Genomic DNA, 141,813 nt, shown 5'->3' with positions numbered 1-141,813 from the left:
AGGCATCTCAGCTGCTTCCTGTTCCTTGGCTCCCAGCGTAGATTCCTAAGCACAGACAATGAGTCCTGCTCCGCATCCGACCACAACCCCCAGCACTGGGGGGTGGGGCATGAAGAGTTCCGCCATCATCTATCTCAGAGCAAGCAGTCCAGCCTCCTAGGCTGGAAGGAACCCCATGGACCAAGGGCACCTGGGTCTCTGCTTCCAGGCACCGAGGCAGGAGTACACTCTGGGTGATTTGGTGGCCTCCTAGATCACCTCTTTCAGTGTTAACCACTCCAACAGGGATCCCCTAACAAACATCCTTTCTGCAGCCAAACCATTTGCACAAACTCTATGTTCTACTTCCGCTAGTTTGAACTCTCCACTGCCATAAGACGTCCCTTACTGCCTGTCTCCCAAGCTCAGCTGTCCCCCTCAATTACCATGCATGGTGAATGCTGTCACCCAAGCTCAAATATCACCCCCCGCCCCCCCGCCATTGCCACAGCCACCGGAAGCCTTCTCTTGGCTTCAGATCTCTGCTGCAAGATTTATCATCCCCTCAAAACTGCGGTAAGTGATACCATGGGACCCCAGCTAGTCTAGTCATTCCTGTTTCTTTCCTTCCAGCTTCCTAAGTACTGAGTGCTGACCTGATCCTTTCTGCCATCACACTTTCTTACCTGTGCAGGTTTTCTCTCTCAGTTTTGTTTTCCTGATCACGCAGCGTCTCTCCCACTTGCTGCGCATGCCAGGGGCTCCTCCAGCATTTAGACTGGGATCTCCTCCCCCTCTTCTGAACTGTTCCTGGTGCTCGCACTGCTGATTCCTATCAGGAAGTTCCACCTGAGAGCTAACCCTCTGACTATAGTTGCAGCCCATTTCCTGTTTGCTTGGGGCCTGGCAACGTAATAAGGCTTTGGCCAGCTGCCAACAGACTGGCTGGTCCCCGAGGCCAATTTGGGGAGATGAAGGGGAAAATGACTCCTATTACATAAGTAGTGTTTCAGAATGCACCAGAGTGGAAACAGTGGTCCCTGCTGCTCCTAATTCCCTCCAACCCTCTTCCTTCCCCCAAGCATCCTGGCCCGCCAAGGCTGCAGTACTAATAAGATGCCCCCAGGAGGAACTTTATTCCTCGAGGGCAGTCAGACCCAGAGACAGGTGGAGGGGAGGTGGCTGGCCCGGGGACACACAGCCGATCGCAAAGGCAAGACACGAGCCAGGGGTCCAGCTCTACCCTTGGCTGCTCCACAAAGAGGCTGGTTTCTTTAAGGCTTTTCTTGAGTTCTAATGAGAACCAAGTTGGATCCATGATGGGTGGGGGTGGGGGCCATTTGCAGAGCAGAGTTTATAGGCCCTTGCATTTTCTTAACGGCTCCCTCCTCACACATTCCTCCGTATTTTTTCCCCTTTTATTAACGTGGCATCTTTCCCAGGCCACTTTATGGAACCATGTGTGTTTTTACTTAAGCCCTGATTGGGTTTGATCGTGCCTCTCCCTCGGAAGAACCTTCAGATCCTGTTCAAGCCCCACCCCCAAGCCCCCTGCAAGGAAGCTGGCATTTCAGTCGCTGTGGGACTCCTGGGCTCATCTCTCAACAGAACCCCAAAGGCTCCACTGTTTTCAGGACTTTCTGGCATTGGAGTCGTACCTCATTTGGACCCCAAATCTTACACATAGTAATACAACCCAGTTTGATGACTCTCACCCAAATCTGAAATGACTTCTGGCTCTTGCCCCCCAAAATCAAACCTGCCCCAGAAGACGGAAGAGAGAGATTTTGCCACAACTGGAGATTTTCAAAGGAATGTGTTCTAAGCCCATTGGATAGTCAAGCTTTGGCGTATTTATTAAACAAACAAACAAACAAACAAACAAACAAACCACCCATGTAACTTTTAGGAACTGTGAGCTTAGCCTTTCTGGTCTCTTTAGACTATCAGTTCCAAGAAAGCCAAGACCAAGGTTTGGAGCTGACTTTCCCTCTTTGTGCTCCAGTTTGATCAAGATCTCCCTGCTGGGTCCCCGAGTATCTGGAAGATGGCTCTGTTTCCCTTAGCCATGAACCAGCCGGCACTTTGGCAAGACCGTGAGCACCCCTCAGAGCCGCAGATCCTTCCGCTGTACAAGGAGGCAAGTAATGCATGTTCTGCAGGGTCTGAGGACTCAGTGAAGTCCTGCCCATCAGAGGCCTGCGTGCTGGAGGCACTTTGTAAGGGGTCGGGACCGATGTTCCCAAAGTGGTAAGGACCTCTTTCCTGGGAATCTGTTTTTGTTTCTGAATCTCTCACCTCATTGGTCCTGGGCCTCTCCCACTGCGGGGGGCGGGAGGAGGGGAATGCCTGTGGATACCATCAAACTCCCCGCTCCTTTCTCAAGGGCAAGAATCTCCGCCGAGTCTCCTGGGAAACGTAGTTCTGGGATCGTTTTCCTGTTGTCAGCAGGCTCTGGAAGAGGCATTAACCCCACAAGGCTTGATGTAGGAAGTTTTTACAGGTACCGCTCATCTGGCTGACAGATGTAGCTTTGCAGCAAGACATGGCTCTGTCTTCCAGATGGGAGGGTGCCTGCGAATCCTGAGGTGGGACTGGTTTCTCTTTCTGCTCAGAGGCAGTATGGGGCACATTCGTGGGTCTGTCACCTCCTTCCCAACCCTGAAGTCCTTGAACCAACTTAGGTGGAACTGACTGTGTCTTTGTCCTCTGAAGCCCACATTCTGCCAATCGGTGGAGCATCTTTCCATTGTCTTCATCAACTCCATTATCCCCTAACACACACACACACACACACACACACATGCTGGTACTCCTAGGGGAGAGGAGGAAATATGGGATGCTAGCAGTGGATACACTGGATGTTTCTCCACTAGGTGAAAGTTACAACCTTCTCCAGGAGGTGAAATAGGACCAGGAGGGCTGGTCAAGCCAAGGAACCCCACTGCATCTGAGCGTTTTCCCTAAAGGAAGACGGAGGAAGGGATGTATGGTGACTGGATTCTCTTCCCCTCATTACACCACATCGGAGAGAAGCAGTCCCTAATACGCCGCTGCCCGCCCCCCCCCTGCCCCACCGCACCGAGTTCCACCTCTGCCGTGACAGACAGGGAATGTGCCTTGCCCGTTAGCAGCCGTTTTCCATCCTCATTCGAATTGGGCTTGTTTGGGACTTTTAAGCTAAAATACTCCTGATCTCATCCCTTCTGGTCAAAGTGCTTTTGCTCACAAGGGGCAGAAACCCATTCACATATAAAATGTAGATACAGAGAGAGACAGCTATGTAGGGTCCAAGAGATTTCCAATAAATGAAGGACCAAACCCCATAGTTCTCTCTCCTCTTGGGCTACTATCTCAACTCGTCTCTGTGCATCACTTTGGTTTGCCTATGGTTTTATGGCCCCATCCCAGGTCCTCACTGAACATGAAGGTTTAGCTGAGCTCTCTACAACTAAATGGCTACAGAGTCTGTGCTTTTTTATTTCAAACTCTTAAGAGAGAAACATCAAATGACTCTTGTCCAACCAATGCATTGGCTGGCCTTGGCCATCTATTCTTGGTCGAGTTAACTGTGGCCGAGTAGTAGAACATGTCTTAAGGGTAGCAGAGACTGAAAGGGGGGAAACAGTCCTTTGAACGGCAGACCTATCCCTCCCAGGCCATGTCTCATCCTCCCTGTGGTTCCAGGGTTCATCCGAGAGATGGGAAACATTCATCCTCCGTGAGTCCATCCGTCTCAGCAGAGGCTAGGGGTGGATGGGGCACCAAAACTGAGGAGCAGAAGCTCCACTGAAGCAGTTGCCACCTTCCTGGCATTCTGGGGACATGGTGAAAGTTCTCAGAAGAGTGCATAAGGAGTATCAGACGGGAACTCAAAGTCCTGGCTTTTTTTAAAGATCATATTTATTTACTTGAGAACAAGAGAGAGAGAGAGAAAGAGAGCACGAGAATGGGAGGGGCAGAGGGAGAGGGAGAAGCAGACTCCCCGCTGAGCAGGGAGCCCGATGCGGGGCTCGATCCCGGGACCCGGGGATCATGACCTGAGCGGAAGGCAGACGCCTAACCGACTGAGCCACCCAGGCGCCCCGTGGGAGCCAAGAGTCCTGGCTTCTGATTCCAGCGCTGCTGCTTAACCAGAAAGGCCTCAGGAAATCGCTTTGGGTCTCTGGGTCTTAGATTCTCCAAGTTAAAATAATAATAATAATGAATAATAATAATAAATAGTGTTGAATTAAATAATCTAAAGATCCTTTCCAACCCCTAAGAATTCTCTAAGCCTATCTCCTTGCTCCACACACCCAAATTTCCAGAAATGCATAGAATGGAGCTGTTTGACCCTTGACTTTGGTGGGGTTTCTACCCGCTGATTCTCTCCCATGACAAACCAACCATCCCGGGAGGTTAGTTCCTGCCAGAGGCCTTCCAGCCTGGCCCTGCAGCCACCCAAGAAAGTCAAGACAGGGCCTTCCTAGCAGATAAGGGTCAGGACTCCTGATTTCAAGAAGCAAATTTCTTTCTGAGCTTCCTAGAGGCTGAGGACGGGGCCCCGAGTGCTCACTCTGGCCACACCAGAGAGGGCAGGCTGGGCATTGAGGACTCATCCAGCTGGGGAGCTTCCAGCTGGGTCCCCAGGGCCTGTGAGGACAGGGGAAGCTATAGGAGTGGGGTCAGCGACAGCCTTCAGAAGGGCAAGGACAATAAGTCACATGGAGTTGGGGAGGAAGAGCAGGAAATGCGGGTTCCAGGGGCAAGAAGGCAGGGGAAATCGTTTGTGTCTTTTGGCAGGAAAGGAACAACATTCAAAGAATATGCAAAATGCCGAGCTAATCAGCACCTGTTCGCTTTGGAGCCAGTGGTTTGGGCCTGTGGCATTTGAGGTTGAGCCCGGCTTTGGGTCTCCCCAGTGGTGGAAACACAGTACATTGGGATCTACTCGAGTGTTGAAAGAGGCACTGGTTCTAAGTGGGGTAGAGAGAAAGAAGGTGCCCTCAGCTTCCATTGCTCCTTCCTGGCCCCAAATGGTCTGTTACACACCCCCAGCTCAACCCCAGGCAGATGGCTGTGAATTCTGGGGGGGCCTCCGAGCATTCCCTTGGCTAGTAGCCACATTCCAGAGCACCATGTGTTTCATCTCAAGCCCAGAAGGTTTGCGCTTCCAAGTGGAGCCAAAGGGAAAACCTGGCTCAGGCTGCAAATTTCTGAGGAGAGGTGGGGGCCGGGGGAGGCCGCCAGGGAGGTTTGGAGCTGTTGTGTTGAGGAACATTCGAATTAATGCAAAGCGAGGTCCCAAACCTGTGACGCCCTCATTCCTAACTCAAAAGCCCTCAAGGCACCTCCCCCGGGGAAACTGAGGGAGCAGCTGCTGCCTGTCACTCTCATCTGAAGGCCTCTCCTGCCACCTTCGTGCTCCTCGAACCCCCTGATGCCAATGCCAAGCCTTTGCCTGATCTGCTGCCTCCCCCCACCCCCACCCCCCGGAATCTGTGGTTCATAGCCCAGAGTGAGAAGGGAAAGACAAGAGGGTGCCTCCTGTTCTCCCTCTGCCCCTTCCAAGGTGCCTGGACCTCATCTCCCCTTGCCCCCATCTCTGCCCTGAAAGGTGAGCTCCTCTGGCCTTGGGCTGCTGGAAGACCCCAAAGGCAGAGGAAGATTCGAGAAGGATCATAGTGAGGTGAAAAGTGTCAGGAGGAGGAGAGAGGGGTAAATACAAGAAGGAGCAACAGGTAGAGGGAGGGCGGGGGCCACGGAGCAGGACAGGTACTGCAGAAGGGTCTAGGGCTGGAAGGAGAGGGATGCGGGTCTCCTGAGGTGGGCAGGGAATGAGGAGGGCGATGGTGGGGGTCCTGGTCCTCGGGGGGTTCTGCTCTGTGGTAAGCTAAGGGATTTCTGACAGCAAAGTAAACTGTGGTGTGCTGAGTTTACCCAGCTCCAAGAAGCACGGTTCGCAGTGTTTAATGTTTCCCTCCCCCTGAACTAGCTGACAGGCCCTGAACTGCAGCCCAGTTCTTTGGGGAGGTGAGGGATGGGGAGGTGAGGAGAGGACTGTCCGCAAAGCTGAGACCCTGACCCCGACCCAGGACGCGGAGACTTGGATGGGGACGGGCGAGTCCAGTGGACATAGGCCCGAAGGTCCCCAGCGAAGAGAAACTCCAAGCAAGGCCTCTATCCCACCTCCTTCCACATGGGTCCCACGCGAACTTGGCCGTCCTGTTTACTTTTCTCATTGTACTCCATCAAACGCCTGCCTGCGGGACTGCGCTCTCACACAGCTGTGCATATGTGGACAGAGGCAGAGGACACACAGACCACAAAATAAATCAGGAAGACACCAGAGCTCAGCACCCAAGAACAAAATAAACTCACCCTGGCGTGGTGCCCAGCACGATGCGCCAGTGGGCTTTGGGCTAAGTAAGGATGAATGGGGTGAAATATCAGGGAAAATTAGCTTTACTTCCCTTCAATTCAGGGAGGCTCCTGGGAGGGGAATGGTTTCTGAAAGGCTCTTAAAATGAAATGGAGGAGAAAAGTTTGGGCAGAAAGGCATTTCAGGGAGCACAGAAGACAGAGTAGGGGGTGAGAGAACCAGACAGGTGGTGCATTCTGCAAATGAGCATGCCTGCAGGCAGGGAACAAGTTTGGAGATGGAGGAGGGGAAGAAGGACAGAGAGGGCTTTGGGCACAGAGCCTGTCCCAGAACTGTAGCAGAGGGCTCAAGTTCTGGGCTGCTATTACACCTGCTCCATCCCACATGCAGAGAATTAGAGGTCACTCTGGACCTACAGAGCGAAGGGAGGTGGACGTGTGATAGAAAAGAGGAAGGGGCCAAGGACACTAAGAAGTAGCCCAGGCTGAGGACCAAGACTTGGGATCCCCGGGGAGCTGTGGGCATGGAGAATCAGGGGGAGTGTGGCCACGTTATCAGGGTGTGTACAGTCAGGAGGAGAGGGGGAAAAGAAAAAAAAAAGAAAGCAGGCGGTCCTTCACTGTTCAGGGGCAAGGGGACTAGAGAGTTTGAGGATGCAGGTCAGGCTATGCAAGAATGTAGACTGAGCAATGAACTCAGATGCCTGGGTCTCGATCCCTTTTCCTCTCCAGAAATATTTTAAAATATCCTCCTAAAAGCAGAGAGGAGAACGTTGGTAGCTTCACATGGGCTCCAAGGAGCACCAGTTGCTCCTGGAAGGCAACAGAGAGCAGGGAGAGGATGGGGAGACAGGTGGGCAGAAGGAAGCCCGCAGCAGGTGCGACCCTTAGCCCCACTCCCCGTTGCAACCAGAGCAGCTCGGTGTTACCTGCTGTATTTGTTGATGCTTCTGTGTAAGAGCTCCTTGAAAGCAAGGCTGACCATTATATACCTGTCAAAGAATAGTTTGGAAAGCGCTAAGGTATAATTTCTCGGAGAAGCCCCCAGCAGCTTTAAGAATTAAGGGACAGGCAATGAACACGTGTACCAACTCTTGGGGCACAGTTCCCAAATTCAAGGAGAGGTGGGGGCCCTGGTGTCAGATCACGTGTTCTCATTTTTTGATTCAGAAAAAATAGGACCCCCATGAGTATTGGGGGGTCTTCCCATCCGCTCTTCCCATTGGGTTCGGGGGGAAACAGCACAGAGTCTACCATTTCTCCAACTGTGCCCACGGCAGGCACCATGAGTCAATAGTAACACTCTCGGAATAATTAATAATAATAATAATAATAAACAGCAACATAGTCTCAGGATCTGCCTAAACAGAGTGCTCCAGGAAGCTACCCCCAAACTGGGAAGAGGTGGTAGGAGAGCTGAACCCTCCGTGCCAGTCTAGGTCGTGTTGGTTGTCTGACTCAGCATTGCAACCCATCCCAATTTCTTTCCTCACTTCCCCGATCTATAGGACAAGGTGTGGGCCCATATTTCCGGCAGGAGACTAGGGTTGGCCTTGATTCGGGAGCTAAGTCCTTCAAACTTGCCAGTTAGCTGCCTGGGCCCTGGGGAAGGAGGCCTGCAAATGTGGGGAATGCGTACCCTGCAGCCTACCCAAGGTCCAGGGACAGCTTTGTATCTACAGACTGTTCCCCTGTGTTTATTCTCTGCAGTTACTGAGAAAAAGACTTGTAGGGAAAACTTCAAAGGACTCTGAACTTGTTTAAAGGGGAAGTATAAAAAGGGGCAGAGACAGGACAGGAGTCTAAATCCAAAGCCGGCTTGGGAAAGATCAGTCTCCTTCCACGGGAGGCATCCAGCAAGGGGGTAGGGAGCTGGTTGCCTTGGAATGACCTGGGAAGGGGGCACGGTAAATGGAACATGACCAAAAAGATTAAAATGGGGGAAGGCGGTTTCAGTGGACCGTTTTCAACTTTTGAAATAAGCAGGACTGTCTTTTCAAAAAATTGAACTCAGATCCCGAGGAAAGAAACTGGTCAAGAGAGCTGCTCTGCTTGAATGTGGAGAATAGACCCCTGTCCTGGTTCACTCCTTCCTTCCCCTGGTTCACTCCTTCCCTCCCTGGACTGAGAGGAGCGCAGTGATGGCCTGGGCTGCCCAGGCCGGTGAGCCGCTCAGCCAGGTTTAGAAATCACATGACGGAGCTGATGCTCCCACAGTTCCCAGCCCCGTCCCCAACAATATGGACCACTGCCTTGCTCCCCACTTACGTGCAGCCTCCAGAATAGCATCTGGCACCTGCAAGGCCCTCAGCAAGGATTTGTGGAATGAGTGAATCTACTCCAACTGTCCTTCACACTGAGGCAGAGCATCACAGTTTACAAAGCACTTTCATGGGGGTTTTCTGTGCTGAATGTCTACCTTAGCTGGAGACTTCTGTGAGCTGACTCAGCCCGGGCCAGTCCTTGTGGAGTTGGGGGGGCGGTGGCAAACTGAGCCTCAGCAGGTGTGATCTCTTACCTCTCCGTCCCTCGCTGAGGGGCTCCAGATCCTGGAAACTTGAGCCTGCCTCTGAGAAGCCTCATTCCTGCCCTTACTTGGTCACTGAGCTGTGCTCCAGCATAGAGACCCTCCAACTCCTGCCTCCTCCCACTTTCCTCTGTGTGGACCTTCAGCACAAACACTCCGGAGAGATGGCGGAGTGACGAGTCCCAGCGGGAGGCAGAGGGCGTCCTGGAGGGGCTCCGGGATAGAAGGTCTCTGTCATTTGTGGGGGCGAAGGGCCTCTACCCCAGCCCAGTCCGCCCCACCCCCCACACACATATTCTCCCACGTTTTCTGGGAAAAGATGAGTGTATTCACTACCGTTCCTCCATGACCCTCCCTCCCTCGCACCCCGCGTCCTGTTCCCTTGTCCCCAGCACTGGCCTGCCAAGTTTGGGACAGGAGACCGGGCCAGGTTCCCCCGTGGGGAGCCCGGCGGAGGGGGGGGGCAGAGCCAGGGCTGGCTGGGCCTTCAGGTTGGCCTGCCCTGGCCCCAGGGTTTAATAAACTCCGAGAGAGGTTTTCAAAGGCCACTTGATCTTCCCCATCAGGCAGCCCCTGTCTCCCTTTCAGAGCCGCGGGACTGGAAAGAAGAAAACGCTCAATGAACAAGGCGGCCCGAGAAAGCCGAGCCGCGGGGCACCTTCTATGAATTTCTGATGAGCACACTGACTCCTGGGTCCCAGCCCAGTGCAGTCAGGAATGTTAGTTTAAGTCATTTCGCACGGTTCACTGGCTCTCTGAGAGCGGCTTGTCTCCAGCCTGGCCTTCTCTAACAAGCTCTTTTTACTCGGGCCTTCTCTGAGCAGAGACCTCAAACAATAGCAGCTTTCAAGGGGATTGGCCCTCCTCTGGAGGCTTCCCTGCCCCGCCCCCAGCCCTGCTCGTGCTCCTTCTCTCTGGCCTCTGCCTGCCCACCTGAACGGCCCAGCCCGGAGCAAAGTTGGTGTTCAGCAAACATTTGCCCCTTCCTGCCTGCCTTCTTTCTCCACTGTCTTAGCCCTTTCTCCCCGCGAGCAGGCAACGAGGGAGGAAGGAGCCAGGCCTTCCAGAGCAGGGCACCGGGTCGCACAACTCTAGAACGCTTTGTGACAGGCACCCCCGGGGTTGTGCGGTGACAAGGCCTTGGTCAAGAGCATCTCACCCTGGCTCTCTTAGGACCATTACGCTCCTCTGGAAACTTTGAGCAATGTCTTCCTCCCTTTAGCTGAGGAGAGTGCTTGCTGGCTCCCTCCACCTTCAGGGGCGGTTGGCCTGCCCCACAGGCCCAGGCCTGGCAGGGTCGATGGAGAACCTTAAGGAGAGGGATGCTACGCCCAGGCTCCTCACCAACAAGCCAGAGAGGGGGCAAATGAGCAGCGGGGTCCCTCTGCCGGGGTGGCTCCTGCCCAGACCCAAGAGGGGGCCGTGTTTCCCATGAGTTGAAGGCACTCTCTGTTGGCCCCATTCCCCGTTGTCCCCTCGGTCACTTGGGGCAGTGAGGAACCACCTCTGGCCCACCCCTACCTCTGGTCTCCTCCCCAGGGTAACAGGCCCTCATGATGAAGAGACTCCTGATTCATTAATCAGCAGATGAGAGTCATTTACATATTTAGACCAAACCTCCAGCCAGAACAAATAAACGAAGTTCATATCAAGACAAGTCGGCATTTTGGCTTAATGAAAGGGGTCACGTGGACTCACAGTTGACGCTCAGATCCTTTGATGGGGACCTTTGACCTGGGGAGCTCTGGAAGGCTTTGAGCCACCATTCCATTGACATTCCATTCTGGGAGAGGCTCTACCCTGCTCCTAACGCACCTGCCAGCAATTAAAGATCCCCTCCCCAGTGACCTGGGCACTGCCCTTGGGCCGGGGCCTGTCACCTTTCAAGAGTCCCCAGCTGGCTGTATACGTTGTCCCTCACCAAGCTACCTCCCTTACCTTGCCTCTCCGCGCTTCACACCAACTACCCCTACCCCCGTGTTAATAATGCGCCTTCTTCTGGAAGTGAGTTTGGCCAGAAATAGCATGGCGAGCTGAACGAGCAGTGAACCGGGAACCCAGGACCTGGATTCCAGCTTGACCTCAGCCACTGATTTGCTCTATGGCCGTGGCGAGGGTTCTCCCGTTCTCCACCTTCCTGGTGACAGTGTTGGACTGGACTGGTGTTTCTTACGGTGTAATCCCCAGATGTCCGGGATCAAAATCCTCTGAAGGGTTGGTTAAAACGCAGGCCCAAAGTCTCCACCCCAGATGCACTAGAGTAGAATTTCTGGGCACTAGGCAAGGCCTGCATTTTAACACACGCCCAGGTGTGCCTTAGGCTCACCAAGGGTTGAGAACCACTGTTCTGGTCTGTTCCAAACAACAACTTTCACTGAGACCCCAACTCTGTGCTCAGTTTGAACTTGCTCAGGCTCTGTTTGCAAGTGGATTTTCAAAGAAGTGAACGATCTTTGTACAGGCTCCTTGCAAGGCCTTGTAAAAGGTCCTGGTAACTTTGGATCATACTTGTGAGTTCTTTGACTTAAACAGAGCCTCCCCCCTGCCGCACCACATAATAAAAGCTCAGGCCCCGAAAAATGTGGCCTGGCCCCTGTTTGAGCTAGTTGGTGGGTGACTTTTTACAGGGTGAAGTCTCGGTCACCCCTACCCTCTGATGACAGAGCCCTCCCCAGCTTCTCTTGCCTTCCCCAATATTCCTCACCCAGTGAGAGCTATAACTTCACCTCGGACAACCACGATGGTCATCCCAGAGAGTCAAATTCCAATGACACTTTGTGGCCAGAGGTAGAAATGATTCCAGAAACAGAGAGGTGTGTCCCAGGCTGGCTGGGGCCTCCGAACTCAAATGAGTTTCATTCTCAGGTGTTGGGACAGGGTCCGGTGGGGCCAGATGGAGAAAGCAGGCCCAGTTTTTAAGCCAATCAGCTATTCTTCACATCAGACCAGACTCGGGTTCCCATCTTTACTTGGCCTTTATCAGCTAAGTGATGCTGGAGACTCCTCTGTCCCAGGGCTGTCGAGACGGTAGCTGAGACAGTGGATAGAAAGGCCTTTCCTAGCCCATACGTACTAGCCAGCTGTAAGAGACTGAGAACCGGGCACTATTTAGGCAGAGGAGACTTGATACGATGCAGAGTCAAAGAGTGTGGGACATTTAGTCTCACGGATTGTGCCCCAACCCCTCCAGGGTGGTTGTGCCACAGAGGGGACGAAGGCCCACTGTTGGCTGAGCTCCCAGGGGTAACATTCCTGCCCAGCAGTGCCTACCACCCCTCACTTTTGGCACTAAACAGATGTCCTGTCATGCACTGCTCTCCCGCCCTCCCTTGGCATGGGCCGCAGAGCTGGGCAGGGAAGCAGGGGGGAGAGCAGGATGTGGGTGGAGAACCTCTCCTCCCCCTCTGCCCCCTGCAGCCCTTGGAAAATCAGGAGAAGGAGGAGGAAGAGGAGGAGGAAGCCACATCTGGTTTGAGTGAGGTTCCCAGCAGGGAAAGCGTGGCCCTGGGATGCCGCAGGAGATAGTGGGCTGGGGCCGGGGAGGGAGGGACTCAGGGCGGCCTGGCGTGGGCCCCAGCCAATCTGGGAGAAGAGAGGGAAAGCGGTTGGGGAGAGGGGAAAGCAAATAAACAGAGTGGTTGAAACAATAATAATAAAGAAAGGAGTCATTAAAGTGAAGAATGGAGATTGTGTCACACCCAAGACAGACACAAAATAAACGGCCAGTAGATCTACTCTGCAGATGTTTGGCACCGAAGGGCGACAGACTCAGGATGCATGGGAGATGCTGCAGCAGACCAGAGCGCCACCAGCAGCTGGTGAGCAGGTGGACAGGAGCCCCAGCCAGAGGGGCCCTCGCGGCTGGAGGGGAGCCAACCCCAGAGACCATTTCATCCTCCTTCAGCCTCAGGCGAGCCTGCCCCTCGCCTGATCCCAGCACAGCACCTGCATGCATGGGGTGGGAGAAGTCAGGGCAAGATGATGTGTCCTTCCCTGGGCCAGGCTGGCTCCCTCTTCCCAGGGCGGCCTCCTTCTTCCTGGCCACCATTCCCCGCTCCCTGCAAGAGGCATCCGGAGTCTCCCAGTTTCTAGATGGAGTAAGTTCTTCCGAGAGGCCTCGAGGAGATAATGCCCTTTTACCAGTTGGTCAGCAGCTTGCCACCATGGTCGTTTTAATGACTCTTCAGGGACTCAGACTTTTCCTTCCCTGCATCTCTGGCTTCTGAGCTGACCTTTGACCTGTCCTAGTGTGAGGGGTGGGGAGCTCCATGGGGAGGGTAGTCACTCCCTCATTTACTCAATCATCGATTTTGTATGCCTGGCACTGCATCAGGCACTTTAGAGATTACAAAGATGAGTAAGACACATTCTTCCCCTAAAGGTATTTACCAAGCCAAGGATAAAGAATGAATATTTTTTGAGCATCCATTCCATAGTAAACACTCTGCTAGGTGCCTTCAAATCGTCTGTCTTATTAATTCTTCATAGGAACCCTGTTTGGTAGATATTATTCCCTCATTATTACAGAGAAGGAGGCTGAGGACCCCAGCAATTCGGGGCTTTTTCTATGGTCACAAAGCCAGGAAAGGGATCATCTGGTATTCAGAACCAGGTTCATCGGGTCCCCAAGCCCACTGCTCTTTGGCTGACACCATAAACAACCATAGGTGGGACAGAATTTGACAACTGCCAAATAAAACCTCATGTTCTCAAAAGATACAAGAAAGGGGTCTCCTGCCTCCCATCCACCCCTGCTCCCTGCCCCCTTAATTGGAACCAAACGTCATCTTTCTGTTCTGTGCTCCAGCAGGGAGGAGTCAGCACATCCCATCCCCAGCCAGGGCCAAGTGCCTGCAGGTGTCCGAGGAATGCTAATGGCCATGAATGGGGGGAGGGTCTGCACTAGGCTCTTCCAGGGCATTTGCTTCCCATTAAGCCCTCTCCCCTTCCTCTGCAGACCCTCCCTCCCCCTCCAGCAACATGCAGCTTTCATGAGCCAATTACCATGGCCAGGTTTTCTGTTCCTCGGAAGCCGCTGGTACCACTAACAAGACCCAGATGCAGCAGGGCAAGCCCCTGCTGTCCACTTCAGAGCAGGGGCCTTTTATGCCCTGAAGGACCCCAAGGAGACAGAAGGAACATTGCAGAGTCCAATTTCAATTCAGCCCCCAAAGGAGGGGGAAGCCTCAGAGGGCAATAGGGTTAGGAGTGGTCTCAGGAAGATGAGCGGGGGAGGCCCGCACCTTCCCGGGGCTGTGGAGTTGTTGACCTCAGGGACAGAGCTGGGGACCCAAACAGGATGAACAAAGACTAGGTTTGAGTGAAGGCACAGAGCACGGAGGGTTGCCCGAAAACTTTAGTTAACTTTAATTAACAGCTATCCAGAGTCCAGGTATTTTTTTATTTATTTTTTATTTTTATGTTTTTATTTTATTCAAAACAAAATGGGTGAAAACCTGCTCAGAAACTAGTCAGACAGCCTGGAACTTCATATTTTTCCTATTCTCCGGGTCTCCTTGCCAGCCTTACCGTATTCTCTGCCTCTTAAACCTCTACTCAGCCTTGGAGCCTCAGCGACCCATGGACTTTCCCAGACACTCCTGTGCAAAATGAAGCCCCCCTTTCTCTTAGTCCCTTGACCCATTGGTACATCTTTGAGCCCAGTTTCATTCAGGTGACATAGCTGAGTGTGGATTTATTCTTATGCATCTCTCTCAGAACTCCCAATATTTCTTCAATCTAAGAATGAATATCTTCCATCAATTCTATAAAATTGAATATTGCCATTCCCCCCAGTCTCTCAATTCTCCTTCTGCAACCCCTTGCAGGGGTCCTTTGGACCCTCTTGTTCTGCCCTCTGTGCCTCTTAGCTTCTTTCATATTTTCTCTCTCTTCATCTTTCTGTGCAGCATTTGGGGTAATTTCCTCTGATCTATCTTTCAGTTCACTGATTCTCTATTCAGCTTTGTCTAATCTGCTGTTTAACACATCCAATGAGCTTTTATTTCCATGACTATCTTTTTCATTTCCAGAAAGTGTTATTCATTTGTTTGTTTCATCAATTTGCCTGTTCTTTTTCAAAATATCCTATCCTTTATGATTTGTATTTCTTTTTCATCTTTTTAACCATCTGAAACATAGATATTTTAAAGTTTCTCTCAGATTGTATATTAGAATGCTGAACTAACTTGACATGTTTGCTGACTTTCTCTGATGGCATATCACTTCTTCATGTGGCTTGAGATTTGTTTTATTGTTAGTACAACTTCAAAGGGGAGTATATTTTGCTGTGAGAATGCTGTTGCTCTGAAAACACATTCTTCCAGAATACTCTCGTGCTCCCTTCTCCTGATACCCCATGAGTTTTACTGGTCTGGAATCTATTTTTACTTTAATATCAAAACCAGGGAATTCCAATAGTCAAAATTACGACACTATAGTTACATTTGGTTTGGGCCTGGAGCTCCTATTTCTCACTGGGGACCTTTTTTTTCTATTCAGAGCCCTTAATTGTCCTACCCTAAACCTGTGAGTGATATTTTTCTAATCCTGGTTTCTCTGCGGATGCATTCCCTTCCAAGGTCCCAGCTTTTGCAAAGGTCTTAATTATAGCTGCCTGCCTCTTATGATCTATGAACTAGAGATCAGGTCACCTGCCCCCATTTCAGCCTCAAAACCTTAGTCCCCAGCACCTAGGGCTGTTTCCAACCTGATATCCCCCATGGCCCAATCATCATGGCTTCAGCTTGTGGAACTTGCCACTCAGGCTTTAAGCTCTGTTTCCCTCCTGGTAACTTTTTCATTGTGTTCTGCATTCTAGTTCATGAGTTTTTGCAAACAGACCAAGCCTGTCGAATTCATCTTTGTTTCTCCTGCATCACCTAGCACAGTGCTCTGTCACAAGGTTGCTCACGTATCCACTCAAACATACAAGACCCTTGGACACCCACACATGACTTTTTCATCTATGCAGAATCCCATGAGCCAGGTTGGGAGGGGGCAGTGTATGGGAGGAGGTCATAGGAGGAGGAAGGCAGAAGTAAGCGCTAGCTCTGGAGTAGGACACCGCCCTGCTCTCGTTCAAATTACCGGTTTTTCCTAGGAGGTAGTGTAGGTCATAAATCGAGATTTAAACCAAGAGTTGGAGCTGGTTCTACTCTCATCTTGGGCTCTTAGGAGCCAGGTGAACTTGGGAAAGTCACTTCACCTCGAGGAGCATCAGATTTTGCATCTGTAAACTGGAGGTAGTGGGTGGCCTGGGTGACCTCCAAGACCCCTCCAGGTCCAACAGCCTGGGAAGCTGCAAGGTAAGAACCCACAGCAGATAGAACAGTCAGGATCTCACTCAGGTGTCTCCCAGATTTTCCCCACCCCAAATCACCCGCTGGGGTTTCCCTCTCTCCTTTCCCCCCAGCCTCCAGTCACCGGGCCCCCTGCTGCTCCTCCAGGGCCCTCCCTGCTGAGACCTGTGTTTGTGTCTTAGGGAAGGAGGGTGGAGGCTGTGGTGGCGATTAGTATCCCTTCCCCCGGTGGTGGGGTGATGTTGAGCCTTGGGAGGGATCAGAGGGGAAAGTGGACGACATAGCGACCCAGCGCCTGGGTGCACAGAAGGCCCATCTGCCCCCCCTGCTTTAGGGGTTTCCTGAGCCTTGGACTGGGGACCCTGCATCTTAATGAGCCTCTTGAGCTGGTTCAGAAACAATGAATCAAATCCATCTGGAAGCTGCCCTCCGACCCAGCTAATGACTTGTTTATTGTCAGAGCACCAGTGCGTCATATAAGGGAATTTCGAAGTGTCACTAATTGGCAGAGGGCCAGTAAATAGCACCATATAAATCTGAAGGCACTTCCACTAAGGCGGAGAATCGCTGACCAGATACAGAAGAGGCCAAAGGAAAGAGGAGGAGGGTGCCACTGGGGCAGGTGGCGTGGCAACCTCATCTGTGGCGGCCGCTTCTGCCTTGGGGAGATCGCAGGGTCTCTGATCTGCCCTGTGGTGGGTCGAGTGCCACCTTTGGTGATGCTGTACTGCATGTCCCCAAAGCCAAGACTCTGGACTATGGAAGAAGATGCCTTCTTTCTGAGAAAAGGACTGAGGCTCTCACTTTGCGGAGGATTAATGGGCTTTGTAGACATGAAATCTAAGTCCCCGTTACCCATTTCACAGAAATGTTCTCCTCACAAAAGAACGTCAGCCAGACCCTTACTCCAGCAGGCCTCTTAGTGACAGAGCAGGGAGGACCAGGACGGAATGACCGATGGGATCACCAGGAGCCTCTTCTCACTCAGTATAACCCATGGTCTCCTACCAGGAGCAAAACCAGAAGACGGGCCGGAGACAGGTGGTCGGTGAGCACAATGGTCGTTCCTCCCATGGCCGCCCACCTCCCCTCATATACACATTCCTGCCGCCTGCCCCTCATTCATCCACAGATTCAAGCCTGTGGAGGATTTGGAGAAGAGGAAAGCAAGAGTGAAGGAGAAAGGAGGGAAAGCAGCAAGCGGGCGGTGAAACACAGGTTGGAAGGGAAGACACGAGGTCAGGCTTTCAGAGCGGTGTTACCCCGCTCGCGGGTGGGTGCCCCGGGCGGGCCCCCTCCGGTCACACCTCAAGCCCTGGCCCTGGCATCCCCTCGGCAGGCAGGGCAGAATCAGGTGGCTTTGCCTCAAGGCCTCACTGGAGAGCGGTGGTAGAGAGGGACTGAGGGCTGATTCCTTGGGGTAAGGGGCACTGAAGTGAGGCCTGGCCTAAGGCTGCCTGTGTTTATGACCTAGCACATCAAGAAGCCACGTGGGGAATGGTAGAAAGGCAAAATCTGTACGCAGTTGAACTGACAGGAAGTCCAAGGACATCTGTGGTCTCAAAATGAGAGCTAGCACTGCCCAAATTTATTGAGCATCCATCAGGGGCCCCTGAGAACTCCTAGTACCACCTAGCTGATCTTTCACAGGTGGGTTCCATGATGGCAACCCCCATTTTACAGATGGAAAACTTTGGCTCAAAGAATCTGGACATACCAGGGCCTGTCTGGGAGGTCCCGAGGCCTAAAAGCTACTCCCCACCTCCCTCCCTCACACCTTCACAAGCACTGGGGGAGGGCTTCTCGGGCTCCGGGCACTGGGCTGGGAATTCTAGAACTTGTTTGAGCCTTGTTCTCTGTCCTCAAGAGGCTTCGAAGCTAATAGCGGGGACCGGCACCCAAATGACTAAGGACAACATAAAACGGGATGGGAGAAAAGAATTAGAAAAGAGGATCCAGTAAAAACTACGTGTGAGGGGGGTGGGTGGATTCTGGCTAGGTAGGAACAGGAGGGCTTCACGGAGGTGGAGGCAGGATCTCAGCTAAGCCTCGAGGAAACACAAACTGTTAGCAAACGAGGACAGCCAGCAGGGGGAGGGCTCACTGAGGCCTCCGGAGCTGTCTGGCAGCCCACCGACGCTGAGGGCCCCGGAGGAGCCTCTGGGACGAGGCACTTGGGCAAAAAGTAACCCACCGAGGAAATTACTCCACACAGGTCCCCAGGACCTCCCCTTATGGATCCTGTATCCCGGGTCCCCACCTCTTTTCTCCTCTGCAAGAACCCCTCACAATGAGCCCTCTGCCTGACTCCAACAGCCAAGCACCTTGAGTGTCGGGAATTAAGCAAGCTTGGGGAAGTTCTCTCCCACTATGTCTCCTTTTTAATTTTTCTAACTTTTAAATTTTGAATGTTATTAATTCTTTAAAATAGGTTTTATAGGTGGTAAACATAGAACAAAAGAGTCGAAAGGACATATGATGGAAAGTATCCCTCCCACCCCGCATCTCACCCCGAGCTCCCCTTCCTGTTCCCGGGGTCACCAATATTCCCAGGGCCTGTGGATCCTTTCAGAGACTGCCTCCCTGCGTGTCCTCTTTAGAAGACAAATACCTTTTTCTGCTGAAACCAACTTTCTGGGCCGTTTTGGGACTTCCCAGCATGGGCGCACGAGGGGAAAATACACAATTCCCGGACCATATGGAACAGCCGCAAAATCCTCCCTGGGACCCCATGGACACGTGCACGCGGCTTGTCCTGAGGCTAAGAATAGCCACCTTGCATGCCTTACACGCATTCTCTCTTATAATGCTCACAGGAACCTTATGGGCGGTGTTACTTTCATTGTCCCCATTTCCGGATGTAGAAACTGAGGCTCAGAGAGGTTCAGAAACATCCCCCCGTCACCCAGCTAGTAAGTGGCAGCCTCAGGATTTGAACCCAGGCCTGTCTGACAGCACATCTTTGACTCTTAACCCCCTACACAGCTCTTTCTAGGAAAAGGAAGTAGAAGAGCACTTTGGATTTTGGAGACTGAAGTCTTCCGGGGGGGGGGGGGGGGGGCGGGGAGGGGGAGGTGAGGAAGCCACGCAAAGAAGAGCCTAAAATCCAGTCTCTGCTCAGATGTCCTTGGAGAAACTCACTGTTTAAAGAACAAGAGTTTAACTGAGTAAATTTGAAGATCTGATTGGCTTTATTTATTTTTTTAGATTTTATTTATTTGTTAGAGAGAGAGCTCAAGCAGGGGGAGCGGCAGGCAGAGGGAGAAGCAAGCTCCTCACTTGGCAGGGAGCCCAATACGGGGCTCGATCCCAGGATCCTGGGATCATGACCTGAGCCGAAGGCAGACGCTTAACTGACTGAGCCACCTAGGCGTCCCACCGATTGGCTTTATTAAGTGATGCATGAATTGGGCAGCACCCCATCTAGCAAGTAGAGGAGAGCTCTGAGGAACTGTACAAAATAGAAGGGTTTTATAGAAAGGAGGCTGGGCAAGAAAGTTATTAGCAAAATAAAAGAAAGGATTGTTCCAGGCCAGGTCACCTTCCCTTGTGGGGGAAGGGCAGGGAGGTCTTAGTAGGTAAATGACCTATCTTCCTTTGAGGGATGGAGAGGGCCCATGTGACAGATTACCTCATTGGTGCTGATCAGAAAATTCCTAACTGACCGGTTAAGACTTACGTTCTAGGGAAGGTAGAAACGGCAATTACTTGAGGTATTAAGCCCCAATTTGGTGACTTGGCCTAAGCGATGCCATCTGGGGCCTGCGGTTTTCTTTTCACCATCACCTGCAAAGAACATTCCAAGTCTCCTCGTGAGAATTTTTTCACCCAGCTTAGGTTTTGCACTGAATTTTAGGGAAGGAAAGAGCTGTGACAAGGAACGGAAACTTTCTGGGCAAACTGAGCTTTCCGGGTCTTCCATGGGCAAATGCCGTGAGGAAAGGGATCTCTTTGCAAAGAAAGCCAGAGCCATCTTTTACGGAGGAGGTGTTGAGAGACCCAGCCATCTTGGATCTGATCCAACAGTAGCTGCCTCCCGTGGGCCCTGAGAAGCCCTGGCAAATTCCCCCATACCCCCAACAAGGGGAGGAATGCTCTGGTCACTCTGAGGACACAAGGCAGTGTTTTCTAGTGGCCTCGGAGGGGCATCTGTGTAGACAGGCTTCCAGGAGAAGCTCAGGCCATCACACCGAACAGAAATGATTGCGCTAATAAGGAGATAGGTGGTCTGCAGGAGCCCTGCCTTGGCCCCAAGCCTCCAGTTAATGAGACTTCACAGGGAGAAAGAACCTCTAGGGTGAGTGGGGGTGGGGCCCAAGGGGCTGCAGAACAGCTGAAGGCCAGCAGGGGCTGAGGCTGTTTATTAGGGGACAAAGAAAGGACTTGGCTCCCCAGGCCGAGGTCAAACTCAAGGTATCCCGGGGAAGTGGCAGGGGAATTTATGAAGTGAGGAGGTGGCTGGTTGGACCGCTGACTGCTGGCCCCCGCCCCAACCCTGTTGCCTCAACCCCTGAACCACCCCAGACAGCCTTCAACCTTGAAGCAAGATTCTCGCCAGCAAGTAGGGCAAATGCCCAGGGTGCCAGTCTACCCGAGGGGCTTCTGGGAGATGATGCTCATGCCATGACACAGGTTGTAAAATGGGCTGGAAAGGGGGACAGCAGGGAACACTACTTCCTGTGTTCCTACAACAGTCCGGAACCACCCACCACACACTTCTGAACTCTTTTCAGCTCAGACTCACAGATCTCCCCCAGCGCGGGACATCCTGAGCTAGGGGACCGCCTCTGGTAGTGTTTGTGGTAGTCTCCTACTTCTGAGGACAGGCAAGTGGGTCCCAGTTTTGTAAGCACAAGGCAGGAATGGCCAGACTGCCCCCCCATTCCCACCCCGCAATTCTCAGATGTTATGTGGGGCATGAGCTTGCCTAAAAGGAGAGGGTGAAATTTCTGGGACCGAGCAGAGAGAGAATTCAGGCATTGCATTCTGGAACACTGGAAAATACAGGTGGGAGGAGAGACATTATTTTACATTCAAGGATGTAAATTCAGACACTTTAGTTATGTGGCCAGGTTTCCATGGAAACCAGATTCCTTTTCTAATAAAGGAAGGAGTGTGTGTGGGGGGGGGGGGGGTAGGGCAGAAGATCCTGACAAGAAAAGCAATATTTGCTTTGCCTACATTTTGCATTTAGACCCCATCCCTCCCCAACACAGGCACCCTGATATCTGCACAAAATATGGGCACATTTGTCCTTCAGGAGGACTAAAAACACAGCCCAACCTGGTCCTCTCTGGCCAAGTCCCTCCCAGAGTGTAGCTTGATCCGCCCCACAAGGGACCCGTTCTTCCCTCCACCCACCCCAGCTTCTCCGATGGGAAATACCCAGACACCCACCTCCCATCACCAGCCCTTCCTGACAGCCCCCCACCATGGACATTTTGGCTACCAGGAGCTCCCTCCGCCCTCAGCCTGACCTTGCTCTGCAGAGCCTGGGCCCCCGCCCCCAGCAGGTGGCTAGCGCGGCTGCCAGGCCCATCCATCAGGTCTGCACAGGCCGCCCTCCCCACCAGCCCCCAGCACACCCAGCCTATAAATGTCAGCACTGCCATCAGAGGGCCCACGGGGAGGGGCTCCCAGGGCCTATCTGCCGCCAGTGCCCCCTGGGCAGCCCTGTTGGTATGACAGCTCCTGGGCAGACAAAAGTGATGATTCCTCCTTTCCCATCCTCCTTTTGTAGCGGCCCACGGCCCCCTCCCACCTGGTGACCTGCTGGGGCCTACGGAGACCAAAGCTTCCAGTCAAAGATAAAAAATGCCAGGCTATTGACTAAAACACAATAAAGGGCCAATTTGCATGTTATTTACATAACCCGTTAATGCCAAAGGGCCCAAAGGCCCTCATCCCCAGCTTCTCCCCAGGGCGGCCCCCAGTTTCTTCCCCACACTGCAGAGTGGGCTTGACCCTGTATCCAAATTCCAGCTTCTGTTTTCCAAATTCTGTTTTCTCCTGCCCCACCCCGCCCTCTGGGTGGGGAACTGCTCTGAGTATCCCCGTGGACAGCAGGTCTGGAAGGTGCCCCTCCTCAGGGATGTTCTTCCCAGCCCCAGGAGAAGAGTCGAATCCCCACTTGCCTGGTGCCTCACCCCTACGGGCCCCTCGAGACCTGCTATGCTTGTGCAGGAACCCAACGACACTAGGAGAGGCTGATGTTCCTACAGCTGGGCTGTGTTTTAGGCTCTGGCAGGGGTGAGGGGAGGGCAGCAGGGCAGGTCCCGAGGGTGGAGGAAGGCGAGTGGGCAGCAGAATGGTTGGGGCCCTGCAGTCATGGCTCACATGTGGTTTTTCTCCCCGCAATGTTCTCAGCTCCAAACCTGCGGGCCCTGAGTCACAAGCTTCCAGGACTGTCTCAAGCTTTAGTTGAGACGCAAACTGCTGCATTTTCCCACTCCCGCTTACTGCAACGGGAGCCAGCCCCCGCACCCTCCCAGCTCCGCTTGGCCTCCGGAGTGGGTTTAAGCTCATGCTGCTGCATAGCCCATGCGTGGGGAGCCTCATGGGGGTGCTCCAAACTCCTGGCTCCGTTACTCGGGCTCCTCCCGTGTTCCCAGCCCCCTGAACCCCAGGTTCTCTCCAACAAGAAGGCGAAGGAACCACATACGATGTACGGGTGCCTCTGTGTGTTGTCACCTCCCTTCCAGGCCCGGTGACACATGAGAGCTGCACACATCCTGCCCCCTGCACGCGCGCCTACCACCAAGGCCACGGCCAACGACCTACGCCTGGGGACTGCTACCAGAGGGGCCGGACTCAGCCCCTGTTGGGATGCGCTAAGGAAGCTCACCGCCCTCGAATCTAGAGCTCCCGATGCTACCAGGCCCAGCCGGCCACAAGAAGAGGGAGGGGCCTCTGGGTCCAAAGCAGGTCCCCTGACCTTGCCTCTTCTGATCTCTGGGCTGCCAGGAGCTGAGGGAAGTGACACTGCCTGGGGACCAGAGAATGGCGACCCTCCCCTTCTCACTCCCTCTGACCACAGTGTAGGCCCCCTTGGAGAGTGGGCATGGAGCTGGCTGGAAGCATTCCCCTCGGGCAGCTCAGCAGTGACTACCAGGTCCCTGTCGGCTGACCCCTGGCTCCGAGTGCCACTCCACGTCTCCGTGCCTCTGCTTCCCTCTTACAGTCGGGTGAGGAACCCCCTTCCTATGGCTGTGGCAAGGACCACACGCCTTATCCATACGAAGCACGGACCGGGGGCCTGGCACCTAATGGGCGCTCAGTGATGGCAGCGGTGGGCATCTCAACTCCTGCCCAGCCTCAGAGGATGGATGGAGAGGGAAGGTTTGACTGAGGAATTTCACGCCTCACCTCCCAATCTTTCTTCAGAAAAAGAAGAACCACATTTTCTGGTCTCTAGCCTAGCCCCAGAGCCTCCGCCCCTCAGCCCTCGACGCTGCTTCTTGGCGTGGCATAAGGCGAAGGTGGGTTTTGGAACATGGGTTGACATCCCAGCTGGAGCCGGCTGTGTGGCCTTAAGAAAGTGACTTACATGACCTAATTGTCCTTGGCTATAAAATCACGGCCAGTGGTATCTGTCTTACCAGGTAAGACCCTACAGGTGAGTGCACCTGAGGGGCAGCAGAGCCCCCCTAGAACGAGTCACCCAGCGTCTGGAAGAGGGAGGCCTCTCTTAAATCTGCTCAGATAATAAACAGTCATGTTCACGGAGGCCTCAGGGTGAGCAGCGAACCAGAGAACACCAGGATTTGGATTCAGTATAGCGCTCGCTCTGAGAGAAAGAGGGAGCCCCATCGATCCCCTGCTCCGACTCCTCCCAGGGCGAGCCGGGCCGAGAAACGGCAGGTCCCAGCTGTGAGGAGGATGCAGATGAAGAATGGCTGTCAGAATGGCATCTCGTACCTTCCAGGCAAGAGAGATGGATGGCATCTCTTAGGCCTCAATAAAAGTGTACAGTCACAGGGCCTGTCTAGCCACCTGGCAGGTGGGCCCTGCGGTCACTAATGATGCATTGCTCTCACCTGCCCAGAGACACACACACACTTGGCCAAGGGCCTTCCACAGAGGTGCTCATCACCATGCCTTGCACACACATGCGAACCCGCGCGGGCTGCCCGCCTGCTGGGCAGAGCTGCGGGCCATCCCCAGCTCCTGAGACCCAGGCTGAGCCCGAGCCCAGAGCGCCCAGGGACCTGCCCTAACCCCTGCTCTGCAGCTGAGTGGAAGAGCGAGGGGCAGCTCTGGGAGAAAGCAAACTTCAGACCCATTATCCCCCAGCCCCACTCTCTGCTCTCAGAACAATTAAAGGTCTCTAATCCGGAATGAAAAGCCAACACTGGGCTCCTCTCGTCCCCCCCCCCGCCCCCCCGCCACTTCCTCTAATCGGGGCCATGGGCCCTGGCTCCTGTTTTCAATACAAATATTCAGTTAAACCTTCCTGGAGGTTCCAGTAATTGGGTCTCAAAGGGGGAGGTTCCCACAGAGAGCGTGAGACCTGGAGACAGTGAGGCCCAGGAGGTGCAGACAGAGCCTCAGGAGAGAGGGAGAGAAGGTAGAGAAAGACGCCCCCACACACACACCCCGAGGGGCTTCAGATTTGCCCTAACCGGCAAGAAATACTTTTCTAGAGCTCTGTGCCCACAGATTCTAGTTTCCTCTGAACTGGCCTGAAGAAAGGAGATGAATCTTCAGGAACAAGTGGGGACCTCCCCGCACCTGCTGTGACAGCATGAATTTCTGCACTCTGATGTCATAACAACATTCCCTGAGCCGTTCTGGGCCCCCAGGACCAAGGTCCTCTCTGGGTTAAAATCACGACACTACAGACCAGCTCCTCCTCCAAATCCTTGTAAGACTCCCTCGGCCTCTGATACACACTTCTGCTCGGCAGTTGCTTTTCTGGAGTACCTCAAAAGCAGAGGGAATTCTCCTATACCTGTGACGAAACTGAGACCCCAAGAGGGTTCAAGGTCACCCTGCAAGTTAGGGCCTGAGTCTGACCAGCCTCCAGGGCTCCCGGGGCCCTCCAGGTGATTTCCACCCCATGGGCTCCAATCAAGGATGGCGTGTGGGGAGGCTGGGGTTCCAGCCCGAGCCCCACGGCTGACCTGCTGTAACACAGAGGAAAGAAACTTCCCTCCTCTGACGACTTCCAGGAACCACCTCCATCAGAAACTTTTTCCTGCGAGTCCTGAGGGTAAAGACCTAAGATTCCAGGATTTAAGAAGGGAGACCCAGGACAAGGTGATTTTTAGAACATAGGGAGGAAGTGAGGGTTAGTGGTTTTTCTTTCCTCTTTTCTTTTTTTCTTTCTTTCTCTTTCTTTCTTTCTTTCTTTCTTTCTTTCTTTCTTTCTTTCTTTCTTTCTTTCTCTTTCTTTCTTTCTTTCTTTCTTTCTTTCCTTCCTTTTTTTTCTATTTTTGGTTCCATCTTAAGAAGTCAAGTTACCAGCCAGGCTGCGGGTGGGGGGAGGGGGGAGACTGAAGAAGGAGCCCAGCTGGCCCTCCTAATTACAAACCCTAAAGCCCTCTTGACAGATCTGCCTGACAGTGTGGGATTGACTCCTCTTATCCCAGTGCTGGCTGCACCTGGAGGTCTCTGCTCATGACCTCTAGACGAAGGACAAGGTTGACTGGAAAAGGAAGAGGGGAGGGGAGGGGCCAGGAGCCCCCTCGTCAGAGTGGAAGAGAGACAGACTCCTGGACAGCTGGCTGGGGCTGGTGGGGGGATCAGCATCCTGGGATGGGGCCACAGAAGGAATGGAGGGACCTGGGCGCTGGGGCCTCCACTGAAGGTAACTGTGGCTAGATTTCACTTAAACTTTTCTTGGTTTGATGGCTGTCTGGGACTTCTCCAAAGCCTCATCTATAAGACTGTCCCCAGGATGCTGGGTCAGCATCTCTGGATCCAGCAACCCCAAATTTCAGAAGGATTTGAGGGCTACAGTTCATCCCAAAGATGTTCAACCATTGTGACCAGAGCAGGCCCAAGGCCTCCAGCCAGGTGGGTAGAGGCTGGAGCGCCAGAGCCAGAAGTCAATGTGTGAAGTCTGGGGAGAAGGAGAGCAGATTGGGAGACGTTCCCCATGGCAGAGAGCCCAGGAGGCCGGGGCTGAGCCAGGAGCTTCAAGGGAGTCTGGCTTGGGGATTTACGAGTCTCTTGTTTCCATTAAAAAAAGACTCTAGGCCTCAAGTGCTCTGGAGAGGATCGTTATCCAGAGCCAAGACACAGGGTGGAAAGAAAGCTGGCTTTCTGCAGAGGCACTGTCCTGTCCCCTCTGGGACCAGATTCAGAGCTCCCTGACTCCTTGTCCCAGTCTGGGGCTTGGAACTTCTCTATCACTTGGGACAAAGGACATGCAGAAGAGAGGGAAAGGACCTTGAGCCCAAGAAGGAACTTCAAGTTCTTGAAAAGTGGCAGTGAGGGTCAGATGGGCTGAGGTTCTCAGCCCATCTGACTCAGGATGGGAGAAGTCACTATTTGTAACCTTCTGTCTCTCCAGGTTCATTTTTCTCAGTTGTTCCAGAAGCATCTCCTCTGTGACCCAAATGGTGCTGTCATTTCCCCTCTCTCTACAACTTCCTTTTGCTTTGTCCATGCTAGGATTTGGGTTTCCCATCAATCCTCTGGTTCAGATTCCACAGAAATCTCCATTTGGGCATCAGATTGTCAGGAAGATGCTGAACTCTCGGGTGGTCCACACGACATGCTAGGATTTGGGTTTCCCATCAATCCTTTGGTTCAGATTCCACAAAAATCTCCATTTGGGCATCGGATTGTCAGACAGGAAGATGCTGAACTCTCGGGTGGTCTGCACGAGCCATGCACAGGTGGATACAGACTGTGGCTGCCGCTGCTGATGTATCTTGTATTTGTTGTCTTCTTGCTATCGATTCTGCTTAGGGACAGTCCCAGAATGACTGGGACTCTAAGAGAAGAGATGAGAGAGGCCCCAGTGACTGGTGACATCAGGAAATGAACTATGTTAGTGGAGGGGAAGGAGCTCTCCTACGAGGCTCTAGACTAAAAGTGAGAAGAACATTGCTGGGATCTTAATGGGGGCGGGGAGAGGAGCAAGAAAGAGGGAAGTGATGATGCTGGGGTGAGCAGATTAAGAGGCTCCCAGCAATTAAGAGCAGATTAAGAGCTCCCAGTCCTATTAGATAAGGTGCAAATCCAGCAGAAGACCAGAACTATGGCACGAGATTGTCTTCAGTGGAATAAAAACACCCTGGAGATGTTTGAAATCCAGCTCATGATCAGCAAGTATGACCAACAGTAAGATATTTATAGGGATTTTTTTTTCTTTGTGACAGAGAAAAAGAATTGCAGGAGATAGAGATCCCCAAACTCCATCTGCATGCAGTGCCTCCACACCTTTATACATGGCAGTCATCTGCCTGCAATGTCCCTCCTCTCCTTTATGTACCTGTTCTTTGCTTCCCACTCTCCACTAAGTTCGGTGGTCCTTCTCTCTGCTCACAGGGTTATTGTGAGGATTCAGTGAATTGATTCATATAAAATACTTGGACAGAACTTGGAACACAACACTCCAAGATGAGTGATTATTATTATTATGCTACCACAATGCCCTGTGCATACCTCTGCACGGATTAGTGGGTTGGTAGTCATGTGCTTGTCTATTGCACCCACCTGACAGTGAGTTCTTGGCCAATAGGACCTAGGATAGGGCGCAGTTGAGAGCCTATTATATGCTAAGTGATCACTTAAATGTTGAATGAATATATAAATGAAAAAATGAATGCCTATGCACTTTCGAGATGTGTTATGAGCAAAACATGTGCCTGCCACCAGAGGTGGTCACATTCCCTTGGACATGTGTTCCTTCACCCCTCACCCACTGGTTCAGGCACTCAGCCAACAGCCTGTGGTCCACTCTCTTAGGAGAGAGTTCATTTTGCTTTTCTCCAAGGCAGCCAACATCAACAGCAACGTGGAGATGAAAAACAGACCAGGACCAATGAAAGCTGCTCCTTCTCCAGCTGAGGTTCCAACTGTTTTAATTCTGCTAATGAGACCCAGCTAGGAGTAATCAGGAAACATCTAAAATTAGCTGTTTTAATTTGAGCAAGAGGGAAAGGGACTCAGAAGGGGGCACAGTCTCTAATGGAGAGAGTGGGATCCCAAGAAACTCCAAAAAACCAGAGCAACATCTGGTGCTCCCGCACCCAAGAGAATGCCCAGGATGGACTTGGGATCTCCATGACTCAGCACTTATCCTCAGATTAGAACAATTCACTCATCAATTTTCCCAGAATCCATTGTGTTTCAAGTTAGAGGCCATGGCTACAACCTGGAAAATGTTAGCTGGAGTTTGGTTATGGGAGATGGTCTTCCAACCACTTTCTACTTCATCATTTTGCTTCTGCTTGGCCACCACTAAATGTTAGGCATACGGTAGGTGCCTCATTGCCTTTGTCAAACTTTTTTTATATCCTCTGAACCCCTAAGAGAAACTTATTGTCTACCATCGATTGAATAATCCATGAAACACTTACTGAGTACGTGTTATAAGCTACATACTGAGGTAAGGATGAGGGCTTCACACAAAGAGGAAAGAGACACAGTTGGGCCTGAAGAAGCTCAATCTGCTGGGGAGACTGAATGGAAATGAATGACCACATACCATGGGATGATCGCTATGTGGAAGTGATGTACGTCCCGGGAACAGTAGGAGCACAGGCAGAGAACGATCCAGGTCTGCCTAAGGGGGAATCAGAGGAAGATTTTATTTGGCACTTAGCATACAGTGCCTTGTGTTACTAGTTTTCTTTTTTTTTCCTTACTCTCCAGATATGAGCAACTTGCAGCCAAAGAATGTCTTCTGATCCTTTATATTCCCATCTTCACAGAACCTTTCACATAGTGCGAATCCAATAAATGTTTTTCATTGGTGATTGCCTAAGAATGTGGGCAAGTTGCATTAGAACAAATGGTGTCTGTTTTCAGTCCTCTGAGACTCTACAAAAATAAGTAGAAACTGTAGGGGAAAGCATTAGGATGAGGGCTCCTGGACCAACCAATGGATAACCCAGTGAGGTTGTAGGAGCTCCTTCTTTGAGATGCTACAAATACAGGAAAGTAGCTCGTATGTCCATGGCAATTTAGATCTGGTACCCCCTAGAACATGACAGTGAATTAGATGAACTTCCAAGGATTGGCCCCAAGGATTCTCTTGTGTCCACTTTTCCTTGCTTCGACTGCCCGTGGTTCTCAGCCTGGAACGCATGTGTCACCTGGAGAGCTTTTCCACCTTCCAGCAGTTTCCCTCTGGTCTTAGCTTAGGGAAGACATCCTTGCCTTGACCCCAAGACCCCCTCCAGGCATGCCAGCCTCCCCTTGGGCCCCTCTGCTATGCTCCCCACACTGTCCTTTTCTGTCCCTTCCCTCCTTGAGGCCTTCTACGAGGTTGTATCCTCTACCTGGAGAGTTCTTTCCCTTTCTCCCTGCCTGAGGAGTGCCCTCCCTCCTTCTCCAAGAGGCAGTAGATGTTAAGAGCTTTAGAGCAAGGGCACTTAGATTCAATCCCAGCTCCAGGACTGTATCTACTGTCTCGAGTGTGTCACATGCTGTCAAAGCCATAGTTTCTTTATCATGGCATTCATTCTATGCTTTTTTGGTTTGTTTTAGATGAAAATGAATGTCTCTGCCTGGGTTCCTAAAGCAGACCCCTGCCTGAAGCTTCCTTTATTCTTCCAGTATTTGGGGGTACAGGATCATCTCCAGCTTTCCCCAAACTGGGCGATTTACAGCTAGAGAGAATCGTGACTTCCTCTCTCTCTCCCCCATAAAAAAGCAGAAAGCAAGTTGGACATCAAAAGCCCCTTTAAAACCAACATTTTGATGACTTAAGAGTAAATGAATGAGAAACATACGGCTTAAATTTCCTTTATGATACACAAGGGCACTTTCTGGACTCACTTTCCATCGCTGCCAAGCTAATGATGAGAGGGGAAGCTGCCCAATCCTCACATCATCAACAGATGGCTCCCCATATTTGGAAAATTTTCACATGGCCAAGGAAGGAAACTGCCAGCTCCCCGACTCAGTTGTGTGCCTAGTGGTGCTCTTGCCTGCTTCTACGTCTCATCCCAGGCAGAAAGAAATTCTACACCCAGTGGCCCTGAGGCCCATGGCAGGAGGGAATGCCTTCCCTGAGCTGATAGCAGGCGTAGCAGGAAGAGCACAGGACCTCAGAAAGATCGGGAGGTTAGGGGCACCTGGGTGGCTCAGTTGGTTAAGCAGCTGCCTTCGGCTCAGGTCATGATCCTGGGGTCCTGGGATGGAGCCCCTCAATGGGCTCCCTGCTCAGCAGGGAGTCTGCTTCTCCCTCTCCCTCTGCCTGCCACTCCCCCTGCTGTGCTCTCTCTCTCTCTGTCAAATAAATAAATAAAATCTTTAAAAAAAGAAAAGACAGTCTCTTCAATAAATGGTGCTGGGCAAATTGGACAGCTATATACAGAAGAATGAAACTCGACCATTCTCTTACACCATACACAAAGCTAAACTCTGAATGGATGAAAGACCTCAATGTGAGACAGGAATCCATCAAAATCCTAGAGGAAATTCAAGTCAAAACCACATTGAGATACCACCCTACAGCAGTTAGAATGGCAAAAATGGACAAGGCAAGAAACAACAAATGTTGGAGAGGCTGTGGAGAAAGGGGAACCCTTTTACACTGTTGGTGGGAATGCAAGTTGGTACAGCCACTTTGGAAAACAGTGTGGAGATTCCTCAAAAAGTTAAAAATAGAGCTACCCTATGACCCAGCAATTGCACTACCAGGCATTTACCCCAAAGATACAGATGTAGTGATCCGAAGGGGCACATGCACCCCAATGTCCATAGCAGCAATGTCCACGATAGCCAAGCTGTGGAAGGAGCCGAGATGCCCTTCAACAGGTGAATGGATAAAGAAGATGTGGTCCATATATAAAATGGAATATTACTCAGCCATCAGAAAGGATGAATACCCAACATTTGCATTAACATGAATGGAACTAGCGGAGATTATGCTAAGTGAAATAAGTCAAGCAGAGAAAGTCAATTATCATATGGTTTCACTTATTTGTGGAACATAAAGAATAGCATGGAGGGCATTAGGAGAAGGAAGGGAAAATGAAGAGGGGGAAATCAGGAGGGGGAGACGAATCATGAAAGGCTGTGGACTCCGGGAAACAAACTGAGGGTTTTAGAGGGGAAGGAGGTGGGGGATGGGTGAGCCCAGTGATGGGTATTAAGGAGGGCACGTACTGCATGGAACGCTGGGTGTTATACGCAAATAATGAATCATGGATCACTACATCAAAAACTAATGATGTACTGTATGGTGACTAACATAATACAAAAAATTATAAAAAAAAAAAGATTCTCTCTGTCTCTCTGCCTCTGCCTCTCCCCACCTCTCTTTAAAAAAAAAAAAAAAAGAGGTTGGATCTCAGAGACCATTAAGAATAAAAAACTTGAATTAAAAAAAAAAAAGAAGATCGGGAGGCCTAGATGCTGGGCTGGATTTGCCACTGGCGAGGCTGTATGAAGTCCCTGAGCTGTCATTTTTCTCACTTGCAAGATGGAGATAGGATCCTGCGCTGTGCGCGATAGCGTTGTAAGGATAAATGAGATGACACACAATATCATGTCTGTCACCCAGCAAACAGTCAACACTGACTGACTCTGCAAGCAATACGAAGGTAAGGACACCGGAAGTCTTAACCAGTCTATGAGTATAGAAGTCAGCAGCTGGCTCCTTTGGTTCCCTTCTGGCGGGGGGAATCGAAACCCTGTCCGTAGATGGCAGGAGAGCCTGGGAGACTCAGCCCTTGTCCTGGCGCTGTGATCCCAGGGTGACCATTGTGGAGACGCTGAGCGCTGGTGGTGACTGCCCAGTGCAGTGACATCCTCCCTTCCCAAGGCCCAGCCTCTCTGTCAGGGTCACTGGTGCATGGCTGTACAGACTGTCATCTTTAAAACCCTTCCAGCACTGACACAAACGTATCCCCGAGTCACAGCAGGACAGAGCTAGCATAGCTGGAGGGTCTCAATTCCCCCCGCCAGAAGGGAACCAAAGGAGCCAGCTGCTGACTTCTATACTCATAGACTCAAGAAGAGACTCTTCTCCAGATACTCCACTGCATTTCCATGAGCAGGGCCATGCCCTGGTGGGCGCTGACCTGATGTCTATGGGCCCGCCCTTGCCACCAACATTTGGTGGTGGTGGAAACCAGTTGAAATGAACATCAAGCAAAGCCAAGCAAGGGCACGGGGGTGAGGTGGGGTGAGGGCTAGGGATTGACGGCATAAAATGATGAGTAGCTGCGGGGTCGGGTGGCTTAGGAAAGACTTGAAAGCTGCCTCTTCCTTCCGCCTCCAGCTACTGTTTTCAAAATCTGTTCACCGATAGACTAATAGGCTGCTCTGGGCCAGGCCAGGAGGGTCAGAGTGGAGAAAGTGACAGATAAGGCCCCTGCCTTCATGGAACTTCTGGTCTAGCAGAAGTCTGATGAGAGGGGGCGGAGCAAGATGGCGGAGGAGTAGGAGACCTGGATTTCGTCTCCTCTCAGGAATTCAGCTGGATAGGGATCAAACCATTCTGAACACCTACAAACCCAACAGGAGATCGAAGAAAGGAACAGCAACAACTCTCTGAACAGAAAAACGACCACTTTCTGGAAGGTAGGACGTGCGGAGAAGTGAATCCACGGCGATATATTCGGGAGGATAGACGGCGGGGGAGGGGCCTCCGTCGGCCGCTTCTGGCAAGTGATAGAGCCGCGGAGCACAAAATCGGAACTTTTAAAAGTCTGCTCCGCCGAGGGACGTCACTCTGGTGGCTAAGCGGGGGGTGGAACCCTCCGGGACAGTGTGGTCTCAGGACCCTTGGGGTTGCAGAAAGACCGGGGGTGCCTGAGTGTGGCAGAGCTCCCAGGTATCGGAGCCGGGAAGCCGGCTGCAGAGGCGGAGCCCAGGCGCGGGCCCTCAGCTCGGGGTGGCCATAAACCGTGATCCGCGGCACCGTCGGGCCCCTGCTCCTCCAGCAGGGACCCAACAAGCGGCAGATCCGGGGAGACTCACCTTCTTCCCCCGGGAGGAGCAGCGCGGGAGTGCACCGCAGGGATCTGCTGGGTTTGGAGACTCCACCCAGGGTCGGGTGCCAGAGATAGAAATGCGCGGTCACAGGCCGGGCGAGCACGGGGTGCGGCCGGAGAGCGGGGAGACTGACGGCCGGAGAGCGGGAGTGACTGACGGCTTTTCTCTGGGGGCTCACTGAGGAGTGGGGCCCCGAGTTCTCGGCTCCTCCGGGGCGGAGATTGGGAGGCCGCCATTTTCACTCTCGCCTCCAAAGCTGGACGGAAAGCTCGCAGGGAACAAAAGCCCCGGAGAGCAAACGCGAGCAGATTACTCAGCCGGGAGGGGGCAAGGGCGGGGCAATTCCGCTTCCGGCAGAGACATTTGGAAACCACGGCAACAGGCCCCTCCCCAGAAGATCAGCGAGAACAGCCAGCCAAGACCAAGTTTACCGGTCAATGAGAACGGCAGAACTCCAGTGCTAGGGGACTACTGCACATAGAATTCACGGCTTTTTTACCATGATTCTTTAGTCTTTCAAAGTTAATTTTTTTTAACTATCTTTTTTCTTTTTGAATTTTTCTTTTTCCCTTTTTCAACCAACATCTTATCAATCCCTTTTTTTAAAAAAAACATTTTTATTTTTCATTTTTAGAGTCATAGTCTATCCCTTCATAGTAGTTACCCATATTTTTGGCTTATATATATAAGTTGTTCTCTCTTTAAAATTTTGAGATAGTTTCTTCTAACAGATTAAAATATACCCTAAATCTCTAGTATATGGTGTTTTCTATTCCCCTGCCTGATCACATCCTCTCCCTTTTTTTTTCTTTTTTCTTTTTTTAAATCCTCTTCTTTCTTTTTTCAAACAACTTATCAATTCCTTTTATAAAATTTTTTATAATTTCCATCTTTACAGTCATATTCCATACCTTCATCATATCAACCCTTATTTTTGTACATATATAAGTTTTTCTTCCTTTAAAATTTTGGGAGGCACTTTCTTCTAAAAGACCAAAATACACCCCAAATCTAGTGTGTGGCACTGATCTATATACCAGCCTGATCATATTTGATCACATTCTGGTTTTTTTTTTTGTTGTTGTTGTTTTGTTTTGTTTGTTTTTGTTTTTATCTTTATCTTTATCTTTTTCTTTTTTTTCTTTTTCTTTTTTCTCTCTTTCCCTTTCTTTTCCCACTGCTTCAGGTCTTTTCTGATTCTTTAAAGTATATTTTCTGGGGACGTGGTTACTCTGCTAGCATTTTGTTCTCTCATTAATCTATTCTCCTCTGCACAAAATGACAAGACGGAAAAAATCACCTCAACAAAAAGAACAAGAGGTAGTACCGACTGCCAGGGACCTACTCAATACAGACATTAGTACGATGTCAGATCTAGAGTTCAGAATCATCACTTTAAAGATACTAGCTGGGCTTGAAAAAAATATGGAAGTTATTAGAGAAACCCTTTCTGGAGAAGTAAAAGACTAAACTCCAACCAAATAGAAATCAAAAAGGCTATTAATGAGGTGCAATAAAAAATGGGGGCGCTAACTGCTAGAATAAATGAGGCAGAAGAGAGAATCAGTAATATAGAAGATGAAATGATGGAAAATAAAGAAGCTGAGAAAAAGAGAGATAAACAACTACTGGATCACGAGGGCAGAATTCGAGAGATAAGCAATACCATAAGATGAAACAACATTAGAATAATTGGGATCCTAGAAGAAGAAGAAAGAGAGAGAGGGGAGAAGGTATAATGGAGCAAATTATAGCAGAGAACTTCCCTAATTTGGGGAAGGAAACAGGCATGAAAATCCCGGAAGCACAGAGAACCCCTCTCAAAATCAATAAAAATAGGTCAACACCCCGACATCTAATAGTAAAACTTATGAGTCTCAGAGACAAAGAGAAAATCCTGAAAGCAGCTCGGGAGAAGAGATATGTAACCTACAAGGGTAGAAACATTAGATTGGCAACAGACCTATCCACAGAGACCTGGCAGGCCAGAAAGGACTGGCAGGATATATTCAGAGCACTAAATGAGAAAAATATGCAGCCAAGAATACTCTATCCAGCTAGGCTGTCATTGAAAATTGAAGGAGAGATAAAAAGCTTCCAGGACAAACAAAAACTAAAGGAATTTGCAAACACAAAACCAGCCCTACAAGAAATCTTGAAAGGGGTCCTCTAAGCAAAGAGAAAGCCTAAAAGCAACATAGACCAGAAAGGAACACAGACAATATACAGTAACAGTCACCTTACAGGCAATACAGTGGCACTAAATTCCTATCTTTCAATAGTTACCCTGAATGTAAATGGGCTAAATGCCCCAATCAAAAGACACAGGCTATCAGATTGGATTAAAAAACAAGACCCATCGATATGCTGTCTGCAAGAGACTCATTTTAGACCCAAAGACACCCCCAGATTGAAAGTGAGGGGGTGGAAAACCATTTACCATGCTAATGGACACCAAAAGAAAGCTGGGGTGGCAATCCTTATATCAGACAAATTAGATTTTAAACCAAAGACTGTAATAAGAGATGAGGAAGGACATTATATCCTACTTAAAGGGTCTATCCAACAAGAAGATCTAACAATTGTAAATATCTATGTCCCTAACATGGGAGCAGCCAATTATATAAGGCAATTAATAACAAAAGCAAAGAAACACATCGACAACAATACAATAATAGTGGGGGACTTTAACACCCCCCTCACTGAAATGGACAGATCGTCTAAGCAAAAGATCAACAAGGAAATAAAGACTTTAAATGACACACTGGACCAAATGGACTTCACAGACATATTCAGAACATTCCACCCCAAAGCAACGGAATACACATTCTTCTCTAGTGCCCATGGAACATTCTCCAGAATCGATCACATCCTAGGTCATAAATCAGGTCTCAACCGGTACCAAAAGATTGGGATCATTCCCTGCCTATTTTCAGACCACAATGCTTTGAAACTAGAACTCAATCACAAGCGGAAAGTCAGAAAGAACCCAAATACATGGAGGCTAAAGAGCATCCTACTGAAGAATGAATGGGTCAACCAGGAAATTAAAGAAGAATTAAAAAAAATACATGGAAATCAATGAAAATGAAAACACAACTATTCAAAATCTTTGGGATGCAGCAAAGGCAGTCCTAAGAGGAAAGTATATAGCAATACAAGCCTTTCTCAAGAAACAAGAAAGGTCTCAAGTACACAACCTAACCCTCCACCTAAAGGAGCTGGAGAAAGAACAGCAAATAAAGCCTAAACCCAGCAGGAGAAGAGAAATAATAAAGATCAGAGCAGAAATCAATGAAATAGAAACTAAAAGAACAGTAGAACAGATCAACAAAACTAGGTGCTGGTTCTTTGAAAGAATTAACAAGATGGATAAACCCCTGGCCAGACTTATCAAAAAGAGAAGAGAAATGACCCAAATCAACAAAATCATGAATGAAAGAGGAGAGATCACAACCAACACCAAAGAAATACAAACAATTATAAGAACATATTATGAGCAACTCTATGCCAGCAAATTAGATAACCTGGAAGAAATGGATGCATTCCTAGAGATGTATCAACTACCAAAACTGAACCAGGATGAAATAGAAAACCTGAACAGACCTATAACCACTAAGGAAATTGAAGCAGTCATCAAAAATCTCCCAAAAAACAAAAGCCCAGGGCCAGATGGCTTCCCAGGGGAATTCTACCAAACATTTCAAGAAGAATTAATACCTATTCTTCTGAAACTGTTCCAAAAAATAGAAATGGAAGGAAAACTTCCAAACTCATTTTATGAGGCCAGCATTACCTTGATCCCAAAACCAGACAAAGACCCCATCAAAAAGGAGAATTACAGACCAATATCCCTGATGAACATGGATGCAAAAATTCTCACCAAAATACTAGCCAATAGGATCCAACAGTACATTAAAAGGATTATTCACCATGACCAAGTGGGATTTATCCCTGGGCTGCAAGGTTGGTTCAACATCCGCAAATCAATCAATGTGATACAATACATTAACAAAAGAAAGAACAAGAATCATACGATCCTCTCAATAGATGCAGAAAAAGCTTTTGACAAAGTACAGCATCCTTTCTTGATCAAACCTCTTCAGAGTATAGGGATAGAGGGTACATACCTCAATATCATAAAAGCCATCTATGAAAAACCTACAGCGAATATCATTCTCAATGGGGAAAAACTAAGAGCTTTCCCCCTAAGGTCAGGAACACGGCAGGGATGTCCACTATCACCACTGCTATTCAACATAGTATTGGAAGTCCTAGCCACAGCAATCAGACAACAAAAAGAAATTAAAGGCATCCAAATTGGCAAAGAAGAAGTCAAACTCTCACTCTTTGCAGATGATATGATACTTTATGTGGAAAACCCCAAAGACTCCACCCCAAAACTGCTAGAACTCATACAGGAATTCAGTAAAGTGGCAGGATATAAAATCAATGCACAGAAGTCAGTAGCATTCCTATACACCAACAACAAGACAGAAGAAAGAGAAATTAAGGAGTCGATCCCATTTACAATTGCACCCAAAACCATAAGATACCTAGGAATAAATCTAACCAAAGAGACAAAGGATCTGTACTCAGAAAACTATAAAATACTCATGAAAGAAATTGAGGAAGACACAAAGAAATGGAAAAGCGTTCCATGCTCATGGATTGGAAGAACAAATATTGTGAAGATGTCAATGCTACCTAGAGCAATCTACACATTCAATGCAATCCCCATCAAAATATCGTCCACTTTTTTCAAAGAAATGGAACAAATAATCCTAAAATTTGTATGGAACCAGAAAAGACCCCGCATAGCCAGAGGAATGTTGAAAAAGAAAAGCAAAGCTGGCGGCATCACAATTCCGGACTTCAAGCTCTATTACAAAGCTGTCATCATCAAGACAGTATGGTACTGGCACAAAAACAGACACATAGATCAATGGAACAGAATAGAGAGCCCAGAAATGGACCCTCAACTCTATGGTCAACTCATCTTTGACAAAGCAGGAAAGAATGTCCAATGGAACAAAGACAGTCTCTTCAACAAATGGTGTTGGGAAAATTGGACAGCCACATGCAGAAGAATGAAACTGGGCCATTTCCTTACACCACACACAAAAATAGACTCCAAATGGTTGAAAGACCTCAATGTGAGAGAGGAGTCCATCAAAATCCTAAAGGAGAACACAGGCAGCAACCTCTTTGACCTCAGCCGAAGCAACTTCTTCCTAGAAACATCGCCAAAGGCAAGGGAAGCAAGGGCAAGAATGAACTATTGGGACTTCATCAAGATAAAAAGCTTTTGCAAAGCAAAGGAAACAGTCAACAAAACCAAAAGACAACCGACAGAATGGGAGAAGATATTTGCAAATGACATATCAGATAAAGGGCTAGTATCCAAAATCTATAAAGAACTCATCAAACTCAACACCCAAAGAACAAAGAATCCAATCAAGAAATGGGCAGAAGACATGAACAGACATTTTTCCAAAGAAGACATCCAAATGGCCAACAGACACATGAAAAAGTGCTCAATATCGCTCGGCATCAGGGAAATCCAAATCAAAACCTCAATGAGATACCACCTCACACCAGTCAGAATGGCTAAAATTAACAAGTCGGGAAACGACAGATGTTGGCGGGGATGCGGAGAAAGGGGAACCCTCCTACACTGTTGGTGGGAATGCAAGCTGGTGCAGCCACTCTGGAAAACTGTATGGAGGTTCCTCAAAAAGTTGAAAATAGAGCTACCCTATGATCCAGCAATTGCACTACTGGGTATTTACCCCAAAGATACAAAAGTAGGGATCCGAAGGGGTACGTGCACCCCGATGTTTATAGCAGCAATGTCCACAATAGCCAAACTGTGGAAAGAGCCAAGATGTCCATCGACAGATGAATGGATGAAGAAGAAGTGGTATATATATACAATGGAATATTATGCAGCCATCAAAAGGAATGAGATCTTGCCATTGGCAACGACGTGGATGGAACTGGAGGGTATTATGTTGAGCGAAATAAGTCAAACAGAGAAAGACATGTATCATATGATCTCACTGATATGAGGAATTCTTAATCTCAGGAAACAAACTGAGGGTTGCTGGAGTGGGGGGTGGGGTGGGAGGGATGGGGTGACTGGGTGATAGACACTGGGGAGGGTATGTGCTCTGGTAAGCGCTGTGAATTGTGCAAGACTGTTGAATCTCAGATCTGTACCTCTGAAACAAATAATGCAATATATGTTAAGAAAAAAAAAGAAGAAGAAGAAGAAGGTAGCGGGAGGGGAAGAATGAAGCGGGGGAAATCAGAGGGGTAGACGAACCATGAGAGACGATGGACTCTGAAAAACAAACAGGGTTCTAGAGGGGAGGGGGGTGGGAGGATGGGTTAGCCTGGTGGTGGGTACTGAGGAGGGCACATTCTGCATGGAGCACTGGGTGTTATGCACAAACAATGAATCATGGAACACTTCATCTAAAACTAATGATGCAATGTATGGGGATTAACATAAGAATTAAAAAAAAAAGAAGTCTTATGAGAAACTGAGTCACTACAGGGGTGCTAAGATGGAGGAGAAGGGCGGGGTGCTCCAGGAACACAGGCCAACTGGACTTAATGGGCCTGGGTAACCAGGGAAGGCTTTCTAGATGTGGTGATGTTGAAGGTGAGACTGAAGGGTCAATAGGGGTTTGCTAGGCAAAGGGCTATGGAAGGGTGAGGCTGGGAGGAGGAGGCTGGGTGTGTTAAGAGCCGTCTAGGTAAAGGGAAATGTATGTGCAAAGGCCCTGGTCAATGCACTGACTTTGAGAGATTTTTTTTTTTTCATTTTTCATTTTTTTTGGCTTCCTTTTGCCTCCGTGCATTTTCAGGTTTGCAGATGGATACAGCTGTATATGTAAATATCTGAGTTATTCTCCATGGAGTTCCTGGGTCCCTTGCAAACTGGTATATGTGGCAAAATACAGTTGGAATAGACGATGTCACCTCACTTCACATACTAGAATTTTCACTCTGACACTGGGAGATCCCTACTTACATATGCTTCTTCATGTTTATTGTCCCCCCATGTAGTATTGTCCCTACATCGTTCCTTCTGTAATTAAATGAATGATTTGGATGAAAACATAGGGTTGTGCACTGTAGTAGTTAAAAGCATGTGTTAGAATCAGATAGATGAGTTCAAATCCCTTTTGCACAATGTATTAACTCTTGACCTTGGGAAAAGGAATTAGTCTCTCTAATCCTCAGTTGCTCTATGTGGAAAATGGAGTGAATAAGAATGCCTACCGCGTAAGTTGTCGTGAGGATTAAGGGGAAATTTCTATGTAAAGTGATCAGACTAGTGCTGGTATGTGCTGAGTCCACAGTGTGTATTGGCTATTTTGGAGAGAGAGACTCTTAGATGAGGCTGAGAACAACCGAAAACTCCTTCGTCAAGAAAATCCAGATCTCAGTAGGTTGGACCTAGAGGGCAAATCAGGCAAGATAAAAGTTAATAGAAATAAATACAAGATCCTGAATTGGATCTCTTTCTCTTTCTTACACACACACACCCCCACACACACCATACCCACCACACCACACACACACCACATACCACATACACACCACACACATAACACACACACACAGGGAGACCAGCAGAACATTCTGCCTATGTCTGTGGTACCATGGCAATCAAAAAGTCTCCATCTTCAAGGTGATCCTCTGGTGCTCAGCTGCCAGACCCACCCCCAGCTACTGGGAATGTGGGGCACCCTGTCCCTCACCGGCGACTGCCCCACTCAAGGTTGTGCTTCCTCCCCAGGGGGTGGCCTAATGTGGGGAAAGAAGGGCCTGGCCATCTTGCCACATCAGGAGCAACTCTGAAGGACTATCCCAGCTCCAGAGAGCCTTGTGGGACCAGATGAGGTGATAATGGGATCGGCTTCCCTCTACTCAATCCCACTGTTCTCATTTTCTTACCGGGATGTCTCGCCATTAGAGTCTGGCCCGTGGTTGAATGCAGACAAGCAAGCAGGCAACTGTCATAGTGGACAGAGCTAGAAATAGGGTGCAGAGTGCAATGGAAGTGCCTAGGAGGTGCACCTAATCCACATTTGGGGGGTCAAGGAGGCTTCCCAGGAGAGTTATTCTGAACTGAGATCCAACATGGAGCATGGCCAGGATGGGGAAAATGATTTTGAACCTCCAGCCTGTCCTAAATGGAAGAGGAAAGACCCAGGCTCTTTATTGTGAGCCCAAGGCTGGGTAGAAGTTCTCAGGGGAGTGGCCCCCCTCCGCCTGGGCTCCTCTGGGCCTCCCGGGTCTCTACCCAAAGCCAGTGTGGACAGGGGGCCTTGTTTGCAACTGCCAACACCACCAGCTCCTCCAAGTGCCCCAGGACAGGGAGAAGGCTTACTCTTTGAGGATTTAGTTTTCCTGTCCCCAACCCCCACCCCATCCTAAGTGAGGCTGAGCTCAGAGATTAAAAACTCATTCCCTTACAGGAAATGAAGAGCTGTTGCCAGGACCGCCCAGCCGAGAAAATATGAACAAGATGCTTCATGCCGCCAATGAACTCCCAACTCTTACAGCTCCAGGGAAGGCAGGGAGATGGGCCACTGTCCCAGGCACTCCCATATTTGTTCTCAGCTGGGCTTCACCCTGAGTGTGGGAAGTCCCTGGCTGTGGTTGCTAGAATGTCCTGGCTCCCATGGCTATAAATTGCCCCATTCAAGAGGCAAAGCTTCACAGAAGTGATATGGAGAGGGCACTGGGTTCTAGACCAGACTTGCAACCGATTGGTTGTACAACCTTGGATGAGTTGGTTCACCTCTCCAATCTAATAAGATTGCTGGGCTTCTGGATTTCTAAGATTTCTTCCATCCAATTCTAGTTTTTGAGGAAGGAAATGGAAAAGTTTACCAATATGAACAGAATCTCACAGCCCAACAGCTGAGATTTCCAATCCCCCAGTCCGATTTATACTTCTTTTCTTCCAAGGAGAAGAGGACCCCAGGGAAATCAGTGAAATTTCTCTTTAAAACCATTCTGGTGTTTCCTTTGGGCCTTTGGGTCAAGGTGAAGGCTCATGAAAGCTTTAGAGAGACAAGGCAGATTTTTTCCTTGCAGATTGGGATGCCTACTTGGGTAGCCACCCATCTGGATTCTCTTGCCCAGACTCCTCCTCTACATTCTCAGCACCACGAGTCCTCTTCAAAAGTCCAACATTGCTCCTGACCTTTGTGCTAGATATCCTAGAATTTAGGTAGTAGATGTCCTTGATGGTGCCTGGCACTTCTTTGTCAGGAATTGGATCAAGTAAGTCAATAAACACTTACTGAGTAACTACCAACTGTAAACCTACATGCTAGAGCCAGTGGGACTAGCAAAGACTATCACTAGTCCCTACTGTGAGTAGGGGCATAGACAACTGGGGGATGTGCATTCTCTTGTCCTTTACTGTCTCCTCACTGCCAATTGTCAATTCCTAGGTATTATTCCCCATGCTAGGGGTGTCCAGATGGCCACATTTTCCAGGAGAGTTGAGAAGCTCAGCTAGGACAAGCCTCCCTCAGACAGGTACTCCCAGGCTAAGATGTATACTTCTGCAGATGATAACAGGCATCCATTACAGCCATTAGAATCTGAGAGTGTACTCCATTGTCTGGGAAGAACAGTCTTTTTGACAGAATGACATAGCATCAGGAAGGACTTACATGAGAGATATATTAGTTACTTATTGCTGTATAACAAATTACTACAACCTTAGTGGTTTAAAGCAACAAACATTTATTATCTCATAGTTTCTGTGGGTCAGGAATTTAAGCAGAGCTTAACTGGGTCCTCTGATTCAGGGTTTCTTACAAAGCTGCAATCAAGTTGTCTGGATTAGGGTCTCATCTGAAGCTCAACTGGAGAAGGATTCCCTTCCGAAAACAATTGTTGGCAGGGTTCAATTCCTTGCAGGCTGTTGGTCTGAGGCAGCCAGCCCTCAGTTCCTTTTCACGTGGGTCTCCTCAACATGGCCACTTGCATCCATGCAAGCCAGGAAGGCTTCCCAAGAGGGATTCTAGCAAGAGGGAAGTTACATCTTATGTAATGTAAGCAGGGAAGTGACATCCCATCACCTTTACTGTATTCTTTTTGCTAGAAGTTAGGTCACAGTTTCTGCCCACACTCAAGGGGAGGGGGCTACACAAGGAGGTGGAGACCACAATACAGAAATCATTGGGAGTCATCTTCAGGTCTGCCCATCACAAGAGAAGAGGCGGAAAGAGAACACCACCCACTGAGCCTTCTGCAGAATCAGCCCTGGCAAGCAATGTGAGAACAAGTGTCAGAGCGGGACCAGCTGACTCCAAAAGGTGCATATGCCAGGGGTGAGGGCTAGAGTGGTGGCGTCTCAGGATGAAGTGGCACCACACCGCACACACTGATTGTGGGCAGAGCTAGCGTGGGGAGAGGCATGACCAGAGGCAAGCGTGCAGTGGGTGATTGGGTGCTTTCTTTCTTTTGAAAGAAAGGGCAAGATTTAGTCACCATTCCAAGCAAATAGCGAAAGCTATCATGTAACTCAGAAGGAATGTTGCAGCAACCCCCTCCCCCTACCAGGTCATTCATTGCCTTTTTCCGGCAAGAGCCCTCCTGCCATCCTCCAACCAAGGAATCAGCCCCACTTACAGCCACTACCGTGTTGAGATGAGAAACTATCCGGTGGGGTACAGGAGAGGTGTTCTAGGCATCACTGGCCTTTCCCCCAGAATTCAGGGTGTTCTTCAGAAACACCCTCATCCTTGCCTTTCAAGTTCCTCTCCCCATGCAGCTTCAGTGATCACAAAGCTGTAACTCTCTCTCTCTCTCTCTCTCTCTCCCCTTTCATGAGTGGCTTCTACAACATGAAGGTGTGGTTGAAACTCACAGGTTCAGGAGCTCACTAATACCTAAGGAAGTGTTAAAGCTGCCTTCCCTCTGTCCTCTAAGTAGGGCAACTACTAGTGTGCAGGTTGTACACTGCAAAAAAGCACCAGTTAAGGGGTGAATGTGGCTTAGGCTGCATTGGACCAGAAGAAGGTTGAAATTTACCTTCTTGAAATTCACAGGGAGACACCATATGGGCTACTTGCAGCCCTTCCCAAGTCCCATCATGGCCTAGAGGCCACCATTGGGGGCCAAGGTCAGCTAAGACTACAACCAATCCAATTACTTGCCCTTCATCTTTAGAAGGGTCTTGAAGAGATATCATACCTGCTTTGGAAGAATTGCTAAGGGGCAATGCCAGCTAGGAGAAAAATTCAGCTCTTTAGTTTGAAAGAAGATCTTTTCCAAGGATGAGCTCTTCCTTTCCTTCCCATCTCTTCTGTCCAGACCCAACCCTGTCCTCCTCCATATTCCTAGCCTGAGTATGGAGCCACCTAGTAGATCTACCAGACAAGTAATATCAATGCAACAGAGACAGATGGGTGGTCACAAGATAGCCCCCAGAAGAGTAATCTAGACAGATAAAGGACAGAAAACCAGAAAATAATATTACTACTCAATATTTATTGAAACACTTACTTTATTCAAGATATGATCCAAGTGCTTTATAGATACTGTTTCATTAATCCTCACGTTTACCTGTGAAGAAGTTAATCATATTATCTTCATTTTACAGACCAGGAAACTGAGGCTAAGGGAGATCAAGTGGCTTGGCCAAGACCCATAGCTAATAGAAAGACAGTGAGACCAGCACTTGGCCCAATGTCCATTTTCAACCTTGCATCTCTGTACAGACCTCCTCAGACAGAGACAGGGAAGTCCCAGATCCCCTTCTTAGAGACAAGAAAGGAACCTGGGAGTCATCGTTTATCTCCCCTTCTCAATCCACCACAAGTCCAGAGGTTCTCCTGCTACACTGTAAGCTGTATTGGAAGAGTTCACAGAAAGTGATGAAAATAATCTGATTAATTAATTGACTGATGGAGTGTGTGAAGGGGAGGAGGAGTAAGAGAAGGTAGATAGAGGAATCTTGGCCCAAGGAGTCCCCAGGACTCACCTCCAGACTTCATAAACCAGATACCTCTGCCTGAACTGTTTACCTCTCCTTGCCTCTCTGAATAAAGCACAACACTCTTATTCATAAAAGAGATGTTTCAGTGCACTGATGGTCCCCCTGAGCCTAGAACAATCCCAACACATTGGAGATGCTTTAAAAAAAAGAAAGGCAAAAGATTGCTGGACCTCATACTTGACTGACTCAAGACAGAGCATAAAAGGACATTCTATTGCTGGGTGGGGGTGGGGGGTACAAAGGAGTTAAAAGTGGAAGGGGCCAAGTTTCCAAGGATGTGAACATAAAATCCCAAGGAGCAGATGTGACAGAGAAAGCAGAGATCTGGGCGCCTGGGTGGCTCAGTTGGTTAAGCAACTGCCTTCGGCTCAGGTCATGATCCTGGAGTCCCGGGATCGAGTCCCGCATTGGGCTCCCTGCTCAGCGGGGAGTCTGCTTCTCCCTCTGACCCTCCTCCCTCTCATGCTCTCTGTCTCTCATTCTCTCTCTCGCAAATAAGTAAAATCTAAAAAAAAAAAAAAAAAAAAGCAGAGATCTTTCCATTTCATCAAACATATGTTTCTGCACCTGATAATAAGTGCTCATGAAATTTGTTCCACAACTTACTCTATCACCTGGTTTATTCCTCACAGCATATTCTTTGAGACAGAAATTGTAGAGATGCTCACCTTATAAATTTTTAGAAAGGAGAAAACTAAGACTCTGAGACATGGGTGACCTGGCCAAGGTCACATGGCTAATTAAGGACCCCACATTCCTTGTTCAGGAGTGGGGACATGAGCAGAGGAAGGCGAAGGGAGACATGGAGGGAAAGGGAGGTTTTCAACAAATAGCTGGATGTCCACACGTAAAAGAATGAAGTTGGATCTCTACCTCACACCATATACAAAAATTAACTCAAAATGGATCAAAGACCTAGCTCTTTTTAAAAAAGCTTTTGTTTATTTGAGAAAGAGTGAGTGAGAGAAAGAGAGAGAGGGAGTGAGTGAGCATGAGCGGGGTGAGGGGCAGAGGGAGCAGCAAACTCCCCGCTGAGCAGGGAGCCCAATGCAGGGCTCAATCCCAGGACCCTGAGATCATGACCTGAGCCAAAGGCAGACACTTAACCGACTGAGCCACCCAGGCGCCCCAAAATAGATCAAAGACCTAAATGGAAGAGTTAAAAATAAAAAACTCTTAGAAGAAAACATGGGCATAAATCTTTATGATCTGGGGTTAGACAATGGTTTCTTAGATATGACACCAAAAGCACAAGCAACAAAAAAGAAAACAGATAAATTGGGTGTCATCAAAATAAAAAACTTGCACTTCAAGGGACACTGTCAAGAAAGTGAAAAGACAACCCAGAGAATGGGATAACATTTTTGCAAATCATTTATCTGATAAGGGACTTCTACATAAAAAAACTTTTACAACTTAGGAATAAAATGACAATCCACTTTAAAAATGAGCAAAGGATTTGGATAGACCTTTTTCCAAAGAGGACATACAGCGGCTAATAAGCACATGATAAGATTCCCAGCAGCAGCAGTGCTTGTAAAAGTTCAAATCAAAACCACAATGAGATATGACTTCACATTCACTAGAATCAAAAAAGACCAAAAATCACAAGGGTTGCCAAGGATGTGGAGAAACTGAAACCCTCCTACTCTTCTGGCAGTATTATACAATGGTGCAACCTCTTTGGGAAAGAGTCTGGCAGTTTCTCAAAGGCAACACATAGAGTTACCATGTGACCAGCAATTCTACTCCTAGATACATACCCAAGAGAAATGGAGACGTATGTCCACCCAAAAACATACACATAGATGTTCAAAGAAGCATTATGCATAAAAGTCAAAAAGTGGAAACAACCCAAATGTCCATCCACTGATGAACGAATAAATAAAATTTGATATATCCATATAATGGAATATTATTCGGCAACAAAAGGAAATCAAGTATTATTACATACTACAGCATGATGAACCTTGAAAATATTATACTAAGTGACAGAAGCCAGTTACAAAGGACCACATACTGTATAATTCCATTAATATGAATGGAATTCATTGGTCCAGAATGGACCAATCTTTAGAGACAGGACATAGATTAGATTAGTGGTTGGGCTGGGTTGAAAGGGGGCTTTGAGGGTGATGACTTAGTATTGAGGGCGTTCTTTTTGGAGTGTTGAAAATGTTCTAAAATTAATTGTGATGGTTGCACAATTCTGTGAATATACAAAAAACCATTGAATCACACACTTTAATTGGGTGGATTTTATGGTATTATGAATTCTCCATAAAGCTCTGTGAGTGTGTGTTTAGGAGAGGAAGAAGGAAAAGGAAAGGGAGGGAGGGCAGGAGAGAGAAAGGGAGAACCTCATTTCCCAAGATAAGGTGGCATCCATGAATCCCCTGGAATTGCAAAAAGAGTATGTGGGAGAGCATTTGTGCATTTTCTGAGATGGCCGCTGGCTTTCATCAATTCTGCAAAGAGTGTGAGCAGCAAAATGTGGTCCTGCTCTCAGGCTGACCTGGAGCGGGAATCACGGCAGGGGAGAACACCTCCCCTGGGTGCCCCTGCCTTTCCAGTCCAGTCTACTTGAGCCCCACTCCGTGGTGCGGAGTCTGGTTAGCTGCAGCTCCCCCAAGCAGCCTGGCCACCGCAGCCCGGAGCCCAGCTTTGAGCCCTTCCGGCCCCTTCCCCTCAAGGACCCCTGCCCCATGGTGGCCCCTCCCTCCAGAGCTGTTGCTCCACATCCTACAGCTACCACTTGCTCCAGCCTTCAACTGGGAGTCAGAATTCCTGGCTTCCAATGCCCCAAACTCGGAAGGCAGAGTGACCCAAAAGTAGGGTGACTGCCGTCCTGGTTTAAGCCTGTTGTCCTGGTGCAAATACTGAGAGCCATCTTGCACTCCCAACAGTATCCTGTTTTGTAGGAGACATTTCATAGTCCCTTTACCTGAAGAGGGAATGACCATGCCTTCCTGGGGGTGAAGAGCGCTCCAAGGGCCCCCAGGCCATCCCCTGCCTGCAGGAAGCATTCCTTTCCATTCTGTTAAGACTTCGGCAGGAGAGGACACATCCACCCCTTGACGCTGGGGCAGCCCTGCCGATAGCCATGGCCTCACCGCCCATGTCAACTGTCCTCAGTGGAGGGGGCATCTTGGCACAAATCTCTTTACAGGCAGTGGTGACATTCCTCTGCCGCCCGTGGTACCTGCAGGCTTCTCGCTCGTCCCTAGACTGAAGAATCCAAACTCCTTGACACTTTCTTACTCCTGCCCTTCATCAGCTCCCAGTCTTCTCTGGTCCTGAAGATCCCAAACCACGTCCTTTCTACTTTATATCACTAGTGCCTGGCAAATACAGGTGCTCCATAAATGATTATTTTCGGTAAGTCCTTTTTTTTTCTTTTAAATATTTTATTTATTTATTCGAGAGAGAGACAGAGAGCACGAGCCAGGGGGTGGAGGGAGGGAGGAGCAGGCTCCCCGCTGAGCAGGGAACCCGATGCAGGGCTCCATCCCAGGACCCCAGGATCACAACCTGAGCCGAAGGCAGACGCCTAACAGACTGAGCCACCCAGGAGCCCTCGATGAGTCATTTTTAAGTGAATGAAACACTGGCGAGACTAAACTAAAGCCACCGACCGAAGCATTGCACGTGGACTCTTCGGAGCCTGGGCCCAGGGAGTGGGCAGCTCTTGATAAGGCCCTTTCCAGAAGAGCACTGAGGCTGGGGTCGGGGGGAGGAGGGAAATCCCACTGAAACCCCTCCTCCTGGATGCCGGGGGGCGGAAGGTTGGCAGGGCAGAGGGAAGGGGGCACTTCCCTCTATTTCCATAGCTGACCCTCTCTCAAATTGCACCCCCAGAACCCTTCCCCAGATCCTTATCCTTTTTAACTAAACCCACTTTCCTGCTCCAAAGGGAAAGGAAAAAACTCTTTTGTTGTCTGAAGGGGCATCCAGTGAAGAAGGGCATGCTTTGCACTTTGTATTGAGAATCCTTTTCTTTTTTAAATAGTATTTAGCACCCATTTGACAAGAACTTATTCGGCATTTTCTACAAGCCACACCTGGCTAGGTACTGAAGAGGCAGTTGTGAGTAAGACAGACAGACAGGAGTATCTGCCCGGTGGGGCAATCTTTAACCATGAAGTCAAAGCTGGCCCAAGACTATATTTAGAATGCACTGAGACAATGATTTCTTGGTCCCTATATACCCGATACCTCAATATTAATGACAACCTTTGCATAGGCCCATAAGGACAGCGGGATGGTATCTGCTTAAAAACAGAACTTCCGGGGTCAGACCCATTTTCCAAATCTCGGTTCTGTGTCCCCTCGGGCAAGCTCTTTCATCTTCGTCCCGTTATTCACACTTTGTCGTGTGTAATGTAGGTAATGCCTTCTACCTTGCTGGACCGTGTGGAGGGCCCAGTGGGTTACTGGCTGGGGAGCCAGTAAATGGAGCCAGTGATAGTTTCTGAGAATGGGAGATTCCTACCCCTGGGGAGCCGAAGATTCCGTCGCCTGTTGACATTACCCTGTGTTCCAAGACAGTGTTTGCTAAACTTGGCTGAGTCTAAGAATCACTGTGGGAGCTTTTTAAAAATACAGGTTTCCAAGCCCCAACCCAAACCTACCAAACCAGAAACTGCGGGGATGGGGCCTGGGAGTTTGCCTTTTTAGAAGTCTCCGGGTTTGCAAAGGACGCCCCTCCTATCTGGCCTCCTGCTTCTATTTTCCCAAAGCTCCTGTTGGGGAAAGCAGAGGTGCAGGGCTTCGGTGAACCCAGCCTGCACCCCTGATGCCATCCCCCCTTCTCTCCACCCTGGGACCGAGCATCCGCCTTCTGACCTCCCCTTCTCCGGGCTGCATGCGGTGGGTCCCTTCCGAGTGAGGCTGCTCGTAAAGCTCCCGTTGAAAGGCAAGACAGACAGGAGAGGTCAAAGTTCATGCAAGCTGCTCCGCCTTCTGTTTCATTTACAAGTGGCAGTCACCTCATTAAACCCAGTCCCCCTCCACCCCCATCCCCCCTCGCCCCATAGCCCACCCCCATACATGCCCACGCCTGCCCCTCCTCCCATGGGCCCTGGCCAGGTGTCAACACAGACATTCGGTTGGAGAGCAAGTGGTCCAGAGGCAGGCAGGTGACTTCCTGGAGGTGGCCACTCACACCCACTTTGGCAAGTCCAGGCCCCCAAACTAGGCCAGTGCCTGGTGGAGAGACTGTAGTCGGCACATGTCTGTGAAACTCAGGCATTGATAAAAGCTTGCAACAGGCATCTTAGCGGGGGTGACACACCTGTATGTGGCGGTTAGTACTGGTGCCTCAGGCAGTGTCCCGAGGAGGAGGTGGGTGTGGGGAAGGGGGGTCGCATGTCCGGAGCCAGATCCCGCAATGAAAGCGCTTTGCTGTGTGCCCTGGGCTGACTTCCCCCTCTCGGACCCTCAGTTCCTTCCTCTCTACATGGAGGGTTCCTGAGATGACTCAACGAGGTAGGCCGCGTGGAAGATCCCAGCTTCGCCCCGGGTGACTGCTGACGTCCAGTAAACATCCTCTCCCGGAAGCCAGGGAGGGCACGGAGGTAGGTCCAGTCATGTCAAGGGCATGACCGTGTGGCTCAGAGAAGGACTCAGGAGACACGCAGAGGGTTGGCTGGTGTTCCCTGACCCAGGGGTGGTCAGCCAGGCCAAGGGGCCTTGGGGTGCAGACAGAAGCCAAAGGGGGAGAGGCACGTGTGTGGCCCTGAGTTGGAGAGGGGCCTGACCCATCTGAGGACCAGGGGGAGAGGAAGTGGGGTGCCCATGAGGGAAAGGAACAAAGTGAGGGCCCAGAGAGGTGAGCAGGACATGGGCAGGTCTCCTCCAGGACACAGGAAACGTTCCAGACTATCTGAGGAAGAGTGGAAGCTTCTGAGGAAGTGGGAGTGATGACGAGGCTAGGTGTACCCCATCCTTCTTTCCAGTCTTCAAGCCAGTGTGTAAGCCATGGAGGGAACCCAGCTTTGAAGTCAGCCCTCGGGATCGTCCCCGAGCTCCCAGCCTACGGAACCCCTTCCTTCCCATCCCTCCCTGGACTCCTCCACAGCAGAGGACTCTACCCGCTGCCGGCAGGACCCTCTGGCTGTGCGACCTCAGGACTCGGGACGGGATTGATGACAGTCTTTAGGTGGTGGGACGTCAGTATTTCTGTATAGGAGGGGTTCGGGGAAGGCAGTCCTCCTGGATGGGAGGGTGAGGGACTGATCTGGAAATGTTTGCAGAGCATCACATTTGTACTTCGGTTGTTTATATGGGTTTGGAACAGGGGCTAAAGGCCCCCCAGGCCCCAGCTTCGGGGTGCTAGGCAGAAGAGCGCCATTCATGCTGCGTTCTCTGGGAAGGGCGTCCCAGGGCTTGGACAGACTGACGCGGTGAGGCCAGCGCGCCTGCCCTGGGCTCCTGGGGAAGGGGAGGCTGGAGAGAGGATATGGACCAAGCTGCCACCCAGAGGACAGAAGGGCATTAGCACAGAGGAAAGAGACCCAAGAGAGGGAAAATGAGGAGCAGAAAGAGAGAGAGTGAGCAACAGGGGCGAGAGCCCCAAGTCTGAAGAGAAAGAGGGTACTGCAGAGAAAACAGCAGAGGGATGAACACATACAAAGGCTGAGAGAGGGACAGACAGAGGAAGAGAGGGGGAGAAAGAGGGACCCCGGCAGAAGTACACCAGGGCAGAACAACAGGGGACGGGCAAGCCTGACTCTGCTACGAGAATTCATGACCTGGATCCTGCGGGTCAGGACAGAGGGCTGTGCCCCTCCGTCAACACCTTCCTCTCCCGCTTTCCCCTCTGGAACCCTAGAGGCAACTTCAAGCCGCCCCATCCTCCCTGGGAGCTTTGAGGTGCAGACGGAGACTCCCTGGGAAAGGCTGGCTGGGCTGCGGGTCTGTGAGCAGTCCACCCAAAGCCTGCCTCAGGCAGCGGGGGAGGCTATTTGTGGGGTATGAGGAACAAGAGCTCCTGGGAAGTACGAGAAGGACCCCAAGAGCTGCCAGTCAAACAGACCCTTCTAGGCTCCTTCCAGGCCCACCCGGGACACAGCGGGGCTGACTGGGGACCTCGGATCCAAGAAGAGCCATGTCCTTCGGTCACCAGCTGAGAGCATCACCAAGGGACCTCAGCACCCCCCCATCTCCCACATGCTGACCCACAGCAGCCCCTGCCCTACCCACCGCGGGGCTTCCGGGGTCTCTGTCCCCTTGGCTCCCCCATCTACAGGTTGGAGCCCAAGCTCAGGGACCCAGCCTACCAGGCCCGCATTTCCTCCCCAGCCCTGCCCCTTCCTGCCCCAGGCTCTGCACTCAGGCTACACCAAACTGCTTGCAGACCCAGCTCTAAACCTGGCCTCTTTCCTCCGGATGCCCTTTCCCACCCCGCACCAGCAACCCAGCCCAGGCTGCACCTGCACTTCCCAGCGGTTTCATATCACCCCGTCTGCATCACCCACAGCATCCCAACTGTGGACTCAGGGCTGGGGAGCATCGTGTGTGTGCCTGTGTGTGTGTGTGCGCGTGCGCGTGCGCATCCACCACCACCCAGCAGAACCCCAGGCCCAGCATGTGTCGGGTGGGCGGATGTGGGGAGATGACTGATTATAAACCACAGCTCACCAGTCACCCTGGGAATTGGCTCCCACTTCACCTTTGGCTTTCCAGCCGGATGGCAAGGCCCTTGGGTGTGGGGGCTGTATCTCACTCTCCTTACGCCTCTGTCCGGCTTCAGACAGTTGCAGACGGGAAGAGGAGTGGCCCCAGGGACCCGCCTGCATTCAAGGCATTCACCCAGAGGTCATGAGCGCCAGGGAGGTTCCAGATCCACCCGGGGCCTCACCCGTTTCCAGGAACTGCAAGGTCAGAGATGTTCCCTCCCCTTGCCAGTACCCCAAACCCTGGCCTGGAGCCCCTCCTGGCTGATCTCAGGATAGGCCAGAGGAGAGGATGGAATTGCAGAGCTGGTAAGGAGGGCACTTGTCCATGGAAAATACGGAGCGGAAGCAGAGAGCCGTTCAGATGCACGCTTCCTGCTGAGAAAGTGCCCACTTTCCCTCCTGCACTCCAGCATGTTGGGAGAGAGACAGTCTGCAGCTGCTGCCCAGGGAGCTGGCCCGCCGTGCCCGGCCCCTGGGTACAGTCACCTGGCCTGATGCCTTTGGAATGAGCTGGGCTGAGGCCCAGGGCCTAGAACCTCGGTCCCCAGACTTTCCCCCACAGTAACTTAAGCTCGGTAAGGGCTCTGCTTGATTAGGGTGTCAGGCCATAGGGCCCAGGAGGACTTGGGGACTGGGGAGGTCTGGCCTGGGGTTTTTCTGCCCCTCTTTGGTTGGGGCTCAGTTCCCACAGAGGCTCAGACTCCTCCCAGGACAGGACTACCTGCGGGGTTCTGGGATTCACCCGGCTACCCATCCACGAGGACACCTCCCATCAGCTCACACACTTCCCAACTGGCCTCCAGCACTTGGCAGGCTGGCTGGCATCTGCCCAGTAAGAAACTGAGAGGGGAGGACAGGGAGGGCAGACACTGGGCCAATGCCCAAATAGTCGCTGTCACCAGCGTCACCTTGAAGCTCGTCCCTATCCTCATCACCATGGGACGAGCTCTCCAGAGAAGCTTAGTGCCTGGCCCCGAGCAGGTGCCAGGCAGAGGTGGGGGAGAGACACAGTGTGCCAAGTCCAGGTATGGGGAGGCAGGACAGGGACAGAGCCCCTTGACAGGAAGCAGCCTGGGACCAGCATGGGGCAGCTGCATACAAAGGTTGCTGTGTCCCCACCTGCCCCCCCCCCCACCCTGGCAGGCCCTGGACCCTACTCTTCCAGACCTATCTTTCCCAGGTGTCCTGAGCTGCCTGGCCTTGTCAGCAATTGCTGGGATAGGATACCAGCACTGACAGCTCTTGTCACAGCCCCCCAGGCCTTATTCATGCTGCAGAGGTGAGGACAGCTTAATTCCCCGACCCAGACACAGGGGCTTGCCAATAGATGTGAGGCCACCGCTGACCCCACCCCTCCCTTCCTAAATGGTGGGCACAGGGACAAAGCCTCTAGTGTGTCTCCTGCCCCGGGGCTCCCCCCTCTGCGCTCCCTTCTCTATGCCTCCCCTTAGCTGCTCCCTGCAGTAAACAGCAGGCACTGTTGGCAAGTAAATTGCCCAGGGATGAGTGACGTTGGGCGCTGGGCTCGGGAGGACTGGGGTGTGGGGGAGAAAGCTCTGACAGAGCAACCTCACCCCTCCCCGACCCTGATTTTGGGACAGGGAAAGGATGCGGGAGTTCCCTTAGCCCTGCTGTGCTGGGCTTCTGACCCTCAGATCAGGAACCAAAGAGCCCTGGCTTCACGTGAGCACCTTCACACCACCCCACGCTCCTCGGGGAACCCAGGTCCTTCAGACACTGCAGAGGCTCTGTTCTCCCACGCACCTGCACACTTCCAGCCCGGGGCCTGGGGGGTAATCTGCCGTGTTCTGGTCTCTAGCTCCATCTTCGGTGGATGACCCTGTCTGGGGAACACCTGCGTTCTGCCCTGGTCTCAGGGTGATCTCCTGAGCTGCTGTGGAGGCTCCTCGCATGGGTTCCTGGGGCTCTGACCGCTCAGGCGTTGCCTGGCAGCTCCCAAGTCAGGGCCTCCACACATGCAGCTTGGACCTCCAATCTCTGTCCGCAGTGGGGAGGCCCCGCCCCCTGCCCCCTTACTGTAGTAAGGACGGCATAGCTGGGGCTGTTCTCACCCCCCGGGGACTTTAGGAAACCCTACTAAGGGCCCAAAGAGCCCAACATGAGACCTGCCTCCTCTCTAGAAACATCGTTGGAAATCTAAGACTGCACCCGAAGTCGGGCAGCAATGATGGGTAAGAAGGTGGGTTCAAACCTCAGCCCCTCACTCTGGACCACGGGCAAGTTGCTTCACTTGATTTCTTGGTCTCTAAAATACCTACTGAGGGGAGCTGTGCTGAGGATCTAAGAAGATCACGCAAACAGAATACACGGCACAGCTGGCTGGTGAACTCTAAGGGCTCAGGGTGAGCTAGTGGCTGTCGTTCTAACTGGAATGGCTGATCACTCACCACCCACGATCGTGGCAGATGCCACCATCCTTCCAGAAGGCTCGACCTCCAGTGCCAGGCAAGACTTCTAAATTGGATCCAAAGATTGAGTTTCTTTTTTTTTTTTTTTTTGAGTGATAAATCTAAAATTTTTTTTATTTTCTTTTTTTATTCTTATGTTAATCCCCATACATTACATCATTAGTTCTAGATGAAGTGTTCCATGATTCATTGTTTGTGCATAACACCCAGTGCTCCATGCAGAATGTGCCCTCCTCAATACCCACCACCAGGCTAACCCATCCTCCCACACCCCTCCCCTCTAGAACCCTCAGTCTGTTTTTCAGAGTCCATCGTCTCTCATGGTTCGTCTACCCCTCCGATTTCCCCCGCTTCATTCTTCCCCTCCCGCTACCTTCCTCTTCTTTTTTTTTTTTTCTTAACATATATTGCATTATTTGTTTCAGAGGTACAGATCTGAGATTCAACAGTCTTGCACAATTCACAGCGCTTACCAGAGCACATACTCTCCCCAGTGTCTATCACCCAGTCACCCCATCCCTCCCACCCCACCCCCCACTCCAGCAACCCTCAGTTTGTTTCCTGAGATTAAGAATTCCTCATATCAGTGAGATCATATGATACATGTCTTTCTCTGTTTGACTTATTTCACTCAACATAATACCCTCCAGTTCCATCCACGTCGTTGCCAATGGCAAGATCTCATTCCTTTTGATGGCTGCATAATATTCCATTGTATATATATACCACTTCTTCTTCATCCATTCATCTGTCGATGGACATCTTGGCTCTTTCCACAGTTTGGCTATTGTGGACATTGCTGCTATAAACATCGGGGTGCACGTACCCCTTCGGATCCCTACTTTTGTATCTTTGGGGTAAATACCCAGTAGTGCAATTGCTGGATCATAGGGTAGCTCTATTTTCAACTTTTTGAGGAACCTCCATACAGTTTTCCAGAGTGGCTGCACCAGCTTGCATTCCCACCAACAGTGTAGGAGGGTTCCCCTTTCTCCGCATCCCCGCCAACATCTGTCGTTTCCTGACTTGTTCATTTTAGCCATTCTGACTGGTGTGAGGTGGTATCTCATTGAGGTTTTGATTTGGATTTCCCTGATGCTGAGCGATATTGAGCACAAAGATTGAGTTTCTACTCTGCCCTCTCTGCGACACAGAAGATTCTCAGGCAGGAACTGTGTGGGGCAAGGGGACAAGGGTGTTATTTCTTCTCCCAAATCAGACTCGAGGTCCTACAACTAGGAGGGGTCTCAGAGATTGTCTTCATTAGTGACTGTCTCGTCCTGCCCATTTTACAGGTGAGGACACTGAGGCCCAGAGAGAATGTGACACAGCTAAGCTCATGTTCCAAGCACACAGCTTGCTCTCTTCTTGGGGCGGCATCCATCCCCAGGGGGAATCTGGGAAGGGACTTCTCTGTTGATGTCTAGGACACCTGATCCCTGGGGATATTCCAGGGATATATTCCTCACGAGGCTATTACTGGGGACTTTATTTATTTTTAAGATTTTATCTGAAGCTCCCCACTGAGCAGGGAGCCCGACGCAGGGCTCGGTCCCAGGACCCAGAGATCATGACTTGAGATGAAGACGGAGGCTTAAGGGACTGAACCACCCAGGCGCCCCTACCAAGCTTTAAATAACCTAAGTAAGAGGTTCTGGGTGGGCAACAAGCATTGAATGTTGCAGTTACTGTTCCAAGTAGGTTTCTGAAACTCCCAATACGAGAAAGGAAAGAAGGATAAGCCTTGGGTTTGATCGTAGGCCCTCTGTCCTGCTTTCTTTCCCTCTTTGGCTTTTCTTCCCCAGGCCAGAAAAGTAGGGGAATAGGGGAAATCTGGTTTATAACTCCAGAGGAAACACACACACACACACACACACACACAGGGAAACTTCTGGAAAATTCTATAACTTTAGACAGGAAAAAGACCAGACTCCAGGGCTGGGCCAGGATGAGCTGGCGGCTTTTCGGGACTGCCTGGAGGAGGCCCTGGTGTGTGTGTGTGTGTGTGTGTGTGTGTGTGTGTGTGCGCGTATGCACACAGCTCAGAGGATTGCAAGGAGCTCAAGGGGGCCAGTGGCTCTCTCCTCCTGCCTGTCCTTCTGTCTTCCTCCTCCTTCCTCCCTCCCTGTTCCTCTCCTCTCTCTTCCCCACCAGGGAGGTGGGTGCCGTCAGGAGTCGGTGAACCACCTGCGGTGCTGGAAGACCAGGCCTGGCAGCGCCTGTTGGGAATATAGTTAAAGGTAGAGCCCCTCCGGGCCCTGGGACTCCGGATACTCAGGGGAAATGCTCTTCTCTGACTTTCCTGCCTGAGGTCTTTACCACATGCTCCGTAGAATCAACTCCAAGCCAAGTAGGTGGGTTCAGCCCCCATCCTAGGTGCCCCGCAGTCCCACTCTGCCCCCCAGAGAGGGCATGTGAGCAGGTCCAGGGCACACTGTGAAAGGCAGGCCAGGGGCAAATGCCGGACACAGGTTTGGGACAGGGAGCACGGAGCAGCCCAGAGGCCTGGGCAGAGACCTGGCGCCACACAAGGGAGAGATGAAGGGGCGACAAGAAAAGCTGGCGTCTTCCAGTCTTCCTGGGGAAGCCTGAGATGGGACAGGAGATTGTCTCCAGCAGGCCTCCCCCAGCCCTCACCTCCTGCTCCCTGCCTGACCTCGTGGCTCACATCAAAGTGGGGACCTCTTCCCCTTGCTCTCCTCCCTGAATGGGTCCAGGCCATCCAGCCTGGGTCCTGGGAGCTGCTGATGGACGGGCGGTAATCACTCCCAGAGCGCTGAAGGAAGGCTCGGTGCATGTCCCACTGCCCCCCACCACCACCCTCGCAGCTCTCCCTGGACAGTCTGTGCAAGGAAAAGGGGATGCGCAGTCGGCTCTTACGCTGGGATTCACAGGCCCACTGATGCAGGCGGAAGGCACAGGCAGGGCGAGGGGCCTGCGGACTCCTAAGTCGGGGTCAGGAAGGCAATGGAGGAAGAAGGGGTGAGGCCTGCTCTGGAGGAGTTTATCACCCAGGAGGAACAGAGGAGGGAAGAGCAGCAACAAAAGTCACTCATATGGTTGATGCACCTAAAGCTCATTATTGTAACAGAGGCTGCCGACCTTGTTACCTTCCTTTTCCCCTCCTATTTATCAAATAATATTTCATCAGCCTGTTTTTATTGGTCAGAATCATACATAACTATCAATCAATGCTTCTGATCAACAAAGAGATTGCAACTGTTTACTACATTGAGCCAGAATAAAATCAGCCAAGACCTATGAACTGAGCTAAGAACTTAGCTAAGCCGTGCAACCACGGGGTGCGTACATGCATATTTCCAACAGGTGTTTTGGTAGTTGAGAACAGCTTGACTATACGTTCTACATTTCTGTAATGAACATGTAGTTCTTTTATAAGTGAGTGCTTATGAATCAAATTCTATTTCAAATTCACCAGGGGAGCCCAAACCATGGTCTCCCTCTACTTACCTCTCTACCAGAGAACAGAAAACTCCAGATTTTCTACTTAAAAAAAAGTAGGGGACCAAGATTTACAAAGTTAGGGTAACCAAAGCCAGGGTTATCAGGAGGTTAGAGACAGCAAAAGACTTCGGGAGGTTACTTGATCCTTGATTAAAACCTGTTCCTACTTTTAGAGTAGCTCAGCTGGAGAGGAATAAAATCTGGGAGACTTCTGCCACCTGGTGGCTAAATCAGAAACTGCAGTTATTTCTCCGCTTAACTCAAAATTAATGTTGTAATAAAACTAAATTGTATCCTGTGAATTTATCTACATTTGACCCAGCATAACTTCCCAAAATGGAAATTTACCACAACAGTTGCATGGGGGAAAGAATAATCTTTTCAACAAATGGTGCTGAGGCAACTAGCTTCCCCCATGCAGAGTTGGACACCTTCTTTATATCATATACAAAAATTAATTTAAAATGGATCATAGACCTAAATGCAAGAGCAAAATGACAAAACTATTAGAAGAAAATATAGGAGGAAATTTCCATGACTTTGGACTAGAATGTTTTCTTATATATAAAACCAAAAGCACACCCAACAAAAGGAAAAATGAATTGGACTACATTAAAAAAACTTCTGTGCTGCAGATGATGTAATCAAGAAAGTGAAAAGACAACAGAAGGCAGGAAGATACGGTAATATATCTGATCAGGTTTTGGTATCCAGAATATATAAATAACTCTTACAACTTAATTTTTAAAAAGGACAAATAACCCAATTTAAAAATGGGCAACATGTTTGAATAGATATTTCTTCAAACAAAATATATAAATGGCTAATAAACACACGAAAAGATGCTCGGTATCATTAGCCATCAGCAAAGTGCAAATCAAAACCACGGTGATAAAGCTAACATGTAGAAACAACCTAAGTGTCTACCAATAGATGAATGGATACAGAAAATGTAGTGTATATAGACGGTGGAATATTACCCAGCCATTAAAAAAAAGACAAAAATCTTGCCATTTGCAACAACATGGACAGATGTTCAGGGTATTATGCTAAGGAAATGAATCAGACAGAGAAAGGCAAACACTGTATGATCTCACTTATATGTGGACTCTAAAACCAAAAGAGCTCATAGATACAGAGAACAGACTGGCCAGGGTTGGGGGTGGGCAAGATAGGTGAAGGGGGCCAAAAGATACCAAACTTCCAGTGATAAAATAAATAAGGCTTGGGGATGTCATGTACAGCATAGTGACTATCATGAATAAAACTGTATTGCATGTTTGAAAGTTGCTAAGAGAGTAGATCTTGAAAGTTCTCATCACAAAAAAAAATTGAAACTATATATGGTGATGGATATAGTGATCATTTTGCAATATATACAAAAATTGGATCATGATGTTGTACACCTAAAAATAATATAATGTGATATGTCAATTATACTTCAATTTTATTTTATTATATTTTTTAAGATTTTATTTATTTGAGAGAAAGAGCACAAGCATGATCATGGGGGAGCAGCAGAGGGAGAAGGAGAAGCAGGCTCCCCGCTGAGCAGGGAGCCCGATATGGGGCTCGATCCCAGGACCCTGAGATCATGACCTGAGCCGAAGGCAGACACTTAATGATCTGAGCCACCCAGACGCCCCTCTATTTCAATTAAAAAAAAACAAAACACAAGAACTCACTTCACATCCACGAGGATGGTTATAATCAGAAAGCCAAGTAATAACAAGTGTCGGTGAGATGCTGGAACCCTCACACATTGTTGCTGGGTGCAACCTCTTTGTAATACAGCCTTGGCAGTTCCACAAGTATTAAGCAGAGTTACCTATGATCCAACAACTCCACTAGGTGTGCACATACCTGCTAGGTATGTACCCAAGAAAAATGAAAATGTACATGAATGTTTCATAATAGCCAAAAAGTGAAAAAATCATTAACTGATAAATGGATAGACAAAAATTGGCATATTTATACCATGGAGTATTGAAAAAGAAATGAAGTACTGATATATGTTATGACATGGATGAGCCCTGAGAACATTACATTGGGTGGAAGAAGCCAGGCACAAAAGATCCTATATCACATGATTTTATTTATAGGAAGTATCCGAAATAGGCTAATTTATAGAGACAGAAAATAGACTAGTGGTTGACATGGCTGGGTATGAGTGGGAATGAGGAGCAACTGCTAAATGGGCATAAGATTTCTTTTTGTAAGCGTGAAAATATTCTAAAATTAGGTTAGATGGTTGTCTGATTCTGTGAATATAAAACCATTGAATTACCACTTCAAACCACTTCAAATGGATGATATTATAATATGAACTTTCTCTCAAAAAAGATGTTTTTCAAATGGCAAACTTAATCTGCTTCAACCTAGTATATTACATGAATTGGGCTCTTACAATATGTCAGGGACTATTCTGGGAATTTAATACAAATTCATTTAATCCTTAAAATAATATAGGTATTCTTATTAAACCCATTTTGCAGGTGAGTGAACTGAGGCTCAGGTAAGTTAAATAAATTACCCACTGTCATAGCAAATAAACATGAGTCAGAATGTGAACCCAAAGCCCGCCTGGCTCCATAGCCTGAGAATGACCCCCACCCAGTGCTACGGCAGCCTCTGGTTGGTAGTCACTTTTGGAGGGTTTACAAGTATAGTGCTTGGGGGTCAGAGACACAAATTTGAAAGCCTTGGTGCCTGTCCACAAGAAGATCACAGCCTGGGAGGAGACAGATATAATTAGAGGAAATGATGAAGATGCTCTGTGGTCAGTGCTCAACAATGAAGACAGACACACGCTCACCATGCTTCAGGAACACCCAGGTAATGACCATCCATCCTCTGTTCCTCCCTCTGTGCATGCATGAAAGTATAACAGCACTTACTTGGGACTGGGAGGGCTACCCCGAAACCTGTTCCTTCCCTATTTATTGCCAACTTGCCTCATCTAATCTGTTGTTCGAACAGACTTCCTGGGAGTCGTCTTTGATTCAACCTCTACGCCATATTCAATCAGTTCTACCCATTGGACTTCTGAGCTGCATTTTAAATCTGTCTAGTCCACTCATCTCCAAACCTGTGCCCGCTCATCTGGACTATTACATGGGTCCCCCACGAGTCTCCTTACTCGTATGTTTATCTCCCCACAAAACATTCTGCACACAGCCATTGAGGAGTCCCAGGGAGTAAACTGGGAACAGGCAAAGAGCCCCCCAGGTGTGAGAATGAGATTTAGTCGGGGGGGGGTGGTAATTACGAGGTGACATAAACAGCATGGGGCTTCTGACGGTCGACACATATCTAGGGTGGGGCATTTGTGTGTATCGACAGACCAGTGGGGGCTAGAAGGCATGGGTTACCTGTGCGTGTAGGCTGTGTCTGGGGACAGGTCACTGGCTGCATTTACACAGCAAGCAAAAAAGCCCACGAAAGAGGAGCTTCCCCCTACTGTGTGATGATCACCCCTGATGACAATCCATCTTCACCACTGTGGACTGTAGCAGATAGGAGTAGGATGCGAGGGAGGAAGTGAACAGAAATATCTCAAGGTCGCTTGCCTTAAGGACCCTAAGGCCCCAGGGGACAGGGGCATCTGGATAGACAGCCACCAAGGCTGTCACTCACTAGGAGACAAAAAGGTGAAGGGATCCGAAGGGAGCTGGGGGTGGAGAGAGGAAACTGAATGTTGCAAGGAATTTGCTGGGCCCTTGTCCCTGGTCTCCGGGAGGAAGTCTCTAATAAATCCAGTTTCCCAAGTGATAGGAGTGGCTTTGTTATTCCTGATGGGACCCCGATAGTTGGTAGGAACAAGGGACTCCGTGGCCTCGAGGTAGTTTCAGGATGGGGCTGGCCTTGCCAACCTTAGGCTGGGGTTTTGAGATGGAGAGAGGAACTAGATTGAGTTCAATTATCTGGCCAGTGAGCTAATCAATCATGCTGAAGGGATGAATCCCAATAAAAAGGCAACACGGAAGCTTGAGTGACCTTCCTGGTTGGTAATACACATCCAAGTGCGAAGACTGTGCTGTGTTCTGACTCCTCAGGGAGGGGACATGGCAGCTTTAAGTTTGGGACCTTCCCAGACCTCGCCCTTTCTTTCTTTTGCATGGTCCTGATTTCTGTCCTTTTATTGCTATTAATAAAACGGTAAGTACAGCACTTTCCTGAGTTCTGGGAGTCATTCCAGTGAATTACTGAGCCTGAGGGGAGAGCGGGAACCCCTGAATTTGTAGCTACTCAGCAATGGGGTTCAGGAAATGCTACTCCAAAATATGGTGCCTTGGCATGCTGAATATTTTAAGTTAAAGAAGTCTGAGAAAGTGGCAGAAACAGAAAGGTCACTTTGACCTCTTTGCCCCTCATCCTTGAGAGGTGCCCTCTATACTCAAGGAAAAGAGATTCCCCTTGTGCAAAGACAGCAAGATGCCAAGAAGAATCCTAACAAACAGGCTTTGCTAAGTTTTCCTCACTGTACAATTACCTCACACTCCTTAACCTACCATATTCCATGGCTGTCCACTCCTCATCACACCCAGCATAAAAATACACAAGTCTGGGGAACCTGGGTGGCTCAGTGGGTTAAGCATCCGACTCTTGATCTCAGCTCAGGTCTTGATCTCAAGGTCATGAGTTCAAGCCCTGCACTGGACTCCATGCTGGGCATGGAGACTACTTAAAAAAAAAACAAAAAAACCCCACACAAGTTTGTTTTGGGGGGGTCTTCTGAAGAACCCCCCATGCCACATAAAACTTGTATCACATAAATTTCTATGTTTATCTCCTGTTATTCTATCAGTTTAATTTTTAGACCCAGTCAGGGGCCTAAGAGGGTTTGAAAGAGGACTTCAGCTACCCCCATGTTGACCTGTCTGTACTTCTTGATTCTTTCCAGCTTATCTCTTAAACCCAGACAAACGACCCTGCGGGGAAAAGCATCCCATCACGGGTGATGGGAACCAAGACTACCCCCTCAAGCAGTAATAACTGTTCTGACACCAGCAAGACCCCACGTGACTGCCCCCAAGACAATGATCGACCTGACCTTCACTGCCCACCTGCACGTACCCACCGACCTTTGTCCCACATTTTCCTGATATAAACCTGAAATATTTTCGGCACTTCAGAGACAGTCTTTGTGACGTGAGCCCGCTGTCTTCCCGGGGCTGGCCTCGCTGAAATGAATTCGTTTCTTGTTTCCCCACTGCTCCTCTCTCTGCCTTTGGGCTGAACCTGGTCTGTTTGGGCCCCTTGGAGCCAGATGCTCTTGTACCCCTTGAACCCCAGTTACAGGTTGAGGAAAACATTCCTCCCCTAGACTGGTCAGAAGGGTGGGGGGTTGTCTGGGAACCCCTGAGCTTGCAGCTCGTGTCTGCAGAGGAGTCTTGTGGAACACTGTGCCCTTAACTTGTGAAGTCTGGCCTGACCCTGGGTCATCAGTGTTGGAATTTAACATTGCACCAAACAGCACTTTCCACCCCACTGGGGAAAAGGGGTCTGCATCCCGACACGGCATGCTTTGCAAGCCCCGATATAAGGCTGTGTCTTTGTGTATCCTACTGGGCCCTCTGGCTAACAGCAACCTGGAAGCCCAGAGAGCCAAGGGCAGCAGATTGAGAAAACATAAAGGTGTGTTTTGCAGTGTCCCTGTCCTAGTTAGAACCACCCTGCCCTGCTCTGATCTTAGGGACCGGGGGATGGTCTCAACACTCCCCTCTGTGTTTGGTTTCTGGTGGGAACTATCCTATCCTAGTTGAAGGGTGGGGAGTGAAGCTGGTGGGGGTACAGAGGAAACCACGTCTTCAGGAGGGGTTCTAGAGGGAAACGGCAGATCTGGTGACTACCTGGGTTTGGGGACAGCTGTGTTTTACACATTTAGTGAGCAATACACTTGGCACTTTCACATAAATACAGCCGATCCACCAACAACGGGTTTGAACTGCACAGGTCACTTATACATGGATTTTCTTTGATAAACAGAGCACAGAACCGTAAATGTATTCTCTCTTCCTTATGATTTTCTTAATAACATTTTCTTTTCTCTAGCCGAGTAAGAATACAGCGAATACACAGAACATACAAAATACATGTTAATCAACTGTTCATGTCATTGGTAATGCTTCTGGTCGACAGGAGGCTATTAGTAGGTAATTTTGGGAGAGTCAAAAGTTATATGTGGATTTTTGACTGTGCATGGGGGTCAGTGTCCCCGATCCCCTCAAGCTGTTCAAGGATCAACTGTATCTGGGTTTCTCGATTCTCTGAAAAAAAAAAGAGAAACCCTGTTCCCACAGAGCAATACCCAGCTGCAGCTAACAACTGCCCTCTCTGGACAGTGTGTGTGCTCCCCACCAGGGCCTCACAGCCAGCCTGCCATTACATCTCCTTTTCTTGCTTATCCAACACCCCTTTGCGGGCTCCAGTAACTGCGGCAGCTGGAGAGAACCCTGCATTCTCGGGCTGGGGTCTATAAAACCCCAGACAAAACAAGTGGAGCAGAGAGGTTCTGCTAATAGATTCTGAACATCCATGAGGACAGTGGCTAACTGCTTCTGAATTTCTCTAGCAGTCAGATCACCATCATGTGCTCTTTCCAACCACAGGAACCTTCCCGATAGATCAAGGGCTTTATTGTTGGATATAAACAGTTTCTGAGCACAGATTCTGTGCTGGAGTTTCTCCCTTTCCAAATATGGACCCAGTCTGCCTGGCCCTGGGCTCTCTTCCCCCGGGGCAAGGAGACTCGGAAGCAGGGAGACATCCCACAGGCTTTCCCAGAATGTGGCCAAACTCTCAGTAAATAGAATTTAGTGTCCAGTAAAAGCCCGGAAGCAGCTGGGTTTCTTCCACTTCTCACACCGGCTCTTCTGGAGTCTGAGAAGTTAGCAGAGTCCATTAAACAAAGTGAAGGATTCAGGGGCCAATCGGCCCAGCGGTCTTCACTGTGCTCTCACAGGTCCGGCTTTGTCGTCCCCATTTTGATCCTGACTTGGCATCTCTAAGTCCAGGCGTCTCAGGGAGCATACGAAGTAGCGAGGAGGCTTGCAGACCAAGTCAAGTTCCTCCTTCCTGGACCCCAGGGCCGGCAGGATCAGCTGGTGGGCGTGCAGGTGAAGGGGGATGTGGCGGGCCTTCGCCTGGTGCAGCCCCAGCTTCTTCAGGGTACCAAGAGACAGCTTCTGTACAAAGACAAGACAGCTTCTTGAGAGCTAGGCCAAGAGCTCATCCTTGAGCAGTACGCTGGGTCAGAAGTCTTCCACTTAAAGGAACCACCACTGACTCCTCTGGAAGGCACAGCGGTGGACAGCCTGCTTCAGGGACATTCCCAGGAAGGGTTTGGAACCCAGGTGAGAGAAAAACCACCACACCTGGGAAGCTCTTATCAGCCAGTTCTCTGGCCTGCCTAGAGAATGGGCTGTAACATCAAGAGATAAAAAAGTGTCCTCCAGGGATCTTCAGCAATAGTAGGAAAGGCTGCTTGAAGGCTTCAGAAAGTCTCCCCCAACCTGCCCACAGCCTCCTAACAAAATCTGAGATGAACGAATGAAGCAGAAGGGTTTTGCTAACAGATCCTGCAGCTCCGTGAGAACAGTAGCTGCTTCTCTCTAAGCTAGGTAACTAGTACATGTAACTAACACGGTACCATATCTGAAGACAATACATCCTTGTGGTGACTCACTTGGGACTTTAACAAGGGGAAAGCATAAGCTCCCCCCCCCCACTTAGCTGTTGCACATTGGGTCACACCAGTATCACCTGGGGGGCCAGCTGAGTCCAGTTTGAGTACTTGTGATCACCAAGGATTGGGCAATCCAGTCCAAAAGACAGATGAACTCGAAGCTGATGTTTTATTCCTTTACCAAAAAAAAAAAAAAAAAAAAGAGAGAGAGACAAAAAACTTGAGTAGCTACAGAAACCATAGTGTGGGTTACATCTGCTTCTAACCGTATTAAATTAAAGCATAGGAAGACTGGCAAAGCCCCACCTATAATAAAGTTTAAAGAATAACAGAGCAAACTGTAAGCTACTAGGAAAGAAACATTATACGTGCTATTAAGCCTCTACGTTCCCCTCCCCCTCACAGTTCCTTTTCCACCACAGATAACCATTATCATCAACTTGGTATCTCTCCCTGCTTTGCTTTTGTTTTGTTTTTGAGAGAGAGAGAGAGAACCTGTGCGAGAGAAGGGGGTGGGGGCAGAGGGAGAGGGAAAGAGAGAATCTCAATCTCATGACCCTGAGCTCATAACCTGAGTCAAAATCAAGAGTCCGACGCTTAGCTGACGGAGCCACCCAGGTGCCCCTTGTTTTGTTTTTTATTTATATTTATTTATTTATTTATTTATTTGAGACAGAGAGAATGAGAGAGAGAGAGCACATGAGAGGGAGGAGGGTCAGAGGCAGAAGCAGGCTCCCTGCCGAGCAGGGAGCCCGATGCAGGACTCGATCCAGGGACTCCAGGATCATGACCTGAGCCGAAGGCAGTCGCTTAACCAACTGAGCCACCCAGGCGCCCAGTTTTTTAGATAACATTATATAATGCTCAATAGTAGTGCTTTGCACATTTTTTCACTGTAGCAGAATATTCATAACATAAAATTTATCATCTTAAGCATTTTTTTTAAAGATTTTATTTATTTTGAAATAGAGCGAGAACAAGAGAGAGGGCATGAGCAGGGGGGAGAGGAGAGGGAGAGGGAGAAGCAGACTCCTCACTAAGCAGGCAGCCGGACACGGGGCTCGATCCCAGGACCCCGGGATCATGACCCAAGCCGAAGGCAGACGCTTAACGACTGAGCCACCCAGGCGCCCCTCATCTTAGCCTTTTTTATTTTTTTTTTAAGATTTTATTTATTTATTTGACAGAGAGACACAGTGAGAGAGGGAACACAAGCAGGGGGAGTGGGAGAGGGAGAAGCAGGCTTCCCACTGAGCAGGGGGCCCGATGCGGGGCTCGATCCCAAGACACTGGGATCATGACCTGAGCCGAAGGCAGACGCTTAACGACTGAGCCACCCAGGCGCCCCTCATCTCAGCCATTTTTAAGTCTGCAGTCGTGTGGCGTTACATACCTTCACATGGTTGTACAACCATCACCACTGCCCACCTCCAGAACTTTTTCATCCTCCCGTCCTGAAACTCTGACCCAATTAAACATTCCTTCCCGCTTCCTCCAGCCCCTGGTAACCACTATCCTACTTGGTCTCTGAATTTGAATACTCTAGGGGTCTCATAAATGGAATCATGCAACATTCTTCCTGTGTTGGTTTCTTTCATTTAGCATAAAGTCCACACACACTGTAGCACATGTCAGAATCTCCTTCCTTTTCAAGACACATTCCATCGTACGTCTACACATTTTGTTTATCCATTCATCTGGCGATGGACATCTGGGTTGGCTTCACCTCTTGGCTACTGCGAATAATGCTGCTATGAACACTGGTGTACACATATCTTTTCAAACCCCTGCTTTCAATTTTGTGGGTAATACCCATGAGAACTGCTAGATTATATGGTAATTCTATGCTTCATTTTTTTGAGGAACCGCTTTGCAAATTTTTAAATAAATGTACGCAAACTATTTATACCTTTCTACTACCTACTATTTTTAGTCATCCCTGTTGGAGCTCCCAGCCTCAGGTTAGCACCAGAAGCACACTCTCAAACACATCAGCTACAATCCCAGCGCTCTCACCAAACCAGCTGCTCAGAAGAAGGGCAGGACCCAGCACAAGGCCCTGGACGAAGCTCAGTGGCCCTGGGCTTTTGCCATCCCACTGCAGAAAGGTGGCCTCTCACCGGTAATTGGCTGGAGCTCCACAAGGGCAGAGGACAGAGTGCTGCTGAGCACCCGGTACTGAGTCACAGCCATATGTGCGTTCCGGTTGCTCCGTGCTCTCACTATCTTCCCATCCTCCACGCGGTAGCCTGGGGACAGCGCCATCTGATGCCAAAGAAATCAAGATATGGTCACAAAGGAAGAGCAGAAAACCCAACCCCCTGGGGATGACAGTTCACCCACCTTGTAGTGCTGCTGCTGACCCTGCACCTCCTTCTCGATGATAGGGATATCCACGACTCCTGCTGGGGGCACCGGGACGCGCACAGTGATGGCCCTGGGCATGACACACAGACCCTGGCTTAAGCCATGAGGTGAGGGGGGAGCTCCTCGGGTTTGGCTGCTCAGAGGCTGTAACACTGGACCTTCTGCACTACTGTGCTCAGTTCTAAAGACTGGAGCATCCCAAGTGATCTCTTGTCACAGCATTTAGCCTGAGAGCTCGATATTAGTATCTTTTTTACTACTAATGTATACTAATTACAGAATATTTGGGAGAACACAGAAAAACAAAAAAATTATATTTATAACATGGTCTTTCCTTCCAGCCTTTAAAAATGAATATGTATAGTTTATTTTTTTTAATTTAAAAAAAAAAGATTTATTTGAGAGAGAGAAAGAGAAAGAGAGAGTGAGGGCGGGTGGAGGGGCAGAGGGAGAGGGAAAGAGAAACCCAAGCTGATTCTGCGCTGACTGTGGGTCTCAATCTCACAACCCTGAGATCACGACCTGAGCTGAAACCAAGAGTAGGATGTTTATTCAACTGTGCCACCCAGGCGCCGCAAAAATGAATATGTATAGTTTAAAATGAAATTAGGGGGGCGCCTGGGTGGCTCAGTTGTTAAGCGTCTGCCTTCGGCTCAGGTCATGGTCCCAGGGTCCTGGGATCGAGTCCCACATCGGGCTCCCTGCTCCGCGGGAAGCCTGCTTCTCCCTCTCCCACTCCCCCTGCTTGTGTTCCCTCTCTCGCTGTGTCTCTCTGTCAAAGAAATAAAATCTTAAAAAATAAAACAAAATAAAATGAAATTAGGGTAATATGGCTTTGTATCCTGTTTTTTATTTATTTTTAAAGATTTTATTTATCCATTTGACAGAGAGAGAGAGAGAGCACAAGCAGGGGGAGAGGCAGGCAGAGGGAGAAGCAGGCTCCCCGCTGAGCAGAGAGGCCAATGCAGGACTCAATCCCAGGACCTTGGGATCATGAGCTGAGCCAAAGGCAGATGCTTAACTGACTGAGCCACCCAGGCACCCCTGTATCCTGTTTTTTAAAAGATGGTTAAATCCTGACTGTGTATGAAATGAATGAAGAAGTAAATAAATGAACAGAATGAAGAATTCACAGGACCGCACCTGCCTGATTTGCCAGGTAGACAAATAGGGAGGAACTGGGCTCAAAGTCACAGAAACCACCACCACAACTCAATAAACATTCCAGATCACTTTTGTTGGAGGTGTCCTTTCATCATGTCTGAGGCAGGTAGAAGACCCTTTAATCTGTCCTTACGCTCATGCCTCTTCCAGGTCAATCACAAAGGAGTCCTTCTGGGTGGCCTATCATAGAATCGCTGACCGAGGGGTCAAAAGCCCATTCATATAACAATTCACAGCCTGGACACCTCACTTCAGGTTGGTAGCCGTTTGGGCTGCTGTCTGATATATTTTCTCATACTTAAATTGAGTTTTAACTGCTAGCTCACTCTTCCTAATGACATAACACTACTGCTCAAAAATGTTCACTCACTACATGCTCCATGAATAGAAACAGGCATTGATTTAGGTAGGTACTTCTTCATTCATTTCATACACAGATGAACAGATGAACAAGACAAAAATCCCCACTCTCAAGGAATTCAAAGTGTAGTAAGAAGATTCAAACAAAGAACTATAACAAGTCGCTATCACAGTAAGCCAGCAAATGCTAATCAGTTGCCTCCCATGTTCTACTTCGAACTACTTCCTACACCTGGTATTTAAGGCCATCATTAACTAGATTCCAGTCTACCTTTCCAGCATTATCTGTCACCATTCCCCCCTCCAAACTAGACTGTGTGCTTTATTCCTTTGTGAATGCCATTCCCACAATCTATAACACAGTTCTCCATCTTGTCTATCAAATCCTATTCATTCATCAACACACAATTAACGGATTTCAGTTCCTCCATGATGCCTGATACTGCGAATGGTTACCGAGTCTAAACTTTCATAAACAATTTTCACAAATAATATAACACTTTTTAAAAAAGATTTATTCTAGGGGCGCCTGGGTGGCTCAGTCGGTTAAGCGTCTGCCTTCAGCTCCAATCATGATCCTGGCGTCCTGGGACCGAGTCCCCCTGCATCAGGCTCCTTGCTCAACAGGGAGTCTGCTTCTCCCTCTCCCTCTGTGCTCTCTCTCAAGTAAATAAATAAGATCTTTAATTTAAAAAAAAAAAAGTGTTTTAAAATCTTTTTTAAAAAAAAGATTTAGTCTAGAGAGAGAGCATGAGAGAGAGAGAACGTGCACATGAGCAAGCAGGAGGAGGGGCAGAGTGAGAGAGAAAGAATCCTGGAGCTCAACGTGGGGCTTGATCTCATAACCATGAGATCATGACCTGAGGCAAAATCAAGAGTCAGCTGCTCAACTGACTGAGCCGCCCAGGCACCCCAACACTTTTTGATAGACTTATATTTGGATTACTAGGATACATAATAATAGTCTCAATTTTCAGTCTTTCAGCTCTTACTAGGAGCTAGGGACCGTGTTAAACAATTCATATGCATTGTCTCATTTAACTCTCTCAACTCCATTATTCTCATTCTTCCTATGAAGACAAAGCTTAGAGAAGTTTAATGACGTGGCTAAGGACCTGCACTGGTAAACAGCACAGCTGACAGGTGAACACGGATCTTGTTGAGCTCTTAGCTACTACGCTAAACTTCTTCCATTACCTGTAATCTCTTATTACAGTGGTTCTTATATTTTTTTTTGTCATCATAGTGGCAAACCCAAAAAATGCGTTGGTCAGCTGTAAGGGGAGGCGGGTCCTCACTACTCTAGTGGGAGAAAACCCGGCCTACCTAATAGTAGTTAACTATTCAAATATTAAATGTGTGAGGGGAGCCCGGGTGGCTCAGTCGGTTACGTGTCTGACTCTCGATTTCAGCTCAGGTCATGATCTTGGGGTCCTGGGATGGAGCCCCACGACAGGCTCCACACTCAGCTGGGAGTCTGCTGGAGATTCTCTCTCCCTTTCCATCTCCCACTGCCCCTTCCCTGGCTCATGCTCGCACTCACTCACTCTTTCTCTCAAATAAATAAATCTTAAAAAACAAAACAAAACAAAACAAAACAAAAACCCACCATCACCACCCAACAAAAAACAAATATTAAACGTGTGTACCCTTCAACTTAGCAATTCCATTTTTAGGAATCTGTCTTAAAGATATAATCACCTATTCTTTGCAACAGACTCTGAAAAATGGAAAGTTAACTAAATATCCCAATATTTAGTTGTCTTAGACAACTACAATTAACATTTATTCAGAAACATTTCAGTGTCCGTTAAGTTCTGGGCGTCCTGGGGTTTTGTTAGGTATACTCTGCGTGCGCACACATGCACACATTTTCTTTTATTCTTTTTAAAGTGCACACCACGAATACATAATTTCTTATGTATTTTTTGGCATCCGAATTTTGTAACATGAATATCTTCTATGTTTTATAATTTCTATGAACTCTTTAAAGGAAATTATCTTCTATAAGGTTTATATGTGGGGTTTGTTTGTTGAAAGATTTTATTTATTTGAGTGAGAGAGAGAGCATGAGCAGAGGGAGGGGCAGAGGCAGGGGGAGAAGCAGGCTCCCCACTGAGCAGGGAGCCTGACAACAGCGCTCGATCCCAGAACCCCGGGATTGTGACCTGAACTAAAGACAGATGCTTAACCGATGGAGCCACCCAGGCACCCCCAGGAAGTTATGATATACCATACAACACAACACTATAAAGCTCCTAAATGTACATGCAAAATGCTCTCCAAGATATATTGTCCAAGTGAAAAGAAGCAGGATGCAAAGCACTGCAAAATACATTGCCATACAATAATTCACTTATACATGCCTTGTATGACCCTGGAAGTTTACACAAGACAGTAGAATAGTGATTGCCTCTGCGGAAGAAAACTGAGTAGATGGGGGACAGGAGTAGGTTTCAGTTTTGTTCGTGTATCTTTCTTCTATTAAAAAAATGGAGGTAAACCTACATGCACTAACAAGGAAAGATCTCCAAGACACAGTTAAGTGGTAAAAGAAAGTATAGTGTTGGGGCACCTGGGTGGCTCAGTCGGTTAAGCATCTGCCTTCAGTTCAGGTCATGATCCGGGGGTTCTGGGATGGAGCCCCACATTGGGCTCTCTGATCAGCAGGGAGCTTGCTTCTCCCTCTCCCTCTGCCTGCCGCTCCCCCTGCTTGTGCTCGCTCTCCGTCAAATAAAATCTTTTTAAATAAAGTACAGTGTACAGGGTACAATGTAATGCACACACACCGAGTATGTATCAGACATATTCGTAAATACACTGAGTAAGGACCAGAGGGATAAAAACCAAACTACCCCAAGGGAAGGGACTAGAATGACAGAGTGGGTAGATTCTCCAAGTTTCTTCTTTTTTTTTTTTTTTAAAGATTTTATTTACTTATTTGACAGAGAGAGACACAGCGAGAGAGGGAACACAAGCAGGGGGAGTGGGAGAGGGAGAAGCAGGCTTCCCGCGGAGCAGGGAGCCCGATGCAGGGCTCGATCCCAGGACCCTGGGATCATGACCTGAGCCGAAGGCAGACGCTTAACCGACTGAGCCACCCAGGCGCCCCGAGATTCTCCAAGTTTTTTGCTTTATCTTTGTTGTTTGACTATTTTACCACAGGAATGAAATCACATACTACTTGTATAATTAGTTTTCAATAATTTCTATGTACAACCACAATTAGGAGCCACTATTCTATCAGACTCCAATATTTTTTTTTTTTTTTTTTTTTTACAGACTCCAATATTCTAAGCACTTAAACCTGTTTCCTGTATTTTTCACATGCCCACACGTCCTAGCACAGTGCCCTCTCCTAACAGGAGGTCCTTCCATACAAATGGACGAAGAGATAAAAGGATGCCTTCATTTATACCAGTTCTACCAACTGCTAGCGATGGGCTCCATACCAGTACTTCTTTGCCACTTGACGGGTTCTAAACAGCTCTTGGACTTGATGTGCCACTTCCTTCTCCCAGGCCAACACCATTACCCCTGTAGTTTCCTTGTCCAGCCGGTGGCACAGATGCAAGGGCTCTGCCTTGTGGCCATGAAGCATCTTTGCCAGGATAGGCAATACATCAGTGATGCAGAGCTGGACCCCAGGGCCACCTAAAAAGGGAAGAGCCAGAGGTTTTAGTGGCCAGTAAAAGATCCCACCAGGGCGCCTGGGTGGCTCAGATGGTTAAGCGTCTGCCTTCGGCTCAGGTCATGATCCCAGGGGTCCTGGGATCGAGTCCTGCATCGGGCTCCCTGCTCGGCGGGGAACCTGCTTCTCCCTCTGCCTCTGCGTCTCTCTCTCTGACTCTCATGAATAAATAAATAAAATATTAAAAATAAAAAAATAAAAAAAATAAAAAAATAAAAGATCCCACCAAAGAACTCTACCTGGGAAGAAAGTCAATGTTTTCAAGAGCTTTATTACTGAAATGTGGTCCAGAAACTGGCAACACTAGTATGTTCAGGGAGCTTGCTGGAAAGGAATCTCAGGCTCCCAACCCAGATTATTAAATCAGAATCTGCATTTTTTTTTTTTTTTAAGATTTGATTTATTCATTTGAGACACAGAGATACAGAGAGAGAGAGAGAGCATGAGCAGAGAGAGAGGCAGAGGGAGAGGGAGAAGCAGGCTCCCTGCTGAGCCAGAAGCCTGATGTGGGGCTCGAGCCCAGGACCCTGGGATCATGACCTGAGCCGAAGGCAGACACTTAACCATCTGGGCCACCCAGGTGCCCCCAGAATCTGCATTTTAACAAGATGCCCAAGGGACTCACATGCCTATTGAAGTTTAAGAAGCACTGTCCTAGAGCACGTGGCTTTCTCCTCAGACATATATATACTTATTAATCTACCTGAATACTCACAATAAAATCAGCAATCAAAGTGAGGAGGTCTGGTATTTCACCATATAAACAAAGGCTTGAGAATTTGCCAAGTAAACTCGAGTGATAAATACAAGACTGAGGCTCTCCTGAGGCATTACAGAAGAGCTAAGAAGATGGGCTTTAGGTGAGATGCTCCTCTGTTCTATTCTAAGCCTAACTAGCCATTGGCCCGGAACAGATGATTTTATCTTTCCAACTTGCAGTTTTCTCATCTATAAAATGTAAATATCTAGATAATAATTGTTTCATGGGGAATGGGAAGAAAAAGATCAAGAGAGAAAAAGAAAATACACAGAACACTTGGCAATGTCTGACTTCATTCCTTGTCTTCATGCTTTTCTCCATACCTCCCCAAAAAGCATTCTTCTAGCTCAACTATGCCTTTTCCCCCAGTAAATCCCTTTCCCAAATGCATTTTTTTCTATCAATCTTTCCTGTCTCACTCGAGCTGTCTTAGACTACATTTAACGTTTATTCAGAAACATTTCAGTGTCCGTTAAGTTCTGGGCATCCTGGGGTTTTGTTAGGTATACTCTGTGCGTGCGCACACATGCACACACACATTTTCTTTTATTCTTTTTTAAGTGCATACCATGAATACATAATTTCTTATGTATTTTTTGGCATCCGAATCTTGTAACACGAATATCTTCTATGTTTTATAAATTTTTATAAACTCTTTAAAGGAAGTTATCTTCTATACAGGTTTATATGTGTGGTTTGTTTGCTGAAAGATTTTATTTATTTGAGTGAGAGAGCATGAGCAGAGGGAGGGGCAGAGGCAGAGGGAGAAGCAGGCTCCCCACTGAGCAGGGAGCCTGACAACGGGGCTCGATCCCAGAACCCCGGGATTGTGACCTGAACTAAAGACAGATGCTTAACCGACTGAGCCACCCAGGTACCCCCAGGTTGATATGTGTTTGTGTGTGTGTATGTGGATCCCGCGTACGTTTTCAGTAGTGGAGGCCTCTCTACAGGGCAGTTTAATTTTTGCTTTGGCTGGAACTCCATTTTTTTTTTTTTTTATCAGTTTTCATATTGGTTTCTGTGATTGGAGTTTCTGCATGTTTAGGTGTCCTTATTTGATCCTTGCCCATGCATAGTATAAGATCTGATTTTTCTCAGGTTATTCTGTCTCCACTCAAGGCCTGAGGTGGCTGACTGATTTATGCTGCAGTTTTGGGCTTGTGGGTTGAGATTTTCTGATCTTTGTTCAAAGAAGATGGACTATTTTCCTTGGTCTGGACTTAACTGATGAAATTGTACTCTGGATCATGTGAACAAAAACGTGCAATAAATCACCATGGTTAAAAAAAGACACGTGAAGCAAATTCAGAGCCATTATATGGAAATACCATTACTTATAGAAGGTAATAAACTACCAGAATACATTATCCACAAGAGATTTATAGGCCGAAAATAGAGTTATTTATGAAAATTAGTGAAAGTGGGAAAATTGTGAATAAAGGCAAAAATATAGTGGTGTCATTGTTGGAAGGGGAAATGGTGAGAACCTTAATATATTAAGCCCTATATATTTTTTTCTTATATGTCATTTCTTCTTTCCCATTTTTTTTTTTTTTGAAGATTTTATTTATTTATTTGACAGAGAGAGCGATATATCAGGGGCAGGGGGGAGGGGCAGAGGGAGAGGGAGAAGCAGACTCCCTGCTGAGCAGGGAGCCTGACACAGGGCTGGCAGATGCTTAACCCACTAAGCCACCCAGGCACCCCTCTTCTTTCCCAGTTTTGATGTAAAATAATAGGGAGACAAGAACCACAGAGCCTTAGTATTTCTCTATAAAAATTCCCGTGGAGCTCTGGACACAGTGCATTCCATAAATCACTGCTGACCGCCCAATGTTTGGAATGCAGAGGCTGTCTTTTATATCTGTGTCCTCAGTAGTGCCTTATACAGGACTATAGTGCCTTATATAGTACTCCATAAAAAATTATTCTGAATGCAAGTCTTTAAGGAGCCCCACAAGCAATGTGTCAAAGTCATCCCTAATTGTAGTGAAAACGGAAGCAGCACCCCTCCCTCTCCCACATGGTCTTTACCATGCACAGGGAGACCGTAAGGTTTATTGATGACCACGAGATCCTTATCCTGGTGCACGATCCCTCGGCTCAGAGCCTTAGCAAGCACGTTGGGGTGGACTCGCTGCAGCTGCTGTGTGAACCGCACTAGTTCTTGCACCCTCCGCTGAACAGGGCTTGTGGGCACCTACGGGGAGAGCAGCAACAGGAAATGACTGGTGAAGACCTTCAGTAAGTCTGGGTGGGAATTTGGGTTGGGAACGACCATCTCTGCATTGAACTCGCGCCTTCCCCGAATAATTTGAGAGCGGCAGTGCATGTCTGTCTTACCTGTCTCCACGCAGTGCTCAGGGCCGAGGCCGGCAGGAGCCAAAGACCCAGCCCGCAGGAAGATATGGTACCGTCCTGACCTCTTCCCTTCCCTTTCTCCCCATTCTTCCACAGGTCCTCCACATTTACTTAACATCCGTCAGAGGACCCTCCCACCTCACGCCCAGCCGGGGAATCGGTGAACGCACTGCCTCTTGGGAGTTGTGGTCCTTTCGGACTCACCGGCTGTTTCTTCGTCTTTTGTTCCTGTTTCTGGGCTCGGAGCTTCTCCGCTAATCGCTGGGCACTCACGGTCCCAGACGCAGCAGCGACCGAAGAAAATGGCTTTGAGACGAGACTAAAGAGACTCCCCAAACGCTGCTTGGAACCCCGGACCCACTGGCCCGGCGCGTTACAGCTGGGTGCCGCCATCTTGTCAAAAAGGGAGGGGCGAGTCTAGACCACGTGCGGAAGAGGGGCTAGAGGGAGGAGGGACTGGGCGGGTCCTGAGGGTCATGTGGGGGCGTGGGGGCGGGGTCTGGGCCGAGTCACGTGGGGCGGTGCGCGCTGAGTGCGGCTGCGCCGGCCGGTAGCTGCAGCTGGAGCGGTGGCGTTTGCAGGAGACTCGGTGAGTGTTTGGGAAGCCAGGCTGGGGCTAGGAAATGCCGGTTCTTCAACGCTTTAACGTTTTCGCGTCTCCGGGGCTTCTGTTCTCGGAGAGCACTGCCCCGGGAACCGTTTCTCCCAGTGGGAGAAGACCCCACTCAAAAACACTTCCCCGCCCCCGCGCCCCGTGGAAGCGATGCCCCATAAACGCTCGCCCCAGAGCCGCCTTAGGCGCCTACCTCGTCCCTCTTGGCAACCACATCCCTGGTGTCCGGCCAGTCGCCCGAGGGACGCGTCGTGTCACCTCTCATTTCCTTGCCGCTCGACCTTCGGAGTTGCCTGGATCTCTGTAGGCTCCCCACCCCTCACCTCCTCTTTGTTGCAGGTTGTAACCTGTCCTTCTCTCCCAGGGGTAATGGGCAACCCTTCCGTTATCCAGGGTCCCCAGCTGGTATTCCTACCTAGGGAACACCTTGAGTTTCTTCTGTTCTTCCTCAAGAATTCATTTTTGGAGTCTCCTCGCCCCCTACGCTCTCCCTGCTCCTTCCAAAGACAAGACTGAAAATGCAGTACAGAGCACGGACCTTCCTTCCCTTTTATGCTTCCTTCATTTTTTCCCCTCCCTACTTTGCAACCGCCCCAAACCTCTCCCTCTCTTCCAAGGTGCAGTGTTGGAACTCCCATGCCCAAACTACAAGGGACTCCCTCTGATTTCACCGAGGGGTGGCTGGAAAGATGAACCTCTGGTTGGGGTGATAATGTGAAAAATACCTTGGGACATACCTGCCATTTGTTAAGAAACCTAATGGCGAGTTCCGAAGGGATGTTCAGAAAACTAATGGATCTGTACCGACATTAGAGGAAACGATTTTTTAAGACTGCTGAGAATGAAGGCTCCTTCAGGTGTTCGAGTAGGTGGTAGTGGAAATAGGTTTGCGACTTACCCCTCTGAAAGGGATTGGCAGAGGGAGCCATATTGGGCACGAAGTAAAGTTGAACAGGTGAGTGGAGCTAACCTATAGAAGACTTCATAAGTCGAAGAAGAGTTTGAGCTAGATGTTAGAAGTAACGAGGAGTGTTTGAAGCTTCTTGAGCAGGAGAGAGAGTCCTTGAATTCTAGAAATGAATCTGGCAGTTGAATGCAGGACAGATTGAAGAGAAGAGGGCTTTGATAGCAGGCAGATTAGCTGGGATGCTGCAGTCTAGGGGAACAGTAAAGAGGTTATGCTTCGTCCGTGGTCTTTCCCCCTACACTGTACTGTTCTTTGCGTTGGAATTGATTTTGAGTACAGGTCAGGATGTATCATTGGCAGCTGATGTTGAAGTCTGAGTCCCTTGAGGACTTGCTCATGGTTTCTTTGTAATTCCCACATCAGGCACAGAGTAAACTCAGAAATATTCATTCCTTAGATGGCTGCAGTGCATCACAGACGTGTATTAGATGTGCCTGAACATTTGAGTTGTCTTCTTTCTGTCAGTTTTTGACCTGAAAAATGGAGGTAGGAGTAAATGTATTTGTAAAGAGTGGGGAGTATGTATCTTGTGTATGTATCTGTAATAAGACAGGTGATCAGGATATAAATTCGAAGAATCCCGAGGGAGGTTGGGAAACAACTCTTTTTTTTTCCTGCAAATTCACAGGTAAGATGTAGATCTATAACAGTTGAGAATTGCTATCTTTTACTGATACGCTCCAGACCCAGGTTCTGATTTTATTCCTTGCACTTAGGTACATGAAGCCTCCTTTTCCAAGGACTCTGAAATGTGAATGTCAGGATTTAAATTTATATCGTTACATTAATTACAAACTTGTTTTAGGTATAGGACTTCTTTTTTTTTAATTTCTTTTTTTTTTTTTTTGAAGATTATTTGACAGAGAGAGACACAGCAAGAGAGGGAATGCAAGCGGGGGGGTGGGGGAGGGAGAGGGAGAAGCAGGCTTCCCGCCGAGCAAGAAGCCCGATGTGGGGCTCCATCCCAGGACCCTGGGATCATGACCTGAGCCGAAGGCAGACGCTTAACGACTGAGCCACCCAGGCGCCCCTAGGTATAGGACTTCTATGGTTTTGTGTAAGGGGTGTTTCTCCCTTAACCTGTGCTTGCGTTCAAGAAATGATACCTGTTCTTGCAGAATTGGCATTCTGTGGCAGGAAACAAATGAAGAACCAACTCAGATGTCAATGCTGGTGACAGCTTGTGTTCTTGGGTTTCAGGTACCCCAAGGTACACACCATAGTGCCTAAGAATAAAAACACCGGTCAGGTTTTTCTAGAGAAGGAACTTCCAGGGTTTTCTTTTAAACTGAGAGAAATATTTGAAAAATTCAAAGACTTTGTTTGTTATCACAGTACAGCTTTAGCCAATATGGGTACAGAAGCTATATTTTAATGTTTATGGCATGTGGTTATTTAGAGTTGCTCTCTGCATATACAAGAATTTATGGCAAATAAGTTGTCTGTCTTTTGTTTTTTAATGCTATATTGCCTCTTTCCTCTTCCTCATTCAATTGATTTTATTTTAGGCAGTTCATTTTTCCACTTCAGCACCAATGCCATGTTCTCTTTTTGCTTGAGGACTCCTCTTGTCTGTACTGTTCTCTCAGTACAAGGAAGAAAATTCCATTAGTGATGTCTAGTGGTGTCTTCGTTCTACAAACATGACTTATTTACATAGATTTTGATATATCGTAATGTGTTCCCCCCACATAAGTATTTAAAGAAGTACTTGACCACATCTGAAATATCAAGGTAATATCACAGTATTCCTTGAGGACCAGTGAAACACAAATACAAAATGGTTCACAATCTCATTCCTTCTAGAAAACCTTACAGGCAGCAAAGCATGTTTAGTGTTGAAATTCTAGCCATTTACCACCTGGATTACGTGGAACAAATCACTGTCTTTATGTGTGAAACTGGAGATGTAATAATATCTCTGTGAATTGTGAGAATTTAATAGGAAAAAATTTGTAAAACTTTTATACAGTATAAGCTGTATTATGTTCCAGTTAGATTTATATGTTAAAAAGCTATAGTTTATCTAAACCTTTCTCTGGAAGCAAGGTTAGGAAGAATTCATTTATTGACAAAACTTTAATGTCATTTCATACCAGCAATTTTATTTACATAGCAAGAACATACAGGTGTCCATTGTAAATGTCAGAGATCACCTCAACATATCAGAGCTTCACTCAGTTTGAGAGCCAATAAAGGAAGGTTTTCTAACTTTCCAAAAAAATAAAAAATAAAGAAGTACTTGATAATTCATTTTTGAGTATTTCCTGATCTGTGCAAGAACAAGATCACCTTTTTATTTCACAAATATAAACAAAGAGTGACTAATAAAGGACCTCGTGTTTAAATATCACAAATTTAAGATTAGTAAGTGGCATGAAGTTAGATTCTGGCTTCTCAAATAATGATTTGCAAGTTGCGGATTAATAATAATTCAGTTCCCTGAGGAGCAGGAAGTACTTGGATGATTTATGGTTTTAGATTCAAAGAAGCAATTAGCAGGAGCTCCTTGGAGGTGTCTTGGAGAGTGACGTTACTGGCAGCTGGGAAATCTGGGGACTAGTCCCAGCTTAGCTGCTTGTGAACCTGAGCAAGTAACTTGGGCTCAGTTTTTTGTCTTTTTTTTTTTTTTTTTTAAAGATTTTATTTATTTATTTGAGAGAGAGAGAATGAGAGACAGAGAGCACAAGAGGGAAGAGGGTCAGAGGGAGAAGCAGACTCCCCGCCGAGCAGGGAGCCCGACGCGGGACTCGATCCCGGGACTCCAGGATCATGACCTGAGCTGAAGGCAGTCGCTTAACCAACTGAGCCACCCAGGCGCCCAGTTTTTTGTCTTTTAAAAGAAGATCCTTACAGCTCCAACCTTCTATTCTTTGAAGATTTTCCATTGACACTTACATACTTTCTTAACAAGTGAAATTTATTTTAGACTTATCTTGCATACATTTAGCATAAGCACAGAGAATCGGGATTCTGCCCTTGTCTCCAGAATTTAATCTTATGCCACTGAGCTAACATTTATATTTGGAGGTCACTTCATTGAATGCTGCTGGAATATACCTTAAGATTTCCCAAGTGGGGCATGAGAGGGAGTGCAGATAGAGAAAAAAATATTAGAAAGCAGTGGTTTTCTAAAACATTGTAGTATAACCCATAATATGGGTGTTCTTTTTTCCATGTCAGCATTTTAAAGAGATTCCATTATACTAATGCCCCTCATTATACCTTTATTTGGCTTTTGAGTGATGCTCAAGACAGGTCTGGCCTAGACCAGTACTTCCCATACTTTTTCATGTCATGGTACATGTGGAAATAATTGTTGTTTCGTGGAGGAAAACTAGAGGCTGCCGACAGAAGACTGCTGGCCTGGGAGCTGAGGCTGAGTCCATTCCCCACCTGACCACATCATAGACCGAAGAGATCCCTAGGCTGTGGCCTGTTTGACCATTTAGGAAAGTCAGAATTAAACAGTCAAGGTCTTTGACCAAACTCTATTGGGAGGAATTGTGTTGTTAGTTGTATTTGTTAAATCTGCCTCTATTTTATTTCTCTCTCATGTGCCTTTATGCTCTTGGCTAGTTTATATTTGAAGATCATACTTACCCTTACAAAGTGACCTTTCTAAAAGTTTGTGAAAACTAGTTCACTGGTGAAGAGATGGGAAATGCTTTTGTCACAGTGTTTTGATCTCCTTAGATTATGAGCAGTCTTGCTCTGCCTACTTAGAGAAGATAGAGAATCTCTTTAAATAGTTTATGTTTTCCATTATAAAAGTAATACAGAAAATGTGTAAAGTAGAGTGGGGGAAAAATCATTCATAGCTGTTTCCCAAATATTGTTAATATCATGTTTTTTCTAGTTTTTTTATCATGCATTTTTTTCTTAATTGTAAATTTCAAACATTTATAGAAGTAGAGAAAGTAATGAACCCCATGTTTCCATCAGCCAGTTTCTACAACCAACCAACACAGGGCCACCCTTGTTCTACACCCCACCCTGACCTCCAGGTGATGTTGAACCATCTGTAAACACTTCAGTATGTGTCTGTAAAAGATAAGGACTAGTTTTTAACAAAACCACAATACCATTATCACACCTTCCTTAGTATCACTAAGCAAGCAGTCAGTGGACAAATTTTCCGATTGGTCTCTCTTTTTTTAAATAGTTAATTTGTTTGCATCGGGATTCGAGAAAAGTCCACACATCATGCATGCTCTTTTAATTAGAAAAATAAAACTGTGGCATTCAGAAGGACGTGCAGCCTGTACCTTAAGGATGCTCAGAGCGCCCTGGCTTAGAGCTTGCACTTTGGAGTCAGAAAGATGGTTTCAGAATCCTGGCTCCGCAACCCACTAGCTGTGTAACCTTGTGCAAGTTACTTAACCTCTCTCACTTTAGATTCTTTGTCCTGTGAAATGTGGATAGTATCTGCCTTAGGACTACTGTAAGGATTGAGTTCATGCAGGTTAAAGTGCTCGTGTAGAACTTAACATGTAGTTAAGGCTCAAAAAATATTAGGTATGTCCTGCCTACCAGCATATGGTGTACTGGTATAGCAGAGGTTCATAGATTTGTTAAATATATCTTAAATAGAGTAAGAATCAAGAGATACGGAATTTAGTCTAATTCTGCCATTTAGGTGATTCACTTCACTGTTTTGGACCTTAAATTTTCTCACCCCAGAAAGCAAGTACGGTGAACAATTAGATGATTTCTGAAATTCCAGTGCTTGCTAGAAGTAAGGCAGCGTGGTATTTTTAGAGCATGAGCTTTGAAAACACTGAGGTTTGCACCAGGCTTTGTCATTTACAAGCATTTATTCTTAGCCTCGGTTTTTCCATAGGTGTCACAGAATTAATAATACCAAATAATATTGTTGCCATGAGCAACAAATCAATATATGGGATGCCTAGCATGTAGAAGGTACTCAGGTTATTAGCATTTCATGATTATAAGTTAAAATAAGATCATTAGAGCATTTTCAAGACTGTGAAGAACTATGTATTTTGTGGCGTTTATATAAATGAAGATGAGCGGGGCGCCTGGGTGGCTCAGTCGTTAAGCGTCTGCCCTCGGCTCAGGTCATGGTCCTGGGATCCAGCCCTGTGTCGGGCTCCCTGCTCAGCGGGAAGCCTGCCTCTCCCTCCCCCAATCCCCCTGCTTGTGTTCCCTCTCTTGCTGTGTCTCTCTCTGTCAAACAAATAAAATCTTTAAAAAAATAAATGAAGATGAGCAAAGTATCTTAAGGGAAAAGGAATATACATTGGAAAAGTGAACATGGAAAACTACGTTTCTAGAACATGAACAATGGAAAACTGTTCAACCATGTGGTTGGATAAAAGCCAGAGGATATCAGGATCTCTAGAGAAATTCAAGAAGGTATTTGCAACAGATAGTTGCTTAAGTTGAATAAACCTATTTTCTGCATTTGAACAACAGTAAGTTAAAAATTAGATTGTTGTTTGTGTGTGTTTCAGGTGTTAATGATTGGAATATGCAGTAAGTGTTTTACTCTAATGATATTTTTGGGTTAATGAAAATAACCTCCACTAGCTGTTAATAGGAGAGCTGCACTGTTAACTGAGTTAGAAAACCAAATCCACACTTGAGTTTACTGATCCCCATGTGCTAGGTAGCATTTCCTCAATTTGCTTGATGGTAAGAACTGCCATCGTACTTTTAAATCTACAGATCCCTCCTCTAGAAATTTTGATTCAGGAAAATGTTGAGTTAAAAGCTCAGAAATCAGGGCCTCTGGGTGGCTCAGATCGTTAAGCGTCTGCCTTCGGCTCAGGTCATGGTCCCAGGGTCCTGGGATCGAGCCCCGCATCGGGCTCCCTGCTCAGCGGGAAGCCTGCTTCTCCCTCTCCCTCTGCTTGCTGCTTCCCCTGCTTGTACACACTCTCTCTCTGTCAAAAATAAATAAAATCTTAAAAAAAAAAAACAAAAAACTCAGAAATCTATTGCTCTCCCTCCTTCCTGCTCAGCAGGGCCTCGGGCAAAAAGTTTTTTTGTTTATGGATAGACTAGAAGAAAAGTTACTAAAGAATATAGAGAGAAAAATGGCAAATTTTAAATGTTGCTATTTTTTCCCTTTTTATTTTGTTTTTTATTAAAGTAATTCACATGTATGGTTTAAAGAGTCAGTGCTAAAAGAATGGGGGGAAAAGCTAGTCCCTTCGTTCTTCCCACCTCATAATCTCATTCTTTAGAGGAAGCCACTCAGTTATTTTGCTCTTTCCTCAGGCATTATCTTCATATTTCTAAATCATTTGATATGTTATTTCTTGCTTTTTTTTTTTTCTCCTCCCAGTGTTTGGCCTGTTGAGCTAGATGATCTGTCTCAGCTCTGCTCTTGTGTTTAGGTTGACCTTTGACTGTTTTTTTCACATATGTACCATACTGTTAATTTTTTCCCAGATGCTCCTACATAATTGTCACATTCTTATCAGTAACATTTTCTATGAGCTCAGATGTGTCACTTGATGTTTCCAATGGAGAACTATCCAGGTATCATTCGGGAACTGCTCTTGCCCTTCCCTCTCCTCTTGGGCTGTCACCCATGTCCCATTTCTTGCCTTACTTTTTTATATCCTAAGAAGTATTTGAATGTCCACAAACTCGTCTGATAGTTTGGAAATGTTATAGAATTCTAGGTTGGAAATAGTTTTCCCTCAGAATTTTGAAGGCATGTTTGTACTGTCTGGTATCTGTAATTGCTCTAGAGAGGTAGCAATCAAATCCTTTTTTATGAGACCTTGTTTTGTTGGTTTGTTTTTCTTTTCTCTCTTACTGGAAGCTTTGAGAATATCCTATCCCTGGTGTTCCGGACTTTCTTATACCATGGTATGGGTCTTTCCTCATCCATTGTTCTGGGTTCTCAGTGGACCCTTTCATTCTGGAAAGTAATGTCTTTCCGTTCTGGGACACTTTCTTCCTCTGTTTCTCTGATTTCCGCCGCTTCCCCTCTTTTCTTTCTCTTTGATCCTTTTTCATAATATCCATTCTTGTTATATGGATATGATAGCTTCAAAGAGGATCCTTTTAAGTTTTTCAGTTTTTGCTCTCTGTGTTGGAGCAGCTTTATGGAATCTGTTGCCAGAATGAATATCAACACCCAAATAATGGCAAGCCCCCGCATTTAATGAGAACTTAGTGCTTCACCCCGCAGTTTTATAGATCCCGGGAAGCCATGTCCGCCAGGACTGGGAGGGTCTAGCCGTCTGCTCACTCCCTCCTGGGTCTCCTGCACCCGGATTTCCTCCCTGCCCTCAGGCACTAGAAATATAAGCTATTTGAGTACTGTTAAAAGTTGATTTTACTAAGGTGAAGGACGAAAAGTTAAAAGAAAAAAATGAAAAGAGGGGCTTATGTGTAAAACAAAATTTAGTGTAAAAGCAGGGACAAACTCTAACAAATACAGTTTTCTGAATTGAAGAGCGTGAAACCAGCATGCTTGCACTTCTTCCAAGAGTTTCTCTTGAAAACTGCCTTTCTCCACAGAAACCAAAGTATCACCAGTCGTTATCACCAGGTGGGATTACAGGGTGGTTTTCGTTTGCTTTTTGTACTTCACTGTACTTGACATATTTCCAGCAGGGCCTACTGGGGACCTTGTCCTTTGCTAGTCAAGGAGGAGAGGTGCTTTCTTTTCCCTTACAAAGTGTCCTTGTCCCCTGGGCTCGAGCTGCTCAGCCCTCTGTTGCTGCTCCCTCCTGTCCCTCCCTCCATCTTGCACTGACCTCCTTCCCTCTTTAACAAAGTATGTTTTTAGGTCTTCCTAACCTGTTTTCTCTCACCTATTTCTTTCCTCAGTTATTTTTAAGATTTTTAAGATTTTTGCTACCTGCTCGGCAAAGCAGTGCTTTTAAAGCTGTTTCTTCCAACTTAGCCTGATCTTTCTAGTTGTTGTGGTGGCCTCTGTGGCAGATCATACCTCCTTTTTTTTTTTTTTTTTAGCTTTCAGATTCTTGGTTCAGGTCTAAATAATGCTTTCATCTCTCAGTTCATTTCCAGGTCGAAGAGAATATTTTTCAGTTAATTTTTATTAGAAAAAAGCAAATATCCTGGAAAGAATATCAAGTTAGACTAAGGTTACGAACTTTTTTTTTTTTAATTTTTTTTTTTTTTTAAGGTTACGAACTTAAACCACTTTACTGAGTTGCCTTTCATCCATCATTCTCTTGCTCTTAAGGATTATTGAAATTGACTTACAAGTACATTCCTAAAGTATATGACCGTTCTTTCAAAATCAATAAATACTCCTGTTGGTGCTTGAAACAGGAAGAGGGAAATAATCACCTGTAACCCTATGACCCAGAGATTATTCCTGCCAGTCAGAGACCTAACACACATGATAAGGAACAGATTGTTGAACTGTTTTTTGACCTTTAAATTTGAAGTACGTCTGAAAGTACCTTTGAGTTGTGAAGGGCTGTGTAATCCAGGTATCTCTTGGGTCTGAAACACAGGAAAGGTCTGAGCTGAAGATTGAGATAAGGGAAGTGTTAGCATTTGGTTGGTATTTTAAGCCATTGGAGTAGCTGGAGGGGAGGGGAGGGAATATGTGACGTGACTGGACAAGAGAGCCTAAAGCAGTTTGCTGAGGACCCTCAATATTTAGGGACTGAACAGAGGAAGAAGAGCTTCCCCTAGAGGGACAGGAGGAAAATCAAGAAAATACAATATCCAGAAGAGAACAGAGTTCAGTGTCAGATGCTTCCAAGACCCAAAGGAAGATAAATACTAATTATTTCACTGAATTTTGCCATGGTGGTATCTATCTCCCATAAAGCTTTTCTTGATCTTCCTTGAGCACAGTTGTTAATATTTCCTGCACCTCACACGAGTACATTAAGCTTAGCACAAATGTGTTCTATATATTTGCTTGCAGTTCCATTTCTCCTAAAAGGCAGAAACTTTTTAAGGGCATGGCCCTTCAGGGTATGATCTTAGTCATCTTTGGTGAGAAGTATTGCATTGTGTCTTCACAATGTGGACTCCGGAGTCAGCCTCCCAGTGTGTTATTAGCTAGTGCGTTAATAGCTGTGCGACCTATAGCAAATTATTTAACATCTGTGTGCCTTGATTCCATTATCTATGATATCGGTAGTATGTGATGATAACAGTGTCTACTTCATAGAAGAGTGAACATTTGTAAAGTGTAGACAGCAGTGCTTGACTCATTGTAAATACGATACAGTGTTTGGTGCAGGTGAGGTGGGTGTGGTAATAGTAATATTGTTAGCATAGGGCCTGGCATTTAATGGATTTTTGAATGTGAAAATTCAACAATTTGGGACTAATACAATCCGTATCATTCTAAACTCTGTAAGCATATACAGAATGTAGTCATGATCAGGCCATAGGAAGACTATAGAATAGAAGTGGACAGAATTTTTTAAAAAAGATTTTATTTATTTATTTGAGATAGCACAAGCAGGGGGAGCGGGAGAGGGAGAAGCAGCCTCCCTGCTGAGCAGGGTGCCCGATGTGATGCGGCGCTTGATCCCGGGACCCCTGGATCATGACCCAAGGGGAAGGCAGACACTTAACTGACTGAGCCACCCAGGCAGAATTAAGTGCACAAGCTTTGTTTTATAAAGCAAATCTGTAGGCTTTTCATAAAAGTACTAGGCAATCTTAGTTTCTTTTCATGTAGTAGGGAAGGAGAAAACCAAAAGATGAAGATTTCCAAAGCAGGTGAGAATTTTTATGTGTAGCACTGAACATTAGCCTTAAACAGGTGGGTGGTGATCAGTCACAGAACGTATTTGTTTGGCATGAAAGATGCAACACTACAACTTGACCCGTTCACCCTGTTTTTACAGCTTATAAAATTAAAAGAATCAGTTGATCTCTTAGACCGCAAATTAACTCCTAGTAGGTACGTACGACATTCAGTCAGCAAATATTTGAGCATTTACTGGTTGTATAGACATTTACTGTATAACAGAGATCCTGCTAGCAGCTGGGAATAGGATGATAAATGAGACAAGACTGTACTTGTCCTAAAAGAGCTTTTATTCTTATGGGAGAGGCCAATCTTTGCAAGTGTTAAGAGATGCAGATAAGGAGCTGAAGTGTAAATGGTGTTGAGGGGGGTGGATAAGCAGACTCCTTGAGGTGACATGTAAGCTGAGGCTTCAAGGATTGGGGGGGAGGCAGAAATATTTGGAAGAATATACCACCCTAAGCCATGTTCTATGTGTGAGCCAGGAAAGTATGTGTGTCCTGTGTGGCTCTAGAGCCTGGTGAATGAGGGAGAGGGGTGGATGGGATGTTACAAAGAGGACTGCTGGTGTCAGATCAAGCTGGGTCTTGTAGCCATGATGTGAGGAGTCATTTTATAAACCGCAGTGAGAAACCATTGAATAGTTTTAAACTGTGACTTAATCCAGTTTGTATTTTGAAATCCCTTTTGCCGCTACATAAGCTTTTCTTCTTCTCTGGTCATGTGTAAAGAAAGCACTTCGGATAGATTTAGTATATAAAACACAGAAACTGATTTCTTAGCCCAAAATACTGAGGTCCTGGAGTCATTTGCCAGAAAGAGTTCTTGCCTTAAGAATCTACCCTTAAGATTATCAGTTTACATCTTAGATGTCAGAAACTTGAGTTACAAAAATAAAATGATTTATATATAAAAATGTTCTTGAAAGCTTAAGTCTGAAATCCTTCTTTTGCCTGCTAGGATCAGATTACCGTCACTGGCTGTTATGATCATATCTGGAAAATTGATAGTCTGAATGTTGATTTACTTTGCACACTGTGTTCACAGGAATGTGGCTTTTCCCATATGTTCCACTTAAAGAAATGGTCTTTCATGGTGTTTGCTACATTCAGAGCATTAATGGGGTATTTCTTTTAGTAGGAAATGTGTTTTCTGTAATATAGGAAATTCTTGTAATTCAAATCATGAGCAACATTTTGCATTTGTGTTAGTTCATTCAGTAAATATCTGAATGCCTACCATCTGCCAGGTACTGTTCTAGGATCTTGGGATATATTGTGAACTAAACAAAGACTCCTACCTTTGAAAAGCTTACTTCCCAGCGGGTGGAGGCAGATGACAAATAATAAACATAATTAGTATATTTATTATGCTTGTCATAAATATAATTAATATGTTAGAGAGTGGTATGGGCTTTGAAATAAAAAGTAATCGCTTAGGGGAGCCTGGGTGGCTCAGTCGGTTGAGCATCTGACTCTTGGTTGGGGCTCAGGTCATGATGTCAGGGTTGTGGGATTGAGCCCTGCTTTGGGCTCCATGCTCAGTGCCGAGTCTGCTTGGGATTCTCTCCCTCTCCCTCTGACCTTCCCCCTGCTCATGCACACGCTCTCTCTAAATAAATAAAATTAGGGCACCTGGGTGGCTCAGTCGTTAAGCGTCTGCCTTCGGTTCAGGTCATGATCCCAGGGTCCTGGGATCGAGCCTCACATCCGGCTCCCTGCTTAGTGAGGAGCCTGCTTCTCCCTCTCTCCGCCTGCTTGTGTTTCCTCTCCCACTGAGTCTCTGTCAAATAAATAAATAAAATCTTTAAAAAGTAGAGCAGTTAATGCATTAAGTGGAGAGAGTGCAGTTTTAAGTAGGATAGTCGGGGTAGCATCATTGAGAAGGTAAGATTTGAGCAAAAACCTAACACTTAGGAAGAGCATACCAGGCAGAAGGAACAACCAAGAGTGTACGGGCCTGTTTGAGTACCAGGAAAGAGGCTAGTGTGTCCAGAGGGAGGAGGGACAGAGTTACTTGGCTTTCTAGGAACGAGTTTCTCCTCAATTTCGAAGAAGTTCATAAGCCAAAATACATGAATAATAGGGCTAAGAATTCCCATCCTGTGAATGTTCTGTAGATGTTACTGATGAACACCTAGACTCATGTCTTAAATTAGGTAATTCCAAAGTAACACAAAATTTAAGTTCATTTCGTAGGGCAGCTAAACATACAAAAATCTCTTTCTATGGGTAAGAAATGATGTTGGATCACATGATCTTAAGACCTAGCATTTAGTAAAAACTGAAATTTTTCCATTCCAGTTTATAGGTCTCCAGGTTGAAAGCCAGAAGCCTCTGTTTTATAAAGCAAAGGATGGCAGGGGTGCCAAATGTGCTTTGTCTCCAAGAGGAGCAGTGAGAGTGTTGAGGATTGGGCTTAGTCGGGGGAAACTAGGCTCTACGAGCAGGTTTGATTTACTTCCCTTATGTCTTTCAAACTCAGTAGCTCTAAATCCTTTTAACATTTTTTAATTAGGTGGTCAAATTTTCTGTTTTTTGACTCTGTGAAGTTTTCCTTGTGTTTCGTAAGTTTCCAGTCTAAATCATCACACTACATTCACAAGATCCTAATCAGTGACAATCTAGTACAGTATTGCCTAAGTCCCATGCATATCAGGTGTCTTACATTGGTATATGTATTCAGTGCCCTTTGTTTCAGATGCACAGTGTGCTTTAGAAAGAACCAATTTATCCAGTGCGATTGCTGGAGTTGTTCCAGCCATACTTGCCATAATCTTTCCCCATGTTTCTGAATTTTATTTTTCATAGAGTATCTTTTTTTTTTTTTTTTAAGATTTTATTTATTTATTTGACAGAGACATAGCGAGAGAGGGAACACAAGCAGGGGGAGTAGGAGAGGGAGAAGCAGGCTTCCTGCCGAGCAGGGAGCCCGATGCGGGGCTCGATCCCAGGACCCTGAGATCATGACCTGAGCCGAAGGCAGTCGCTTAACGAACTGAGCCACCCAGGCGCCCCCATAGAGTATCTTTTTTAATTTCTTAATCTTCTTTCTCATCGATTCCTTTCCCAATTTGTCATGGTTGATTTTTATATTTGAGTCCTATCTGTGAATTGCTGTTCATTGTTTCTAGCCTAGTTTCCCATGAGGTTGAAGTTCAAGTAAGACCACTAAAGAAAATGCTCAGAAGCGTGGGTCTTTGACTTTCTGAAGCAAAACATTCTACAGTTGACCTTTAAATAACACAGGTTTGAACTGCATGGGTCCACTTATACGTAGATTTTTTTTTTCATCATGGTAAGTATTCTCTTTAATCCTCATTCCCTGTTTTACTCCGCCCTCCCACCCTCCTTCCCTCTGGGTACCATCGGTTGTTTCTCTATAGTTTAGACTCTGTTGGAGTGCCTAGTTGGCTCATTAAGTGTCTGACTCGATCTCAGTTCAGGTCTTGATCTCAGGGTCGTGAGTTCAAGCCCCGCGTTGGACTCTGTGCTGGGCATGGAGCCTACTAAAAAAAAAAATCTGCTGCTTGGCTTCTCTCTCTTTTTTTCTCCCTTTGCTTCTTTGTTTTGTTTTTTAAATTCCACATGAGTGAGATCTTAAGGTATTTGCTTTCCTTTACTGACTTACCTTGCTTAGCATTATACTCTCTAGCTCTATCCATGTTGTTACAAATGGCAAGATTTCATTCTTTTTTATGGCTGAATAATATTCCATTGTATGTATATACCATTTATTCTTCATCAGTTCAATTATTGATGGACACTTGGGCTGCTTTCATAGTTTGGCTGGTGTAAATAATGCTGCATAAACATAGGGGTGCATGTATCCCTTTGAATTAGTGTTTTTGTATTCTTCGGATAAATACCCAGTCCTGCAATTACTGGGTTGTAGGGTAGTTCTATTTTTAATTTTTTGAGGAACTTCCATACTGTTTTCCACAATGGCTGCAGCAGTTCGCATTCCCACCAAGAGTGTAAGAGGGTTCCTTTTTCTCCACATCCTCACCAACACTTGTTGTTACTTGTGTTTTGAGTTTAGCCATTTCTGACAGGTGTGAGGCGATTATTTGATTTTAGTTTTGATTTACATCTTCCTGATGATGAGTGATGCTGAGTATCTTCAATGTATCTGTTAGCCATCTGTATCTTCTCTGGAAAAATGTCTGTTCATGTCTTCTGCCCATTTTTAGTTGGATTGTTTTTTGGGTGTTGAATTGTAGCAGTTTTTTGTTTTTTGTTTTTAAAGATTTTATTTATTTATTCATGAGAGACAGAGAAAGAGAGAGAGAGAGACAGAGGCAGAGGCAGAGATGCGGGACTCGATCCCAGGACCCTGGGATCATGACCTGAGCCGAAGGCAGACGCTTAACCAACTGAGCCACCCAGGCGTCCCGAATTGTAGCAGTTCTTTATATATTTTGGATTCTAAGCCTTTTTCGGACATGTCATTTGCAAATATCTTCTCCCATTGAGTAGGTTGCCTTTTAGGTTTGTTGATTATTTCCTTTGTTGTGCAGAAACTTTTTATTCTCATATAGTCCCGATATTTATTTTTGCTTTTGTTTCCCTTGCCTCAAGAGACATATCTAGAAAAATATTACAGCTAGTGTCTGAGAGATTACTGCCTGTGTTCTCTTCTAGGATTTTTATAGTTTCAGGTCTCACATTTATGTCTTTAATCCATTTTGAGTTTATTTTTGTGTATGCTGAAAGTGGTCCAGTTTCACTCTTTTGCATGTGGATGTCCAGTTTTTCCAACACTGCTTATTGAAAAGACTTTTTCCCATTGTATATTCATTCCTCCTTTGTCAAAGATTAATTGACCATATAATTATGGGTTTCTTTCTGGGTTTTCTGTTCTATTCCATTGATCTATGTGTCTTTATTTGTGCCAGTACCATACTGTTTTGATTACTACTGCTTTGTAATATAACTTGAAATCTGGAATTGTGGTATCTCCAGTTTTGTTTTTCTTTCTCGAGATTGCTTTGGCTATTCAAGTCTTTTGTGATTCCATACAAATTTTAGGATTGTTTGTTCTAGTTCTGTGAAAATTGCTGTTGGTATTTTGATAGGGATTGCATTACATCTTTAGATTGCTTTGGGTAGTATAGACATATTAACAATATTCTTCCAGCTTGAGCATGGAATATCCATTTTTTTGCATCATCTTGAATTCCTTTCATCTTTGTTTAATAGTTTTCAGAGTATAGGTCTTTCACCTCTTTGGTTAAGTTTATTCCTAGATATTTTAGTTTTTGGTGCAACTGTAAATGGGATTATTTTCTTATATGCAGATTTGTTTTTGATAAATACAGTATACTACTGTAAATGTATTTTCTCTTCCTTGTGATTTTCTTAACATTTTATTTTCTAGAGAAAATAACTTAAAGAATATAGTACATACTACATATAACATAGGAAATATGTGTTAAGCAACTGTTTATGTTACTAGTAAGGCTTATGGTCAACAGTAGTTTGGGAGAGTCAAAAGTTATATGTGAATCTTCGACTTCATGGAGGGGGTTGGTGCCCCTAACTCCCACATTGTTCAAGGGTCAGCTGTACTTTCTTCTCACTGAAAAAAAGGGAAATGGTATGTGTTCATAGAACTGCAAATTAGAAGTGCTTAAAAAAAAAAAATTGCAGGGCTTTTTCTCTTCTTTCTCCAGATAGGACTGCATATGAATCACCCCAAAATTTAGTAGTCTACCCTCTTTTTTTTTTAAACCCTCTTTTAAAGGAAATACTGCCACCTCTTTAAGCCTCCAGTTCCATTGACATTCTTTTTTTTTTTTTTTTTAAGATTTATTTATTAGAGTGTGTGCGCACTGTTGGGAGGTACAGAGGGAAAGGGAGAGAGAGAATCCCAAGCAGACTCTCTGTGGAGTGCAGAGCCCGATGTGGGGATCGTGGGGCTTGATCCCACGACCCCGAGATCACTACCTGAGCCGAAATCAAGAGTCATACACTTAGCCAACTGAGCCACCCAGGTGCCCCTCCATTGCCATTCTAAGTGGAAAGTTTAAGAACCTAACATTTAGTAGACACTATAGCTGTTATATGACAAGATTAAAAGAAATAGAATACACTCAAAGCAAGTTTATTCTTAGTCACTCTTTATTGGGTATTCTGATAACTGAGTTTTAAACATAATTAAGAACCTGAGATGGGTGTCTATTCAATTATTTTTTTATCTGTTATATCTGTTTAAATATGCACTTGAACATGAATTTGAAAGTAATGAACAAATTGGACTTGAGTGATTTCTTTTTGTTTATCTTAATGAAGAACATTTTATTTTCCTTTTAGTTAACTCTGAGAATAATTGTAAAGCAAATCTACTTTGTATCTTATATTCTATCCTTGGTTTTGCTGTTTAATGGGGTTGGATTCCATGGCTACGGTATAGGGACCTCTGAGGTGTTTCACATCAGGTTGACCACGAATTCACTTAATCACTGTTAACATTCAGGTAAACTTAGGGTTTTTAATCATAACATTTGCCAAGCTTTAAATTGTCAAAATATAACTTTTTTAAATTGTCAAATTCAGTACTCTGTGAGTCAGAAATCCTCAAGCAAGTGAAAAGGGGTGGAAATTAGGTGGGATATTCTTTTTTTTTTTTTTTTTAAGATTTTATTTATTTATTTGACAGAGACAGAGACAGCGAGAGTAGGAACACAAGCAGGGGGAGTGGGAGAGGGAGAAGCAGGCTTCCTGCCGAGCCGGGAGCCCGATGTGGGACTCGATCCCAGGACCCTGGGATCATGACCTGAGCCGAAGGCAGTCGCTCAACTGACTGAGCCACCCAGGCGCCCAGGGATATTCTTAATAAATATTTTTATTTTTGTTAGAGTAGTCTTCCCTTCTTTAAGGCTGGTCAAACTTTAACTCATAGAGAGATCCTCTGTAATGATGAGATCTTCTGGGATCGCCCAAACTTGGATGAATCTGCATTTGTATGCAGCAGTATTGTGTATGCTCTTTTGGCTTGAAAAGTCCGCCCTTGACAGTATTGCCATACATAACCCGCACTGTCTTCAGAGGAGGGATTTAGTTTTCAAGGACTCCCTAGAACATAAAATCTTGCCCTTGAAGATTTATTTAATCTCACTTTCAGTGAATACCCTGTGCCATTTGCGATGAAATTGTCTGATTTTTACTCGATACATGGAAAATATTTTATTAAATGTCTCCTTCCTTAGCAACATGTGTCATTGTTTTCAGGGTATACCTTTTCAGAAGCTTCACAGGAGGGAAAGCAGTGACAAGGAAGTTAGCATTCTTTGCACAGTAAAATCAGCAACTTCAGTCACCAACTTCTAATTCAAATGAAACATTTTTTTTAAAGATTTTATTTATTTATTTGACAGAGAGAGACACAGCGAGAGAGGGAACACAAACAGGGGGAGTGGGAGAGGGAGCAGGGAGCCCGAAGCAGGGCTCGATCCCAGGACCCTGGGATCATGACCTGAGCCAAAGGCAGATGCTTAACGACTGAGCCACCCAGGCGCCCTCAGATGAAATCTTAATTTGGATGTCTTACTGTTCCTTCTTGAAACAATTTTGTTCCCGATACGTAATATGTTACTTTGGTTTTATAATTGAAAATAACTGATATAAACAACATCTGAGCTCTTTAGCCTGGAATACTAATGTGGTTGATCTTAGGACTTGAATTAAAAGACTTTCTAGAATTTGGGGCAAACCTCTCATTCTTTAAAGTCGGTAAAGTGTCTGCCTTTGGCTCAGGTCATGATGCTAGGGTCCTGGGATCATGCTTCTTATGAGGTCATTCATATATAGCTCTGGTGAGGTCATTCATATATTGGACATATTGGGTCAGTGTTTGCTGGTAAAATACCAAGAGTAAGTAGTGTCTGTCTGGCATTTTATCAGTGACTACGTTACAGCGGATTTTCAGGAAGTAAGTGTGGTGCAGATCTTATCTGACAGAGCATAGAGGATGTCAGGCACATGCAATTTAGATACAGAAGTAAGAGCAAACTGAGTTAATCAGAGGTAGAGGAAATGCTTCGAGACTGGGGTACACAGAGCAATCCAGCCCTAGCGCTTGTAGATGTAATTCCTCTATATCAGTTTCATTTGTGTGTATGTGTGTGTGTGTTAGAAGGAAGAAAATGGAAAATTTGTTTTATACACTGATAGGAAAGGGTGCAGTCTACATCATGAAACTGAATTCACCAACTACCTGAGTAAAACATTTGATTTGTTAATTGTCAACAAGCTTGTTGAGTACACTTTTGTAGTACTCTATACTGGATATCTTTTCCTTTCTCCCTCCCCCATAGTTGTTAAAAACCAGATGTGTTGGAATTAGGCCAAAAGCCACAACTAGAGGGATTTGGTTTCTTCCAAGTTGGAGGATGACTATCTTTTTCCCTTAAAAAATGAAGTTAACCCTTTTATGTGTTTGTGCTAGAGAAATAAACCAGTCTTCTAGTCACGGTCTTTTTTTCTTTTTTTTTAACATGTTAAGTACATTATGATACCATTTTGGATTTTATTTTTTTTAAAGATTTTATTTCTTTATTTGAGAGAGAGCAAGAGCGAGAGAGAGCACAAGCAGGGGGAGGGGCAGAGGGAGAAGCAGGCTTCCCGCTGAGCAGGGAGCCCGACATGGAGCTTGATCCCAGGACCCTGGGATCATGACCTGAGCCGAAGGCAGACGCTTAACAGACTGAGCCCCCTAGGTGCCTCCCCCCCTTTTTTTAATAGAATGGGGGAAAGCTTGCTGTAAATAAAACTGATCTTTTAAGGCAAGAAAGGTACCACTTCCTCAAGCTAGTCGTTTGTAGATCTTTTATTTCCAGGCAAAAATGTCATCATTAGAACTTCTCTCTCCTTTTGATTTATTCCATCCACCCATATACCAGAATGTATTCTGAGTTCCTTCTGGCCTGCCAGTTGTTTGAGCTGAACACTACACACCAGAAGCACAGGGAGAGACCTCCCTCTGATTTTTGAACCGGAAAAGGAACCAGATTTTGCTATCATTGAAGCACCAAGATGCTAGGAAAGCAAGAGCTACTGTGATTCGTTAATGTTTTCAAATCCACAAGTCCTCTAGTTTTTATGAATTTAATTTCAGTCCTATAACCACCCCTTTTCCTCTTGTCCCTTTTCCTTGTTTCTTAATGGATTTTTCCCAAAACGCTTGCCTTGATTTTTCCCTTTGATTTACCAGATGGAAGCATTCTTTTTCATGCCAAGCTGACAGGCTTCAAAGTGTAAGTGTCCTTTCTCATATGCAGACTTGAGCCTTACAAAATTTAATGAGGTTGCTGTTACTTTTCTGAGCATTTACCAAATATCTGACTTTTATTTTGCTGAACTCTCTTGGTCTTGAAGGAGTTTTTTGGTGGCTTTAGCAGTAATTGTAGTAACAAAGACTCTGCCACAGGCAATTGCCTTTGGTCTTCTTGTGGCAGAAAAGCTTTTCCCATCTCTGCTGTACATAGCAAGTCCCACTGAAATGAAAAGCTCAAATAGTGATCACGAAAAGAAGTTAATGTGTGAACTAGTTGATGCATGTTAGCAATATTTGTAAGATTTTCACAGTGTGGAAGCTTTTTATAAGTAACTGCATGTTGTGTAGGATAAACACTAAAATGGATTTCTTTTTTTCTGAAACAGTACTCTGGAAGAAATAAGATATGGTTTATGCTTTGATGCCACTGGGATGTATGTGTGAGATTGTAGCGTATGAGGCATCCTTTAGCCTGAAGGAAAGATGTTATCCTGTTACAAAACAGGATGTGTGTATGATCAAATATAATGTGGCGATATTGAATTTCTTCTCATTCAGTTCCTAAATAAGAGGACCCAAAACATTGAAGTAACAACTTGTTAGGAGCTGTTGGCCATATTTAATTAAATTATGTAGAATAAATGGACCTTCAGAATAGTTGACTCTGTAAAGAAAAAAAATAAGAAAGCTTAGTATTCAGGTATAGGCATCAAGAATTTACCATCTGTTAGAATCCAGCAAAAGTGGCCTAGCATATTTTCCAGGAGAAAATGATAGGACCGGTCTAGGTAGATTAGTGGTGGTTGGGGGTATGTAACAAATAGCACTTGTCACCAGAAAAAGCTGTTTCATTCAGCTTCTGAATTTAAGTCGGTGCCATGATTACATCAGCAGAGCACCTGGTCATGAAGCAGCTGTTAAGCATTATACAGAATTCTTTCTGTTTTTTAATTTTATTTATTCATTTGAGAGAGAGAGAGAGACAGCACAAACAGGGGGAGAGGCAGAGGGAGAGGGAGAAGCAGGCTTCCCGCTGAGCTGGGAGCCCGATGTGGGGCTCAATCCCAGGACTTGAGATCATGACCTGAGCCACAGAATTATTTCGAGTAAATCTTTCTGGAATGTGGGATCTTCCTTTTTTGATAGTTTTGGCCTGCAAATTAAAAACAAATGAACAAAAGGTGAGATGCTAATACTTGGAGAACATTTTTAGGTTGTAATAAATAGAATATTTCAGACCATGGTCTTGGAAGGCAGACTATCTTGGTTTGAATTATGCTGCCCAGCCTTTCTGTCCTTCAGTTTTCTCATCCCTAAAAATAGGGTAATGATGGTATTTCATAAGCTTATAGGGATTACATGAGTTAATATTTGTAAACAGTGTTTGGCATGTGGTAAGCACTATCAGTTTGTTAAAACTCAGGTTTAGTAGCTGAACTGAGCACTGAATTCTGAAGATGTCTGTCTTCAAAACTTAATAAACATTAAATTAATTCCCTTTTTACTTTTCTTTAATCTTTCTTAATACAGAGTATTTTTTGCATGGCTGTAATTTGTTCAGATGATGGCCTTTTAGAACCATGTTTAAAGAAAGAGCATAAGCATACACACTTTTCGTTGTGTATTTTTTAAAACTATCCCAAGCTAACAGGTCGTCCCACATACAGTAGAAGTAACCACTCTTCTACCAATTCTTCTTCAATCTAGAGCATAGACTGGACTTTAGAGTAGAAAATGACTTCCATAAATTAAAACTTGGAAATATTTTAATGGTGATTAACTCTTAGCAAACCGGGATGGTATTGACTATAATAAATGATATATGTGCTTAAATGAAGAGAGGATAGCAGATGGTATGCCTGTGTTAAATGTCCTACATTTGTAGACATTTAGAAAAATTGTTGCATTTCATTTGGATGTTCCTTTTTACCTCATCATAAGAATTTCCTGAAGATTCTGGAGATTCTGGTTCAGTATTTTGGGTTTAGAGCCTGAGAATATATACTGTCTTTAAGCTAATTAATAGACGTTATTTTTAAGAACACGTATGTTTAACAGGCATCTCCAGTGATTATTAAGGCACAACTTACTGAGTTAAGTAATTCATGTGTCTTCTCTGAGCCCCAGCTTTCTCACCAACAGAATCAAAGATTTGACTAGAAAGATGGCCTACTTCCTAACTCACTTTATGATTTTGAGATTCCTATTTTCCTAATGATTATGATATCAAAGAATTCCATTATGTGTGAAGTAATATGGGGTAAGGAACTGAGCCTTCTATTTACCAGAAAAATTAATTCAGCAGACTTGAGAAAATGTTTATATGAAGAAAAAGCTTTCTACTAAAATAGTAAACTTGAAATAATTAGTAGGAATTTGGTTATCTCTAAAGATTTATTTATTTATTTAGAGAGAGGGGGTGCGTGGGGTGAGAGGCCGGGGAAGAGAATCCTCAAGCAGACTCCCTGCTCAGCGTGGAGCCTGACACAGGACTCAGTCCCATGACCCATGAGATCAAGACCCTGAGTTCACAGCCTGAGCCAAAACTGAGAGTCAGACGCTTAACTGAGCCACCCAGACGCCCCTGGTTATTTCTAAACGTTGACAATGAAAGAATAATAAAACCCTCACAACTCTGGTACTGTGTATTGCCTTTTGTTGGATACGTGTGTATGTGTGTGTACACACTATTTAAAATATTGCTGTTTTAGAATTAATGGTCCTTAGATTTAGCAAGTTTGCTAAAATTTTGAGCAATTAAAACTTCTCATTATAATTTTCATTCTAATCCATGGTAATTCTCTTACTTTTGCTAGTTATCCCATCCCCTGAACATAATTGGTCATTTTTCATGCATCTTTGCTTGATAATACCTTTCCCATTTATCACAGTGTCTAAGAGTCCACTCTGTTCAGCTAGGGAGACGTGCCTCGCTGCCTGTGAGGATGTAGTTGTTCAGCAACAAGGATGTCTAACAATCAGCGAATTAGTATTGATTGTTCTATTCTTGACTCAGTGATTTCTTCAGTTGATAGTAAATGGATAATTGGAGTCTATTAGCACACTTATCCATGGATTGTTTTTATCCCCTAAGACTTCCCAAGCCTGTCTCAGGGGAGAATAACAGGTATTTCTTAGGCTACACAAAGTGATGACCAATAATTGACATGAATTGACATCGATTTTTGTTTTGTTTTGGGAAGAAGGGGGCAGGGGAGAGCCTTCAGGAACAGAAACAAGATGACAGTATGGAGCACCAAAGTCATAATTTCAAGGTTATTTTCTTTTAAGTGAATTTAATTCTTTAAGTTTAGGATGCTCATTAATTAATGAATCTCTGTTGAGCAGGGAATACCTCTAGAACATCTTTAGGGTATACACCTCATTAAAACTGTTTAACGTGTGTGCTATTTTGAATGGTATATATTACAGATCTAATTGTGGTCTGTGGTGTTTAATCTATTTTAGAAACTGGATGGCTTCTACAGGGAGCCAGGCCTCTGATATAGACAAGATTCTTGGATACTTCAGTGATGGCGCACCCCCCACCAAAAAGCCCAGGTAAACAAGGGAAGGGAATCCGAGGAACATTTAGTAAATTACCATTTATGGTAGATGACAAAAAATAACAAACTTGCCCTACAGTCTAGTTGTTTTCACAAATTAATATTGACCTTCATATAAAAATTATTTTTATTTTGGATTTAATTTTTATTTTAAAAAATGTCATGAATGTACATAATTTATAAGTCAGTACTTCAAAGCTTATAATGCCTTTTCCCTCTCCAGAGATAATCACTTTCAACTTTTTTAATCTGTTTCTTCTAATACTTGCATCCATATTTTTAAATAATGTGTATATACTGCTATTTTTTAGTTTTTTGGTTTTATCTATTTTCCAATTAAGGAAGATGAGGATTAGGCTTGCCCTCCTGGAGCCTCTCCCCACATGTTGCCCCCACCATATACACACGTCAAACACTCTTTCCCGACATCCCCCCAGTGTTTATATCACAATTTTTGGTTAAGTCAGTTTTTTAATAGTTAACATATATGACTGGATGAATAGTATTCATAGCTGAGCCTAACAGTGTTTTGATTATACTTTCTTGTCCATTTTTTCCTCCAAGTTATTAAAGATTATCCTTTTTTGTTTGTTTGCTTGCTTTGTTTTCTATGTACTTACCAGCTTATCTTCAAACTCTGTGACGGAAGAATAAATCTCTTAGATATGCTAACACTCATCAGTAATTTACTCAAGTTTACATTCTTTCATAGATTTTTCCTTCTGGACAGTCCTCTGCTCTGGACCGCTGTTCTCCAGGCCTGCTATATTGCTGATGTTTGCCATTTTCCTTTCCCATGACCCCCAGAATTCCTTTTATATCTCTCCTGTATTGCCTCTCTTTCCTAGATATCGTCTTGCCCTTTCATTTTCCTGAAAAATACTCTCATTATGCTTCCTTAGTAAGGATTCACAGGAGAAGAGTTTTTGGAGACATTTGAAGATGTCCTTATCATATTTGTCCATTTATTTGATGATTTGGCTGAGTGTAGAGTTTTAGATAGGAAATCATTTTCCTTAGAGTTATGAAATTATTACTCATTCTCTGCTAGCAGCTATGTGTTCCTGCCAAAATAGTGACTCTTTGCTGATTCCCAGTCCTTGTGTTATATGACCTCTTCTTTTCTCACTGGAAGCTTGTAAGGATAGTTATTTTATTCTCAGCAACCTGAAATTTCACAGTGATGTACCTTCATATGAGTCTAGATATCAGGTGGCCCTAACAAGTTGGCTACTGATAATTCACTGTGGAAAATTTTTTTTCTTATTTGATAATTTCCTTTACAGTTTTTTCTATATTGTGCCTTTGTAGTAGAACTCTTGGTATTCAGATGTTGGATCTTCTGCAGTAAGACTCTATAGTTTTCTTTTTTTGAGAGAGAGAGAAAGAGTGTGTGCGTGAGCGTGGGGGGGGTGAGAGAGAAAGAGAGAATCTTTTTTTTTTTTTTTTTAAGATTTTACTTATCTGACAGAGAGAGAGAGAGAGTGCACAAGCAGGGGGAGCGGCAGGCAGAGGGAGAGGGAGAAACGGGCTCTCTGCTCAGCAGGGCTCGATCCCAGGACCCTGGCATCATAACCTAAGCTGAAGGCAGACCTTAACCGACTGACTGAGCCACCCAGGCATCCTGAGAGAGAGAATCTTAAGCAGGCTGCATGCCCAGCACAGAGCCCAGCGAGGGGCTTGACCTCATGACCTTGAGGTCATGACCTGAGCCAAAATCAAGAGTCTGACTGTTAACCAACTGAGCCACCCAGGCGCCCCAAGACTCTAGTTCTCTATTGCTTTATCATTATACTTTCTCAGAGATTTTCTGTTTTCTTCCAATGTTACGAATTTATTTGTTATATTTTTAATTTCCAAGAAATCTATTTGTTTGCCCACCCCTTTTTTATAGTGTTTTGTTCATTTTTCATAGATACCTTTTTTTTTAATCTATGTGAGATACCGTTTTCTTTTCCATTTTTCTTATCTTTTCCCTATTGTCGCTTGTTTCCTGCAGATTCCTTTCTATCTGCTAGTTTATTTAGGTGTAACCCTCACATTGGGGGCTTTGTTCAAATGTAAGGTGACCTTTCTTTGTCTGCTCATATTTAAGAGAGGACACTAAAAAGCCAGTTGGAGAATCTGTGTGCATAAGGGACTTGGTCGCTGATGGGCTTCGCTGTGGATGTCAAGCATGGGCCAGGTTCTGTAGCTGAGGAATCCCCACCTATCAGAATGTGTGGGTCTTTTTTCTCATGCTGGCCATTTTCCCCCACAGAGGATGACTGGATGGGGAATAGGGTGCAGGTATAAGGTTGACTGCCAATGTCTCCTCTGGGAGAAGGGTGCAGGGGAGAGTCTTATATTTCCTATACTGACTTTTACTTAATTCCCTTTTCCAAGCTGTGCACAGTGTTCTCAAATACAGAACCTTCTGGTTCAACCTCTCTGGAAAGCAAGCCTCCAGTCATAGAGTCCTAACTGCTTCTAATATGGCCTTGCAACAAATCCTCTGTCTTGGCCCCACCTGTCCCTCCACCTTCAGATTTATTTGAACATTCCGAAAGTTTTATAGAAGGAATCATCTCTTACTGTACAACTCCTAAAATTTTGTTGGCTTGTGTTGTCTGCTGTCATCTTTTCTTATTTTGATTTTTATGAATTTATACCTTCTAAAAAAATTATAATTACTTAGTGGTTTTAGGAAGAATCAGAAATAAACCACAACTGCTAATTTTTTCCTTTTTAACTGGAAATTTTAGATGAGGCAAATTATACCTTAAACCTATAATGGGTGAGGTAAAAAATTCAAATAATAAAGCACAATCAAAGTAAAAATCCTTATTCTCCCTAATCCCCAGAATTAACCACTATTTACAGTTCTTGTGAATCCTTCTAGAAATTTTCTATGAGTATATATTTGTGTATGTTTCCATATCTTGATTGCCTTGAACTGATACTCATTTCATCATTTGCTTCTAGTATCTATTATCAGTCTTTTCCAGTAGACTAAACTCTTAAGATTAGGGACTTCATTTTATTCATAGAAACATCACTAGTGCCTCCCATAGTGTCTGGTACTTTGTAAGTTTTTTGTATTTGTCGAATGACTGAATTCAGGAGTTGGAGATAGGGAAGGCAGTTCTTAAGTTTGTTTCCCCAAAACAGGTTTCCCAAGGCTTAACGTACCATTTCTTATGTTATGCCAAAATGCAAATCCTTTTTCTATTATTTTGACAAATTGAGAAAGGCAATTTCTTAGAGAACACCTGCCATTAGCAAAAATTAAAGTGAGTAAACGTATTTCAAACAGACTTTAATATAGTTTCCAGATTGAAGCAGGGGGTGGGGTATGGAGAACCAAAACACAAAACTTGTGTCTGTGCTCTCTCTTCAAGACAGAACTCTGTGCTTGTCTCACAGTAAGAAAGGAATGTTTTCCACTTCTTGTCATATCTGTTGAATAGTTGTATCTTTGTTTATTTAGGTAATGTGAAGCTCCTGTGTTTTCAGAATTTTGTTAGCTACTTTTTTTTTTCTTTTTGCCTTGCAGAAACTAGAACAAAATCGCAGTGAAATGTTCCCATACTTGACTGTCTCATTCTCAGTTTTAGTCATGCTCAATTTTATCTTACTTGTTTTTACAGAATTTGGGCTTAACTTTGGCTTTCTTTCATCTCTTTTATATATCTCTCAACAATAGGAATTTAATTTGTATGGATTTCTTTTCTCTTTGGACTCCATGTTTTTTGAAATTTAATGTTGGCTTAAAATATAATTTAGTTAGCAGAACTCAGCTGGGCTATAATATAATTGGATCTTTTCCTACTATTAGTGGGTTTTCTTAGGTTGAAAGAACTATGAGGGAGAAAATTGATTTTAAGATTGCCTTGTAGGATTCCTGAAATAGGTTTTTCAGCAAGCCCTGGCACAGTATTCTGGTCTTTTTGCTTAAGATACTCAGCAGAGGCATCAGAAACTGGTAGTTGTTCTCTTTGCAACTACGAAAGTGGTAGCTGAAAACCATGATTTTCAACAGCCTTTCTGTGTGCCTCGTATCTGTTGGACATTCCCAATCCTCTTCATTTGGTTGACTTTTTTAGGAAGCTGCTTCCAAGCTTAAAAACTAAGAAGCCGCGGGAACTTGTGCTGGTGATCGGAACGGGCATCAGCGCCGCGGTGGCACCGCAGGTTCCAGCCCTGAAGTCCTGGAAGGGCTTAATTCAGGCCTTGCTGGATGCCGCCATTGACTTTGATCTCCTAGAAGACGAGGAGAGCAGAAAATTTCAGAAATGTCTCCATGAAGACAAAAACCTTGTCCACGTTGCCCATGACCTTATCCAGAAACTCTCTCCTGTGAGTATCCTGGCAGTATTTCCTGAAACCATGACACACGTGCTGAATGTAATAAGGATAGTGATTTTGAGCTTATAGATTGGGGGGGGGGGGCAGACCCAGGGAGAGAGAGAGAGTCTTAAGCAGGCTCCATGCCCGCCCAGAGTGGACTACAGTGCAGGGGCTCGATCTCACAACCCCGAGATCGTGACCCAGGCTGAAATCCAGAGTCTGGAGGCTTAATCAGTTGAGCCATCCGGGTGACCCTTTAGCTTATAGATTTGCATACCATTTGGCTCTTCCACAAAAGGTCTGCTTATGGACCCTATTCAGGGTAGTTATCTTGAACCATTTGTGTGTGTGTGGGTGATGGCAATAATGAGGTGGTGGTTGAAGGCTTTATATATACAGAAATGAGGCCACTGTCCCATTATTGCTGTGTTTTGAATTTACTTTGCATTCTCTGCCATTACTGTGAAAGTGGTATTCCCTGGCATCCATGCCTTTTAGGGAACCCCAGAAAGATGAGAGATAATTCTTACCCTTTTTGGGTGAAGCAACACGGTTTTTTTTAATGTTCCTTTTAAAGGTGATCACTCAAAATATTTATAAGGAATTTTGTCTTGTTTTATCCAACTGAGTTGGATACCAATTCATGAATGATAAGGCCCTCCTTGTCTTCAAAATGCCTTCAAAATCAGAATTCATTTAAGATACATTTAGAAATAGTAGAGTAGCCAAAGCATGCTCTAAATCTTAATAAATCATATATTTTTGGGAAAAAAATAGAACTCTTGTTATAAAGTAAATTATTAGTGTTGATTCCCACCCCTTCCTCTGAGGCTCTCAGGCTTATAGGACAGAAGTATCATTAAGAGTTAGCCTAAAGGGGCGCCTGGGTGGCTCAGTCGTTAAGCGTCTGCCTTCGGCTCAGATCATGATCCCAGGGTCCTGGGATCAAGTCCCACATCGGGCTCCCTGCTCAGCGGGAAGCCTGCTTCTCCCTCTCCCACTCCCCCTGCTTGTGTTCCTTCTCTTACTATCTCTCTCTGTCAAATAAATAAATCTTTAAAAAAATAAATAAAAAAAAATAAAAACCTTTCCTTTAAAAAAAATAAAAGTTAGCCTAAAAGAGAGCCATTTAAAAGTAATTTCCTCTTGGTTCATAACTCATTTCAGAAACTTAGTACCTTTTACTTCCTCTTTTCATTTCTTTGTCCGCAGTTGTGATAAATTGTTACTAACCTAGAATAATGTAAATAATTAGTAGGCTTTAAAGAGCTCATGGGACCTCTGTCTCACACCATACACAAAATTAACTCAAAATGGATAAAAAACCTAAATATAAGAGCTAAAACTATAAAGCTCCTAGAAGAAAACAGATTTAAAGCTTCATGCCTTTGGATCTGGCAGCACTTTTTTTTTTTTAAGATTTTATTTATTTATTTATTTATTTGACAGAGAGATAGCACAAGCAGGCAAGTGGCAGGGAGAGGGAGAAGCAGGCTCTTCGCTGAGCAGGGAGCCCGACGCGGGGCTCGATCCCAGGACCCTGGGATCATGACCTGAGCCGAAGGCAGACGCTTAACCAACTGAGCCACCCAGGTGCCCCGTGGCTGCAGTTTTTTAAACATGACACCAAAAGCACAAGTAACAAAAGAAACAGTAGATATACCACACCTTACCAAATGTAAAAGCTGTTAGGCTCAAAGAGCACTATCAAGAAAGTAAAAAGACAGCCCCCGCCCCCCAAACAGGAGAAAATATTAGCAATTCGTCTATCTCCTAAGGGTGTAGTATCCAGAATATATAAAGAACTATTATAACTTAACAATAAAAAGGCAAATAAGTCAAGGGATTTGAGTAGACATTGTTCCTTGTGCCAGTAAGTACATGAAAAGATGCTCCATGTAGTAGTCATTAGAAAAATGCAAATCAAAACCACCTGAGGTAAAGTCACAAAGTCAGATAGTTAAGTGTTGGCGAGGATGTGGAGAAATTGAATCCCTCATACGCTGCTGGGATTGTGAAATGGTACAGACAATGTGGAACACATTCTGGCAGTTCCTCAAACAATTAAATACAGAGTTACCATCTGACCCAACAGTTTCACTTCTAGATATACCCTAGAGAAATGAAAACATATGCCCGTAGAGAAACTTAACACACAAATGGTGAAAGCCGTATTCATAATAGACACAAGGTAGAATTACCCAGATGTCCATTAACTGTCAAATGGATAAATAAAATGTGGCACATTCATACAATGGAATACTGCTTGCCAGTAAAAGGGATTTCAGTACTGATAACATGCTGCAGTATGAATGGCTTCCAGTCACAAAAGACCACATATTAGATGATTCTGTTCATACGGAATGTCCAGAATACGGAAATCTGTTAGAGACAGAAAGTAGATTAGTAGTTGCTGAGGACTGGAGCACAGATGGAGGGCAGCAGGGTGATATTTAAAGGGTACATGGTTTCTTTTTGATATGATGAAATGTTCTAAATTTGACTGTGGTGACAGTTGCAGTATCTGTGGATCTATAAATAATCACTGAATTTACACTTAAAATAGGTGAATTGTATGTTATGAGAATTGTATCTCAGTAGAGCTGTTAAAAATAAAGGTAAAAGGATGGGAAACATGTATAATCCAAACACTAATCAACAGAAGGTGAGAATGGCTGTATTAATATCTGATAAAGTACACTTGAGAGCAAAGAGGAAAGAAAATATATTTTTTTAATGTCTTTAAAAAACAAAATTGTTGTCATATAAAAAGGTAATTAAAGAGTATGTAGCCAAAAAACATAAGGGAAAAAAAGTATTACGGAGGTCTGTCAGCCAGTCAATAAAAATGTTATCTTTCTGGAAAAAAAAAAAAGAGCTCATGATTACTGTGTTAGACTAGGAAGACTGGTCTATGGATAAAGAAGTTCTCTTTCAGACTAGGATGTACTGTGTTGTCATGCCACTCCCTTGTCGTGGCTGTAACTTTCACTAATTCATCACAGTGGTTTCCTGAGAACAGAAAGCATGATTTTGCTAGTTGGGTGAACTGTGATTGAAAGTAATGAGAAGTTTTGAAGTCAGTGTCAATAAGCGTGTATCTACCAAATACATCAAACTGGGGTCACTAGTTACCTTCGGATGAAGATTTATTAACCTTAAAATGTAGTTGTGGGTTAGTGTCAGTTGCAGTAGTGGAGCAATTATCAAACTTTTTGGTCTCAAGACGCCTTTATATACTCTTAAAAAATTACTGAGAAACTCAAGCAGCTTTTGTTTATGTGGAGTATAACTGTCAATATTCGCGATTAAAAATTGAGAAATGTTGGGCGCCTGGGTGGCTCAGTTGGTTAAGCGACTGCCTTCGGCTCAGGTCATGATCCTGGAGTCCCGGGATCGAGTTCCGCATCAGGCTTCCTGCTCGGTGGGGAGTCTGCTTCTCCCTCTGACCCTTCTCCCTCTCATGCTCTCTGTCTCTCACTCTCTCTCTCTCAAATAAATAAATAAAATCTTTAAAAAAAAAAAAAATTGAGAAATGTTTAAAATACTCACTGAAAAGTAACAATAAGCCTATTACATGTAAATGTAAATAACATGTTTGTGGAAAATAATTATATTTTCCAAAAAACAAAAATAAATTAGTGAGGAGAATAATATTATTTCACACTTTTGCAAATCTCTTCTATTAAAGAAAGCAACTGCATTCTCCTTTCTGCTTTATATACTGTGTGTTGTTTTGGTTTGAGTATATGGAAAAAATCAGGTCTCAGAGATATGTAGCTGGCAAAGAAAGAAGTATTTCAATAGTCTTTTTAGGTAATTATAGATATTTGTTGTTGATACTACACTAAAAACTCAGTAAGTGGTGGCTTCCTTCCCTAAAGATTAATAGCAATATGGAATCTGAAGTCAAATCCATATCTTAACTTTTCCTATTCTGTTGCATTAAAATCCATGATCCATCTTGCACTTAGAATGAGTCTTTCACCCATGCATGATTTTGTAACATCATGCATTGGTCATTTGGAAAATCTTGGTTTGCTGAGTTACATATATCTTCTAGATATTGACACGTTTCACTACACAGCTCAAAAAATTGTATTCATTAATAACACCACCAATCTCATCACAAAAGTATTTGGAAGCTGTCAAGCTCATGGTGGCAGATTAAAGATTTCTAAAATTCTGGATAAAGAAGATGTGAGATATATATATCTATATAAAATCTATATAATATATATATTATATATATGTATATATATAATATTAGCCATCAGAAAGAATGAAATCTTGCCATTTGCAATGACGTGGATCGAACTTGAGGGTATTATGCTAAGCAAAATAAGTCAGAAAGACAAATACCGTATGATTTCACTCATATGTGGAATTTAAGAAACAAATCAGATGAACACAGGGGAAGGGAAGGAAAAGTAAGATAAAAACAGAGAGGGAGACAAACCATAAGAGACCATAAGAGACTCCTAACTCTAGGGTTGCTACAGGGGGATGGGGTAACTGGGTGATGGACATTGAGGAGGGCACTTGATGGAATGAGCACTGGGTGTTATATGCAACTGATGAATCACTAAATTCTACCCCTGAAATTAATAATACACTATATGTTAACTAAATTGAATTTAAATAATTTTTTTTAAATTTCTGGTTTTTGCTTGAAAGCTCAACTTTTGTCATTGGCAACAAAGGCAGCAGTCCTGAGTTGTTTTCCTCAAAATGGCAGGCTCACTTCATTTATTTTTGCAAAAATGCCTAAGAATGCCCAAATCTGAATGACTAGTTTGTCTGTCAGTCATTTGTTCAAGTAAAAATAATGTTTGATGAACAAATGGATTGTCGAGCTTACAGTTCAATCACACAAGTGTTTTGCCTGGAGACAACCATCATACTTCAGTCTGCAGCAGAAGTGCTTTGTGCATATGTCCTCTTTCTCCACACAGACTTTTAAAAGGGCATGTGCTCAAGGGTCAAGATTTAATACAATTAATAATTTTTACTGCTTCATTAAGGACATTCTTCAATGACACTGGAATTTTTTTTCTTTTTTTTTTTTTTAAGATTTTATTTTTATTTATTTGATAGAGAGAGACACAGCGAGAGAGGGAACACAAGCAGGGGGAGTGGGAGAGGGAGAAGCAGGCTTCCCGCGGAGCGGGGAGCCCGATGCGGGGCTCGATCCCAGGATCCTGGGATCGTGACCTGAGCCGGGAGGCAGACGCTTAATGACTGAGCCACCCAGGTGCCCCTGGAATTTTTTTTCTTACTATAAGTCTTTGGTCATGAAGAATGCAGTGATTACGGGCACAGCTTGGTTCCACTGTCTTGAGTCACACTAAGTCACCAGCAGTTTTACCCACGATTGCTTTTGTACCATCAGTGCACATACCAGCAAAGTTTGAAAGACAAAAATTACCTTAATGTTATGAAAATAATTTTACTTTGCAGACTCCTTAAAGAATGTTAGAGATCCATGGGGTCCATGGGCCATGTTTTAAAACCCACTTTCATAGAGGATATGTAAGAAAAAAATACAGGCAAACCAGAGGCTTCTTTAAAAAAAAAAAAAAGACCCGGGCACCTGGGTGGCTCAGTCGTTAAGCGTCTGCCTTCGGCTCGGGTCATGATCCCAGGGTCCTGGGAACAAGTCCCACATCGGGCTCTCTGCTTGGCAGGAAGCCTGCTTCTCCCTCTCCCACTCCCCGTGCTTGTGTTCCTGCTCTCACTATCTCTTTCTCTGTCAAACAAATAAATAAAATCTTTAAAAAAAAAAAAAAAAAAAAGACACATACATGTAGGGAAATTTGAACACTTGAGTATTTGATAATAAGGAATTAGTATTTTTTCTTTTAGGTGTGATAGGTGGTATTACAGTTACGTTTTGTTTTATATGTAAGGGAGGGGTCCTTTTAAGAAGCTGTTGAAGTAGCTGCATGAAATATGATGCTTGGGAATTGCTTCAGAAAAATTCTGTTCAAGGGGAGAGGTGGGAGGCATATATGGTGGACGGGAATTTAGGTTACATAAGATTGGCCATGTGTGATAATGGTTGAAACAGGATGATGGGTATACAGTGGGGTTTATATTTTTTTTATATATGTTTGAAACTGTCCTTTATTTTTATTTTATTTTTTTTTAAGACTCTAACAGCGGTAATATGGCAGCGTTAATTTAATAGGCCTGTCTACTGAGCCAGTTTCTTTTAGTAGGGATACATTGTGCATTCAATGCAGAGAACTTGGGTTTCGGAATCAGACTCCGCCATTTAAATGCACTAGGACCTTGGGAGAATCACTTAACTTCTCAGGATCTATTTTTGCACCTATAAAACTGGGCTAATACTACTTAACTCGTGAAGAATAAGTTAGACAATGTATATAAAGTATTTGGCACATAGTAAGTGCACTATAAATTGTTAATAACCATGGTGGGAAAGAGTCCGGATTTTGTTTTTACTGTATCTGAGATCAGAAAGATGAGAGTTAAGGGTATGTAGCATTGGATTCAGTTCACTGTTTTAAGTGAATAAGAAAATGTCCATAAAATTGTGTGGGAGTTTGGCATTTCCTTTTGACTGTGGAACCTCCTTTGTTTGTTTTCATTCCTTTGTCTTTGCTTAGGCTACTGGTGGGAAATTTAGTTCTAGGGTCACATGCTTCAAGAGAGAGAAATGTTCATTTTAAGTCTGAGGAAGTCACAGCTACAAAAAGCCTCTTTCCTTCCTCTCCGTGTTGATATGCAAGATGTAATAACTTAAAGAAATAGAATTAAGAGATAGTTAGCTAAAATAAGTGACTTTTAACATTTATTCCCAGGCTTTAATCTTTTGTATTTCTTTCCTTAGAAGCAAGAAAATATCCCACACCCATGATTACCTGATTGTATACTCAGGTATTTTTATCTGTGTGTAATGATTAAACTGGTACTGGAATATGGTGTTGTATCACTGTTTATGTATGAATCGAGTGCAAAATGAAGATATAAAACACAATAGGGAAGTTCTTAAAATCGCTGTAGTTTTTGTTTAATTTTAAGCTTAGTTTTGCTTTTTTTGAATAGGTATTATTTGTGTACATTGCAGAAATCAAAATGATGTAAAAAGGTTTACATACGTTGCGACATCTCATTTCCACCATGTCTTTGTCTACCTCCTCTTCCCAAACTCACCCCTTCCCCATAGGTCACCACTCTTACTGGCTTTTTGAGTATCCTTTCAGTGTTCCTTTTTTGCAAAACAAGCAAATAGGACTAGATTTATTCTATCTCACTACCTCTTTAATCCCTCATGTCAAAAGGTAGCATTCTAAATTTAGTGTTTGGCACCTTGTTTGTTTTCCTTAACTGTATATCCTGGAGATCGTTCCATGCTAGCCTCCTTTTATGGGTTCTTGGCCATCTCAGTCTCCTACACGTGGATACTTGGCTTGTTTCCAGTGATTTCTTAAATGACACTGGAATTTTTTGTGATAATCTTGTTTATGTTGTTTCATTTGTTTGTAGTATATCTGTGGGATATATTCCCAGAAATGGGATTGCAAGACTGTAGGGTAAATGGGTTGTAATTTTAGTAGACATTAAAGGGGCATCATATTTTCGATAATTCATGTATGTGGTGAAATTCAGTAAGTATGGTTGTAAATTCTTCACTCTTTCTGATCAGATTGTTCATTCTGATTGAGTGTTTGAGTCACCAGTTGGTTGCCTATGGCTGCTAATATGTGATGTAATTATTTATGCCATTATGTAATGAAAATGGACAAGTTGAAAAACATGACCCACATTCTTAGCCACGTAAATATGGGCTATTCCATCTGTTTAACACTAGAAGAGAATCTTTGAGCCCACTGACACAGGGTATAAGGAGAATCCTGCCTGGTGGTAGATGTTGCATGGAATAGTGATTGACAGACCAGATAAACTTCAGGGTGTGTCACCACCAAATAGAGGGACTTTTTCACCTCTGTGCTCTAGTTTTCCAGTGTTTAAGTATTTACCATTTCTTTGGTAGGTATAATTTAAAGATTGGATAATTTTATAAAATACTTTGAAAAATTAGGGAAAGAATTTGGCAAATAGAAGTGTATTTTATGAATCTGCTTACGTGGTTCCATGGAATCAGATCTTCCTCTGAGCATTGCACTATTCGAAGGATACACAAAGGAAACCAGGAAGGTAGGGGGACTACTTTGAGGAAAAACAGAAGGAGCTGAGTATCTATGTGTCTAGCAGCTAAGTGCAATTACTTGGAGTTTGGGAAATACTGGGGCCTTTATGAACTGATTCTTGCTCTGATACTATCTAATGGCCTGGTATTTGCAGGAACAAGATAGGGATCAGACATTTGTTACAGCACATTACATAGTTATGTTCCCATTTGAAATTCCTGTGTCCCTGGGGCCACTTTGTCTTTTAAGTTATAAAGCCACCTTCCTACCTAAGGTTTGTATTCTTTTTCCTCATTAGTCATCGAGATATTTACATACTCTCAGAATGAAACTGGGAAAGCTCTTATTCAGATAATCCATATGTATAGAAGGGCGAGGGGCACCACCTGGGTCACTCAGTCAGTTAAGTGTCTGCGTTCAGCACGGATCATGATCTCAGGGTCCTGGGATCGAGCCCCGTGTCAGGCTCTCTGCTCAGGGTGGAGTCTGCTTCTCCCTCTCGCTCTGACCCTCCCTTCTGCTCATGCTCTCTCTCTCTCTCTCTCAAATGAATAAATTAAAAAAAAAAAAATCTTTAAAAAAATTAAAAATCAAAGGAGGAAGTCTGTTTAGAACTGATTAGTGTTTTTTTTGTTTTTTTTTTAAAGATTTTATTTATTTATTTGACAGAGAGAGATACAGCGAGAGAAGGAACACAAGCAGGGGCAGTGGGAGAGGGAGAAGCAGGCTTCCCATGGAGCAGGGAGCCCGATGCGGGGCTGGAGCCCGATGCGGGGCTGGAGCCCGATGTGGGGCTCGACCGCAGGACCCTGGGATCATGACCTGAGCCGAAGGCAGATGCTTAACGACTGAGCCACCCAGGCACCCCAGTGTTTGGTATTTTTAAAAAACAATTGCAAAATGCAAATTTTTGATAACCTTTGTTATATACTAAGTATTTTTCCTACCATACCTGTAAACAAATTCCTGAATTATGCTAGGGGAAAAACATGCAGGGAGAAGATAAACCATTTTTCCTAAATCTATAAACATCTGTAAAAAGCACCCAGGATTAGAAAAAGAGACACTAAACCACATTTTAGAGATAGCTGTCTTTTATTGGTTATTCTCTGGGTGAGGAAAGTTTAACAGAAAATATTGTCTTCTTACCTGAGGCCTAATTAGGGTAATAGGTACTGTGCTTTTCCACCCCCTTTCTTTAGTCCTGGTAGTAATTCATATCTCTCGACCATGCCCATTTTCTTCAATCTATAAGAATGCTTATTTAGAGAATTTATGCTTATTTGCATATGATATAATAGTCCAGATCACTTACTATGTGCTAGGCATTGTGCTTCAGCACATGGCATGTGTCCTGTTTTTCTTACTATAACTCTCTGAGGTAGACAGTATTTTATCCTTATTTTAAGTACATAATGTCCTTCAGAAATTTGCTGTATTATTGTAGTTTAAACACATGACCTACCCAAACATGTGGAATTAATTTTTCTCTTTCCAATCCCTCCCCAGCGAACTAGTAATGTTCGATCCACATTTTTCAAGGACTGTTTATATGAAGTATTTGATGATTTGGAGTCAAAGATGGAAGATTCTGGAAAACAGCTCCTTCAGTCAGTTCTCCACCTGATGGAAAATGGAGCCCTGGTATTAACTACAAATTTTGATAATCTCCTGGAACTGTATGCAGCAGATCAGGGAAAACAACTTGAATCCCTTGACCTTACTGATGAGAAAAAGGTAAAAAGTAAAGGATTAGTTTCTTCTTCAGGCTCGTGGGTTGTATCTTCATCAGAAATGCTGTTTTCTCGGTATATTATACACTGCTGGTATTTATGTTGAGGTAGAAAGGAAGATTCTTGTCCCCAGTTGGATTTTTATTTTTTTGATTTTTGAGATAAAATCAAATAGAGTAAAATGCACAGCTCTTAAAAGTGTTCAGTTCTGTGAGTTTTGACAGTTTAACCCAATTTCAGAGCAAGGTTATAGGAAGTCATTTGAGCTGTAAGATCTTAACATTTGCTAATACCAGATGAGCTTAATACTGATTTAGAGTTTTTTCTTAGGATATATTCTTCATGGCCTCTATTAGAAATGTATGAAAACTACTATATGATGTCTGAAGAGCAACTTTCAAGCCACGTGATAGCTGGGTTGAAGTTAATGTTCAGTGGAAACCTCAGGAGAGTTTTTTTTTTTTTTTAAATACAGCCCATGCATACCTAAGTCGTTTACCATAATACTGAATTATAGATGTTGATCTATGTCAACCAACAAGATAAGGCTTTTTTATTAGAATGGTCACTTGAGTTTGTAATTTGAACTTTAGCACCAATAGGAGATTGGTGTCAGAGACAATGACTGAAGAAGAAAAAAAACCAGGTTGTAAAATGCCACCAAGTCTCATTCGTCCTACTTTATATTTTTGCAATTTTCCTTCTCCACTTTGTTTTCCAAGGAACCTGCCTTTGTGTCCAGCCTAGAGCCCAGATAAATAGAATTCGGATAGAAAACTGACTTGCTCGCTGGCGTTTAGTGTCACAGTACCGCTCTTGTGATTTTGCTGAGCTTGCGGTCAGGTTTTAAACAAATCAAATGTAAAGAAATGGTGCTGTGAAGACCGGTTGGCTCTGGCTGGCATGTTTTCCACCCGCTACCCCCATGCTTGGTATGGTAAGCTCCTTCTTTGCCTGTAAGTCTCAACTGAAGTATGACCTCTGAGAGGACCTCTCTGACCTGCCCTTCTGTGTTCTGAAGGGGCCGGTCCTTATTTTTTTGCCCATGTCTTTCATGGCGCTCACTGTGACTTTCAGTTTTTATCTCGGTTTGTTTTCTTGCTGTTTATCCCATGGAAACAGCAACTCCATTTGCGCAGACGCCGTGTCAGCCCTTCTTAGCCTGATGTCTGTGATGGTACTTGGCACATAGCAGGTGCTCAGGAAATACTTTTTTTGAATTCATAGATGATTGCATGAAATTCAAAAATTCATGGCAAGAAGCAGCTTGTGTGATGTTTCTGATGTAATCTCCTAAGATTATGACCAGCAAAAGAAGCATAAGGGCCTTTTGAAAGTTAAGGGTTTCTCTCAGACTTGGCTCTTTTCTCTCGCATTTTCATCCTGGAACTTTAAGATTCGCTTTGCAGTTTTAGTCCACAAGAGGGCGGTATTGAAATCTAGTGCTTAAAGCCATTGACTGACTGGTGGTCAGAATGCGGCCTGGTGATATTCACGTTCAGCGTCTCTGTGCCTCTTCACTATTTTCCCTAACCCATACCTTATTTCTCTAGAATGTTATGAGAATGAAATTATGCTTTCTCAAGTCCTTGAGAAAATGGAACGGTGGCGTCCAGGTAGCTCTCGTTACCATTGTCATCTAAGTGATTGTTCTTCATTGGTAGCCTTTTAGGTAGCTCGGGACTGAAGTGATTCTTCTACTGCTTATCCACTGCACAAAAAACCACCCTGAAACTTTGGGGCTTCAAACATTTTATTTGCACATGATAATGTGAGTGAGCGATTTGAGCTGGGCTTAGAAATGGGGCAGTTCTGCTGGTTTTGCTGGTTACCCACATGGCTGCGGTCATCTGGGGGCTCGACCAAGACGGGGTGCTGTCAGATGGCCCTGCTTCCGTGTCTGTTGGTATGGGCAGTTGGCTGGGCCACACATCTCTAGCAGGCTAGCCGAGGCTTCTTACATGGTGCCGGCTTCCAGAAGCAGCGAAAGAGAAATGAGACTCATGCCAACATTTTTCAAGCTGCTGCTTGCATCATGTTTGCTAATGCCCTGTTGACTGAAGCAAGCCAATGGCCAAGCCTGGAATAAGTGTGAAGAGGGACTACACAGGGCCTGGAGACAAGGAGGTGTGATACTTTGGAGATCATTACTGAGACGGTCATCCATGGCTGTCATGTGTATCACCAGTGGTAAGAGCTCTAGCATTTCTGCAAGTGATGACACACAACTTACAGTTTTTGATGGTTACTTTCGAAGAGAAATCACCAGGCATGCTGCCATCAGTCCTAACAGCCATGCCTGGCATGGAAACTGAGCCCACACTAGGTTTTACATTCTAGCCCTACGGTATCATACAGAGTTATGCCAGCAGCCTGGTCCGTCAAAATAGCCTCATGCCCATGGGGACCTTTAAGCAAATGCTCAGCCCAGCCAGCTTGGTTGAGCTATATTTGTGTTATACAGGTTCTAGAGTGGGCTCAGGAGAAGCGGAAGCTGAGCGTCTTACACATCCATGGGGTCTACACCAATCCTAGTGGCATTGTCCTCCATCCAGCTGGGTATCAGAATGTGCTCAGGAACACTGAAGTTATGGTGAGTGGTGCTGATCTTGCTGGTCTCAAGAAAGCCTTCCTGGGAAACCTCTAAATATACAATCGGTCTTCACAGGGTAACATTTTCCCCATGAGTTAAAATTGGAAGTTGAAACATTCGTTCTGTGCTTCTTAGCTTGTGGTTGTGCATGCTAGCTTAGGAAATGTAGAACGTCTCTTCGGGTATCAAGCCGGAGGTTTTTACTTTGTTCTTGATTGACAGCCAGCAGATGGCACTCTGTCATCAGCATCATCCCTGCGTACAAAGATTACATTATTATCCTTCTTCATTGTTTGGTTTATTATAGTATTAAACCCTCTCTATGCCAGTAATAATACATGCACCTTTTTACTGACTAGTCACTCTTAGAACATACATTCTAAAGAGACTTTGTGAATGGTGATGGGCTTATATTGAATTATTGCTTATTGCTCAGTGCAAAGAATTTTAAAAATTTTAGGTAGGATGATAAAGCTTTGTGAGAAAGCTTGTTGCTTTTTTGAGATACAAGTTTTAGACTTGTTCATACATATGTGTAAAGTACTCTCTGGTCAGGGATATGTGGGGAAAATTCACCAGCCCCCAACGCTGAGAACAGTGTATACTGGCTGTTTTCAGGTCTAGGTCACTTAGAATGATAGTATCTTTACATGATGCAGCAAAAGAAAGACCAGGAAAAATGTGATACTTTCTAAAGCATAAGGGATTTTTTTTCACCTATACTTTTCCTGACATGTGTTTTAATTGCATCCATCTTTGACATTGAGTGATCCCTTAAGCAGAATCATTTCCAGTGTTTGTATATGTACCTATATGTATATACATATAGGTATAATGTACATATACACATCGATGTAGTAAGTGTCATAGACTTTTTTTTTTGTTTAAGAAATCTGGTGATGGAATTATCTTCTGTGGTGATCTGTGGTTTAGTTTGTAAAGCAAAAAAGGAAAATATGATCTAGAAAATGGGAAGAGTAAGATGTGTTGAAAACTTTTCAATGCCTTACGGCCTCTGGACACACAGATCTGACAAACTGTATCGCAAGTAGACCACTACCTACCCAGTGAAAGCCTGAATAGAGAGCAGTAGCATGCCAGGTAAAGATACAATTTTAGACCAGTCATCAAGTGGTAGGCATAAGCAATAAGATCAGACTCCTTCTTGGAATGAATATACATACCCTCTTAAATTTTGGTTAATTGGTCATCACAGTCTGCTAAATGTAGTTATGACCCTGTTGACTTTTTTGTTTCGGACAGGCCTTATGTGTGTCTTCACAGTGTCATTAACGTTGTTTCTTTTCCTGCAAGAGAGAGATTCAGAAACTCTATGAAAACAAGTCATTTCTTTTCCTGGGATGTGGCTGGACTGTGGATGACACCACTTTCCAAGCCCTTTTTCTGGAGGCTGTGAAGCATAAATCTGACTTAGAACATTTCATGCTGGTTCGGAGAGGAGATGTGGATGAGTTCAAGAAGCTTCGAGAAAACATGCTAGACAAAGGAATTAAGGTCATCTCCTATGGAAATGAATATGCTGATCTCCCAGAATATTTCAAGCGACTGACATGTGAGATCTCCACGAGGGGTAGATCAGGTAAGATGCATTTTGAGACTGAGCAATAGCTCTTCGACCTTTTATGTATTTGTGATGAGTAAAATCATTACCAACATGAGGAATATAATCCCAACCATATTATGAAGGGAGATCTTGGTCAATCTTCAGGTTAGACTAAAATGCCATTTGGATAATAGGAAAGTGGACAAAGGCATATTCCAGCAGTTCATTATAGAAGTAGGAAGAAAGAAAAAATATTCAGCCTCACTGGTTATCAGTGAAATGCAATTAAAATATAGATTTCAGTATTGAAAAGAATGATAGATTGCTCAGTTTTGGCTAAAGCTGTGAGGAAAAAAATATATTCATGTAACGATGGTGGGAAGGTAAAGTTAGTACAGCTCTTCTGAAGGGGAAGTTTGGAATATGTTCAAAGTTTAAAAACCTTTGATCCAGAAATCCCTCTTGATACAATAGTTATCTTAGAAATTTCTCCTAAGGAGATAATTGGACAGTTGCACAATTATACTACACAATTGCATAGAGATACAGGTGTGGGAGTATAGTCATTTTTGTTTATAATGGCAAAAAAATTGGAAGCAACCTAAACTATTCCAGTTAATAGGAGATTTTATAAATACATCGACATTTATGTAATTGATGAAACACAATGAAGCCATAAGTGGGAAAATTTTGTTGCCCGAAAAGAAATCAGACATAATATGTGAGTAAAGAACACCAGGTTGTAAAACGCCACCACGGTCCATCCCATTCATACAGAATTGTAGATGCATTCTGTTTTTGTTTCTGTATGCATGGAAATATCTGGAATGATGTTTACTGAATTAACTGTGGTAGGATGTAAGGTGTTTTTTGTTTTTTTAGTGTTTTGTTTCTGTGCTAGCATTTTTGACAGTAATTATGCATTATCTTTACAAGTAGAACAAAATTTTTAAAAGTACTATTTGAAAACTGTTATGGTGGTATTAAAGATAGAGGCTGGAGGGGCGCCTGGGTGACTCAGTCGTTAAGCGTATGCCTTCTGCTCAGGTCATGATCCCAGGGTCCTGGGATCGAGCCCTGCATCGGGCTCCCTGCTCCGCGGGAAGCCTGCTTCTCCCTCTCCCACTCCCCTTGCTTGTGTTCCCTCTCTCGCTGTCTTGCTCTCTGTCAAATAAATAAATAAAATCTTAAAAAAAAAAAAAAATAGAGGCTAGAGGTACCACTCATTTGTCATTTTACCTCCAGGTTCTAACAAAGCCAAATGGGTATAGAAGTTCAGTTTATTAATGGCTCCAGGCAAGTTCCCAATAAACCCTAGAAAATGCAGAACTTGTTGGTATCAGCTAAATTGAAGAATGCTTTTTAAAACTTTGCTGTTGTATGTAGTATATATTCTTGAAAAGTTGTCTGTTAATATGTATTTGCATTGTCAATCTGAATGCATCTTAGGGGGCCTAATAAAGTACAGTAATTTAATATAGAGAGAACTTTTCCTAAACCTAGTATTATTCCTTGATTTATTTTCTGAATCAGATAGCTTTAAGTGGAATTCTCCTGTAGTGAGAAATTCCACAAGCTCTTATTATCAGTGGCTATCCATCAAAATGGAACCAGATTTGTAAAAGGTATCACCACAAATGAACACTAAAAGCTATGTCAGCCCTTTCTCCAGAAGGCTTTAGAAAACCCCCTTTTTAATGTTTTTCATTTGAATTCCAGTTAGTTAACATACAGTGTTGTTAGTTTCAGATGTACAAAATAGCAGTTCAACACTTCCATACATCACCTGGTGCTCATCACATGTGCCCTCCTTAATCCCCATCACCTATTTCACCTGTCCCCTCACCCACCTCCCATCTGGTCACCATCAGTTAGTTCTCTATGGTTAAGATCTCTTTCTTGATTTGTGTCTCTCTTCCCCCCCCCGCTTTGTTTTGTTTCTTAAATTACACATGAGATCATATGATGTTTGTCCTTCTCTGACTTATCTTGCTTAGCATTATACTCTCTAGCTGTATCCATGTCATTGCAAATGGCAAGATTGCAATCTTTTTTATGGCCGAATAATACTCTGTGTGTGTGTGTGTGTGTGTGTGTACACCACTTCTTTATCCATTCATCAGTAGATGGGTACTTGGGCTGCTTCCGTATCTTGGCTATCGTAAATAATGCTGCTGTAAGTATAGGGGTGCATATTCCCTGTGAATTAGTGTTTTTGTATCCTTTGGGTAAATACCCAGTAATCTGATTGCTGGATCATAAGGTAGTTCTGTTTCTAACTTTTTGAGGAACCTCCGTACTGTTTTCCACAGTGGCTGCACCAGTTTGCATTCCCACCAACAGTGCATGAGGGTTCCTTTTTCTCCACATCCTCACCACCAACTCTTGTTTCTTATGTTGTTGATTTTAACCATTCAGACAGGTGTGAGGTGATATTGTGGTTTTGATTTGCATTTCCCTGATGGCAAGTAATGATGAACATCTTTTCATCTATCTGTTGGCCATCTGTCATCTTTGGAGAAATGTCCATGTCTTCTGCCCATTTTTTAATTGGATTATTTGTTTTTGGGGTATTGAGTTTTCTAAGTTCATTATATATTTTGGATACTAACCCTTTATCAGATACATCATTTGCAAATATCTTCTCCCATTCAGTAGGTTGCCTTTCGGTTTTGCTGATTGTTTCTTTCACTGTGCAGAAGCCTTTTTTTTTAAGATTTTATTTATTTATTTGACAGAGAGCACAAACAGGAGGAGTGGCAGGCAGAGGGAAAAGCAGACTCCCTGCTGAGCAGGGAGCCCAATGAGGGGCTTGATCCCAGGGTCCTGGGATCATGACCTGAGCCGAGGGCAGACGCTTCACTGACTGAGCCACCCAGGCGCCCCATGAAGAAGCCTTTTATTTTTTGATGTAGTCACAATATCTTATTTTTGCTTTTGTTTCCCTTGCCTCAGGAGACATATCTAGAAAAAAGTTGTTACGGCCAATGTCAAAGAGGTTAGGTGTTCTTTTCTAGGATTTTTATGGTTTTTAGAAAATACTTTCAAAAGACAACCCTTTTTGTCTCTTTTGTGAAAACAATTTGCTCTTCTTTCTTGGGGATGCATTTCCTGCTGGCCTGCTGTGTTTCAGATTCTTCTGCTGCTGGCCCACACTTAAGACTTTCAGTAGGCTTTTCCAATTGTGCATGTTCTGTTATTAAACAAGAGGTACCTACCAAGCTCTGCATATTTCTTTTGATCTGCATTCTGAGATCTACCCAGAAAAGAGGCTAAAATTAAAAACAATAACAAAATCCCCCTGGACAGCTGTTCCTGTTAAACGAAATCTTTTCTTGACAAAAGTCATCAGAAGTATTATAGGATGGCACAGATTCTTTTATTAGCTGCATGGGCTTCTTCCCAAAGTGGTTTTTCCCAGCGTTATCTGTCTTTCAATTGGGTATTCTGAACTTTTAAAAATGAAGGATTTTCAGTATGGCCAGGGGGCTTTATTAGAGTGGTCAGCCGAGTTTGTGATTTGAAATCTAGCAGAGCAGTTTTAGGTTAAAAACATTTCAAAACAAGTCAAGCTTATCCTCCATCCTTGGTTATGATTTGAGTCTCTGTGGATATATACTAGTTAAAGTTAGAGGTAAGAGGTCTTTTGCTGTTGTTTAACCCTGAACATTTGCTAGGCTCCTGGCATACTTGCTGTGTACTTGATTTTGCATAGAGAAAGTTGCTCGGATTCAAAAGATTCTGTAGGTTCTAGTATATATATTTCAGAAAAATCAAGTAATGGGGAAAGGAAAAATAATTTTTAGAATTCATTATTGTAATACAAGCAATTATTTTAGTATATTTCCAATTAACAATTTTTCCTATGCATTTTTTCATAGTTGTGAACAAAGTATACATAGTCATGTTACTTTTTTTTTTTTTTTTAAGATTTTATTTATTTATTTGAGAGAGGGAATGAGAGACAGACAGCAGGAGAGGGGGGAGGGTCAGAGGGAGAAGCAGACTCCCTGCTGAGCAGGAAGCCAGATGCGGGACTCGATCCCAGGACTCCAGGATCATGACCTGAGCTGAAGGCAGTCGCTTAACCAACTGAGCCACTCAGGCGCCCATCATGTTACTTTTTTTATTCAGTGGTACATCTCATTTATTTTCCCACATGGCTGGTCTTCATAACTACTAGTTTTAATGACTCTGTAATAATCCAGTGTGGATGTTAGTTTACCCAGTTTTTCCCCTGTTAGGCAAGGTCTAATTTTTTTCTTTTTTCTTTTGTAAGTACTGTTGGCAATGAATTTTATCTTCATCCCTACCGTTTTTCCTTTTGCCAGTAATTTCCTTCATGGGTTCTCAGTATAATTACTAGGTCAAAGGGCATGAATATTTTAGTGGTTGATAACTATTGCTAAAGTTCTTTCCAAGAGGGGGAATACCAGTACCTGTTTGTATGTATGAGTGCTGTGCTGTCTTTATTTATACTCTAATTGCTCATATTTCGGATGACTATTTTCATCCATGTGTTCAGTTTTAAACTTTTTACTATGCCATTATCTATCCCAGGACTGTCCAATGGAATTTTCTGCAGTGACAGAAGTATTATCTTCCCTGTCCAGTACCATAACCAAATGCCACATGTGGCTGTGGTTAGTGTGACTGGGGAACAGATTTTTAATGTGAAACTATTTAGCCACATGTGGCTAACGACACCATATTGGGCAGCACAGATTGAACTCATTTTGTGTTGTAAGAGCATCTGCTACTTTTCACTCTTCTCCTTGGTTGAATTTGCTCACTTGCACGCTGCTCCCCGTCTCCATCCCTGGATTTTTACCAAAATTTGGCCTTTTAGATGAGTTAGGGACAGCAGGCACACTTTGCCCACTTAATGTTTTATTTACAAACAGTGTTAGTGCACTCGGGGACCTTACCGCTTCCCTGTTATCTGAAGACTAACCCAGTTCATTCTCCCCACCTCCTTATCTTCTTATCTGTGATGTCTTCATTACTAAATAATGCCATCCTTCTTAGACCATGTTATTTCATTACCCTTTGGTTGGTTGGTTTTCTTTCTACTATTAAGAGTTTTGGCTTTCCAGTCTAATATCTGATACTAACGAGTATTCTGTTTTGCAGGGATGGTGAGAGAAGGTCAGCTAAATGGCTCCTCGGCGGCACACGGTGAAATAAGAGGTATACTATTTCCTATTCTACTGTTTGTCAGTTTTGTTGGCAGAAAATGTTTTTCTGGGATTTATTAGTACCTCGGAGAACAAGGACTCCTACTTGCTAAGGATTCTGTATTTTCCTATCGAGTCTGTCACAAGATTTCTAGTATCTGTGATGTCGTACCTCCTGAAGGGTTAAGTTTGACTTAAATTCTGCAGCTTCGGACGTACACGTGTTTCTGTGAGACTTCATTTCATTCTCTTTTCTTTCTCTCCACAGACTGTAGAACGTGAGAGGGGGCTGGAGAGATCATCAGCATTAGACCAAGGTGTCAGGCCCGACTGTGGAGAGTATTTAACAAGTAAACTTATTAAGAACCCAACACTGCTCCGTGGAAGTACCAAAACCCAGAGGTTGAAGGTTGGGGGTAGAGTTGGGAGTAGGGAGGTGTTCCAGCTCAGTCCTTCATGCCCACTGGTTCTTGATCTTCTGTGGCCTCTTCCAGTTCACAAATCCCCAGGTGACAACGGGCCCAGTGCTGCCCCCACCCCTGCGCTGGACACGCCTGTGTCCACGGCCCCAGCCCTGCATGAAGGACTTGGGAGCTAGACGCCGTGGGGTCACCGGGGCCCTTGCTGCGGTTTTGTACTCTATACCTGGTTTTTCAATTAAGCTTAATGGCTTTTTTAAAACATGACTTGAAGCTCTAGTTTTCTAGACCTTTTACACTGTACAGTATTTTACATAACTGAGCTGTATTAAAAGCTTGTTCATTTACTTCCCAGGGCCCTGGCTCTACTTTTAGAGTCCCTTTAGAAAACCTGCAAAGGCACTAAATGAGCCTAGTTTTTGTAACTTAAAAGTTGTGTCCTTTCACACTGAAGTGGGTGATCTCATTCTCTGGACAACCATTCATTATCAGTTCCTTTGTTTCCCTTCTTCCCATAAGGCCTAGAACCATAGTGTGATGTGGGATCTTAGTTTTGAATCCTACATAAAATAACTCCCGAGACATAAAAGGCAATTTACTTATGAAATTTATTTTCTTATATAAATTATGTATTTCTCTGGGCAGACAGCCTTCACCTTATTGCACTAATAGCACATCTGTAATACCAAGCTACAGGACAAGTCTTAACAAGAGATTTGTATTCTTCAATGTAGCACTTGTCTACCAGGCACTGTAGAGAGGAGGATGAGGAAAAGCCAGGATCCGCTCAGGTGAAGAGTGGAGTGGGGGAGAGGGGCAACTTGTATATCCTTCTGACAGTTGGTTCTCTCCCAGAAGGGGGAACATGCAAAGCTTACATCTGGATTCTGGGAGCAGGGAAGAGTTGGAAGGCTGAGAAGCCCAGTGCAACACTGCAGCTCAGCTCCCTTTATTTTTGAGGGAAGCAGGAACTCCTTTTGTTCATTTGTAACAAATCACTCTGGCCTAGCTGATGCTTTGAGGAAACAGTGGGGATGGGGTCATCATCGGAATTAGCAGCAATTAAGAACAGGCCATACACTGCCACAGTGTTGGGGGGTATCCTCCTGGCTCCAGGAACCTGAAAGCTATGTATCCAAGGGAGAAGCCAGAGCTGGCTCTGGAAGTCTCTCGACTGCTCATTGTGCTCACACATCCCTGTGACCATGTGAATTAGCAAAGCTCCGGTGTTGGATCTTCCAACCGTTGGTCAAAGCTGTAATGAGACTGAGCGTGGAGGCAGAGTGAAGGGAATGCCTGAGGAGGAGGGGAGGACTGTCAGGGAAGGGGGTGATGGGCAGTGGACTGTAACATGATTAGGCCCTCCCTGCAGGTGGAGGCCGGGCTGCCAGGGAGTGGGGCAGGGGGAGCTGCAAGCCCCTAGACCTCTCCTCACTCTGCCTCTGTACTACACTGAAGAGAAGTTGCTCACATACTCTAAAGCACATTCTTGATACAGGAAGAGGGGCTTTGGGGGGGAAGCAGTGATTTGGTTTTGGGCAAGAGCCACATTAAGCCTTCATGAGGGCAGCCACCACAGCCTTGGCGTTGAGACTGCGTAGGTCACAGTAGGTCTGGCCAGTGCCCACAAAGACGATGGGTTTGCTTGTGATGTAGGTCATAGAAATAGCAGCTCCCACCTGAAATGGAGAAAGGGGATACACAGTCACCTCAAGGCCACTTCTTTATATCCCCTCAGGAACAAGAAGCTTTGGAGGCAACAACATATCCTTAGAGCATCAGCTCGCCCATGAAGGATGCCCCTCTCCATCTTGCTCTGTCCTGTACCATCGTATTTACCTTGTCATCAATGGTATCAAATTTGGTGAGGACAATGCCATCAATGAGCCGGGGTGTTTGAGCCATGGAATGGTCAGCCAAGGCTCTGTTGAACTTGACCTGTAAGGGAGAAACATGGTATAAGTACAAGAAGTACCCAGCTGGCCAAAGCTGAGGCTGGAAAAAGGAGGAGGCCCTAGCCCTCACCAGCTGGTCCACGGCCTCATTGCCTACTAAGGCCTCCCCCACAAACAGCACCAAGTCGGGTATGTTGACAGTAATGAGCTTAGCCAGGGCGGTCATCAGAGGGGCATTGTCTTGCATGCGGCCAGCTGTGTCCACCAGCACCACATCAAAGCCTTGGTTACGTGCTAGAGAGAAAAAAAGTGGTCAACTCAAAACTTTCTAGACTGTCCTGCTCATCCCACCTTTCTCTCAAGAAGTGGTAACCTGGCTATATTAAAAGCCTAGGTGTTTACTTTCTTGGGCTTCGTATCTGGTTATAAGGTAGTGTGAGCAAAAACCTATTCTGTGCTTGGCCATCAAGAACATTCAAGAAAATACGGCAACAGGACAAAGGAGAGCAAACAGAGGTTTTCTTGGGTGGAATATATTAGTTTTGCCCGCAGTTAGCTTCTCCTCATGGCAAGTTCTCCGTCCTGACTTGCTATTGAGCAGTAGGTTGGTAGGAGGAGAACCCTGACCCTCTTCGAATCACAGGGAAAGCCCAGGAGGAAAGGGGCCCACAGCAGCCCCCCGCCTTCCTGTATGCCATACCAAAGGCAATCGCTTCCATGGCAATGCCTGCAGCATCTTTGCCGTAGCCCTTTTCAAACAACTGCACCATAGTGCGGCCGCCGTGGTTCTCGGGGGGGTGTAGGGCACTCAGGCGCCGGGTGTGTGTGCGAAGCTGCTCCACAGCCCCGGCACGAAATGTGTCGCAGGCAGCGATGAGGACACTGAAGCCATTCTCTAACAGCCAGAAGGAAATCTGTGCAAAAGCAGCAAACAAATCAATCCCTTAGAACCAGAGTCCCTAAGACATGGAGAGTGAAGAAAGGACGTCAGAGACCGGTGGGGAGCTGTACCGACCTTGGCAAGATTGGTAGACTTCCCCACTCCATTAACGCCACAGAAGGTGACCACGTAAGGGCGCTGATGACGCTGGGCATCCATAATATCCCGGAGCATGTCTACACGACGCTGCGGCTGCAGAATCTGCACCAGGGACTCTTGTAGGGCTTGCTTTACTGTGGAAGTCACCGCTAAAAGGGGGTGGTGGATCTGTGAAACCCAAGAAATGCACTCCCAGGAACACCCAACACCTAAGGGAACTGGGATCTGGAGGATCCAAGGATCTTGTCCCAGGAATCCACACCACATGTGACAGTGTTGCAAGCACTTTACAAGTGTTAACTCATTTAGTTCTGAGAACTAAAGTTATGCAACAGATGTTTGGACGTGGAGTTTGCCAAAAGCCACACACCTAGTAGGAATGGAGATCAGTGCACTAACTTCCTGGTTCACATCATGCCTTAAGCACTTTCTGGTTTAGGAATATACTTACTGCTGAATGTCCCCATCACCTTCCCTTCCAGCTTGTTGGCCACAGATTCACAGAGCTGGACTGCAATGTCTGCTGCCACATTCTTAGCTGGACAGACAGGGACAGGTGTGTGAGTGCCATGTCAACAGTAAACAACCCTATGGTACAGATGAGAACTCGAGGTGGTTCTCTCCACCACCCCATCCCATAAACGTGAGTGCCCCTATTCCTCAGAACTTACCAATGAGATGATCACGCATCTTATCTAGCACAGACTCCATGTCTTCACGACTCAAGCTCTTGGACCCCACAAGGCCCTTCAGCATCCCAAACATGCCACCCAGAGTCCCCTTGGTAGCACTGCAGGCACAGGAGATCATAGATACATATAAAGCCAGTGGGCAGGAGTCGAGTCTCATCCGTTCTGGAGCCACCCATACCACCCAGCACCTGAAATTCCCCTACCTAGGTTTGGTGTTTTGAGCAGCCACTTCATCATCTGAGCTGCTGCAGTCCAGATCCTGAAGCTGCCCTCCAGGCCCAGTCCCTCGAATCTGGAGGGTATAGGGAGAGAAACAAGATGGGATCGGAACACTGAGGGCTGGGGGTAAAGAAGCCCAGGATTTACCCTGTCCTCATTCCTCCATCTCTGATTTGGAAAACTCCAAATGTGACCCACCCCTTCATTTATAGAAACCAAAGGTACTACCCTCCTAATCTCTACCTCCTCCCCAATGTCTTATTAATGGTAACTCTCACTGGCCCGTTGCCTCTTACCAAGCTGATGTCCTCAGGTGGGGCAACCTCAGGGGCTCCATTGGTGGTGGGAGTGCTATAATCCAAGACTTCCTTGTTAGCACAGCCACCCAGTGCCCACACACGGGGTGCTTTTTTGCCCTTCTCCTTTGGAGCATCTGATTTCGTGGACTTGCTGCAAAGGGTTACAGCACAAAGGGTTACAGTGAAGTAGGAGAGGAAACATCCACCCAAGAGCCAGACACGAGCTCCCTTGCCCCCCAACATAGCTAGATAACGGTATTTATGGTGAAAGTGAGAATGCCCTCACCTGGACTTCTCCAGACCTCTCCCATGCTTCTGTATGAACTCCTCTCGCTTCCTGCGTATCAGCTCCTCTTTGGAAAGTTCTACCCCATTCTCAGGCCCCACTGGGAGACCGGACTTTTCGGCAGGAACTGCTTTACTGGTAGCCAAAAGGCCATCAGAACCTGTTAGGAGAAAAGTCACTGGAGAAAAACGACCAAATTCCAACAATGGGAAATAGTCTTCCAAACCCAAATTATTAAAAGGAAACGAGGAGCAAACATCTTGGGGATGACAAGGCCTGGGGATGATAGGGTGATGGGCACTGAGCAAGGGAGACAAGCAATGACAAAGGGAAAGACGGAACAACTTCAGTCCTTACTGCCATGTTAACTTTTCATGCCCCTGTATGTCCAAGGAGCTCAAACTCACTCTCCTTCTTGGCCCCCTTTTTTTTGCTGTTCTTTGCTTTTTCCTTGGGCTTTTCACCCCGTGTCTCAATCATGGACCTCACAGGTTTCTTGGCCTTTTCTGAATCTTCAAATTTCTTCATGGTAGTGGGAGCACGGATCTTACTGCTTTCCTCTGCTTCACTAGAGAGAAGGGAATGATCAAAGTCCAGAAAAAGGGCCCTCATACCAAGAGGTCAACTAGAATTGGGCAGCAAATTCAGGAGTGTTTCAATACAATTTACTACCCTTGAACCACCCTCAGGAAAGAAGGGAGCTCATCAGGTCATGGAAATCGATTTTGCAGAGGGGTGGTCTCTCACCGAAGGAGCCGCAGGAAGTCATTTTGGAAATCAAAAGTGCCATTCAATAGACTTAAAGCACTTTGCTGTTGGATCTCTGTGCGGTACTTGTCCCGAAACAGCCGGTGCACATCATCTATCAATTTGTCTACATACGTCAGTGTTAGGATCTTCTGAAAACCAACCTGTTCAGGGAGAGAAACAGAACCAACAGATCTGCTTACGAGCCAACTCAACCCAGGCCTCCAGAGACTGGCTCAGCGGCCTGGCAGGTTTCCCTGACCTGAGGGGCAGCCAAGCTCTCTGGGCTCAGGAGCATCTTCCCTTTCCCCCTCTACCCTCTCTCTGCTCAGTTACTTCATCATATACACTGGGTGCAATTAATTAGGGTTTTCTTAATAATCAGGATTATGTTGAAAGTGTAAATGCTGTCCCTCTTAAATACCCCCACTTACCACAAACACCAGCTCAAACTGGTTGTCCAGTTTATACTTGAGTGTGAGTGCCTCATGGGTGAATGAGTTGTTACCTCCCCTTTCCTGGGGAAAAAAAAAAGTATGTCTCAACTTAAGACTACCCAGAAAACCCAGACTTGGGCCCTTCAAGGATTACTTTTGTGAAAAAAACAGACAGTTCCCTTAAAGACAGACTTGTCCCCAGGACAAGAGGATGCTTGGACCTTGCTCTCTAGTATCCCATCAGGGAGAGGAGGAGGCACCAAGTTGGGGGAAGGTGAAAAGAGGTTAGAGGGAAGGCAAGACAGGTGATAGCCAGAAGGGACCTAATGATACAATCAGATTTACTAGCAGCTGTACACTATTTGTAGAGGCGTTTTTCCATTATCACACCCAGCCTTCAAAACAACAGAAAATCAAGCTGCTGGGGTGGGGGGGAGGCGGAGGGTAAATGGAGGGAACTATGGGAAATCTCAAGAAGCGCCGGAATTCGGCTAGAGTCCCAGAAACGGAGGGGGAGGGGGCATCGCAAAGTTGCGGGATGGTCCGATAGGGGCGGGAGAGAGAAATGGAGTCCTGGCAACGAGTGAGTGGCCAGTTCGGGATAGGCGGAGAGGGTGGGAGGGAGGTGTGGGATCAGTTGACGAGGCTATGGACCGGATCAGGGGGCCGAGCCCAGAGTTCTGATCCCGCGGGGAGCGATACCTGCAGCAGCACAGAACGAATCAACGCATTAACGGGCCCGGTGCATGAGTCGCTCACGCCCTGGAAGCACCAGAGCACAAGTCCGCCCTTGGAGAAAATGGTGAAGAAGTCGAGCATGGCGGCAGCGGGAGAGGAGCCGGGGCAGGCGCCGGGAACTCAGGCCGCGATCGCCGCCGCTTCCTGCTGCGCCAAGCGCGGGACACGTCACACCAGCGGCCCCGGAAACCGGCTCAGCCGCACTTCCGCTCAGAGCTGTCGTGTTCTTTCTCCGCCTCCGCCCGAGGGCGCGCAGCACTGACGTAGACACCAGGCTCACCAATGGCGGGTGGGGGCGGGCCTGGGCAGGGCCGCTGGCCAATGGGCGCACTCGTCTGAACGGCCTGCTGCGCGGAACAGTGACCGCGGGGTGGGCATGTCGTAGGGAGGAGGTAGGGTGCGAGCCTCAAAGGGGCTGCTCGTAGAGTGGCCATGCTGCGAAGGGCGTTGCCTCTAGGCGTGGGCCGGGGCCTCTTGGGCCGGGGGCTAGGCACACACAGAGGAGGCTCCACTCTGGGTAAAGTTGAGGGCAGCGGAGGGTATCGTGGTTCTTGGGTGGCCCCAGTCTCCAGCTATGTGACCTTCAGAACTCGGGACCCGGCCCACGATGGAAAGACAGTGGGTCGGCTGGGAGAAGGGGGTAAGCTTGCCTGCCGGATCTTGTAAAGCCTGAGCAGACGTATGGATCCCAAAGATGCGCTTCTCAGGTGACAAATGCCAGATTGTTCTAAGCTCCAACTTACCGCCAGAATAGCAGAGAGCCAGCCTGATTGATTGGTTGCACAGATAGATGTGCTTTAAGTCCTGCTAGCGTGCAGGATGCTGTGCCTAGTGTGTGGCTGTTAAGGAGGAAAGAAGGGAAAGAGGATAGGGTCTGTGTCCTGTGGAGGTGCCTGGAGTGTAGCTGGGGAGGGAAGACTTCAATAGACCAGTTCAAGACTGGATAGAACCCAACTTGGACAAATGCTCTGCACTGCTAGTCACCGAAGCTAGTGTAATTGGAGAGGTACATGGAGCAGGTGGGAACTGAGATCAGCCTTGAAGATAATTGTTTACTGATTCAAGGACGGTGTGTCTTCCATGTTCTGGGGAACTGAGCAAAAGTTAGGAGAAGAGAAATATTGGTTTGGTGCAAGGAACTAGCAAAAGCCATGTAGATAGAGCATTTGTGTAGAAATAGGAAATGTAGTTTGGACAAGGAAGGTAAGCCCAGATCAAGGAGATTTTTTTTTTTTGAACATTGCCGAGAAGAGTTTGGACTTTGTATTGGAGTCAGTGAAAAGACTTGGAGATTTTTGAGTTAGGTGTGAAAGACAAAAGGATTCATTTATTCAAGGCACTTACGATGTGCCAGGTTCTGTGCTAGGTTGGAGATTCATTGGTGAAGAAGGTAAGCATGGTACAGTATGAAGCAATCACAAACTCAAAATTGCAAACGTCTTGCATGAGGTAATGAGACAGTGTGACAGGAGATTTTGACAGTGTAGGGGGTCAGGAAAGCCTTTCCTGAGAAAATGATAACTGAACTGAAAGGGAAAGGAAGCAAGGTGTTAATGGCAAAGAAGTGGACACAGTTTCAAAACAGAGAACCCCTGTGTAGATTCCGTGTGGTGGGATGAAATAAAGCACCATCAAGGTGTGGAAGGGGCTGGAGTGGGGGAGTAGGGAGAGAACAAGGTAAACAGGAGCTAGACTGTGCAGTGTCTCATAGGCCGTGTTGAAGATTTTGGACTTTTATTCTTGGAGTAACGGAAAGCCACTGGAAGGTTTTAAGCAAGACCGTATGTGATTAAATTAGTGCTTAGAAAATATTCTAGCTGTGATGCAGAAGAGTTGGGCAGGCAAGAGGGGAATTAGTGGGAACAATCAGGAGGCTTTTGCATTAGTCTAGGTGAGAGCTTATGGTGGTTTGGTCTAGGGTGGTGGTAACAGAGATGGGAAAAAACGGGGGGAGGGACAGATTGGGGAGATATTTAGGAGGCAAAGCCATCGGGACTTGACAATAGATGGGACATGAATGTAGCTTTGCTGGTGGTGATGGATGGCCAGGATAAGATGCCACTCAAAGAGTATCATGCTTCAGAGGGCACTGCAGCTTGGGGTGTGCCAGAACCTATTGGTCCAGGAGCCTGGAACATCCAAGAGGAGAGGACAATACGGTTGAATATATGAGCCTGGGGCTCAGAGGAAAGAGCAGTCTGCACAGGAGATAAACATGTGTAAGTCACCTGGCCTAGGGAGAGAGTAAGAGAGTGTTCATTTTAAGAAGTTGAATCTTGCATTGCTGGGCACGATGCATGAGAAGGCAAAGAGCCGAACGGCATACAGACCATATAGTGAAGCTCTGGAATACTGCTGGGTGCGAGCTGACCTTATGAGAAGGGAGGGCCATGGAGACAGCCAGCTCAGGGTCCTCTTAGCCCACCTTTTCCTGTGCCGATCCTCTAACTCCTGACCACCTGGAAAGAGAATGTATGGCCTTCTGACCTATAATTGCATCCCACAGATCAGAATGGAAAGGTGTCCGAGATTAAGAAGAAGATCCAATCAGTCCTTCCTGGAGGGGCCTGGAATCCACCGTACGACACCAGCTACCTGCCCCCTGAACACTCGGATGTGGTGATTGTGGGGGGTGGGGTGATTGGCCTGTCCGTGGCCTATTGGCTGAAGAGGTTGGAGAAGCCACGAGGTGCCGTTCGGGTGCTGGTGGTGGAACGGGACCACACGGTGAGGTCTGGGGAGGGCGGCGGCATGAGTGGGGCACGGACTCTTACTAAGGGGCAAGGGGAGCAGAGGGGAGGAAAGACTTCAGTCTTCGGGGGTTCAAAGTCCAAAGGGACTGTACTTTGGCTATTGTTGAGAAATAGTCCCAGGTGCTTCCTCCCTCAAATTAGAGGCTTTGGCAGTAAGGTTTTTGCTTTTAAAAGCAAATTTCACAATGTTGGATCTTCTGGGTGCCCACAAGTCCGACAAAGAGAAACTGTATTCTAGCTGTAACGAACACAAACAGCTATCTCATCCCCCCTTCGAGATTCTATTACTTCTGAGGTTTTGCACAGTTGTTCTATTTTATTTTCTAAGATTTTATTCATTTATTTGAGAGAGAGAGCACACAAGTGGGGAGGGAGGGGTGGAGGGAAAGGGAGAAACAGACTCTCCGCAGAGCAGGGAGCCCGATGCAGGGCTCTATCCCAGGACTCTGGGATTATGACCTGAGCCAAAGGCAGATGCTTAACTGACTGAGCCACCCAGGTGCCCCTAGTTGTTCCTATTTTAACCACTGCCAGTTAACCAGGAATCTTGCTAGTTCTATTTTCCAGTTGGGTAGATGAAATGTTAGTTTCCTGCCCTTGGACTTCCAGGCCATTCCCATTTTGTGCCACAGTGCCCAGCCCTTTTAGATGATTGATTCTCTCTGCTCTGCACATCTGCTAAAAAGGATTTTAGGGGCGCCTGGGTGGCTCAGTCGGTTAAGCGTCTGCCTTCGGCTCAGGTCATGATCCCAGAGTCCTGGGATCAAGCCCCGCATCGGGCTCCCTGCTCCACAGGAGGCCTGTTTCTCCCTCTCCCTCTGCCTTCCCCCCCTTGCCACTGCTTCGTGCTCGCTCTCACGTGCTCTTTGTCTCTCTTTCTTCCTCTCTCTCTCAAATAACTAACTAAAAAATCTTAAGGAAAAAAAAAAGGTTCTTAATAATAGTTGCCCTCTTTGGGTGCTGGTTGACTTGCATATGGGTTTATCTCCCTCAACTCCTCTTAGATTACAGACTTGCAAGTAGGACTCCCCTCTATTTGTAGGTGCTTTTGTTAGTGGATTCTGCTCACGTGTGACAGGATGCTGGCCGCCCTCAGCTACTTTGGTCTTTCCACAGTATTCCCAGGCCTCCACTGCACTGTCTGTGGGCGGGATTCGTCAGCAGTTCTCGGTGCCTGAGAACATCCAGCTCTCCCTCTTTTCAGTTGAGTTTCTGCGGAACATCAATGTACGTGCAAAGGGGCTTGGGGGTTGGGGTGGTGACCTCTCCTTTAACCCAGAGAGAGGAGCCGCCCAGCTGGCCAGGGGAAGCAGGGAGCAGAAGCAGTTTGGGCAAGTAGGAGTTGGAACCTCTAGTTCTGTCCCTGGTGGTGGTACCCAGAGGAGGAGGGCTTCCCCGAGTCTCGGGAGCTGTTGGTGAGGAAGCCAGGAGAGCTCTCCCTCCCTTCTTTAAATCAACTTCTTCTAAAGAGTTGTTTTTTTTTTTTTTTCCCTTTTTTGCATATAGGAGTACCTGGCTGTAGTCGATGACCCTCCCCTGGACATCCAGTTCAACCCCTCGGGTTATCTCTTGCTGGCTTCGGAAAAGGGGGCTGCAGTCATGGAGAGCAACGTGAAGATGCAGAGGTGGGTGCCCGGCACGACCACCCGTCTGCTGCTCAGCTGCACACACCCAGCAGGCTCCCGACACTGAGTTAGGAACTGGGGCGGGCGAGTTGATAAGACAGGTCTTGACTGTGCGGGAGCTCAGTCTGTCGGGTAACACAGACAAGACCTCCGGGATCCTGTGCTGTCACACGGACGTGGACCACACGCTGCCGCGGTGGTTCCTGAATTTGCCGGATCCTAAGAACCCCTGGAAAATCCCACACCCGATGAGCCAGAACGTCTAGGGAAGAGCCCAGGGATCTGCACACTTTTCCTGTAGGGGCCAGATAGCCAACGTTTTAGGCTTTTGGGGTCATATGGTCTCTGTGGCAGTCACTCAACTCTGCAGTTGAAACAAAAGCAGCCATAGACAAAACATGGACAAAAATCTGAATGAATGAGTGTGACTCACGTACAAAGATGCAGGCAGCAGGCCGGTTTGGGCGGCCCCTTTCCTGAGTGAGTCTCATGGTCAGACAAGAGTGCATGTGTTTAACGAATAGACTTGCAAGGGACATCAGGTAATGTCCCAGATGCAGCACTTACTCATGTAGCCACCCAATCCTCCCCATTTTACGTGTGGGTAAACTGAGGCACGAGGCGCTAGTCAGTGGTGGTGCTGGGATTCAAACCAGGCAGTCTGGCTTGCCAGTGTGTTCTTTTAGGATCTGTGTTGCTGTCTTTGGGGGACAGTGTCCCATAAGAGATTGTGCTGGTGGACAGGGCTGTACTAGAAAGTGGACAGGAAGGCCCTTCTAGGCAGAAGGGAAGGGAACAAGGGGAGGGAGCCAAGGGACCTGCTCTGTTGTGAAAGGACAGGGAACAGTTAGGGGATGACAGGGAGTTTAGTGTGGCCAAGGAGATACCGGGGTGTAGGAAAGGAAAGCGGGGTCGGGTGCTGAAGAGCCATGACTGGGAGGCTTGGTCTTGACCCGCTTAGCAAGGAGGAAAACTTGGGGAGTTTGGGGCAGAGATGTGACACAAATGAGGCAGGATCCCCACTTGTGGAGTTGGGGTCCCTACTTCCTCTCTGCAACCCCCGCCCGACACACCTGCACACAGTTGCGCATTTCTCTCAGGCAGGAAGGAGCCAAAGTCTGTCTGATGTCTCCTGAGCAGCTTCGGAACAAATTTCCCTGGATAAACACAGAGGGTGTGGCGTTGGCATCTTACGGTGAGGCCTGCTTGCAGAGGGGTTCAGGGGTCGAGGGGTGCCTCGGGTTGGGAGTCTCAGCACCTTCTAGCCACGTCAAGAAGCAGTGCTTCCCCCTGGCCGGCAGAGCCTCCCCCCCGGGCCATGCTCGCTCTCTGTCCTTCCACAGGATTTGCCTCTGGTACACTTGGGCACCATGACCTTCCCTGGCTTGTGAGCCCTAAAGAGGAGTCAGGGGCATGGGAAATCCAGTAGGAGAGGAGGGTCCTAATCCCGCCTCATGAGTCCTCTTGCTGATCACAGGGATGGAGTGTGAAGGTTGGTTTGACCCCTGGTGTCTGCTCCAGGGGCTTCGGCGGAAGGTCCAGTCCATGGGGGTCCTCTTCTGCCACGGAGAGGTGACACGTGAGTCTGAGGTCCCATGCTTCTTCCCTCTGCCAGCCAGGACACAGGCGTGGATGGGGTCTTACCTTCACTCACGGGCTAAGCAAGAGTTGGTAGGAAAGGGGGTTCTCCCTGAGGGCTGGCCCTGGCCATTCTGACTCCAGCTCCTAACTCGGCTTCTCTGCATGACTTACGATGTGCTTGAAGGTCTCGGCACGCTCCTGATCGGTGTGCAGCCAAGTTCGTCCTGGTTACCCCATCTCTGTGGGAAAGCCCCCACCTTCCAGCTTGCTTTCCTCGTGAAACCCATGGAATCCCAATCTTGCCCTCTTCAGGCCTCAGGAGTTCTTTTTTTTTCCCCCCCATGCAGGTTTTGTCTCTTCGTCTAGCCACACGGAGACCACAAGTGGGGAAGAGGTGACTTTGAAAAGGATCCATGAAGTCCATGTAAGTTCCCAGCCTATGCATCTTCCTTACCAAAGCGGAGGGATAAGACCGGTAACAACTGTCATCTTGATCTTTTTCTGCCCACTTCCAGTCTGGGTAAACTAAGGCTCAGGAAGAAATGTACCTCTCATGGTGCCCAGTGTGTGGGCCAGGCCCTCCCTCCCCTCCTCCTTTGGTGCCTGCAGGTGAAGATAGACCGCAGCCTGGAGTACCAGCCCGTGGAATGTGCTCTCGTGATCAACGCGGCAGGGGCCTGGTCTGGCCGGATCGCGGAGCTGGCTGGTGTCGGGAAGGGGCCGCCTGGCACCCTGCAGGGCACCAAGCTACCCGTGGAGCGGAGGAAAAGGTAACTCCCCTCGGGGCGGCTGGGAGGTTGGGGAGGCGGACAGAAACGGCGTAAGAGTTTGTTAAATGCGGTCGGGAGTGGCGGGGGCGTGCTCTTCCCACCGTCTTCTAACCCACCGGTCGTGGCAGGTATGTGTACCTGTGGCACTGCCCCCAGGGACCAGGCCTGGAGACCCCATTCGTCGTAGATGCCAGTGGAGCCTATTTCCGCCGAGAAGGACTAGGCAACAACTATCTGGGCGGCTGTAGCCCCACTGAGGTAGGCTGGGCAGGGGTGGGGTGCTGGGCAGGAGACGTAGGCCAACTGTCATGAAAGAGTCAGGCTTTGGGGCGCCTGCGGGGCTCAGTCAGTTAAGCCTTTGCCTTCAGCTCAGGTCAGGACCCCAGGGTCGTGAGCTCGAGCCCCGTGTCGGGCTTCCTGCTCGGGGAGGAGTCTGCTTCTCCCTCTCCTCCCTGCTTGTTCTCTCTCACTCGCTCCCTCTCTCTCTCAAATAAATAATAAATAAAATCTTTTAAAAAAAGAGAAAAAGAAAAAGAGTCAGGCTCTTTGGAGGGCCCAGCACTGTTACTGATGTTCCAGCCCCTCTGGGTTTGAAGTGGGATCTTTCCTCCCCGCCCCCCACCTCCTGGGGGGATTGAGTAAAGGGTCGGTGAGGTCTGGGTCAGCCCTCGTATCTCAGGGAGCATAAGTCATGTCCCCACCTCTCACTGCAGGAGGAGGAACCGGACCCAGGGAACCTGGAAGTGGACCATGATTTCTTCCAGGATAAGGTGTGGCCCCCTTTGGCCCAGAGGGTACCAGCTTTTGAGACTCTGAAGGTAACTAGGAGGCACATGAGCCTGGAGCACCTCGGTCCCCTTGGAAAGCCTGTCCACTGCCACACGCCCTCCACCTCACAACTGCTAAGGACTTGTGGTCTAGGGGCACATCCCATCGACCCCTCAGCAGCTGGAAGACGCTGCTGCGTCTGACCCCTGGGCAGGAGTGAGGGTGGCACGTGTCGGCACTTTCCTGGGAACCCCAGCGTCCTGTCCACCTGCAGGTTCGGAGTGCTTGGGCTGGCTATTACGACTACAACACCTTCGACCAGAATGGTGTGGTGGGTCCCCACCCACTCGTCGTCAACATGTACTTTGCCACGGGCTTCAGTGGCCATGGGCTCCAGCAGGCCCCTGCCGTGGGGCGAGCTGTGGCAGAGATGGTGCTGGATGGCCACTTCCAGACTATCAACCTGAGCCCCTTCCACTTCAGCCGCTTTTACTTGGGAGAGAAGGTCCAGGAGCACAACATCATCTGAGCCTGTAAGCTCTTCACTGGGCCCCGCTGCCCCATCCGTGACCCTTGGCTCACATTCACATTCTCCTCACTGTGGCTTCCTCCCCAGCACCAAGCCAGGCTCTCCTCCATCCTCCTGTCCCCGTGGGGCTGGGCAGGCAGGCCAACTGTAGGCTTTGAGAGGCACTGTGCCTTAGGCCCAGGCCAACAGAGAATGATGGGGTGAGACCCCAGGACTGATCTCTGGCCCGGGCCAAGGCCGCCCACCAAGGTAGTGCAGCTGGGCAGAATACCTGACCACGTGCCCCAAGACTGGCGTCTTCAGAAAGATTGCCTCTGCCTGTCTTTGGCAGGCTCCAGCAGAGGCCAGGCAGGGGGCATTGCAGGGCAGCCTGGCCCAGATTTAGTGATTGTTTACCTTTTTCATCAGTCAATAAAATGTGATTACTTTTTCCATCCAGGCCTCTGTCCCTTCTACTTTCACCTCCTGAAGCACCCACTAGCCTTTCACACCAGGCTGGGAGGAGCATGGCCTTCTCCTCCCAGGAACATTCTAAAGTCCTCCTTATAGGCATCTTGTTTGCACACAAGTGCCTCCTCTTCCTGAGTCCCTGCAGGGTTTGGTTGTAGAATGTAGGGAAGGCTTCATTCATTTATTCACTATTTATTCAGCTCCAGCTCTTGGCCAGGCCCAGGGCTGCATATTAGGGATATACAGCAAACAGGCATACCGTATGTCCTCACGGGAGTGTTCTTATCTCTGCCCTGCCCTTCAGCCCAGATCAGATGTAGTGCCCTCCCGTAGTGCGGGAATAAGCACAGGTCACGGACACCTCGTCTCACCTGGGTGTTTCTCCATGAAGCTTCTCAGGGAAGTTGTCCTCTGAGCTGAACCTACAGGACGAGCAGTTTAACGAAGTGAATGCACAGAGGGGAAGCGGGGAGGAGAGCGAGGACGGGGGTGATTGCAGACTTTAGGAAAACCATATGCAAATGCCCAGGACCAAGGGTTAGTAAGATTCAAGGGACAATAAGAGATTTGTCCAGGTGAGATCATGGAGGGAAGGAAGAGAGGCAGTAAGAATCGGGGCAGGGCCAGGAGCCAAAGAGCCATGCTGTGGCGCTTGGGTTGTGTTCTGTGGGCTTTCAGTAGAGAAGCGACATGCTCCGATTTTCCTTTTAGAAAAATCACCCTGACTGCCTGTGGCGAATAGACTATGATGTCAAAGCAGGAGGGCAGATGGGAGGCTGTCACTGCGTCCACAGGGCAGACAGCAGGGCCTGCACTGTCAGGGCAAGAAGCATGTGTGTCCAAGAAGTGACAATAGTCACAAGAAGCGGGGTCAAGTAAGACTCAGGTTTTTGGCTTGGACAGCTAGATGTATGTCTTGCCTTTCACAGAGGTGAGGAACACCAGGGAGGAGCAGGGTGAGGGACAAAATGAGTGGTACAGTCTGGGACATGTTGAGTCAAGGGTGCATACAAGGACATCGGGTAGAGCTGTCTAGCTGGGAGTTGAAGGTACTGCTGGGCACTCAGGATGACCTAGGCTGTAGAAATACGGATACCATGGAAGAGAATGGCATCCCCTCACAAAGGGAGAAGAGTAGGGGGCCAAGGGGGGAAGCCAGGGGGGACCCCACTGTCATTTTAAGGGATGAACGAAAGGAGAGGAAACCGAAGAGGTGGCCAGAGGCAGGAGAAAAGCCAGGAGCGTGAGGTGTCCCAGGAACCTAGGAGTGGTCAGCGATATCCATGCATGCTCGATATCCATGCATGCTCGCAGGCTGGATCAGTACCAGGTAGGTCGGTGGGGCCCCCACGGAGAGCGGTTCTGGGAAGAAATGTACCTCGGTGGGGTCCAAGGTGACAGTTGTTCAGAAGGGAGAAGTGAATGGGAGTAGAGAGTTAGTAAAACGTTCATTCCCCCTCAAAAGCAGCCTTTGGGGAGAAGAAGGGAAAAGATGGGCCCGACTGATTATCAGCTGTGTGAGGGAGGGCGGACCGGGG

The 141,813-nt window shown here is 46.2% G+C and overlaps 4 protein-coding genes and 1 long non-coding RNA gene across 14 annotated transcripts; 2 read left to right on the top strand and 3 right to left on the bottom strand.

Moving 5' to 3' along the window:
* Positions 1–24,567: 24,567 nt before the first annotated feature.
* Positions 24,568–33,777, bottom strand: LOC135362411 (uncharacterized). Its single transcript, XR_010407043.1, has 3 exons — positions 33,280–33,777; positions 28,832–28,909; positions 24,568–27,112 (listed from the first exon to the last, which is right to left on the bottom strand). It is a non-coding gene; the product is annotated as an uncharacterized LOC135362411 (long non-coding RNA).
* A 31,071-nt stretch (positions 33,778–64,848) lies between these two features.
* RPUSD4 (RNA pseudouridine synthase D4) lies at positions 64,849–77,727 on the bottom strand. The gene is made up of 7 exons (XM_045894728.3): positions 77,505–77,727; positions 76,974–77,139; positions 73,938–74,139; positions 68,938–69,031; positions 68,715–68,859; positions 66,672–66,769; positions 64,849–66,094 (listed from the first exon to the last, which is right to left on the bottom strand). Exons 1-7 carry the CDS (start codon positions 77,691–77,693, stop codon positions 65,855–65,857), a joined length of 1,134 nt encoding a protein of 377 aa, XP_045750684.1. The 5' UTR covers positions 77,694–77,727; the 3' UTR covers positions 64,849–65,854.
* A 74-nt stretch (positions 77,728–77,801) lies between these two features.
* On the top strand, positions 77,802–125,794 carry FAM118B (family with sequence similarity 118 member B). Of its 3 annotated transcripts, XM_045894725.2 has the most exons (9): positions 77,855–77,889; positions 97,827–97,869; positions 101,358–101,450; positions 105,541–105,793; positions 115,471–115,698; positions 118,159–118,287; positions 119,602–119,887; positions 124,985–125,041; positions 125,297–125,794. In XM_045894725.2, exons 3-9 carry the CDS (start codon positions 101,365–101,367, stop codon positions 125,308–125,310), a joined length of 1,053 nt encoding a protein of 350 aa, XP_045750681.1. In that variant the 5' UTR covers positions 77,855–77,889; positions 97,827–97,869; positions 101,358–101,364; the 3' UTR covers positions 125,311–125,794. The 3 variants fall into 3 exon arrangements, with proteins under 3 accessions (XP_045750682.1, XP_045750681.1, XP_064433324.1); XM_045894726.3 differs by lacking the exon at positions 97,827–97,869 and having other exon boundaries at positions 77,802–77,889; XM_064577254.1 differs by lacking the exons at positions 77,855–77,889; positions 97,827–97,869; positions 118,159–118,287.
* Positions 125,795–126,036: 242 nt separating this feature from the next.
* On the bottom strand, positions 126,037–131,996 carry SRPRA (SRP receptor subunit alpha). Its single transcript, XM_045894718.3, has 14 exons — positions 131,764–131,996; positions 131,059–131,142; positions 130,625–130,788; positions 130,285–130,445; positions 129,878–130,037; positions 129,589–129,742; positions 129,277–129,365; positions 129,053–129,171; positions 128,833–128,919; positions 128,358–128,530; positions 128,043–128,256; positions 127,473–127,636; positions 127,287–127,385; positions 126,037–127,126 (listed from the first exon to the last, which is right to left on the bottom strand). The coding sequence occupies exons 1-14, from the start codon at positions 131,878–131,880 to the stop codon at positions 126,998–127,000; spliced, it is 1,914 nt and encodes a 637-aa protein (XP_045750674.1). The 5' UTR covers positions 131,881–131,996; the 3' UTR covers positions 126,037–126,997.
* Positions 131,997–132,043: 47 nt separating this feature from the next.
* Positions 132,044–140,259, top strand: FOXRED1 (FAD dependent oxidoreductase domain containing 1). 8 transcript variants are annotated; one of them, XM_045894721.3, is made up of 11 exons: positions 132,044–132,316; positions 134,306–134,526; positions 135,669–135,779; positions 136,059–136,177; positions 137,278–137,372; positions 137,655–137,756; positions 138,106–138,182; positions 138,368–138,528; positions 138,657–138,786; positions 139,242–139,346; positions 139,571–140,259. In XM_045894721.3, exons 1-11 carry the CDS (start codon positions 132,232–132,234, stop codon positions 139,823–139,825), a joined length of 1,461 nt encoding a protein of 486 aa, XP_045750677.1. In that variant the 5' UTR covers positions 132,044–132,231; the 3' UTR covers positions 139,826–140,259. The 8 variants fall into 8 exon arrangements, with proteins under 8 accessions (XP_045750677.1, XP_045750676.1, XP_045750675.1 ...); XM_045894720.3 differs by having other exon boundaries at positions 132,044–132,439; positions 135,669–135,755; XM_045894719.3 differs by having other exon boundaries at positions 132,044–132,439.
* The last annotated feature ends 1,554 nt before the right edge of the window (positions 140,260–141,813 follow it).

Source organism: Mirounga angustirostris, unplaced genomic scaffold (assembly GCF_029215605.1).
Source record: "Mirounga angustirostris isolate CCGP_5_RB_7025 unplaced genomic scaffold, mMirAng1.0.hap1 SCAF_13, whole genome shotgun sequence".
Lineage (NCBI taxonomy): Eukaryota > Metazoa > Chordata > Mammalia > Carnivora > Phocidae > Mirounga > Mirounga angustirostris.
Note: the sequence above shows the minus strand (reverse complement) of the source record. Positions and strands in the feature narration are given on the sequence as shown.

Bases quoted from the DNA above. Each gene is read 5' to 3' on its own strand.
- FOXRED1 (XM_045894719.3), top strand. From the start codon at position 132,232: ATGCTGCGAAGGGCGTTGCCTCTAGGCGTGGGCCGGGGCCTCTTGGGC. The intron at 134,527-135,668 runs GTGAGGTCTGGG...GTCTTTCCACAG, and splicing joins TGGTGGAACGGGACCACACG to TATTCCCAGGCCTCCACTGC. The intron at 139,347-139,570 runs GTAACTAGGAGG...GTCCACCTGCAG, and splicing joins CAGCTTTTGAGACTCTGAAG to GTTCGGAGTGCTTGGGCTGG.
- FAM118B (XM_045894726.3), top strand. From the start codon at position 101,365: ATGGCTTCTACAGGGAGCCAGGCCTCTGATATAGACAAGATTCTTGGA. The intron at 105,794-115,470 runs GTGAGTATCCTG...ATCCCTCCCCAG, and splicing joins TTATCCAGAAACTCTCTCCT to CGAACTAGTAATGTTCGATC. The intron at 118,288-119,601 runs GTGAGTGGTGCT...TTTTCCTGCAAG, and splicing joins TCAGGAACACTGAAGTTATG to AGAGAGATTCAGAAACTCTA.
- SRPRA (XM_045894718.3), bottom strand. From the start codon at position 131,880: ATGCTCGACTTCTTCACCATTTTCTCCAAGGGCGGACTTGTGCTCTGG. The intron at 130,038-130,284 runs GTGAGTTTGAGC...TTCTCCTAACAG, and splicing joins AAAGGGGGCCAAGAAGGAGA to GTTCTGATGGCCTTTTGGCT. The intron at 128,257-128,357 runs GTCGGTACAGCT...GCTTTTGCACAG, and splicing joins AGTCTACCAATCTTGCCAAG to ATTTCCTTCTGGCTGTTAGA.
- RPUSD4 (XM_045894728.3), bottom strand. From the start codon at position 77,693: ATGGCGGCACCCAGCTGTAACGCGCCGGGCCAGTGGGTCCGGGGTTCC. The intron at 74,140-76,973 runs GTAAAGACCATG...TTCCCTTTTTAG, and splicing joins TTACGGTCTCCCTGTGCATG to GTGGCCCTGGGGTCCAGCTC. The intron at 68,860-68,937 runs GTGGGTGAACTG...CTTTGGCATCAG, and splicing joins GTCAGCAGCAGCACTACAAG to ATGGCGCTGTCCCCAGGCTA.